The sequence below is a fragment of the Aquarana catesbeiana genome, linkage group LG05 (genome assembly GCF_042186555.1).
Source record: "Aquarana catesbeiana isolate 2022-GZ linkage group LG05, ASM4218655v1, whole genome shotgun sequence".
NCBI classification, from domain to species: domain Eukaryota; kingdom Metazoa; phylum Chordata; class Amphibia; order Anura; family Ranidae; genus Aquarana; species Aquarana catesbeiana.
Genome location: NC_133328.1, coordinates 494,610,156 through 494,754,334, shown reverse-complemented (window position 1 = coordinate 494,754,334; position 144,179 = coordinate 494,610,156). Strand labels below are relative to the sequence as shown.

At 43.5% G+C, this 144,179-nt stretch overlaps 2 protein-coding genes across 3 annotated transcripts in view; both read left to right on the top strand.

The window, feature by feature from the left end:
* Positions 1-23,878: 23,878 nt before the first annotated feature.
* On the top strand, positions 23,879-105,097 carry LOC141145142 (ras-related protein Rab-10-like). 2 transcript variants are annotated; one of them, XM_073631528.1, is made up of 6 exons: positions 23,879-24,268; positions 44,287-44,347; positions 58,528-58,666; positions 74,227-74,316; positions 100,410-100,511; positions 104,310-105,095. In XM_073631528.1, exons 1-6 carry the CDS (start codon positions 24,142-24,144, stop codon positions 104,388-104,390), a joined length of 600 nt encoding a protein of 199 aa, XP_073487629.1. In that variant the 5' UTR covers positions 23,879-24,141; the 3' UTR covers positions 104,391-105,095. The 2 variants fall into 2 exon arrangements, with proteins under 2 accessions (XP_073487629.1, XP_073487630.1); XM_073631529.1 differs by lacking the exon at positions 74,227-74,316 and having other exon boundaries at positions 104,310-105,097.
* A 26,766-nt stretch (positions 105,098-131,863) lies between these two features.
* The window catches only part of GAREM1 (GRB2 associated regulator of MAPK1 subtype 1), a 200,173-nt gene continuing 187,857 nt past the window's right edge, over positions 131,864-144,179 (top strand). Inside the window, 1 exon segment of the mRNA XM_073631527.1 lies at positions 131,864-132,165. Coding sequence (XP_073487628.1) covers positions 132,063-132,165 — 103 coding nt within the window. The 5' untranslated portion in view covers positions 131,864-132,062.

Here is a 144,179-nt window from a genome sequence, read left to right as displayed (position 1 = left end):
ATGGTTAGGACGAGGATCCGACTTTGTTTCTACTTTAAAGTGGAGTTCCACCCACTTTTACAACTCTTCAGCATCCCTCACTAGACTGTGCACTGTAAACAAATTGGATATTTTTTAATTTTTTTTCTCAGCACCTACTGTATATCTGCTGTATTCATTTTTCACTTCCTGCTCCCTGGCCGTGGTTCATCGCATCATTTCCTGTTTGCAATGCTTTCTGGGAAGGGGCGGCAACTTCCTCTGACACTGCCGTTGCTATGGAAACCTGACCTGAAACCTATTACACTGCTTGTGCTGCACTGAGCATGTGCGAGATCTGCAAGGATGAGATCCAGGAAGAAACACAGTCTAGCTTCAGATGCCCACACTTAAGATGGCCACAGCCTGCTGTAAGTTTATAAAATAACAAACTACTGCTATAAACTAACAAAACAGACCTTAATTTACAGACTAACTTTACTAGAATACATTGAGCGTGTGTATTATAGGGGTATTTTTATTTAAAAAGTATGATTTTGGCCGGAACACCACTTTAATGATATTCAATGGGCTGAAAACAGACCAAAGTCGGACCAAAGTAGTGCAGGAACCTTTTTCAAAGTCGGACCGACTTGTGTCGGACCAGTTAAGACGGCTCTCTTAGGGAACCATAGATTTGTACATGTCATGCAACATTTGCTCCCAAAATCGGAGCATATGTCGTACCAGTGTGAACCGGGCCTTATGATGTCACCGCCTGGGGCATAATGGGGCGGTGACATCATAAGGGGCAGGCCTCCAGTGACCCCGCCCCCTGTCAATATAAGTAATGGCACACCGTGCACCCGGCATTAGAGTGGGATAGAGCATCGCATCAACATCGGAAGAAGAACAGAGGGAGAAGACAGCGGAGAAGACCCGAACAGCGGAGAAGACAGCGGACAGAGGGAGAAGAACCGGAGAGGGCTATAAGACATCAGCAGAGAGCAGAGAAGACCTGGAGAGGGGAGAAGAACCGACAGAGGCAGAAGATGTCAGCAAAGGAGGCAGAAGAGTCAGAGAGGGGAGAAGAAATCGTTGACGACGGAGCTGCCTTAATAAATTACTTTAAAAACATGTGTAATGTGTTTATTTTTGACATTTTTTTTAGGTGAATGGGTAGGGGTACAATGTACCCCATACTTATTCACATAGGGTGGGGGGCTGGAATCAGGGGGGCCCCCTTGTTAAAGGGGGCTTCCAGATTCAGATAAGCCCCCCGCCCGCAGACCCCCGACAACCAACAGCCAGGGTTGTCGGGAAGAGGCCCTTGTCTTCATCAACATGGGGACAAGGTGCTTTGAGCACCCACCCCCCCATGTTGAGGGCATGCGGCCTGGTACGGTTCAGGAGGGGGGGCGCTCGCTTGTCCCCACCCCCTTTTCTGACCTGTCGGTCTGTGTGCTCAGATGAGGGTCTGGTATGGATTTTGGGTGGCCCAACGCCGTTTTTTTCGGTGTGGGGGTTCCTCTGAAAATCTATACCAGACCGAAGGGCCTGGTATGCTCTTGGAGGGGGGACCATGCCTTTTTTTTTACGTTGTGCGTGGAGTTCCCCCTAAAGATTCATACCAAACACACTGCCTGGTATCGTCAGGGATCAAATTCGGATCCCTGTTCATTGAAGTCGTACGCATGTCGGACTTCAAGTCGCAGGGAAAAGTTGGATCCAAAGTGGTACGACCTTTGTACCATACCAGTGTGAACCTGGCCAGAAGCTGGTTGGTTAAAGTGCACAGCTGCACCAGATTCTGTGTAAACTAGTTACATGTCATCAAAACAGACTTTTCTACCAAAAAGTCAAATAGTCACAGCCTGGTGTGAAATTTTAGTTTGCATTATAGCAATAAAAGCCAAACTTCGATAAAACGTTGTTTCCTTTTGGCTAGAAGTCCCCCATTCGCCTCATTTAGAGCCCTTTCACACTGGGGCGGTGCGGGCGCCGGCGGTAAAATGGTGCAATTTTTAGTGCCGCTTTACCATTGTTTTAGCAGCGGTATTCGGCTGCTAGCGGGGCGGTTTTACCCCCTGCTAGCGGCCGAGAAAGGGTTAAAACCACCTCAAAGAGCTGCTGCAGCAGCCCTATGCTGGCAGTAGAGCCTCGCGGCCCCATTAATTTCAATGGGCAGGAGCGGTGAAGGAGTGGTATACACACCGCTCCTTCACTGCTCCAAAGATGCTGCTAGCAGGACTTTTTTTACTGTCCTGCCAGCGCATCGCTCCAGTGTGAGGAGCGGCTCTTTCAGGGCGCTTTGCAGGCGCTATTTTTAGCGCTGTAGCGTCTGCAAAGTGCCCCAGTGTGAAAGGGGTCTTAAAGTCCCAAAACGCTTCTTATTTACATAGTTTTGGCTATAGCGAGTAAAGGTCAGAACCTCTGTCTCATTTTAAATGCTGACTACACATCGCCATTGCTGAAATTTGCTTTAGCCCTGTTCCATGTTTTCTTGACATCCATCAAATAGAACAGATGTGATAGGAAATCTCAGTGGGTACCCTAGAGACCGTCATAAAAGCATGACAGATATTCTACCCCCCATCCAAAAATGTTTTACCTCTGTTTAAAAATAATAGTTGCCTGGCTTTATCTGGCTTCCACATTTTCTAGTCAGAAACCCAAAAACACATATAGCAAATAAAAATGATTTTCTTTATTTTTCATGGACTTTAAAAAAAAAGAAAGCCAAGTCATCAGCATGACAACCAGGCAATTAGCATTTTCAGAAAGTTAGGTCAACAATGGCAACCTTCATACTGCTCTTATGATAGGTTTCTCTTCCATAAAACCTTCATTACAATACTATACTTCTAACTAATTAAAAAAAAAACATTGTATATTTATCTGTCTAACATAGATAGGGGCCTGGAATCAGATAGAAAAGCGCTTTACATTTTTATTTATTGCTAGAGCATAATGATTTTCAGGATGCTCTGATCCCATGGAACCTAATATGCTATCTATAAAGCCATTGCTGACCTTCTTCCTAAAATGCAAGAAGCCTCTCTGCAAAGGAGGGAAGTGATATCTGGGAGTGAGAATTACAATACAGTAGGGAAGTGCAGAAATATTTCCTTCACTCCCACTAGGTGTCACTGTCTAAAAGTCTGAGTCACCTGCAGTGTTGATGCAGCAGCACTTTATTAGGCTGGTTCACACTATAGCAGAGAGCTGCGTTTTTCTGGAGAAGAAAAAACGCAGCTCTCCACAAAGGCACACAGAAAACAATGGTTTGCACTTCCTCGCAGCTATCAGCTGCGGGACAGAGTGGTGAGAAAACTTAACCCACAGTGATACCTGGCTGCTTCCACTTGTGGTTGAGGCTCGGTTCACACTTGTGCAATGCGGCAAACGCTGCGAATCCAGTGCAGTCTGTATCGCACCTGAATCGTCGGCGGTTCATACTGCTCTCTGCAAACTGCTGCGGGTGTCAATACAAAGTTAATGACACCCCCAGATCGGTTCACAGATTGCAGTGTGAAATGTGAAATGGTGCAGGAATCGGATTGTATGGGTGTGAACACCCATGCGATCCGATTCCAGTGCGGACCAAAAAAAGGATCCTGCCCCGTTTTGGTTTGAATGCGATTGCAAATTCAGCCATACAGTCTGTATGGCTGAATTCGCATCGCACAGATATGGCAAGTGATCTGCACAGCAATGCGGTGCGAATCACATGCAATGTCTAAAATCCCTAAGATAAAAGGAATGCCCCATGCTTGGAAATGCCTGGACTTTATCCCTGTACTCCAAAAGCAAATGTCTCACTCAGCAAATGCTCTCTAATGATTTTGATGTAACTGTTTGTGCTACATTACCAAACTATTTTGCCACCACCTGGAGAATGGCTGAATGTACAGAACCTTTTTTATGTTAAATAGAAAAGATATGCGCCAGTCTGGACAATGTGTTATTCCTGACTTACAGGAAACTTCCCCTGGAACTTTCCTGTGCATTTAGAGGATTTGGAGGGCATTAGATGTGAGCGCAGGATGGAATAAGACACGTGATCCTAGTAAAGCCAGGCTGGGTTGTCTTAAGGGGCTTCAAGAGCGGAAAGCTCCAGAGAGTTTAAATGTATATGTGCTGTCTCACTACTCTAGTGAAAACAAAGGGAAACTGAATAATCTATTTGGTGCATAATTCTTATTTGGTATTGGTCAACCTTTACCTGCCTTTCTATTGAAACAGTTAAAGTAGAATTATACTCACCCGACCTCGGCTCCATCGATGCCACATCCCCGAGGTCCCTGCCTGGCAGCTGACATGTTTGCAGCTTCTGGATCTTCATTGTTTGCTGCTTTCATTGGCCAGACGGGGATGGCGTCACAGAACATTAGTCAGATTCAGCATTACCGAATTTGTACAAAGAGCTGTGCGTGCGCGGCTCACTGTACAAGGGCAGACAGGTCAGAGGTAACTTTAATGCAGAAGAGACAATACATGTCTCTTCTGCATTAAAGTTCCTGCCTATTTGCCCATTTTTTATTTTTGCCCTAAAGTTCCACAGAACATTTGAATTAGAAGACCACTGTTAATCATTTCAGATACATGACTTGTTTTTTTCTCAATGCAAAGAAGGCTGTCAGGTGCCATGCTATTCAAGCATTTTCTGGAAGGTGGTCTTGCCATTGGACTTGGCTAAAGCACAGATGAAGTGTTCCATATTTTCCTTTAAAAGAATTCCTGCAGATCAGTCATACCTGAGGTTTGGGCACTCAGTAAAGCACACGTTTCAACTTGCTAAAAGGGGAAAAGTAGCAAGCTTGTAGGAAGGTGCAGTCTGTTTTCTCAACTGCAGGTGGCGCTCTATCACAGTGGTAGTGCAGAGGGAGAGGAAGTCAGGAGAAAAATGTCTCCTCTATGGTTTCCTGGGTCCCTGGGGCAGCAATCTGGTTGGATATTGACAGCCCATGTGACCCTGGTGGCCATCTTGGGTCAGTCTATTTAAGACCCTGGCTTTCCTGGGTTTGGCGCACATTTTAGCGTGTGGGTAGTGTAGGGACAGGTCACATGTCTGTCAAGGATGGTATTAACAGTAGGGAAAGGTTCCAGACAAGTAGGGAAAGCTTAGGGGTCCACCATCCTTCTTGGAAACCTTCACATTTGGGCTCAGACCGGCCAGGCCACATTCCGCCCCTCAAGACAGACGTTGTCAGAACGGCTGAGACCTGCACCACTACACGCTGCTGTCATCCGTAAGTGTCCCGGCTGGGTTTCCTTCCACCAGGCTTATTGTGAACTGTTTTTCCTTGACTTCAGTACAAGTTCCATTATTTGCATCTGAACTGAGCCTGTGTTATTGTCGCTGCGCCATGCTGCACCCAACCACAAGCTTGTTTTGGATCCAGGAACTTTGGGGCCAAAACTTTTAACACACTAAACTGTAGGCACCAGTAATCTTTACTGGATGTTTTTTTTTTTTTGCACATACTTTTCATTCCTGAAAATGTATTTTTAATAAACTAAACTATGCCATTCCTCTTGCTATCCCATCTAACAGTAGGTGTACATAGCAATCCTCAAATAGCAGTAGTGAAAATGTTCTGTAAAATTCCATGTGGGGATATCATGGCTATCTAATAATTACTTAAGAGCTGTGATACGAAAGAAGGAGCAATGAAGTACTTAAAACATCCTCTGTGCACAGGTACTGTGATATAGGGTAGCAATGGAAATGACATAGGTCAATTCAAAGTTAATCTTTCCCCAGAGCAAAGATGGTGCTGTCCTTCTGGAAAAGAAAGCTGATTAAAGTATTGTCAAGGGGAATTATACCATAGAAGAAAAACACTGCTCCAGGAGGAGATTAAGCCGTCTGCCTCATACAGCCTCCATGTGGGCGCTCACCCCAGCTCGCCACCGCTACACCACAGAAATGAAAGGACCGGCCACACACTACTGTAGAGTTGCTTGGACCATTTATTCCATCACCACTCCAGATAAAGACAGCACACCGATATGAGACACAGAGTAGCTACTTGTTAACATATTTCACACATAATTGTGTTTATTCACGCCCAAGCTATAACCAGGTTATTGTATGAATAAGCACAATTATGTGTGAAAACACGTTAATAAGTAGCTACTCTGTGCCTTGTATGGCTCTACAATGGTGTGCGGCCGGTCCTTTCAGTGTTAGGGGTATGCACATAACGCAAACAATATATCTGATGCTAGGTCTACTTTAATCTGGTCACTATATCGGGAACGGCGGGGTGAGGTCAGCGCGTAAGGCCTTACGCGCTGACATCACACCGCCATTCCCGGTTGTCGGTGCGGCGGCCATCTTAGTAAGTCCGGCCAAAGCTGCTTGTCATTTGCTTTCTGCATTGCAGAATTACCCTCTTTACATCACGGCTCCCTCTTTACATCACAGCACTCCCCTTTACAATACAGAGTTCCTTTGCATCACAGCACTCCCCTTTACAATACAGCCCCCCTTTACATCACAACACTCCCCTTTACAATACAGCCCCCGTTAACATTACAGCACCCCCTTTACAATACAGACCCACTTTACATTACAGCTCTCCCCTTTCCATCACAGCACCCCCTTTACAATACATGACCAGTGTAGGAACTAATGTCCCCAACTTCCACTACCCACTCTTTATTTACTACTCCCCTTTCCCTTTCTTATCTATAATAATTAGATAACGCACACAGGAGTTGTTTTGGAGTAAAAACCGGCCATAGCAGCCTCCTTTATTATAAAATATAAAACCAACTTTTAAATAACTTTAAATAACTCTTTTAATGAACATTTTGTACAACTATGTATAACTTTTAACTGACAGTTCTTACACCTCCCAATCTTTGGTCTTCTGATGGCACTCTTAACTTCATCTCCTCCATTTTAACAACTTCACCAAACACCATACACTGCGGTACATAATTTACCATACCAGGCCACCAGCCGTATTTAAAAACAGCTCGGTGACAACACCCTTCCCGCAGTGTAACATCTGTCTTCCAGCCTCGCCTTCCGCTGTCAGAACAGAACACACCAGAGGGGCCCAGAATACTGAAAGCCCCCCACCATTTACCATCACCTCTTTGCATTTTACCACCATCAGAGACCAAAGATGCCGCCGATAAATTGCTGCTATGACGACCATGATCCATTCACCTGTAATAAAGAAAAAACAGAAACAGCAAACCAGAAAATACCCACAACAAACCAAAAAAGGGAGGGTGGGTGGGCAACTTCCCCTTTGTCTGTCTCCTCACACTGCTCCTGCTTAAACCCCGCCTATTCCTTTTATATCTCTCCACCCCTAAAGTTAACTTCAATCCCCTCCCTCTTACTTCCTTTCCATTTTTAACCCTCCGTTGTCTCCTGTTCCACCTTGTCATGCCCAGCCCTTCATTACCATTCCATATTTCCATTACCATTCCGGGCTTCCCTTGACCAGTGTAGGAACTAATGTCCCCAACTTCCACTACCCACTCTTTATTTACTACTCCCCTTTCCCTTTCTTATCTATAATAATTAGATAACGCACACAGGAGTTGTTTTGGAGTAAAAACCGGCCATAGCAGCCTCCTTTATTATAAAATATAAAACCAACTTTTAAATAACTTTAAATAACTCTTTTAATGAACATTTTGTACAACTATGTATAACTTTTAACTGACAGTTCTTACACCTCCCAATCTTTGGTCTTCTGATGGCACTCTTAACTTCATCTCCTCCATTTTAACAACTTCACCAAACACCATACACTGCGGTACATAATTTACCATACCAGGCCACCAGCCGTATTTAAAAACAGCTCGGTGACAACACCCTTCCCGCAGTGTAACATCTGTCTTCCAGCCTCGCCTTCCGCTGTCAGAACAGAACACACCAGAGGGGCCCAGAATACTGAAAGCCCCCCACCATTTACCATCACCTCTTTGCATTTTACCACCATCAGAGACCAAAGATGCCGCCACAGCCCGCAAGGATGACCCCTTAGCCTTAAGGGCACCTCCACACCCGCAATGCCCTCTCAATGCCATCTTGAAGCCCGAGAGCCCAAAGATCAATGCCTACTGCGGTAAGGTGCACCCCATCTCCCCTTAGGTACATCCCCACATTAACCTCCAACTCCGTGTGCCTCACCACCAATCCCCCATTATTAACCACAAACTTTCCAATTGCTTTGTTTACTTTAATTCTGGCTTTGTTGATCCTAGGTACCGATCTAGCCATGCGCCATGCCGTCCTTGCCACTATGTCAGACCAAACTATGATCATGCCCGGGAAGGCCACCCGAAGTGCCAAAAAATCACACTTGACGGCCGACACCAGTTCCCTGGTAGATCGGACCCCCAGATCATTCCCTCCTGCATGTATCACTAAAACATCCGGGGGTCTATCGAGTCGAGTGTATCGTTCAAATTCCTGAACCACTCTACCCCACCCCATGCCTGGAAAGCCCAACCAGCGAATACATGCCTCCCTCCTGGAAATCCCCAGTTGCCTGCCTTCTGGTCTGACGTCCCCCCTTTTTGCACCCCAGAAAACATAGGAGTGCCCCAAGATCCAAACGAGGCGTGGTTGACCCCCATCTGCAAAGACATAACACAACAAAAAACAAATTGAAACATGTGCACTTCCCCTACCCTTGTCCTCAAATGCATGTAATCATAAAATATCTATGTATATTTTTTTTTTTTTTTTTTTTTTTTTTATTCATATCGCATCTGATGACAATTGAGGGCGCACATAAGACTGGAACCTCCTGGATTCCCACCTCCCTATCCTCTTGATTGCTGCCTCATCCAACCCACACCTGGCAGCTTCAGTAGCCGCCCCGATACGGAAGGAGTGTGAGGCGAATTGCCTACTATCCAATCCTGCAGCCCCAATGCATTTTCTAAACACTGCAATGAATTGAAACCTAGATAAGAAAGTTCTATCTTCATGCACAAACAACGGCCCTTCCCCGACCGGGCGAATTAGCAGAAATTCCTCAACTACTTGAACCGGGCAAATTCCCGACCCTGGTAACCTGAACAGTTGCACTTTTACCCCTTTTCCGGCTTGGTCTGTTTTTGACCTGCCCAGTTTCAGCAACACCCTATCCCGTTTTACTTCCACATCCTGCATCTTCAAACCCCCTGCTACTTGTTTTGCTGGACTCACCAACTCGCCAACCCGAAACGCTCCAAAAAACGCGATAGAAAAAACCGCCTTGAACAAAATCACTTCATAACCCGACTTACCTACCCCACCTAACTTATTACACAATACCTGTAATAATGAAAAAGATACCGGCCTCCTCGAATCCTTCTTCGCATGGCTCTTCCTATAACCTTTTAAGGCCTGTTTTACCCAGAAATCCTTGGTAAAATCAGTCAGGCCCTGCAACTTGAATAGAAAGGCCAACCCCGCCAATTTCCGCTCAATTGCGGACACTGAACCACCCCCTTCCATGTGTCGTGACACAAAATACACTACCAACAGCCTCAAGTCCTGTTCTCCCAGCCCGGCATCCGCCAGCCGTGTAAACGTGGCCCATTCCGACCATACTTTTTCATATGCCGCCCATGTCGACCCACTCACCGATTTCCTGATCCATCCTGCGGCGATTCCAATACCGTCTCCCAAAGCCACCCCGGACAAGGAATCCCCTCTGTTTCCGCGGCGGGCGCCAGCTCCCTGAATCTGTCCCACTGGAACCGAGACAAGGAATCAGCCAAAGTATTGTCTACGCCCTGGATATGCACAGCATATAGAAAAACATTAATTTGTAAGCACCTCAACACCAGGTGCCGCAACAATCGTATTACCGGCGGGGATGATGCCGATAGCCGATTGATGACCTGAACTACCCCCATATTGTCACAATTTAAACGTATTTTCAAGTTCCGCCATCTCTCCCCCCACAATTCTACTGCTAATACCACCGGGAATAATTCCAAAAGCACCAGATTCCGGGTAAATCCCGACTCTACCCAAAATTCAGGCCATGCCTCCGCACTCCACTGCCCTTGGAAAAAAGCCCCATACCCCGTAGATCCCGCGGCGTCCGTCACCAAATCCATGTCACAGTTACTTACCGGTCCTTCCATCCACACCGAGCGCCCGTTGTAGCTTTCCAGGAACGTGTGCCACACCTTCAAGTCCTCCCTATGTTCCCTGGTAAGCCTGATAAAGTGAGTCGGAGACTGTATCCCCGCTGTGGCAGCTGACAACCGGCGGCAAAAAACTCTACCCATTGGAATAATGCGACACGCAAAATTCAACTTACCTAAAAGGGATTGTAATTGCCGCAGCTGCACTTTCCTCTGTCCCATCAAATCCCTGACATCCCTTTTTAACCCGTCCACCTTATCCCCTGGCAACCTGCACTCCATGTCTCTGGTATCTATTTCGATGCCCAAAAAACTCAACACTGTCGTCGGGCCCTCTGTTTTTTCCGCTGCTAATGGTACCCCAAACTTACCTGCAATGTGTTCCAAGGTTGCCAACAGAATCGCACACCCCTTGGACTCACGAGGCCCCACGCAGAGAAAGTCATCCAGATAATGAATCACAGAATCCATCCCTGACACATCCCTAATCACCCATTCAAGAAATGAGCTAAACAGCTCAAACTTGGCGCAAGATATCGAGCAACCCATTGGCAGGCACTGATCGACGTAAAACTCCCCCTGCCAACAGCAACCCAACAGCCAAAAGCTGTCCGGATGTACTGGAAGCAAACGGAATGCCGCCTCAATGTCTGCTTTTGCCATGAGTGCCCCCTGACCGTAATGTCTCACCCATCCCACCGCTGCATCGAACGATGTGTACGACACTGAACAATCTTCAGGATTGATACCATCATTCACAGACGCCCCTTTTGGAAATGAAAGGTGGTGAATAAGGCGAAACCTGTTTGGTTCCTTTTTAGGCACCACTCCCAACGGTGACACTACTAAATTCTGTAACGGCTTAGTTGCGAAAGGCCCACTCATTCGCCCCAACGCAACCTCCTTGGCCAGTTTTTCCGAAACCACCCCAGGATTCTGCAGTGCAGACCGCAAGTTCTTGGCCATCGGAGGTATAGCTGTCAGAGAACATGGAATTCTGAAACCCACTGAAAAACCCTCCCCCAACTCCCTCGCTGCCTCTCTGTCCGGGTACCTATTTAAAAAAGGCCGCATCCTTACCTCCTTCACTGGCGTTATCCCTCTTCTGAGCAGGTTCCCCTGTCTTCTTTCCTCTTTTGAAGCAGCGTGACAACGCGTGGTTCCCCCCACATCCTGAGCATTCATGTTTAAAACGACAGGATCCCCCAAACTTGCAGGATCCTTCGTTAAACTGCCAACACACCCCAAATTTTTTCCCGGCCGGGAGTCCAGAGGTAGACGATCCCCCGGCCCCCCCATGAAAAGGCTGGTTTGGTGCCCTGGCGGAAGACATCAAACGCATCCATAAGCTTATATCCTTATGGTCCCACCTAAGAGCCGGCCTCACCGCCCTGCGTTGCCTAAATTGCTCATCGTATCGAAGCCACGCAGTGCCCCCATACACCCTATGTGCCTCGCCTATGGCATCCATGTAGCAAAACAACGCAGAGCAATGCTCCGGGTTCTTTTCGCCAATTACACTCGCCATAATGGCGAACGCCTGCAACCAATTACTAAAGGTCCTAGGGATCAGACGATACCTTCGCTTCTCCTCATCTTCTTTTTTGGAATCGTCCGGCTTTACCCTATCCAAGTTGAACTTCTCTAACGGTAACAAGGAAAAAATTTCCACATACTCACCTTTTACTATTTTCTCCCGCACTTCTTGTTTTAAGTGTGCTCCCAGCGGGCCTTCATAGCAGACGTACACTTCGCATTTAGCCGCATCCGCTATCCTGACCACATCCTTCCTGACCGCCACTGCAGATTCCCCCGTGGCGGTGTTTTCCGCCACCCCGGCGTCTGAGTCGGCGACAGCCTCACCCCTTGTCCCCGTTGTTCCCCCAACACCCGACTGCTCCACCTGCCCTCCAACCCACGGCGCCACTATCGCTGGCGCCGTCTGGTTGGTTGCAAATCGTTGCACCAAATCCCTTAATCCTCCCAACAATTCCTGCAATGTTCCCCCTGTCCCAGCGGCGACAGGCTGAACGCCCGTCCCCCTTAAGCCAGGCGATCCCCCCGCCACGGCCCCTAGAACTCCCCCAGGAGCCATGGTGTCCCCCCCATCACCCCTATCTAACCAATTACCACCATCAACATTGATAACAGAATCAGTTAAAACATGTGACTCACCAGGCTGACTGGGTCTGCTTCCCATCGCCGCTGCACTGGATCCTCCAGAAGGCGCGATGTCCTGGCGCACGTCCTCATCCGAACCCGACAGCTCTCCTTCCGACCGAACTTCCGTGGCTTGGAGCATCGGCGTGAGTAACCTCCCAGGTGAAGCTTGCCTAGGGGCTGTGGATTCCCATCTTGTGGCTGTTCTCCCCCTTTCCTTGCGACCACCTGCTGCTGTGCTCTGCTGTCCCACACTGCTGTCACCTCTGCTGGCCCCTGGACCTCTCCTTCTGTCTTCCACTGGCTCTCTTCTGCTCCTGGCTGCATGGGGGCTGCCAGCAGCGTCTGGTAGCTGACCTCCAGCCGTGCCCCTGCTCCTCCCCCGTCGGATCTCCCCCCTAGCAGATGCCTGTGCTGTGGGGGGGACCGTTCTGCTGCTGTCCTGTCTTCTGGGTGGCGAAGCCCGGGCGCCATAACGGCCCGAAGCCCCGCCCCCCGCGCTCCGCCGTTGTGGAGGATTCCACCCGGTCCCCCCAGGGGTGACGGCGGCCACCCGTTTTGCTGGTGGGGCCGACGGGTCCGTTCCCGGGCTCCTATTAGGGCGAGCTGTTCTGGATGAGGGGCCTGGTGAAAAACGCTCAGGCGGCCTAGACCGCCTGGCGCGTGGCGTCGCTTCCCCCCCCCCGCCGGACCCCCCCGCTTCGTCTAGGAGCAATGGAGCTACCTGAGCCTGTAGCCATTCCTGTCCCCTCGTGGCCGCCGCCGTCCTCAGCCTTGCTAGGATCAAATCAATGTCTGCCATGCTGCTGCAAAAGCTTCTCTCCCCCTGTGGCAACTTCCCCTTTGTCTGTCTCCTCACACTGCTCCTGCTTAAACCCCGCCTATTCCTTTTATATCTCTCCACCCCTAAAGTTAACTTCAATCCCCTCCCTCTTACTTCCTTTCCATTTTTAACCCTCCGTTGTCTCCTGTTCCACCTTGTCATGCCCAGCCCTTCATTACCATTCCATATTTCCATTACCATTCCGGGCTTCCCTGACCTCCTTTACAATACAGCCCCCCTTTACATCACAACACTTCCCTTTACAATACAGCCCCCCTTAACATTACAGCACCCCCTTTACAATACAGACCCACTTTACATTACAGCTCTCCCCTTTCCATCACAGCACCCCCTTTACAATACAGACCCCCTTTACAATACAGCCCCGCTTTACCTTACAGTGCCCCGTTTACATCACAGCCCCCCTTCACATTACAGCACCCCCTTTACAATACAGCCCCCCCTTTACATCACAGTCCCCTCCCCCTTTACATGACAGTGCCTCCTTTACATCACATCCCCTTTACATTACAGCCCCCCTTTACATCACATCCCCTTTACATCACAGTCCCCCCGCTTACATTACAGTCCTTTTCACATCACAGTTTCTCTTTTACACCACAGTGCCCCCGTTTTACATTGCAGAAACACCCTCTTTACAACACAGTGCCCTTCTTTATATCACAGCCGCCCCCTTTACAATACAGCCCCCTTTGTATTACAGCTTCTTTGCGTTACAGCACCTCCTTTATAATACAGCCCCCTTTACATCACAGCCTCCCTTTACATTACAGTGCCCCCTTTACACCACAGCCCTATTTGCATTAAAGTCCCCCATATACATCACAACCCGCTTTACATCACAGTGTCTCTTTTCCTTTAATGGCCCAGTCCCCATCACATCATAGCCCCCTTCTTACACCACAGACCTCCTCCTTTTACATCGGTGTCCTCAGCCACCACCTCACATTAGTGTCCTCTGTCACCTCTTTACATCACAGCCCCCTCTTTACATCTCAGTTCCCTTCACATAACAGCCCTCACCTTTCATCACAGCCCCCTTTCTTTATCCCAGTCCCCCCTTTCCATGCATCCCAGTCCCCTTCACAGCCCCCCTTTTCTTGCACCCAGTCCCTTTCACAGTGTCCCCTTCACAGCCTTACCCCCCTTTTCTTGCATCCAAGTCTCCTTAACAGCCCCCCTTTATTTTCTCCCAATCCCCTTCACATCCCCCTCCCTTCCTTGCACCCCAGTCCCCTTCACAGCCTCCCCCCATATACCAGTCCCCTTCACAGCCCCCTATCCTTGCATCCCAGTCCCCCTCACAGACCACCTTTCTTTGCACCTCACTCCCCTTCACAGCCCCTCTTTTTGCATCCCAGACCTCCTAACAGCCCCCATTTCTTCTATACCAGTGCCCTTCACAGCCCCCCTTTCTTGTATACCAGTCCCTTTCACAGCCCCCCCATCCTTGCATCCCAGTCACCTTCACATCCTCCCCTTTACCTGCACCCCAGTCCCCTTTACAGCCCCTCCACCTTTTTGCATCCCAGTCCTCTTCATAGCCCCCCCTTTCTGGTATAACAGTGCCCTTCACAGCCTCCCATTTCTGGTACATCAGTCCCTTCACAGCCTTCCCTTTCTTGTATACCAGTCCCTTCACAGCCCTTCCTTTCCACTTGTATACCAGTCCCTTCACAGCTCCCCTTTCATGTATGCCAGTCCCTTCACAGCCACTCCCCTTTCTTGTATACCAGTCCCCTTAATGGCCCCCCTTTCTTGTTTCCCAGTTTCTTTCACAGCCCCCACTTCTATACATTCTCCAACCCCCTTTACATGAAAGCCCCCTCTCTTATAACCTTTTTCCTCCTTCCAACCACAGCCTCTCTCAAATGTTTCCAATCCTACCTTGCACTACGGTTGGTGGGCAGGGTGTGTAGCGTGTCTGGATGGGACTGCCCAGCTTTTCTTGTTGGTGGCGGGTGATTGGTTGTTGGGACTGCCCCGTGTACTGGTGGCAAGTAACCGCCTTGTGAGCTTGGGAGGTCCTGCCCTCTGTCTGGGCATGCTGCACCTCCTTCCTGCCAGCGGTGGCGGGGGAAGGAGGTTATCAGCCAGGAGAGAACACCCAGGCTGCTGGGTAGCGGAGCCACGGTCCAGGTAAGACTGTCATTTGGTCCAGGTACAGACCACGGCCTGCTATTTAGTGGCGCCTGTAGTACATTATATACATTTATTTGGTGAGCTTTCTTTTTGTATAGTGTCCTTTTTGGATGGAGGGGATCTGGAAGTGGAAGCTTACTGGTGGAGTCCATACTCTTTGGTAAAAGGTTGATATCATATGCGGATGTCTATTAATTATCTGGTGAGTGTATAAGGGTGGATGAGTATTAGTACTTCATTTTGCACAGTGGATGAATATAAACACTGTGAGTCATTACCCAACACGGAAGTTTCACTTTCTATGGGACGTTTTGATTGGAATTTTGACTGTTAAAATAAAGGTGGAAGAGCACTTGCACTTTGTTATTTACTTTTCACATTACTGGATTTTATGTCATTATATATCTCATATTGATAGTGATGCACTTTTTATTAATTTATTCTTTGATAAATGCACTTTAAGTTTTCGCGCTGCATTTTTTTCAGTACATTTATGCACTTTATTTGTTTATTCTTTGATGTATGCACTTTGAGATTTATGTGCTGCATTTTTTTCAGTATATTTTTGTTATAAGGTTTATCTGCCACCTTTTTGTGCTAGCTGCTTTTATTTCTGAGCACTCACTTGTCTTTTATTGGAGATAACAAATGAACAGTTCAACAAAAGATGTATTCAATACACATTGCTGTACATAATCCTCTAATTTCCTCTTAGTTAGTCTCCTGGTGCCCATGGTGGCCCCTTGAGGTAGTCTGAGATATTCCTTTTTAGTGCTTTATGAGGCGGCCCAGCCTCCTTCAGAATGGCCCGGTGGCAGGGAAAGGAGGAGGGGGGCAAGATCTCCCAGAGTGGGAACAGGTACCTGTGAAAAAGGGGGTGACGAGTCAGATACTCTTTAAGTCTAAAGCATGAGTCCATACCCCTGGAACCATGCCTGGGCTCCTACAGGGGGTGGTCAAGTGAAAGTAGTAGTTCACATCCTTAGCAGCATTCTGTTCCTTGAGTGGGGAGACCTGGTGCCATATATCCGGCTGTCTTACTAATCATGGCATAATAGAGAGGTGGTTCCTTCCCTTTTTATATGTTTGCACAAGCAGAGGGTGGTACTTCCACAAACAGACATTTTTGGGCAAATAACTGCAGAAAACCAGTTAATGCCAATGGGTCCACATTCTTTTTCTTGCCATTTTACCTGTACTGAGTGTAAAGTACATATGATGGGATAAACATGCTAAAGCTATAGGTTTGGTAGTATGTCTGACAAATAAAAAGCCCACAGATAATGGGACTGGTCTACTTATACAAACATCAGCAAAATAAGAATGAAGTGCTAATGGCTATTGTGAGCTCCGAGTAATCATGAAAATATCAGCATCTCAGAGCTAAACTTCCCATTTAAAAAAAGATTTTCATTCATCTGTAGCATGCAATACTGTAACAAAATGCCTTTTTCGAAGCTGCTACGAGCAGTCGGATGCTAATGCTTTTACCATACTATGATGAGTTTTTCATGATTCATGGTGTTTAAAATATACAAGAGTGCTGTTTTCAATTGGAAATTTCTCATAGATTGAATGCATCATCAAGACGATTGTTCATGCATGGAAGAACAACAAGCAAAATGATACGAACCATTTTTAAGCTCTACACTTAAGCAAAGCAAAACAGTTGTAATACAAACTATTAAATGTAGTTTTCAGTCTCAGTACATCTCCTATGGAAAATTCAGGCAAAATAGACAATATTATTCAACTGCACCATATACTTTACATGGACCTGAAAATTACTGGGAGGTTGAAGAGGATTGTTGGGTTTCAGAGATGAGAGCTCAGAAGCTCATTTTTTATAGTGGTGGGGCCCCAATTTTTACTGGACCATTTCAGTGGCCCCAAATGTATGTGTAGCACCCTCCTAGGTAGGTACTAGAAGAGAGTATAGTTTTTGGTCCTTCTGCTTACCAGGAAGATGGTCAGGTAAAACTTATGCCGCGTACACACGACCGGACTTTACGGCATACTTGGTTCGGCGGATCGGAGTCCGTCGGACAATTCGATTGTGTGTGGGCTCCAGCGGACTTTTTTTTCCCCAAAAGTTCGACGGACCTAGAAATGAAACATATTTCAAATCTTCTCGAGTCCGGTCGAAAAAGTCCGCTCGTCTGTATGCTAGCCCGACGGACAAAAACCGACTCTAGGGCAGCTATTGGCTACTGGCTATGAACTTCCTTGTTTTAGTCCGGTCGTACGTCATCACGTACGAATCCGTCGAAATTTGGTTGATTGTGTGCAGGCAAGTCTGTTCATTCGGAAAGTCCGTTGTAAAGTCTGTCAAAAAGTACGCAGGACAAAGTCTGCCATAAAGTCCGCTCGTGTTTACGCAGCATTAGAGTGCTCTCTGCCTACCAGGGAGCAGGATCTATTGGTTAGGTCTGCTCATTGTACTCAGGTGCAGCTTAGCTTGTTCTAACTGTCCCTCGCTGGTCCAATAGGAGGCATATTGGACAATAGGAGAGGACCTGACAAATGAGTGCGCAGGCTTTGTTACAGCCCTTGCAATTGGCAGAAAAAAAGTGCTGCATTGCATGTTGGGATACTGTATATAAAGCCAGAGTACATGTGCTTAGAGTTAGTTGAGCAGGGAAACAGAGTCCAGGAGGGAGGGGGCCACTGCCCTCTCCTCCATGGAGGAAGCCGTGAGGCCCTGAGTGGTCAACCCAGGGGCCCAGAGAGAGAGAAGCTGAACCCAGAGGTCCTGCAGAGCTGACTGGAAGGCAGACACCAGGAAGGATCTGATTCTGCCTACTGTGACTACAGATCTGTGTCTTCGGGTCCTGTTGAGTGAGGGCTGCCCCCTTCAGCTAGAAGAGTCAGTGGACAGGTGTCAGTGAAGGGGATGCTAGAGAGTGTCCTGAAGATAATGTAGTGCATCAAGTCTGCTGCTAGTGAGAGCAAGACGACGTAACCACTCTAAACATGTGGCTGTATGGTTAAAGCAGTGTGACTGCTTCTGCTAATAATCCGGAGAGGTCAAGTGAGAGTTGTCCTTATCATTTGTGAATAGTTCCAGTTGGAGTATCCCACTCATCCCTTCTCCCATGCAATTCCAAAATAAAATACAAAAACACAAATACCCTGGACTGGTCATTGAGTAACGAGCAAGCGGGAGTAAGGATGGGACAAGTGAGAACCCTCAGCAACTAAGTGGGAACTATTAGCAACCAACTGCAGGTAACCAGTGAGAGGCCTATGAAATCAACACTCAGCAAGCCCTATGGGGACAGTGCTACATATGTTTGACAATGTTTTGGGAATTTAAAGAAAGTATTGTTTCCTGTGGAATGAAAAGTATATCTGATGGTTTTTGGAACTTTGGGAGGGAATTTCTAACCATTTAAATCCTCATGAATAGTCCAATTGTTCAATAACAGCATGCAGAAGAGGAAGTTGTTATTGGGAATATTTAACACTATAAAACATGCACTTTAAAGCTGGACTTCCAGAAACTTATAAATTCTCCATTGCAGCAGAGCTGCAGCCACCCTGCAAGGGCTAACTGCTCGTTTCTGTCCATATCATTTTGAAAAGTAGATTTACTTACCAGATCCACCAGATCCTCTGCTCCTGTGGACTCCTAAGCACTGATAGACCAGTCCCAGGAGCCTATTTTTCCCCATGTACCATTCAATTTTTCCCACTCACTTTGTCACATTTTACCGGGTTTTCCCTATACCTGTTACCTAAAAAAACTTGTAGGCCTATTTACCTTATGTACCTCTCTTCACCCAGACGCCAGCCTCTTGACTTGTTAATCTCCCCCAGTCGCCGTGGGAGACCTCACTGGTGACGCTCTGTGCCATGTGCTCACCAGGACTTGGGTAAGCAGCTCTACATACTTTTTTCTTTTCCCCTTGTATAATATATATATGTATATCGTTGAACTGTATAATATATTTTCTATTGATTATGTTGTCATTGATCTTGTGTCTATTAAATCGCAGATGTTTTTCCTGATGAAGTGGCCCAGTCCGCGAAACTAGTTGAAACACTGTTCATGACCAAGTCACCTATGATTTTAATCTATTACTGACTTCCTTTGTCATGTACTAAGAAACTTTTCTAAATTTTATATGATTGTCTATATACTCTTTTGTCTTTTTCTGTATTGTACCGAGATAGTCCACTTGCTTCTCCCTCCCTCCTTGGTTAGTCCTGGCTGGGGACCAGGCTCCCAAATCCCTTGCTTCATTAAATTTTGGATGATGGTACAACCCTTGTTCTAATATATATACCTATTGCACTGCTTCTAGAGGCCATCCTTATTTTACTTACCAGACCCACCAGATCCTCTGCTCCTGTGGGCTCCTAAGCACTGATAGACCAGTCCCAGGAGCTCATTTTCCCCCATGCTCCAGCAATCAAAGGTCCTCTGACATCAATAAGACTGTTGCAGGGCCCACTGGACATGAGGATGGTGAAGGATGGTCAACTGCCAGGGTGTAGGGGAGCCGTTTGACTGAGGAGTCGAGAATCAGGTAAGTAAAACTGCCTTTATCCTTAGACTAATTGAGTAACCTTTGCAGTGTGGGCACAACACCACTACAAGGGAGAATTTGTAGGTTTTCTGTTGTTAGGCTTTAATTAGTGAACTGGAGGTACACCAACTCTCTTCACTCTCCTCCTGTCAACATGATCTCTATCAGCACATGCGCAACTGGTGCCATTCCCTTGTGCCCTGCACAGTGTAGACAGATTCAGGTACTCATATTAGTTCCATATAAGCATTCAAATTATTTTTAAAGGAATACACAATTTCATTACATTTTGTGTTGTTAATATTTGCCTTGAGCAGGGGCGTATCATGAAATCAGTGGGATAGGAAGTGGGTCCTAGGCTCAGATAAAAAAAAATGTGGCGCAGCGCACTACCACAAAGTGCGAGCCAGGCTTAATTGCGCCAAATACTGGATGTGGCTTAAAGGGGGTGTGGTTTAATAGAGTCTGAGAATGCAGTAATGTTAAATAGGGAATGTACAGTGCGGCGGTGAGTTGTATGTGCAGGAGAGGGGTGTGGAGCGTACAGCAGTGGAAATTATGTGCAGGAAAAAGTGCGGAATGTATGCAGGTGAGTAGTATGGGCAGGGAGAGGAGTGTGGAGTGTATGGTGGTGGGTAGTATGTGCAGAAGAGGAGTATGGAGTGCATGGTGGTGGGTAGTATGTGCAGAAGTGTAGTATCTAGTGTATGGTGGTGGCTAGTATGTGCAGAAGAGGAGTATGAAGTGTATGGTGGTGGGTATTATGTGCAGAAAAGGAGTATGGAGTGTAAGGTGGTGGATATTATGTGCAGAAAAGAGTATGGTGTATGGAGGTGGGTAATATGTGCAGGAGAGGAGTGCGGAGTGTATGGAGGTAGGTAGTATGTGCAGGTGAGGAGTGTATGAAGGTGAGTAGAATGTTCAGGTGAGGAGTGTGAAGTGTATAGAGGTGGGTAGTATGAGCAGGGAGAGGAGTGCTGAGTGTATGGTGGTTGGTATTATGTGCAGAAGAGGAGTATCGTGTAGGTGCGGAGTGTATGGAGGTGAGTAGTATGTGCAGATAAGGAATGCAGAGTGTATGGTGGTGGGTAGTATGTGCAGAAGAGTGCGGAGTGTACGGCAGGTGAGGAGTGTTTGGAGGTGGGTAGTATGTGCAGGAGAAGAGTACAGAGTGTATGGAGGTGGGTAGTATGTGCAGGAGAAGAGTACAGAGTGTATGGAGGTGGGTAGTATGTGCAGGAGAAGAGTGCAGAGTGTATGGAGGTGGGTAGTATGTGCAGGTGAGGAGTGCGGAGTGTACGGTAGTTTTTTAATTATTTTTAACAAATTATTTTTGTATTTTTTTTCACAATGATTGGGGGGTAGTGGACAGTGTCAGTAGTTTTTTTGTTTTTATTTTTTTACTATTACTTTTTACTATTTTGTTTTTTACTATTTTGTTTTTGGGGCAGTGGACAGTGTCAGTAGAGCAGTGGATGGTGTCAATATTTTTTGTAATGTATTTATTTTTTTACAATTTAATTTGCGTTTGGGGGGGGGGGAGTTGGGGCAGTGTCAGTAGGGCAGGGGGGAATGGTGTCAGTAGTATTTAATTTATATTCCTTTTTTACAATTTTATTTTATAAGCCCTGTTGCTGGGCTTTGATGAGATATCAGGGGTCTAGACCCCTGACATCCCCCCTTTGAGACATAGAAAGGGACTGAGGACACAGATTCCCCAGTGTCCTCAGCATTGAAAATGAATGAAGAGGATACAGCGGCTCCTTTTCACAGTTTACTATGCTCAGTTATCAAAGGACACAAGATCGATCAGTAGCGATCGCTCACTGTGTCCAACTAAGAAAAGGAAGGGGCTGATAAATGACATGTTTACCGGCCTTTCCTCACTCTCCATCCTGAAAGATCTTCCACAGCAGCCGGTGGGGGAGGAGGGAAGGGGGGCGGAGGTGGATGCAGGGGGGTGGAGGAGGAGCACATGGAGGGGAGGAGCACACGGGGGAGGAGGATGAGGACACGGGGGGCAGTCAGGGATGTTCGGTTTGGTGGGAGGGACAGTTGCGAGCACTGATCTCCCTTTATGGCTTTTCAGCTGACAGCCGTGAGAGGGAGAGGAGAAGAAGCGTCTGTCAGCTGCTTCACTGAAAACTATACAGGAAGATCGGTGCTTGCAACTGTCCCTGTCGCCGCACCGATCATCCCGACTGTCAACCAGGGACAATCATTCATGGGTGCAGTGTGGGTCACAGTGGGCCCCTCTTGGGGGGCCCATGTGCAGTGAACACCCTGCACACATGGATAATACGCCACTGGCCTGGAGTCTAGCATTAAAATTAAAAAGTAACCATAACTTCTTTTTTGTGGTCTTTGGGATCTGATTGCATGCCCCATCAGGTATGAGGGCAAATAACTTGAAATATTTATAGAAAATTGAAAAGCAGCATTATGCATGTTACATTCTAATTTTCAGCTGCATTGTGTTCTTGTGCTTATATATTAGCTAGCTCAGTATACAAGCTTCAGTAACCAAAAGCAACCAATCGGATTTTAATATTTATAAATTTAGAGCATTCAGAACAATTAAAGTTGTGTTTTTTCCTCTTAAATTTTACTTTCTAAAAAATAGAATTAACTTCGGACAGCACAAAAGTTAGATGATCACATTTATTCATATAAACTACTGTATTTTTTTAAATCTCACTTCTGATTGGTCACAAAAATTCACGCATCAGAAAATGATTGAAAAAAAAATCTTTGTGTATTTATATTATATACTGTTTATATACTGTGTGTAGTATAACTTCAAGGGTCTGTACAGCAGCAATTGCTTGGTCTCCTAGTCCCACTGGTTTCCTATTCTGCCCGAGACTTCTTAGATATATTTAGGGGTAAAACAGATCAGACAGAGCACAATGCTTAAAGAGGAAGTAAAGTCTTTCTTTTAATTGTACCTACAGGTAGGCCTATAATAAGGCTTACCTATAGGTATTGTATATATCTCCTAAACTTGCACCGTTTAGGAGATATTTGCTATATATGCCAACGTCATTGGCTGCCTGTGGTGTTTCTTCAGGACCCTGTGCTGGCACAGGGCAGATCACAGCGCCGGAGCCCGCGAACCCGGAAGAAACACCAGGGAAAATGTCAGCTGTCTCAGTGGTGTGCAGGCGCCACTGAGAGAGCTTCGTTCTAAGGTAAGTATTTCATAATGAGCTCAAGTACCACATTTTGGAACTGAGCCAAGTGCGTTTGGGGATGCATGTTTTTGCGCATTTTTCATGTGTTTGGGGTGGCAATAAGAAATAATGGCGCTGCAAGCACGTTTATTTATTACAGGTACTTATATAGCGTCGTCAATTTACACAGCGCTTTACATATTTATTATTTTGTTCACATTACTCCCTGCCCTTAAAGCAATTGTATAACCCGGTTTTGTGATTTTTACCTACAGGTAAGCCTATAATAAGGCTTACCTGTAGGTAAAATGAATATCTGCCAAACGTACACCGTTTAGGAGATATTCACCCTGCATGCAGCCGCTGACGTCAGCAGCGCATGTGCTCTGAAGGTAATCCTGGCGGAACTTCAGAACTTGCCAGAACCGAGGACTCCTGCGCAAACGCGTGGGAGTGACGTCATTGCGGCTCCGGCCACTCACAGCACCAGTGCCTGCGAACCTGGAGGAAACACCGGGGGGACATGTCAGCCCCTCAGCAGTGACCGGGCGCCACTGCGGGGGCTTCGTTCTAAGGTAAGTATTTCATAATGTGCTAGTTTGCAATGCACACTTGCACATTACGCCATTGTCTTGCAGGTTATTTTTTTTTTTTCCAGTGGTTTAATACCACTTTAAGGGTCTTACAATCTAAGGTCCCTAACTCACATTCATACTTTTATGTGTTTGCTGGAAATGCGGGCAAAAACAGACATTTCTGCCCCTTTTTCTGCTCCGCTCAGATGTGAATGCAGCCTCAGGCATGAAGGGGTTAACCAATGCTAAATAAAGACAAGAAGTCAGTGAGCAGCTGTAGCAAGCAGTGACCTTCTATGAGTGGAGCAGTGATCAGACTATTGTGGCTCTGTGAGCTGTCAGTGGAGAGACTAGTTCTACCAGAAGTGGGTGAGGCCAGAGGAGTTGTGCAATAGTCAGTGACCCTCCAGCAGTGCAGAGCCCAGTGCATTCTATTATAGGAAGGAAGCAGATCATTTAATGGAGATCAGGGGATGTTCTGCTGGCAGGGAGAGTTTGGGCATCCTGTGTTCAGCTCCACACATCAGGAAGAGCCTTGTGTAATGCGGAAGAGACTGTGTATAAGTGTGCAGCTCATACTTCTCTTTCTAGTAATCACTCCCAGTACTCAGGCAGAACAGAAGTGACAGATCAGAATGACAGGGACACCTTCCGACAAACTGGTCCTTAAACTGGTGATGACTGGGGACTCCAATGTGGGGAAGACCTGTATTATGACCAGGTACACAGAAAACATCATCCCATCCTATATCTCCACTATAGGTGAGTAGTGCATTTACATTGCACGGTTTTGTAGATACAGTATGCTTCTCATGTAGATGTAGTCTGTTCCTGATTTGTTCCTGAATAGTCTCAGTTTTTGTGCCTCCATAGGATCCTGGAAATGGCCACATATGATCAATAATGGCAACCTGCTCAAACAAAATCCACCTTTTTCAGCACTTTGAATGCTTGTTAAAAGTGACACTAAATGATATCCCATAGCTCCCAACTGTCCCTGATTTTGAGGGACTGTCCCTGATTTGGAGCAATGTCCCTCTGTCTCTCTTTCCTCTTCATTTGTCCCTCATTTTGGTCTGATCCATGTATTTGTATATAAAATGCACTTTTTATCTTTCAAAAAGTGTTTCCCAGTGCTAAACCTTTCATCTAAATTCGAAATTGCTGCATTTGTAGATGTTAAAAGCCAATATAAAAGAATAGGAGTGACAAAAAAGTCCTTGTGGATTACATTTTTTTTTTTTGGTTTAATTCTCCTTTAAGGGTGTGTGGCAGGTGGCGTGTTCCTATGCCTACATACATTTGCAAGTAGGTGTCCCTCATTCCCATCTCAAAATGTTGGGAGGTGTGATATTCTTAGGGCTGTTCCACACTGCCGTGCTACGATTTGGCCACAGTGTAGGTGCAACGCAGTGTACCCATGGGTTATTACGGAAACTGGCACAAGTGCTGGGTGTTATTAATTGTGAACATTAGCATCAATGATGGGGTTTGTAATTGCAGAAACTGGCGCCAATGCTGGGGGGTTATTATTGCAGAAACTGGTGCCAATGCTGGGGGTTATTGCAGAAACTGGTGCCAATGCTGGGGGTTATTATTGCAGAAACTGGTGCCAATGCTGGGGGTTATCATTTCTGAAATGGGCACAAGTGCTGGGCACTATTTATTATGGAAATTAGCACCAATGATGGGGGTTGTAATTGTGAAAACTGACACCCATGCTGGGGGTTATTGCATCAACTGGCACCAATATTGGGGGTTATTATTGCAGAAACTGGTGCGAATGCTGGGAGTTATTATTGCAGAAACTGGTGCCAATGCTGGGGGTTATCATTGGTGAAATTGGCACAAGTGCTGGGCACTATTTATTGTGGAAATTAGCACCAATGATGGGGTTTGTAATTGCGGAAACTGGCACCCATGCTGGGGGTTATTATTGCATCAACACTTGGGTTACTATTACTGCAACGATGAGGCAATTTTTACTCTCGCTTTCTTTTCATCTTGCCTTAAAGTAAAAAATACAGAAGGAATGACATTTTACAACATATTATGCATCCACACAAGTAGAACAGGATTAAAAGAAATTTGGGGGCTTTGGAGGTCCTAAAATAAACACTGTTAAAATGTGTGTGAATTCTGTTTTGTATTAAATACCGTATATACTCGAGTATAAGTCGTTCCGAGTATAAGTCGAGACCCTAATTTACCACAAAAAAATGGGGAAAACGTATTGACCCGAGTATAAGACGAGGGTGAGAAATGCACAGCTACTGTAAGTGGAAAAAGAGGGTCAACAATGCCCATCTGCAGCTGTATACCTCCCTGTGTCCTGTGCATATGTGTCATGTGTATATGTACCTGTGTCATGTACCTGTGTCATGTACCTGTGTCCTGTGTATATGTGCATGTACCTGTGTCCTGTGTATCTGTCATGTGTATATGTACCTGTGTGCATGTGTCTGTGTATCTGTGTGGTTGTGTGTGTGCATCCTACCTGTGTCCTGTGCATCCTCCGTGCGCCACTCTGCACCGATCCCAGCAGTCAGCGGTCAGCCACGGACGAGGATGAGAGAATGCACGTGATAGGCTGTACACTGACTGCCTATCACAGACAAGGAGGCGCGGCTTTTGAACTGAGAGCCGCTGCCGAGTAGATTGTATCACACGCTGGCCGCCGTCTGTAGGCAGACGGCGGTGACTCGTGTATAAGTCGAAGGGGGCACTTTCAGCCCAAAAAAGGGGCTGAAAAATTTGACTTATACACGAGTATATACGGTAAACCTAATTTAATTTATAATGTTTTAATTATGTCTTGAAAAGACACTAACTCATTCATAATAAACCGGGGAGGGGGGGGGGGGGGTCTCAGTTTGGCATTTTTACCCTGGTTGAATGACCTTGTCCCAGCACTGCTAGCAGATTAAGGTACACAAAAAAATTGATGCCAAACTCATGCGCGTGGTTTTTAGGCAGATACAGCAAATAGTTTTTTCCTATTGGGTTGAAGGTTTTACGTAAATAAATAAAAAATGATCATTGTAAGCACCCCTGTCGTTTGGCTCTAACCGCTATATCTGCAGAACAGCTTGTTCTGTTGAAAAACAAGAGATTACTGGTCAAATCAGCAGGTGAAAATAAAGGAAAGAAAGCCTAAAAAAGAAAATGAATGCAGCCACCACATCCAAGAATTGGTAAGCTGCAATATAATAAATGTTTGTTTTTGGTTCTAATACAGCTTGAACTCTAGCATCAAGCCTACTTTTCACATATGGCTCAGTGTCCCAAATCTTATTAAAATCAGCATAAAAAAATAGTAGATGTGATTGTAAAGTCTTGTTTAAATAAATAAACATGTTATATTTACCTACTCTGTTAGTTTTCCACCACACATGGTCCAGACATAGATCCATTCGACATTTGAAAATTGCTGTTCCCAGATGCTCTCCATACAATCTGACAGAGGTTGAGCTATTTTGCAAAGAATGTGAACTTGTGAAACCTTGTAAGTTGCTATGCTAATACAACGAAGCTGCCCACAGTTCCCACACTTTTTTTAAAAAATTGGCTTGGCCTCCCCCCCAAAATCCATACCAATCCCTTATCCGAGCATGCAGCCTGGCAGGCCAGAAAAGGGAGGGGCCGCTTGCCCTCAACATGTTGGGGACAAGGGCTTCAACCCCGGTCAGAGGTAGTCGGGGTCTGCGGGTGGGGGCTTATCGGAATCTGGAAGCCCCCTTTAACAAGGGGCCCCCAGATCCTGCCCCCCTATCTGAATGGGTATTGGGTACATTGTACCCCAACCCTTTCATCAAAAAGTGTCAAAGTAAAAAACACAGAGAGAGACAGCTTTTGACAATTCCTTTATTAAAAAAGGAAAAAAAGTGTCCCACGATGTACATCCATCTTCAATCACGCTGCCTGACGGACCCGAAAATAGAAAAAATTTAAAAAGCTCTGCCTCGATGGGAGGCCTCCCAGGGACTGCTGTCTCTTGGCTTTGACAGCTGTTATATAGGCAGGTGCGGGGCCATCCAATGATGTACCGAGTGACTCCACCCCTTCTGATGTCATGTGCTGTCAGAGGCGGCAGGGTCACGCGGTTACGTCAGCGGGTGGCCCCGCCCTTGCCTATATAACAGCTGTCAAACCGAAAAGACAGCAGTCACTGGGAGGCCTTCAGGTCCATCGGGCGGCGTGATTGACGGTGGATGTACATCGCAGGACATTTTTTTTTTTTTTTATATATAAAGCATTTGTCTAAAATTGTCTCTTGTGAGTTTTACTTTCTGACACTTTTTTGGTGAATAGGCAGGGGTACAATGTGCCCGATACCCATTCACATGTGGGGGCCGGGATCTGGGGGCCCACCTGTTAAATGGGGCTTCCAGATTCCGATAAGCCCCCAGACGGACAACCACCGGACAAGGTTGTCGGGAAGAGGCCCTTGTCTCCATTAAGATGGGGACAAGGTACTTTGGGGTGCACCCCAAAGCACCCTCTCCATGTTGAGGGCATGTGGCCTTGTATGGTTCAGGCGCTTGCTCGACCCCCCATCCTGACCTGCCAGGCTGCATGCTCGGATAAGGGTCTAGTATGGATTTTGGTGGGGACTCCACACCAATTTTGGTGTGGGCATTAGCCTGGTATGGACAGGGGGGCGATCCCACGCCTTTTTTTTCATTGATTTTTCATCTATATTGCTGGGAGCCGGCAATACATTACAGCCGCAAGCAAATTTAAATGACATTATGACATTTTTTCCTTTAGAAATGTCATTACTGCTGCTGCATGTTCTACACATCGCACATATGCACCACTTTACAGTTTACAGGCAGACTAAATTTCATTTTTATTGTTTTTGCATTGATGCATGTCCCCAAGGGCAGTACCCGGGTCCACATACACTTTTTATGGCAATAACTTGCATATAAACCTTTAAAATGAGCACTTTTGATTTTTCATTTCGTGTCACATAGACTTTAATAGGGTTCGCATGTTTGCTAGAACTTTTTGCCTGTTCGAGGTGTTCTGGTGCGAACCGAACCGGGGGGTGTTCGGACCATCCCTAATCAAAAAGGTACAGTTGTACTCTAACCTCTTGCACTTTCTGCACATGTATTTACAGCAACTACAGACCTAGAGCCATGCCTATTTTATAATTATGGGATGTGTCCGGTCTAAAATTATAATTAGATAATAAGCAAACTGTGCTAACAAGTGTAACAATGTTGTCATCAGGACCTAAACTGAGAGGAAGTTTTCATTGGCGACACCAGGGTCAATATACTAATGATTATCGCATGTGATATTTGTGCTTTTTCAGTCAATTCAGTAAATAAAAACCACACACACTTGTTATTTACAGTATTATATAGGCCATTGATATTTTAGGCATGTACAAAAATATGAGTGGCACTCTGCACTGACCAAAAAGTTAAAAGTATACAATGTATACTACTAGACTAGAAAAAGGAAGTTCAATAGCCAGTAGCCAATAGCTTCCGTCTCGTACTTTCTTCAGAGCATGCGTCGTTTTTGGTCCGTCGGAACAGCATACAGACGAGCGGTTTACCCGATAGGAATTGGTTCCGTCGGAAATATTTAGAACATGTTCCATTTCTAGGTCTGTCAGAATTTTCGAAAAAAAAAAAAGTCCAATGAGGCATACACACAATCGGAATAGACGATGAAAAGCTTCCATCTGACTTTTTCTGTCGGACATTCCGCTCGTGTGTACGCGGCTTAAGGCCTAATGTACACTGCTGCTCATAAACTTGAGTTTAGGAGTTTTTAACGTTTTTTTGCCAATGCCCCTGAACTCAACTCAATAAAAGCCTATGCGTCCATGTACACATAGGTTTTTATCAGAGTTTAAGAGCAGCAGACTCTAGGGACAGTTAAATTTCTCTCTCTTGAATGCAAAAGAATCGTGTTCAGGAGAGGAACCTTTTTGCCAAAAAATGCAAAATGCGGCAAAAAGGCATGTAAATGCACCTAATCGCTAACCAGGTTTAGCGCTTGGGCATTTATTCATGTCAATGGCAAGTACTCTGGCCAATGAAATAAATACATTCCAAGCACTAAGCACAGCAAAAACATGGCGAAAATGCAGTACTGTTTTTTGCCGCGTCTAGCATTTTTTGCTGCCAAGAGTTACGTTAAGGGGTGGCCAGTGGACATGTAGCTTTATGTTTTCAGTTTCACAATATTTCTATTTGCCTTCATTCACGGTACAATCTCCTGACAGCTGTTCTATTTCTGACCTACTCTGTCCAGAGCTAAAATTTCCTAGGGCTACACTTTAAATAAAGGCAGTAAAACAGGTTTTTACTATAAATATGCAGAGACTGTGATAATCTGAGCATCATTGCATTTTTCTATGGTATAGGTGTAACTGTAGTAATGCAAATAAACTTTACATAGTAAAACATACCAGAGTGAGGACTTCCCTGTTGCAGCTGAAGTTCAATAAAATTCCAGACTGTCCTGGAGATGTGGTATTTCCACTTCAGCTGATTTGAGTGGAATTGGTGACACACTCCCTCATCTTCACCTATCTTGACCTCAGTGACTTTAACAGACAAATGTCGTTTACTAAAATAAAACCCCAATGTGACTCCCGTGTCTTTCTCATTAAATTATATATATCAGTGCAGACTTCAAACCGTACTATAGTGGTTTATTCTGCCTCTGGCATAGCTTACATCCTATAGGAACCGCAGGTTATGCAGTACAATATATGGAATTATGGATAGATAGATAGATGGGCAGATAGATCTGCAGTTGTAGGCTGCAGACCAGTGGTGGTCAACTTTCTTAATATGGGGGGCCTCAAGTACAGCCCTCAACTGCACATAAAATTCAATGACTATTTGGTGTCAGAGACAGCAAACACCAACAGAATATAGTCAAAGACTATGAGCAAGATATAATAAATGGTCAGAGATTGCGGACATAATACAGGAGATGGTAAGAGACTGCGGTCAGGATACAAGAAATGGTCAGAGACTGCAGATTATTGGGGTTGTTGGGGACTGGGGACATGCTTTAGGAGAAAGTCTTTGACTGGAGACACATACATAAGAATGCTAGAAATCACCGCTATAGGGCAATAGGAAAACACATTAGTGTCACAGAATAGTGTCTGCGAGGGCCCTGAGGGCTGCACAAAAAAGTGCCAAAAAAGCCGTACGCTGTCCCCAGGCTGCAGTTTGGGCGCAAAGGCTGTTGACATTTGCAAATGTAGCACCCTGATATTTAGGCAGGGCTGCTAGTAAATTTACCTGCCAGGTGTAGTCGCCTTGGCCAATTGATAGGAGATCAATTGATTCCACTCTTATTCTGGAATTGCTGCACTTCTCTCTTCTGTCACTAGATGGCCGGGTATCTGGTGACATTAGATAAGACAAAGACATTGCAAGGACAGATTAGGAATAGATGGGGTATCTCAGCCAATGGGCAGGAATCTTCTTCGATCCCTTGGCCTGCTGGTAGAGCCTATTTATTTGGGTGAGGTCAGGTGATCCGGGTTCTGTGCCACCTGGACAACTTCTCAACAGTGTTGTGCTGCCCCGGGCTGCTAGGCCAGAGCCTGAGGCCTATCCCAGGGACATCTGGCTGCTAGGCTGTCTGTGGGCCTATCCAGAAGCAAGAGAGCAACGTAGGGTTGGGATTGCGGCTTGCAGTCCAACCAGAAGTGACGGTTCTGCCGGCCAGAGAACCTGTCGTGGTCGGAGGTAGAGGGGAAGCTGTCGCCACTAAGGGACCATCCCCCTTATTACCAGGGATCACTGTGAGTAGCTGAAGCAAGTACCAGAGCAGTATTCACGCCAACCGGGGACGGTGAAGAATTGGGAAACTTCAGCGGTTGTCAAGCCAAGGACCCAGCCAGCGGAGGTGACACTTGCAGAGCAGCCATGTGTGTCAAGACAGGGACCGAGCAGGCCAGTGGGGTGACGCTCGAGGAGTATCTTGGATGCCAACCTAGGGACCCAGCAGGGAAGCAGGGGTGACGTTTGAGGAAGATACTGAGAGAGAGAAGATTGGAAGAGCTCAGGAGATCCAGTGGCAGTGGATCAGCAAGTCTAGTGAGAGAGACTGGGAGCTCAGTTGAGTGAAGATCTACAATAGGAGATTGTGGAGTAAAGAGTTAATTGTAACCTTTGTTAGAAACTGTTCAAGATCATTGCCATAGGAGACAGCGTGTCTACACATGCAGATGTGCTGTCCGGCTGGGTACCTTTCCCTGCATGGCTGTCCACCTATAGAAGTCTCAGAGACTGCTAATTAACATTGCAACTATTAAAGGGTGTCCTGGCCCTAAACACTCTCACCCACAGTTCTGTTCAAGAGACAATAAATCTCTTTGCATTCAAGAAGTGTCTGGTGCCCATGAATCTACCTTGCATTACACCCACCATGCCTCGTCACCCACTCTACACAGAAGCATGTCAGCTGTCCCTAGCTCTGGAGGTCACCATTAGGCTTCTGGATGCCTGGGACCTGGCTAAACAAACATGGCACCTGCTCTGATGATATGCATTAAGAGACATATCAAAACACCTTCTAAAAAATGTCTGATACGTGGAAACAGGTCCACTGGGGGCAGAGTGTCTGCAGTACAACCTGCTCCATATACTTTAGCGATATATTATAAGACCAAATGTGGAAACCTATAACACCTTGTTGGACATCTCATTTCAAAACTATGGGCATTAAAATGGATTTGCCCTCCCACTCCTTGTGGCTCTATCAGTGCCTACTTATCTGAGAAGCTTCTCAGCCTTGAGGAAATTTGTACCCATTCAACCAAAAGAGCAATGGTAACGTCAGGTAGTGCTGTTGGAAGAAAAGGCCTGGCGCACAATTAGCATTCCAGTTCAACGCAAAGCTGTTCAAGGGGTTAAGGTCATGCCTCTGTACAAGTCACTCAAGTTCCTTAACATTGATCTTATCAATAGCGATGACCTTGGGCGTGTTTAAACCATGATCCAAATCCACATGTGTTAGCCTGCCAGGAAGCTGTGACCTATACTGGGTCAATCATCTGCAGCCGGTTATTCTCTGACTTACAGCCATACATATAGTGTACATTAGGGAGTATATACATGTGGCTGCAGGCAGGGTGGAGAGTTCCCTGGCTGACAATGATTAGCCTAATATAGGTGACAGCTTCCTGGCAGACTCACACACACAAATTCAGATCCTGGTTCAAACATACCTGAGTTCATTATTGTTTATCAAACTTCAAAACTTTTCAAAAGTCAAAACGTGGCTTTATGGTCCTAGATTTGTGCACCTGAACGCAATCATTTGGAGGGGCTTCCACATACTTTTAGCTGTAGGGTCCAAGTTTTGGCTGCCATGGGCCCACTACATGAATTTTGTTTACCATAAGCTGCAGTCTTTGTTTTTTGACTGCTAAAGATGTGTATTTAGTTTTATTTTTATGTTAAGCGTAATTCCAAAGAAAGGTGTGCTTTCAGTATCTGAGTTGGGTTTTGGGGGCAAACATGACCCATTCCACCTGGGAAAACTTACAAAATGTGTACCGCCTTTGATGTCTGAGTTAAGGATAAACATGTTGCACCCAAGACTTCCTTAAAGTTGATCTAAAGTCTAAAAGCAACTAGGCATAGTCCAATAGGTTGCTCCAAAGCAAAGCCAAAAATGCAACAGATTATGTAGAATATCCTTTCATTGTAAGGATGCATACAGAGAGTAGACAAGTGCGATTTTGTTTCGCTATGAATCAAAATTCGGACAAAATTTTTGTTATTCAGAGATTTGGATGTATCCGAATCTTTGCATCACAATAGTAACGAATTTCAAAAAAATAAATTAATAAACTGGTAATAAATAATACTACATAACGTAAAAACTGGTAATAAATTATAACAAAAACAACACATTCATCCATATTCATTGCTTTGATTCATTTGTGACTTCGGAGGGTTTTGTAAGTTCAATAAAAATATGTCACGCTCTGTATTGTTATGACTGGCCAAAGCCAAAGTGGCAATGCAAAGTCACACTGTAAACATAAGGAATGAATCCGAATCTTCCAAAATAACTTGCAAAAATACAAATTGTTTCGGAACAACGAATATACAAAACGAATTCCAAAAACGAATCATTCTAACATAAGGAATATCACGAAATAAAATGATTGATTTAACGAATGAACCCGAAACAAAATAAAATAATTTTTTTCATCATGCACATCTCTAACAGAGACCACATGAGGCAAACACACAATGCAATATTTTCATACAGGAATGCTGGCTGATAACATAGCCTTCTACTGCTCTATTCACAGGTAGTGAATATTTAACTCCTTTCTGCTGGATCATGTTTCCTTTTCAGTAGTGCAAACTGTATCTTCTATAGGGATGAATAGAATAGGAGTTTTAATCGACCCTGTCACCTTACCCACTCAGTCTATTTAAGTGACCTTGTACGTTAAGAAGAACATTTCCCTTGTCTTAAAAGTTACAATAAAGACTCCTTTAGAAATGTTTAGTAACGGCAATCTACAAACAGCTTTTTATGTTCATTTTATTTCTTCCCCAGTCTTCTCAAGATGGCCGTTTTCACTAAGGGCAGATGAATCCATATCACTTCACTTCCTGGAACTCTGAGTCTGCTTCCAGGAACATGTGACAATGCATGTCATCTGAGGAGAAGGCATTGGTATTGTAGCCTTCCCATGAATTATCAGTGAGGCCCTGGTTTCATCAACAGTCCCTCACTCAACCAGGAAATGGAAAAGCAGAAACTGTATGTAAAAACAAAAAATATTTGTTTAAAGAGTAACTCCACTTTTGTTGAGAAAAAAAACATAGAGTGAACATGTATTGGAGTGGTTTTATAATTATCAATCTGCTGCTGCACCTGCAGGGCTCTAATGAGGAAATTGGCAAGACCTGCATCCCTTTAGGCATGATTTCCCTTTGGGTGATATCAACAAAATGACATTTTTTTTAAAGGGGATGCCGAGAATCTGACTTGTATCTTAGTGTAGACTTCTGGGAAAATCCATAAGCCAATCACACAAGCAAAAAATGACAGTTCTGAGGGGCGTTCTGTACACCATCTGTATATAGAAAGCCTCCAGGTAGCCATATTGCATTGCAATATACAGAAAATTTATAAAGCTGCATATTGAAAAGGAAAGGTAATTTTTAATAACATTCAATTACAATATGAATTGTGTTACAAATGTATACGCTATATACTGTATACGTGTGTGTGTGTGTATGTGTGTGTATATATATATATATATATATATATATATATATATATATATATACACTACCGTTCAAAAGTTTGGGGTCACCCAGACAATTTTGTGTTTTCCATGAAAAGTCACACTTATTCACCACCATACGTTGTGAAATAAATAGAAAATAGAGTCAAGACAAGGTTAGAAATAATGATTTGTATTTGAAATAACATTGTTTTTACATCAAACTTTGCTTTCATCAAAGAATCCTCCTTTTGCAGCAATTACAGCATTGCACACCTTTGGCATCCGTCCACAACACTTTTTTCCAGTCTTCCTCTGTCCAATGTCTGTGTTCTTTTGCCCATCTTAATCTTTTTCTTTTATTGGCCAGTCTCAGATATGGCTTTTTCTTTGCCACTCTGCCCTGAAGCCCAAAATCCTGCAGCCGCCTCTTCACTGTAGATGTTGACACTGGTGTTTTGCGGGTACTATTTAATGAAGATGCCAGTTGGGGACCTGTGAGACGTCTGTTTCTCAAACTAGAGACTCTAATGTGCTTATCTTCTTGCTTAGTTGTGCAACTCGGCCTCCCACTTCTTTTTCTACTCTGGTTAGAGCCTGTTTGTGCTGTCCTCTGAAGGGAGTAGTACACACCGTTGTAGGAAATCTTCAATTTCTTTGCAATTTCTCGCATGGAATAGCCTTCATTTCTAAGAACAAGAATAGACTGTCGAGTTTCAGATGAAAGTTCTCTTTTTCTGGCCATTTTGAGCGTTTAATTGACCCCACAAATGTGATGCTCCAGAAACTCAATCTGCTCACAGGAAGGTCAGTTTTGTAGCTTCTGGAAGGAGCTAGACTGTTTTTAGATGTGTGAACATGATTGCACAAGGGTTTGCTAATCATCAATTAGCCTTCTGAGCCAATGAGCAAACACATTGTACCATTAGAACACTGGAGTGATAGTTGCTGGAAATGGGCCTCTATACACCTATGTAGATATTGCACCAAAAACTAGACATTTGCAGTTAGAATAGTCATTTACCACATTAGCAATGTATAGAGTATATTTGTTTAAAGTTAGGACTAGTTTAAAGTTAGCTTCATTTAAAAGTACAGTGCTTTTCCTTCAAAAATAAGGACATTTCAATGTGACCCCAAACTTTTGAACGGTAGTGTATATATATTTAGAAGACCAGTATGGTGGCCTGAATTTATGGGAGGGGCCAGGAGGGTATTTAAGCTGACCACTCGCCCTTGCTCTTTGTCGGTTCCAGTGCGCGATACTACACTTCATTGTTGTGTCATCTATCACTTTCGTGCCACACACATCACTCTGATTCAAGCCTAATCACCTTGGAGGCACAACGCTGCACATCAGTCGCATCCCACACACTGATTCGTAGCAGTTTGTACCATACCCTAGGATTCATTATTCATATCATTTTCTCACCAATTCGGATCACGTCGGCAGCTACATGCATCACAATTCAAACTGAACCTAGTCGCATCTGCGGCACAGCAGTTCGCATCACGAGTATCCTGCACACCAATTCGTGACAGTCCCTATCATAAAATCTACGAATCGTTACATATGCCATTTCACAGTTAGTTCCTACACGTACAATTTCTGCTATCCTTTTCTTTTTGCCTATCAGTAGGTTATCTTTCTTCCAAATGCTGAAAAAATATGCATCTTGCAATCGCTGCCAAAACACGCATAACAGCATATACCCATTGCATTCACTACAAACATGCGTCTCAGCATAAACTCCTTGTGATTGCTGCAAATACACGCATCTCAGCAGTTGCCCATTTTGCAATCGCTGCAAACATGCATCTCAGCATTTACCCATTTGCAATCACTGCAAACATGCATTTCAGCATAAAAACTCCTTGCTATCGCTGTAAGCACACTCAGTGGGACTCACACAGCCACACTTCATTTTAGTGGCACTTAATCGGCCGCTTGTCTCCAGTGGCATTCATACAAGCAACTCATTCTTTTCCTTCTGTCTTTCTCCCTCAGATCAGTCGAGTTCAGGTTCCATTCTGTACCAGGTTGGACGTATTTCCCCCATACAAGGGTGACAAACAGATAAAAAAAAAAAAAAAAAAAAAAAAAAAAAAAGGAAGGATTAAGGAGTCTTGTTGCACTCATGGAACCCCCACTGCAGGTGTTTCCGGTCGACCGAGTTCGATCCTAACCAGGACCTCACTACTAGAGCGTCAGTCAGGTGCATAGTTCACAGATTCTCTATCACATCATTCTGCAGCACCCTTTCACTATAACGTTACTTCACATACATCATTGGATGTACTCTCCAAGCGTTAGTTTCTGTCACATATGTCTATTCATGACACTCGAAGGGCTACCCTTCACCTCACAGACAAGGTCGATTAACAGTAGGCTTGCTGGCAGTGCAAGTGTTAGCAGGCCGAGCATACGTCACCAACTACAGACCGCAACATTCCTACGTAGGCCGAACCAGGCTTCAATTTCAAGCTCCAGCACGCCCTGGGGTTCTGGTCTTCAGGTTTGTGCTTGCCACAATCAGGCACCCAAGCTATTGGTTATCTGGCCAGTCACCTCCTGGCCCACCTTGGTCGCCTCGCACTCTTCTGAGTTTTCTAAGTTCGCACTCTACATAGTTCTGCCACAACAGAACACTGTCAGGTCCTGTCTGCACCTATCATTCCTTTTCCTGTTCTCCCCTTTTTCCTCCTCTCCGAGTTTTCTCTTTACCACTCCGCTCTCTATCCTATGGCTATGACTCTTAACATAAGCACCCCTGCCTAGCTGGAGCCATCTCGCAGGCCGGCAGGGAGCACTTAACACATGCCCCTCTGTCACCCTCCGCGGGCTCAGAGCAGCAGCGTACAGTCCCTCCCCAAACTCATTTCTGAGCTGAGAAGCAGGGATATTCCCCTTCCCGCTACAACCAGGAAGGCAGAGCTGTTCTGGCTCCTCTTTCCGCCTCCAGCTGCAGCTGGACCCAGCACCCAGCAGGCATCCCAGCAATCTATCTCTGGGGCCATTTCCCAGCTGCATTCTTTGGTCTCCTCCTTAACTGCAACAGTTTCGGACGTCCAGACCAGAGTCACACTTTGGAAAGTTTACCCACCCTTGACCCTCCCTGACCCGGTCTTGGTCCCGATGACAGCTTCTCCTTCTGGACGTCTTAGTGGTTGTCATGTTGAATGACCCCAGGCTCAGTCGGAAGCTGTCAGCCATCGCAGTTCGCCCTGAACTTCGGGACGTTCAGAGATGTCCTTTTGTTCAGCCTTCCCCACCAGGAGGAAGGAGCTGGGCTTATACCTTCATGCAGTGTTACATCTTGCTTACAAATATGGTGCTTTTGGCTTCTACGACTACCATCGATCGTTCTCAGCCTAAGCAGTGGCAAGACTCGCCCAGTTCCAGATCAGTACTGACTGGAGCGTCACAGACACGCAACTGTTTTGTCGCCACTTTGCTGGGCTTCGTTCCCCACTCTGTGCGATTTACCAATCTTCCGCCCAAACAACAAATTAGTGCTCTCAGGCAGCCACAAGATGCCCCTTCATAGTCGACGACTTGTCTGCGCCTCATTTCTCACGTATGCCTAGTCTGAATTCCCTGACCCCTACAAGAAATTTTCTCCCAAATACGCATCAGTCGACCTGGCCACCCAGGCCATCATTAAGAGGCATCGGTGCCTGGCTATCCAAAGCGGATATCGCAGACGCATTCAAGCTCCTGCCTCCAAGCCCATCCCTCTGGCGGTGACACGGCAGGAAGTGGAGGGATTCTTTTTTTTTTTTTTCACCAAGCTGACCTTTGGGTCTAAAGACAGCCCATGACGGTTTGGCATTTTCGCCCAGTCCCTCACCTGGTCCCAGTTACACCAGGCACAATGTCACAGGGTTATCTATTATCTCTATGGTTTTCTGCTCATCGAACGGTCGGACATACCCCCGGTGGATCTAGACAAGCTAACAGTGGTCTTCAGCAATCTCAGTGTGCCTATAGCCGAACATAAAGTGGAAGTCTTGGAACACTCCATCACTTTCTTAGGCATCGTCCTGGATACACATGCTATGGAGGCTAGCCTGCTTTCTGACAACTTAGCCCATGTTAGGTCGGTCATTCACGATTTTAACCGGTCATAGGGGTGTACTAAAAGACAGCTGCAGTCCTTGATAGGGATGCTCAATTTCACTATGAGGATTATTCCTCAGGGGTGCTCGTTCATCTGATGGCTCTTGGTCTTTCTCGCCAGAGTGCAGCACCCCGACCAAGTCATCAGGCTAGACCCAGCAACAATAGTGGTCTTAGCTATGTAGGACGAGTTCCTCGCCAACTAGAACGGCATATTGGTGTTTATTCCCTCAGTATCAGCTCAGTCGCCGCAGGTAGACACAGATGCTGCAGCCTCCACAGGCTTTGCTGCAATTTTTGGCCATCGCTGGTTTGCCAGACCCTCGCCCCCAGAAATCTGCCTGATTCCTGGTTTTGCTCGGTCTTTGTCAATGTTTCTAGCTATACCTCACCGTGGCAGCAGCCCAAGTCTGGGGCCTCACGTGGACAGGTCAGACAGCGCTCTTCACCACAGATGTCCAGGCTATAGCTGACATCCATTTATAAGGGTAGATCCAAGTCACTCCCTATCATGTCCTTCCTGCTCAGGCTGGTGCAATCATCATTACACCACCAATTTTACAGTGAACATATCCCTGGCAAGTGCAATGCCGCAGCAGATGCACTGTCTCGCCTCAACTTTTGGCTCATTCTTCCAGCAGGAACCCGGAGCCGACGCATCATCCACTCCTATCCCACCTTGGTCTCAACTAACAATGAATTGTAGTCACACCTTGCCAGCGCTACCGGGCTTGGATACCACTCACTGTCTAGCACACTAACAACACTTTAAAGGCTTGTCACACAGCCTGGAACGCCTATTGCTGGTTCCTAGCCGCTTGTCCTGAAAACCACAGCAGACGTCACTCACATCCTAGCCTTTATATTGTATTGCCACACACAGCTGACTCTCGCTCATTATACTATCAGGCTGTACCTAGCCGGTGTTCAGCACTTGCTGTCCTTACAAAAAGACATCTGTTCAGGCCCATACAGTGAAAACCCTCCTGCGCCGTGTTCAGTAGCAGCAGCCCGCAACCAACGGCAAACGCTTACCCATCACGAGCACTATCTTAGGGGCATGTCCGAAATCCTCTCATATTCCCCCTTTGGGCTCTTGCCCAGCCTAGTCATGCAGGTGGCCATCTGCCTGGCTTTCTACGGCCTAGCGAGTTCACCTCTGGCAATACTAGTAGTCAGATACTGTACAGACACCTCCTGACTCACTTCCCAAACAATTATGTTCTTCATCTTACAGTCTCCTGGTGCCCAGTTACGATCCTTGACCGTCTGCTCTCTCACCTACCCAACCAGCCAACCTCCAGCCCCTTACTGCCTTCTCGGTTAACCCCGTGAGTGGCAGTCAGTTTATTAACCACTTGACAACTGGGCACTTAAACCCCCTTCCTAACCAGACCAATTTTCAGCTTTTGGTGCTCTCACATTTTGAATGACAATTACTCAGTCATGCAACACTGTATCTAAATGACATTTTTGTCCTTTTTTTCACACAAATGGAGCTTTCTTTTGGTGGTATTTAATCACCGCTGGGTTCTTTATTTTTTGCGCCGTAAAAGAAAAAAGACCGAAAAATCTGTAAAAAAATACATTTTTCTTCATTTCTGTTATAATATTTTGCAAATTAGTAATTTTTCTTCATATATTTTGGCCAAAATTTATACCGCTACATATCTTTGGTAAAATGAACCCAAATTGGTGGATATTATTTGGTCTTTGTGAAAGTTATAGAGTCCAAAAGCTATGGTGCGAATATCTGAAAATTGATCACACCTGAAGTACTGACGGCCTATCTAATTTCTTGAGACCCTAACATTCCAGAAAAGTACAAATACCCCCCAAATGACCCCTTTTTGGAAAGAAGACATTCCAAGGTATTTAGAAAGATGCATGGTGAGTTTTTTGAAGTTGTAATTTTTTCCCACAATTCTTTGCAAAATCAAGGTTTTTTTTTTACTTTTTTTTTTCCCACAAAATTGTCATATTAGCAGGTTATTTCTCACACACAGCATATGCATACCACAAATTACACCCCAAAACACATTCTGCTATTACTCCCGAGTATGGTGATACCACATGTGTGAGACTTTTACACAGCGTGGCCACATACAGAGGCCCAACATGCAGGGGAGCACCTTCAGGCGTTCTGGAGCACCCAGGCCAATTCTGACATTTCTCTCCTACATGTAAAAATCATCATTTATTAGCTAGAAAATTACATAGAACCCCAAAACATTATATATGTTTTTTTAGCAAAGACCCTAGAGAATACAATGGCGGTCGTTGCAACTTTTTATCTCGCACGGTATTTGCGCAGCAATTTTTTTAACGCGTTTTTTTTTTTAAAAAAACAGTTTTGTGCTTTACAAAAACCAAAACAGTAAAGTTAGCCTAATGTTTTTGCATAATGTGAAAGATGAAGTTACGCCGAGTAAATAGATACCCAACATGTCACCTTTCAAAATTGCACGCGCTTGTGGAATGGCGCCAAACTTTGCTACTCAAAAATCCCCATAGGCGACGCTTTAAAATTTTTTACTGGTTACATGTTTTGAGTTACAGAGGAGGTCTAGGGCCAAAATTATTGCTCTCGCTCTACCGATCGCAGCGATACCTCACATGTGTGGTTTGAACACCGTTTTCATATGTGGGCGGGACTTACGTATGCGTTCGCTTCTGCATGCGAGCACACAGGGACAGGGGCGCTTTAAAATTTTTTTTTTTTTTTTTATTGTTCATTTTACTTTTATTTATTTTAGTTTGATGCTTTTTTCCAAAAAAAAAAATTTTGGACCACTTTTATTCCTATTACAAGGAATATAAACATCCTTGTAATAGGAATATGGCATGACAGGTCCTCTTTACAGTGAGATATGGGGTCAATAAGACCCCACATCTCACCTCTAGGCTGGGAAGCCTGAAATAAAAAAAAAAAAAAAAAAAAACGATCCTGGCTTCGATCGTAGCGGTGAGTCGGTAGAAGCGCGGGAGGGGGGGACATCCCCTCTCGCCTCCCGTAAGAACGATCAAGCAGTGGAACAGCTGCTATGATTGTTCTCATGGTGTAGGGAATCGCCGGCTGAAAAAGCTGATATCTGAATGATGCCTGTAGCTGCAACCATCATTCAGATATCCCCGCACAAAGTCAAGGACGTTGTATGACGGCCGGCGGGCGGGAAGTGGTTAAAACGCTTTTTTTTTTTTTTAACACAAAATTGTCCATTTATACAATATTTCTACCACATAACATGTACATACCAAAAAAGACACCCCAAAATAGATTCTCCTGCTCCTTCTGAGTACGGCGATACCACATGTGTGAGACTTCCACAGCCTGGCCACATACAGAGGCCGAGTACAGCCGAGCATGGCTCAGCATGGCAGGGTATGGCGGGGTATTGCGGAGTATTGCGGAGTATGGCGGGGTATTGCAGAGTATGGCGGGGTATGGCGGAGTATGGCGGGGTATTGCGGAGTATGGCGGGGGCATGGCAGAGTATGGCGGGGGCATGGCAGAGTATGGCGGGGGCATGGCAGAGTATGGCGGGGGCATGGCAGAGTATGGCGGGGGCATGGCAGAGTATTGTGGGGGCATGGCAGAGTATTGTGGGGGCATGGCAGAGTATTGTGGGGGCATTGCAGAGTATTGTGGGGGCATTGCAGAGTATTGTGGGGGCATTGCAGAGTATTGTGGGGGCATTGCAGAGTATTGCACAGCATTGCAGAGTATTGTGGGGGCATTGCAGAGTATTGCACAGCATTGCAGAGTATTGTAGGGGTATTGCAGAGTATTGCACAGCATTGCAGAGTATTGCACAGCATTGCAGAGTATTGTGGGGGCATTGCAGAGTATTGCACAGCATTGCAGAGTATTGTGGGGGCATTGCAGAGTATTGCACAACATTGCAGAGTATTGTGGGGGTATTGCAGAGTATTGCACAGCATTGCAGAGTATTGTGGGGGTATTGCAGAGTATTGCACAGCATTGCATAGTAGTAGGGATGGCTGAGCATGGATGGATGGATGGCTGGATGTCTCTGTGCAGCGCTGTGGGCACTACACATACAGCCCACAGCGCTGCAGCCATCCATCCATCTCCCTCTCCTCCACAGTGTACCGATCGGTACACAGGAGGGGAGGAGAGGAACCGGCGTCATCAGATGACGCCGGTCTGTTTACATGTGATCGCGCCGTCATTTGACGGCGCGATCACATGGTAAACGGCCGCGATCAGCGGCCATTTACCGGGATCCGTGATGGGCCGGGTCCTCTGGACCCGGCGGTCACGGATGTGTTCGGGTGCGCGCCCCAGGGGGCGCGCGAGAGGGGAATTCTGGGAGGACGTCATAGTACGTCCTCCCAGAGTTATCCAACCGCCCTGCAGCCGTCATTCGGCTATGGGCCGGTTGGTAAGTGGTTAAACATGTTAGGGTCCTTCTGCTCAACTTGGCCTAGACCCTGGGTGGTACTCTGGACATTCCTTTCCGGATTGGCACAGCCTCAGCTGCATCCCAGCGCAGAGTACCAGACCATGTGATCAAGAAGCTAGGCACATGGAAGTCCTCCTGCTCCGCCAGATATATTCCAAACCCTCAAGTGGAGATGGCTCTAGCCTTCTCCAAACTTGCTCAATGAGGTTAGAGCCAATAAGATATACCTCCCTACCTGCTTATTTTTGGCCCCGTTTCTTGGCTTACCTACCAGACGACCAAAAGCGTGTTTTGTGATCCACATCTGTCTCGCTCTTAGGGCCACAACTCGCGATAGAGATAGAGAGAGATAGATATATATCATTTTTTTTATTTATTTTTTTCCCTAATTTTTTCCCCATGAAACTGGAGTTATCCTTTAACTAATGAGACTACTTTCACACTGGGGCAGGTGGGCGTCGGCGGTAAAGCTTTTAACCCCCACTAGCGACTGAAAAAGGGTGCTTTGCCAGCGGTTTTGCAGCACTGCCCCATTGATTTCAATGGGCAGGGGTTCTTTAGGAGCGGTGTATACACCGCACCTACAGCGCTGCAAAGATGCTGCTTGCGGACTTTTTTTTAACCATCCTGCAAGCGCACCGCTTCAGTGTGAAAGCACTAAGGCTTTCACACTGGAGAGACAGGAGAGGCTCTTTACAGACGCTATGCTATTTTTAGCGATGTAGCGCCTGTAAAGCGCCTCTCTGTGAAAGTAGCCTGAATGTAAGATTTCGTTTCATTCAGTCAAAATGTTACCAAAAGATTTCCTGCGGAATGTTTACTTTTTGTGTGCTCAATGTGTTAAAATATTAGGTGGACAGTGGAAAGTAAAAAGATCTGCTATGTTGATTGCTGATTGTTGCTTTCCTTCATATCAATGAGGCTAGATATTGAGATAAAACAGCAAATAAAAATTCTTCATGTCATTTTTATCTTTTTTTAGGAATTGATTTCAAGACTAAAACAATCAATATTGATGACACACCATTAAAACTTCAGATCTGGTAGGATTATGCTTTATATCTGAATGTTATTTAATCTCTGCATATAAATATGTACTAACTTTACACAGAGTGTGTCATTGAAGCTGTCACTGGCACCACCTTTATTAAGTATCAGGGATGGAGCATTTACTTATTGCCAACATTCACTACTGGTTGTCAGACGTTCTCACTCTTTGCTGAGTGTGTTGGATGCATAGTTTTTGTCATACTGTATACACGCAAGCAACATTTTGTCCAAAAGTCATTTTAAGGGTCTGTTACTAACTGATGTTCAGAGTTAAAGAAACTCTGTCCCTTTAAGAAAACAACAAACTGCCGCCTGGTATAAAGTATCTGCAGCATCTTTCAGTACAGTACCTTGTGCTTGACTCAAATGTCGAGCCTTTCTCATAGCATATGCTTCAGTACCTCCTAAGGTTTCATACACTCCAGGAGTTTAGCCCGATGTATGAGATCCAAGGATTTTGGTGCAGGTGGAAGGCCCAGGTGCATCAACCGGTTTTGCTGCCAGCAGCCTGTAAATGAGAGACTGAAAGCTGCTGTGGCTGGACAGAGAAGGATGGTGCACCGAGCTGTAAATTTGTGCATACCAAACCTAGGCACAAATGCTCAGAGCACAAGACCCTGGGCACATACTGTCTACAACATCCAGCTGCAGCATAGAGTTTTACAGGCTGCCAGCAGTGGGCGTGAACAGTGCTCCCGTGCCTTCTGCACCAAAACACGGGAATCTCAGGCATCGGGGCTAAGCACCCAGTGATGAAGCTTGCCTGACTTTTCCTGTCTCCAGCATATTCCTATTGGTCAGTGATGGGTCAGCAGGACAGTGTGGGTGGGTGAGTCCAGCTAAGCTCTGACACTACCCATAAATGTTTGGAGTAGGGAATACTGCTGGAGGTACGTTCAGGCACCTCCGGCTGGACTTTTGTTTTTTTAAAGTCCAACTCCAGGGAAAAAAGAAAATGTTCCCATGCAGTGGGGCTGTGCCCACACTGCATGGGTTAACTGCGATTGGAGAATAGAGATATACTTACCTAATTCTCCCCGCACAAGATCAGTCTCTCTGGCTCCCAAAACCCCCAGTAGTCTTGCGATCTTGTGCAGTTGACTGTTCTGGATATCATCGTGCCCATAGACCTGCTCTGGATGTGAGTTTGTCAGAAACAGCCCACCGCTGGATTGTGGGGGATCGCTGTTTGCCAGTGGAGCAGAGGATCAGCTTTCTCCTCTACCCTGGACAAAACGAGCAGTTAACCTGTGTGGTGCAGGCACAGCCATACTGCATGGGAAAACATATTTTTTGCCCGTAGTTGGGTTTTAAAGCGGCCTTTCTCATCCTTTTTACCAAGGCGAATCCCTTGAAATAATTTTCAGGTCTCAGGGAACTCCTGCTAGAAATTATATCTCAGTCACAAAGTCAGTTAGGTATAGATATACGAATAAACAAAAGGAATAAAAATGTGGGTAACTTAAACTATTTAACACCCAAAGGAGATCATTTCTATAATACCCCTTGTCTATATAACAATACAGTACATTTTCAGTAATTATCATGGAGTTATAAAAATTTAGCCATAAGTGAAATGTAGACGGTAAAAATGGTGTCCTTTTTATATTGGTGGTCTATTTAAACGTTCCCGCATACAGTGGTGGTCAGTGAAAGTTTCCGCAGTGGTAGTGAGTGGAAGACGCACCCTCTTACATTGGTGCTTAAAAGAATGAATCCCTCATTGATTGTCACTGATCCCACACCACTGAGACCAACCAGCAGGAGATCAATCAACTACTACCCAGGAAACCCCTAGCATCTTCTGGAGGTATCAAATGTTTCCATGAAAATCTGGTTGAGAATGGTGTGTAAAATTCTGTACACACTAATGTATACTTCCCATTACCAGTCACAGGGATGTTTACTTTTCAATGTACATACAAATAATTGTACAATAATCTGAACAGATCATTTGTTTAACATATTTTTTTAAGCAGTTTACCTAGCAGCCCTAACCAGCTCTGTGGTAAGCAGTGGATTGTGGAATTATTATGTTCCTGATAGGTAGGAAAATCACAAGGATCTTCTTTCTTTATTTTTTCACTGAGCATGTGACTTTACTTCTTATTTTATCACATGATCTGCAGCTAATGTTGCCATTATTTCAGTTCAAGAAAAACATTCCTGTAATACTGTACATATAAAATCAATAACTAAAATCTCATATACTGTAAGCTTTAAAATAAAGTGATTTGAAAAGTCATGTCAATAATTTTTAGTTTCATTCTTTCTTTATTGTTTTATCAAGTGAACAAACAGTATTTCAAGTTGCGTAATACATAGATCATCATGCAAAGAAGGGTAGCAAGGGTAAGAGAGGGGAAGGGCTGGAAAAGGGAGACTGGTACGATATAATAGGGTACGTGGTTAAATCGTAGACTTAAGGTAAATTTGTGTGTTCACATTTGATTGTGACACACCGAGGCCAAGGTAGTACAGAAAATAATTAAATAAAAACAGTACTGTACAATGATAAAGAAATATGAAGGTAGGTTAATGCTCAAATGGGGAAAAGCATGGATTAAATGGGAAGTAGGTTGAGCAGGAGTATTATGGATTGATGGGTTTTGTTGTAGGACAGTGATGGCGAACCTATGGCATGCGTGCCACAGCTAGGAGACCAAACCCTCTCTGTGGGCACGCCAGGGGAATCCCCCAGCCAGGCAATCCTTGCAAGTGACGTCGGCGGGGGTGGGCAGCCAGTCATCTTGTCCCATGTGTGATGTTTAGGGGGGGGTGTAAAGTTCTTCCGCCACTGTCCTGAGGGTCTGTGTTGCAGCTTATTGCCTCCCCCGGACGCCTACACCTCTGGTACACCTCTGGTAAGGCATTTGGGCATTCCTCTCTGAAGGCACTCTATTCCAGCTCCCCCCTGCTGCGGGACGACTTTGGTTAAGTCTGTCCCAATGTTATAGCCTGTAGAACAGCAGAGGGAAAGGGGAGGGTCGGTGCTCGGAGCAGATCATCCATGGCCATGGGAGAGGTGCAGTGGCTGCTAGCTGACCTCCCAGCGGCAGGGATATCGAGCAGCGACTGGATGGCAGGGACTACCCGGGGAGAGCTGGACGATGAGGACATGGAGATGTAAGGAGGAGGATAGATCCTCCGGTCTACATTGTACTGTGTGTGGGGGGGATGGGGATGTGAGTAGTCCGGGAAGTATGGGTCCGGTAGGCGAGTGCATGGGTCAGGTAGGTGAGTGCATGTTGCACAGTGTATTCTGAGCACAACGCACTCGTGATCCCTGCATTCTGAGCGAATCTGGCAGAATAGTATGTCTTTAGTCCCTTAGGGATCATTCAGGGGAATGATCAGTCCCATCCTCAGTACAGAGCCGCTGGTAGGTTTAATTCCGTGTTGGCACTTTGAAAGAAATAATTTGGTTTTGTGTCGCGGTTTGGGCACTCGGGCTCAAAAAGGTTCGCCATCACTGTTGTAGGATTTCAAAGTTGTAAGGTGCAGAGGGGGGTGAGATAACCAGTGTTGCCATTGGTGTAGGAATTTCTCTTGTGTCAAGTGAGCCTTGGCAAAGGCGTATTCATTCAGGCATGTTCCTTTAGAGAGATTGTCACATCCTTAATTGTGCTTTTGAGATTTTCCAGTTGCGAGCAAAGTAGAGTCTCGCAGCTATGAAAAAATGAGTGAGTAGAGCATGAAATTTATAAGGCCATGGATCCATGCCTAAGACCAACAAAGCTAGTTTGGGATCGTTCGATATGTCCATGTTGGTAACCATTGCTATTAGCTGGAAAACTTGAGTCCAAAAGTGTTTAATAACAGGGCATTGCCACGAAATATGAAGGGATGATCTAGTAGAGCAAAATTGCCTCCAACATAGAGAAGACTGATTGGTGCAGATCGCAGTTAATTTTTGTGAGGCGTGGTACTATTGGTACACAAGCTTTTGGAGGGACTCCCAGTGGGTGATGTATTGGGAATATTTTATAGGGAGAATTTGAGCTATTTGCAATTGCTTTAGCATGGTAGAGAAGGATTGGGAGTGTTCTTGGTATTATTGTTAAGTAATTTAGAGCTAGGGGAAGTTAAATTCCCAGATATTGTATGGACCATAAGGGAGCCCACGAGAACAGCGCAACTGATGCAACAGTGGACGGGTCCAAATTGATGGGGAGCATGTGGCACTTGTGATTCAATTCAATTTATAAAATGAGAGAGTAGTTGACTAAGGGGAGGTAATGAGCATAGAGTGTCCGTGAGGAAGAGAGTTACATCATCTGTGTAAAGTCCTATTTTGTGGTGTGCGTCCCCAACTTTTATTCCAGATATTAAGGAGGTTGGCTTATGAAGTCGCGAATGGCTATCATAACTCCTTTTATTTGGAGTTGGCATTAGCAAAAAAAGTGGGAGTATTTTGGTGGTTTAGAGGCAGTAAAATGTGTTTCTTGGATACATACTATATCGCTTTTGGCAGAAAGAACCTCTTTCCACATGAGAGATCTTTTAAAGGGACTGTAAAGTACATCAGCATTTAAGGATAGGGTTTTAAGTGGCATGGTGATGTATGAGGGGTGTAAATGTGTCATGTGTTTATTATTGTCAACGTGAGAGAGTTGACCTTCGGAGTAACCACTAGGCCTCAAAGACTTGGTTTGCCAGACCATATGTTGTGAGTGGTCATATGGAGGAGAAGGGTCGTACCAGCCTTTAAGGAGGGGAGAAGGAAGAGGGGAAGGGAGTAGGTAAAAGAACGGGCACAAAAATAAGTGTACATTCTTGTGTGCATAGCACACCTGTAATCTGGGGAGCAGAAAAATTATCAACAAACGTTAACTGGTTTAAACATAGAAGCCCAGTACGGGGAAACTGTGTAAGTAGCTGTGTATGCTACGTAGCCAATGCTAATCCGATAGAGTGGCAGGACTGTGGGAGGTGGGTGTTATCTGCTTGGTGCCATGCATCTGAGATGTGTTGTGGGAACACAGCATTAGAGGGGGTAGCATCAGAGGGTGGAGACAGACCTCAGTTTTGTAGTTGCTTCAGACCTTGCTCGAGGTGATATAAATAGTCACCAATTTGCCTTGGAATGTGACTATGATTTTTGTGGGGAATCCCCATTTATAGGAGATATTTCACTCTCTCAGGGTGGATGTGACAGGTGCCAGCACACAGGGCTGTGTATAGATCTGGGAATGCCAACATATTTTTGGTGGACAGGAGTATGCGCTCTTTTGCTTGGAAGAAGTGGAGCTAGAACATCTCTGGGTTTTTTCAATGGGATGTGTGGCGGTTTAAAGGACCGATGCTGCATCCACCTAGGTAAGTATTATTATGGGATAAAAAAAATCCCATACTTCTCTTTTAAAGTTTCTATGCGCCCTATAAATAGTAAGGTCAAGGGCGGTCAGTGAGGGGACCAGAAGTTTAAAGAATTGTTGGAGATAGGTCAGCTCTGCAGGAGAAATGATCTCAAGGATGCCCCTAATTTTGAGATTGTTCCTGCGAGAGTGGTCTTCTAGGTCCGCTAGTTTGGCAGTGATGCGTTGTAATTCTTCCGCTTGATGTTGATGAGCATCAACTAACTCGTTATAAGCGGAGATGTAATTACTGAGTTGATGTTCCAGGGTGCTTGTGCAGTCACCCAGGTCACCGATCTGAGACTGCATGTGTGACATTGATATATTCATATCTTTCCTGAGGTCTCTTTGAAGAGAGAGGAGCATGTGTTTGAGTGTGTTTTCAGATACAGGGTTATCAGAGGCAGGTAGTGCAGCTAATGTGGTAGTGTCAGGGCTGGGCTCAGCCCTTCCTTCTCTGAGCTGGCCGCTCAGCTGTCGTCTAATTGCCAGCTCCTATCTCTCCACAGTGACTCACCTGTTGATGATATCCTGCGTGTCAGTCCTGCCTACTTAAGCCGTCCAGCCCAGATGATCTCTGCCTTTGCCTTGGTCACAATCTCTAGAGACGCTCTCCTGTGTTCCTGTTAAAGACTTGCTTGGCTGACATTCCTTCTGGCTCCAGATCCTGCTACGCTCATCTCTGGCTCCCTGACGTTTTGGCTTGTCTGACTATCCGTTCCAGGTTCATTTACCTTCTTTTATTAATATTAAACAAGTGAGATTTAACTGTACTTCTGTCTCAGTCTGAGTCATGGTTTCTGACAGGTAGCCTGTTCCTCTTCAGAATCACAGTCAATGTCAGTAGTGGTAGCCTGTCTTGTAAGATAAGGCAGGTGTTTTTTGCTTACCGGTCCCTGATGATATGGGGAGGCATGTGTAGAGGAGGCTGCCCTTTTGGTGCTGTCTCTGGAGCGGGTGTCCTTCGGAGCAGAGCAGTCCATATTCTCTGCTGCAGCTGCCCTTGTGGCAGACACACTGAGGAGATGCAAGCGCTGCTCTATATGAAGAGCCGGCACCATCTTGGCAGTCCCCGTGATGTGGGCCAGTGAAGAAGTCAGTCACTTTGCGGGGTCCCGGCGGGTGACTCTTCTTCCACATCATGCTCGGTAGGGTCCCTGAGGGCTGAGCTGCCAGGAGGAGTGCGGTGTTGAGGCTGTAGTGGGTGGATCGGCTGATCGTGTCCCCGTGCTGGCTGAGAGGGAGAACTAAGCAGCCATCTCCTTGCATGGCCAAGCTCCCCCCCCATATCAATATATTTTTTAAAATAGTTCATGATCAAACCATGCAACCAGAACTTTCTGGATGACAGCGCTCTGTTCATGTGTTCCAGCTGCTCTTCTGGGTTATCCCCTTCTTGTGCTGTCCCAGTGGGCATGGTGGAGTTGATTTACTAGAGGCAATTAGACTGTGCACTTTGCAAGTACAGTTGCACTAATTTTCCTTAGTAAATGTAAATGTGGTAAAGCTTCACTTTGTAAAGAATACCCAATCAGGTGCAAGGAAAATTTAAAAATAAAAGCATTTTGTTTGCACATGATTGGATGATGGAAACCAGCAGAGCTTTACCACATTTACTTAGCTATGGGGGGAAAATTTGTGCAACTGCACTTGCAAAGTGCACAGTCTATAAGTCTTTAGAAAATCCACCTCGATAAGTGGCTGTGCCAACTCACATTGCACAGGGATGTTCCACTGTTGTGACCGTAAAGAAACCCAACTTGAGAAATGGTGTGCAAGTAGGGTTGCACTGATTTTTTTTTTGTCTGGCGAGTACCGATACTTGTACACAAGTACTCGCCGGTACCTTTGCAATGCGTTTTTAACACATACAAAATGAATGGGCTGAAACTGCATATGATTTGGACAGGAATTGCCCCACATTCCTGTCCAAACCACATGTTATTCTTTGCAGTGCGATTTGAGACCATTTATTTTGTATGGGCTCAAATTGCACCGCAAAGGGATCAGTTTTAGGTATCGTATTCATGCAAATGCTTAGTATCAGTACCAATACCGGTATCGGTGCAACCCTATGTGCAAGCATTGCTGAAGCGTGTGCATGTAGCCAGGCACTAGCTGTAAAGTGGCTGCAGGAGATCAGCAATGCCATAATGCAACAAAAATGAAATTAAAAAGAATAAACAGTATTTTATAAAAATGATTGAAACACAGTGCTTTAGCAAACTAAATCACAGATAGTTATGGTTTACATAATTTTTAAGAGTTTTCTTATTATTTAGCAGATGCTTTAAAATAAGAAGTCATTTGGGAAATGCTGTAAGTGGTGCATTCATTTCAAGTCACATTTCTTGCTACTGTAACACTTATGGGTCAGGTGACTAAGCAATATGTTACTGCTACATTCTCAACTGCATTGCTTTAGTGAGAAATGGAACTACTGTCTTAGTATTTCTTATAAATGGCCTGAAGCAGCTACAAGAACTATCTTAATTTGATCCTTTCCCATTAGTTTTTCTAGAGAATTTGGCTTGTAAATGTTACAAAAAATGTAGTGTCATGTGCCTGATTAGAATGACTGCTTTACTTTTTTTAAATTTAAATTTTTTTTTATATTTTAACCTTAAAGAGGATCTCTCATAGTTGTTTTATGCTAAAAAGTGACAAGTGTATATTATTACTTTAAATCTGGGTTACACTCCTCCATTCATTCTGAAAGGACAAATTTGGATAAAAATAAAGAATAGCTCCAGAGTATGCTTTTAAGAAAAATGCATTAAGAACAACTGATTTCGATTTTAATTGATTGCAGTTACGCTAATCATGAATAGGTAGCCTTCTCTCATGTTTTATTAAATACATTTCATCCAAGGAATCAGCAGTATACTTATAGTATTTTAAGATTGTGACCACACCTCACCTAGAGTTAAATTTAAAAACACCAGGTAGTCAACCCTAGGCTCCTTTCACATAGGTGGTGGACTTTACTGCCCATCTGAAAAGTAATTCACAGTGGATAGTGATTCAGAGGAGATTGAGTGGTGCCACCTCCTTCTTTTATCTCAAGGTGGATATTACATTTGAAATACTGGTGCAGTTCCATTGACTTGAAGAGTTTGTTTTACAAGCAGCATCTCCTGCTAAATGTGACATGCCAAGTTAAATTTGGCACACAGCAAAGCATTAACGCTGTGGCAACATGACTTGGCCTGAGTGACTATCATGATAATTTGTGGATATGCCACCAGGTAATATTAAAAACAGATGATTTGCCGTCTGTGTGACCTTGGCCTCACATACTTTACAAGGATAAACCTATGACAAAGAAAATAATTCAGGAGTAGGACAGTAGACAACATCATCAGTTGCACATACTGGCTGATGTGTCTTACAAGTCATAAAAGTTGTGCCCTTTCTCCAATAACGTGCTGAAAAAAGAATCATATGGACACAGAAAAAGTTTAAATTGTTTTTAGATTACAGCATTAGTTTCCTTTCACAAAGTTTTAAAGTGATTGTAAAGACTCGTTTTTTTTTTTTAAAATAACAAACATGTTATACTTACCACCTCTGTGCAGTTGGTTTTGCACAGAGCAGCCTGGATCCTCCTCTTCTCGGGTCCCTCTTCACTGCTGCTAGCCCCTCCCTCCTTTGAGTGCCCCCCAGCCAGCAGCTTTCTACAGGGGGCACCCAAGTCAAGTCAGAGCTCCATCCATTCAGACACGGAGCCCCGACCTAGCCCCGCCCCTATCACCCCTGATTGGCTGACTGACTTTGATTGACAGCCGCGGGAGCCAATGGCGTCTCTGCTCTGTCTCAGCCAATCAAGAGGAGTGTCCTGGATGGCTGAGGGGACCGTGGACATCACTGGAGAGAGAAGGGGCTCAGGTAGGTAATTAGGGGGGTGCTGGGGGGGCTGCTACACACAGAAGGTTTTTTTTATCTTAATGCAAAGAATGCATTAAGATAAAAAACCTTCTGCATTTACAACTTCTTTAACAGAAAGATAAGAATGTTTTATTTTCAGCTGTATGACTGTAAATTCCAAATCTCACTGAAGATAGGTTAAACATAACTGTCACTTTTTGAAAATGAGGATTATTTTCCTGGTGTGTAGGCTTTCTGAATTAAGCCTATTGCCCGCTTTAAGCCTGGAACACACAGGCTGAAAATCAGCCAGTATCGTCTAGTTCAACAGAAACCTCCTGACATTGGGCCCGTGTGTACAACAGCCTGTCAGACAGAAGCTGGCTGAATGGCCAACTTCTGTCGATCAAGCATGCTGGAAAGCCAGTATCAGATCGGCATCCAATCAGCGCTGGCTGCCAATGAGTGCTGACCGGCTGTGAGTGCCGACCGTTGTGTTCTGGTGGGGGGGCTAAAGTAACTAACTGTCCTTAGAAGCGGGAGTACATGAGCCACCAAGATGGCAGAGTTTCTCCATAATTCAGGTGTTTGGTACCCCATCTCGTGCCTGTTTCAGGAAGACAAAAGGAGGTGCCCTGGGCCATCATAGTCATTGCTGATGGTCAATTAGCAGCCTGCTAACAGTTGGGTGTAGGTGGCAGGATGTCATCACTGGGGAGGATGTGATGGCCTTACTGGTTGGGTCTTAGCTGGAAGGCCATGAAGAAGCTGCATTATTGAGGCAACCGGGGAGTGAGACATTATGTTGGACTGTGTGTACAGAACAAGGAGCATGTTCCAGCCTCCTTAGAAGAGAGGCTCAAAGGATGGGGTTTGACTCTGTTTGATAGTTCTGTTTAATTGGGGAGTTACCACAGACACTAGGCTGTGATTTATTCCTGAAAGTGGACTGACACCATGCGGTTACAGCCTTAATGAAGTGTTGGTGCCGGTGTGCCCATGTTGTAATCGAGTGACCCAATGATCCTCCCTTGAGCACATTGTGGCAGGTGTTGTACTTACCTGTTTGAGGTTCTCTTTGAATTCAGGTGCCACGGGACTTATCAATACCTTGGGAAGAGGATGGAGCCTGAGAAGAGATTCCAATTAGTAAAGGTTCAGGGGTCAGGGTAATGGACCCCCCGGGCTCTCCTCTTTATCTGTATATTTCCCCTGCAGGAAAGGAAACGGGGATCTCATGGGACATACTGACCTAATGCAGCATGTGAAGCTTAGGGAAGTTGGAGCATTACCCCTCCAGTGGTAGGCCCTGAGGCACCCAGGAGAAAAGAGGATCTGAGCCAAGGACCTTTTTTTGCTCAGTTTGGCTGAGTGGTACCCCCTGGTTTGATACAAGAACTGCCAAAGTTTATGGAAAGAGGCAAAAGGAGAAAGTGTTAGAGCTGTTTTGTACATCAGAACTTGTTTTACTACCTATACAATGTCTATGTTTTGATAGTAAAGCATCTAAAAAGGCTGACCACATAGACAATCATTTAATGGCAAAAGTAACTAGGTGTCCTTGGAAGCAAGCCTAAGACCCCTTTCACGCCGTGGGCATTTTGCAGGCGCTATAGCGTTAAAAAAAGCACCTGCAATCCGCTCTCAATCCGCCCTCAAACAGCTGCAGCATTGTCTCCAGTGTGAAAGCCCACCAGCAGCTTCTTTGGAGCGGTGAAGGAGCGGTATGTTTACCGCTCCTCCACTGCTGCTCCCCATTCAAATTTCAATGGGGCAGCGCTGGGATACCGCCAACAAAACGCCGCTATTGCGGTGCATTGCAGGCAGTTTTAACCCTTTCTCGGCCACTAGCGGGGGGTAAAAGCGCCCCGCTAGTGGCCGAAATATGCCGCTAATCCGACAGTAAAACGCCGCCATAAATAGCGGCATTTTACCGCACACTCTATGGGCGGCCCGGTGTGAAAGGGCTCTTAGGCTGGGAATACATGAGTAGCCAGGGTGGTTCCTCCATAATTCAGGGGTTTGGTACCCCATCTCATTCATGTTTCAGCAAGTCGAAGGAAAGTGCCCTGGGCCATCATGGTCATTACTGGTGACCAATCAAGAGCCTGCTTACAAGTTTGGCACATTTACCTTGATTTATTTTGTAATGAAGAAGACGTTTGGTTACCTATTAAAGCATGCTAATGAGTGTCAGAAACATACCGAAGTATTTTCAGCCACACAGATTAGATTCAGTCAGCTTTAACTAGAATTAAACCCTCCTATTTTACAGCCAATGAAGCTGCCAGCTTAGCCTCTGTTTGATTTGTATTTGCCATGGTGCTGCACATGATTAGTTAAGCAATTTGATGGTTTGACAGTTTGATTGAGGGCACTAACAAGTGTGACAGTTATCATTCATGGCATGCCTTGAATGTAAGTTTTGCGAAACAGTTATATCAATGGGTTCAGTTTAGCTTTAAACCAATCACCATTGAATATGTCAAGGCAGATATTGGTTGTCCAAGAACATGGTGGTGATAATGGTGGTGGAAAAGTTTTTTTTAAACCACCCTGTTCTGTTTCCTCAATCTAGTCACCATGGTGCCAGTCTGAGACAACTGTTAATTGTTTGAGTTATATGGTTGAAGGTGTGACTTGGTGTTCTAAACACCTGGGTAAAGATGTAAAACTGCATTATATGTGGAAGGCAGATAGTGTTGAAGGCCCCCCACCCCATTCAGATATGGTTGATCTATAACAGTGGTTCTCAACCTTCCTATTGCTAGGACCCCTTGATCAAATTTCCCAAGTTGTGGGGACCCCTAACAGTAAAATTATTTTCGTAGCCTGGGTTGTCAGCACCCAAGGCAAGACAAGTAATTTGCGCCCCTAACCCACGGACATTTAGTGCTCCCTGAGTCCCTTCCACTCGTACAGTATTAAAAACCCTTATGGTACATTTCAGGATGTACAACTCTCTCTCTATGTTCTCCTTTCTTTCTCTTTTATCTGTCTCTGTCCTAATTTCTTGTTTTTTTTTCCCCCATCCCTCTGTCTAGCCATCTTTCTTGTTCTTTCTCTTATTCTTTCTCTCCCTTTTTCTTTTTTCCTCCCCCTCTTTTCCTCTCCCTTCCATGTATTCTCTATTTTTATTCCTTCTCTTACTCCTTGGTGGGGGGGTGGGGGGAATGGGATGAGTGGCAGTGCTGGCGGGGAGTTGGGATGAGTTGCAGTGCTGGAGGGAGTTCTGATCAACCAGCTTAGGTGCTCTTGATCAAGGTCATCTGCTGATCTGAGAACTGTAGAGGGGATTTTTAACCACTTGAAATCTGCGCTATAGCCAAATAACGGCTACAGCGCAGCCCTGCTTTGCCGGGACTACGTCTATTGACATTGTCCCGTGCCCGATGGGCCTGTGCGCTCCCTGCAGGGTGCGCAGCCCGCTCTGTGATCAGCGAGTCTATGAGACTCGCTAGATCACAGATCGGAGTAAGGGGTCAATCCTGATGCACGTGATCATGTGACGTCAAAAGAGACGGTAATCGGCTATTTTTTCTCCTCGCGCTGACAGCTTGAGGAGAAAAAAAAAGCTGATCACCAGCAGCACCCATCAGTGCCCACAGTGCCACCTATAAGTGCCTACAGTGCCACCTATCAGTGCCCACAATCAGTGCCAGAACAGTGCTGCTCATCAGTGCCACCTACCAGTGCCCATCAGTGCCCCCTACCAGTGCCCATCAGTGCCACCCATCAGTGCCACCTATCAGTGCCACCTATCAGTGCCCATCAGTGCCATCTATCAGTGGTACCTATCAGTGCCACCCATCAATGCCACCCATCCGTGCCACCCATCAGGGCCCATCAGTGCCATCTTATCAGTGGCCATCAGTACCGCCTTATCTGTCCCCATCAGTGTCACCTTATCTGTGCCTATCAGTGCCCACCAGTGCCGCCTCATCAGCGCATATCAATGAAGGAGAAAAATTACCTGTTTGCAAAATTTTATAACAAACTATTAAACATGATTTTTTTTTTCAAAATTTTCCATTTTTTTTGTTTGTGTAGCAAAAAATAAAAATCCCAGCTGTGATTAAATACCACCAAAAGAAAGCTCTATTTGTGGGGAAAAAAATGATAAAAATTTCATTTGCGTACCGTGCTGTATGATCGCGCAATTGTCATTCAAAGTGTGACAGTGCTAAAAGCTGAAAATTGGTCTGGACAGGAGGGGGGTTTAAGTGCCCAGTAAGCAAGTGGTTAATGGCATAGGTAGTGTTACTCACTGTGTCTCCGGCTTCACTGTGGCTCCGACTTTGTGATGTCTCGTAGCAGTGACACCTATGCCGAAATCAAGAGATAGGGTCTCCTCTAGCCCCTCCCACTTAACATTCCTCACCAGTCAACTGACCTCTAGTCTCTGCCCCTCAGCCATGCTGTGAACTGAATGAGTGGCTGCAAAGAGGCTAAATGGGCAGCCACAGGCTCAGGGATCAGCCCAGCTGGGTGGCCACAGGCTCCAGGGACAGTCCTGCTGGGCGGCCACAAAAAGACTGAGAGAGCAGTGCAGGCTTCAGGAACAGCCCAGGATTCGGTAACCCCTGGCAAATGTGCACCTTGTTGTCCTCAGATGATTGTCCTTTTGCCTTCGGTATAGGAAGTCTGCTGGATCTTGATCTGCAGAGTCTACCCTTCTGTGTTGCTGTTTTGGGCTACCTATAGGTTAAGTGGTTGTTTTGCATCCCCCAAGTACAGGTGTAGTCAATAAGGTTTAGCTAAGCCAATAGCTAGTTCCAAAATATGTGTCGGGAGTCTTCACTGAACAGCAAGAGACATGAACTGGCTTAATACTGTATGTCTATTAGTGGGATGGTGTCATTAGTGATACATTCAGCCCGGCTTTGCTGGGAAAATGGATTTTCATCAGAAATTATTATAAAATGTAAGTAAACTCTTTGTTGTTTCAGGGATACAGCAGGACAAGAAAGATTTCACACCCTCAGTGTCAGTTATTTCCGTGGTGCTCAAGGATTTGTACTTGTTTACGATATCACAAATACAAACTCATTTGAAAACATTTCTTGGTGGATGAAGGACATTAAAATGGTAAGTAACAGATGAAAATGTAAAGGGATTTTACTAAAAATGTTGGGGTAGAACTTAATCTCATTGAAAATTATGTAGATTAGTGCACCAGTCCTCTTCCAAGGTGATTGGAAACTGGAGGCAGCTTTCCAAGACCCAACAAAATGGGAGGGATTTACTAAATCTGGTGCGGCTTTGCATAGAAACCAATCAGCTTCCAGGTTTTATTGTCAAAGCTTAACTGAACAAGCTGAAGTTAGAAGCTGAATGGCTTCCATGCACAGCTGCATCAGATTCTGAGTGCTCCAATAATTTTGTAAATTTCCCCCTATGTGTCTTCCACGAGTTTTTCCTTGTCGTGGAATGCATGAAAGTCATAGAAATAAATTGCCGTAATATAGTTATAAAATGTGATGAAAGTTAGATATTTCAACAAACCCCCTTTGAGGTCTGTGTTTTGTTTGGTTCCATTTAGTGCGAGTGAGTAAGTGCACAATATACTTTAATAATAGATCTATTTTACTACAGTAGAAAATAACTGTATGTTAAGTGTGTTTTGCCTATACTGTATATATAACAGTTGATTGCTGGCCCTATAATCTGTCAGTAAGTGGCTTAGGCTGCATTCATACCTGAGCATTTTTAGCTTGTAAAATGCCAGAAAAACTGCCTGAAGGCAAAATGCCTAAAGCTCAAAGTATATGAGCTTATTTTTGGGCAGATTACAGGCGTTTTTCTGCTTTTTATGTTGGTGGCCTCTTGACCTGCAAAATCGTAGCAAAAATGCGGTAAAAAATGCTCAGGTGTGAGTGTAACCTTAAAGTTGCCAATTTATGATCATTACTATGTTAAATAGATACATATAAATGGATACATTATTCGATTAGAGACATTATGAAGGCTGACAAAACACCGTTTCCACCTTCCCCAGTGGAAGGCAAAACAAAATGTCAAAGGCAGCTTTGGCTAATGATTAAAAAAAATATTCATGGAGCCCCAAACATATTCAGATCTATTTTCCTGAATTAAAATATTTCTATACTAACCTTTTTTAGGTTTGTAAAGGAATGATTAAAACCCCTGTTAGACTTACCGATAATGGTATTTTCATGAATCTTCCAGCTCACCTACTTGAGAGATGATTGGCTCCACCTTCTACAGGAAACACAAACCAGACTGTAAAATGTCCCTCCCTCTCCTCTGACCCCCAGTTGTTTGAAGATAAAGTAAACCTCAACCAAAAGTATACTCAGCAGAGTCCAGGTACGAGATGATTGAGATCTTCTGTAAACAAAAAAAGGCCATGACCTCGGCCATGATTTTCATGGAAATTCTCGGGGCTGCCGAGAGACCAAAAGGAAGGGCCCTGAACTGCCAATGTTGTGGGCCGTTCTTCATGAGGATCGCAAACCTCAGGTATCGCTGATGATTCTGGCATATTGGTACATAAAGGTAAGCATCCTGAAGATCCAGGGTTACCATGAACACTTCAACAACAGATTTCTGACTGAATAAATGCTTTCCATCCGGAATCGTCTGTAAATTAACAATCTGTTCAGGACGCTTAGATTGATGACCATCCGAAACCCTCCAGATGCCTTCTTCACCAGAAAAACGTGAGAATAGAACCCTTGAAATTCCTGATCTTCCGGAATGTGAGAAATTACCCTTTCTGATTCCCAAAGAGAAATCAGATCTAACATGCCCTGCCGTCTCTCTTGGTCTCTGGGCAGCTGAGTGAGAAAAAACCTCCGGGGTGGGGGGAGTCTGAACTTCAACCTGTAACCTTTTTCTATAATCTTCTATAATCTTCCTCCTACCCCTGACCTGGCATCACTGGGAGTTCTTATCCGTGGCTGAAGGAGCAAAGAGTGCCCCCCCTTTAGTTTTGTCTTTGTTAAACAACCATTTTTTCTTGGTCTGTTGATCACCTGTTTTGAAATTAGTTTTGTTTTGAAAGCTACGAAAAGGCCTCTTACTCTGAGGCTTAGTCTTCCGAGACGGAAAACGCTTACTCTTTTTTGAGGAATGAGCTAGTACTTCCTCTAGAGAAGAACCGGATAAAAGTTTGCCCTCAAAGGGAATACCTCAAAGTTTATTCTTGGAGGTAAGATCCCCCTCCCAGGATTTTAACCAAATAACTCGTCTTGAGCAATTAATCAGTGCTGATGTTTTGGCCACTGACCTAACTGAATCTGCTGCTGCGTCAGCAATAAATGCCAGCGATTAGGGGGGAGCGATTGCCTGAGAGAAGGTCCTCTACCCTGTGGACCCACACATCCAGATTCCTAGCGACACAAGTAAATGCCAGGGCTGGATCCAGCGAGAAGGCTGAAGCATTACAGGCTTTACGCAGCAGAGCCTCAGCTTTCCTGTCCTTCTGATCCTTAAGTACACCAGAAACTTCAAATCAGAGATCTGATTTTTTAGACACCTGCGACATAGGAGCATCTAATCTAGGACATTTGAAAAATACTTCCTCAATGATGGATTGAAAGGGAAACCTCCTTTTATGTCCTCTAGACTGGAACAACATTCTTTCAGGTTCTTTCCACTCAGAAAGGACCATGTCTTTGAGAAAACGATGCCCTGGAAAATACCTAGGCTTACGCCCCTGAAGTCCCCAGTACATTTTATCCTAAAGAGAATGAGTCTGCTGTGGCATCTCAATCTGTTCAGAAGTATACACTGACTTTAACAGTTCATTAATATCTTCAATTGGAAAGAGATATCTGGCCATGCTAGCAGTCTCTTTGACCTCTGACACGGATTCCTAGTCAGATAAGCAAAAAAATGGGAGAAACAGTGATAGAAACACACTGTAAAAAAAGTAGGCAGATGTAGATTCTGAATTCTCTCCTTCTTTCAGGTCAGAAACAGCCCGTGAACTCACGGTCTCTAATACTAAAGGTTTAGGAGATTTAGCCAAGACTGAAGTGTCTTGGGTCACTGACACAGATTTTGAAGTGGGCCCCAACCCTGCTAATCTATCATTAATGCACTGAAAAGAGGAAACCACCTTTTTCATAGAAACCATCAATTCCTTTAAAGAATCAACAGAATCAGCCACTGCAACTGAAGAAATACAACTATCACATAATAGTTTTCCACAGCTATCAGGAAGCCTAGATCTACAGTTCCCACATTTCCTCTTAACAGGCTTGCCAACCTAGGAGAAAGCAAAGAGCAAAAAGAGGTATATATAAGGCTACTTTTCACTAAATGCGAAATACAACATATACCGACCCCCGGTTCTAATGGCTCTCAACAATCCTTAGGAAAGGCACTTACCTTGGGGTCACTATTGGACCCGGATGCAGCCGCTGGGTCAGCTTGAGCGGGTGCTCCATCCTCAGGGCTGTCCTCAGTATCCATCCGGGAAGACTTCAGACAGGCAGGAGAGAGAACATTGAGCTCATCTCTTTAAAGAATCGGCGTCTGGAAGTGTGACGTCACTTCCGGTCCCGCGCCATCTTGCCACGTCACCGGAAGTGCGTCATCCCATGCCATTTTGGTACACCCAAAGCGGAGAGGAACATGAGGAAGGCGCTACTCGGCGTCTCTACTCACCCTGGAGATGCCAGACAAGACCCTGGGGAGTAGGAGTGTCTAAGAAAAACAAGGCAAGTAACCACCCATGTAAATAGGAGGGCCCTTTTCAGCCTACACATGCAGAGAATACTGCAGACACAGCCACAACCAGCCTGAGTATACCAAAAAGGGGGGTCGGCTAACCACAGTTACCAGACCTAAAGAAAAATACCAAACATTACGGTGCGTACTCCTGGAGGTCTGGAAACACAAAACAACTGAGGGTCAGAGGAGAGAGAGGGGCCTTTTAAATTGTGTCTGATTTGTGTTTCCTGTTGAAGGCGGAGCCAATCAGCTCTCAAGTAGCTGTTCTGGAAGATGAAGGGGGAAAAGTGAAGGATTGAAACCCCTTTTAGGTTGTTTTTTTTGCAGTCTGTGTGGCATTGAGGAAATTTCACATCACCACTTTTTCTGGAGACACAACAGGAAATGAGAAGTCTCTAAAAGTGAGGAAAAAAATTCCCTTTGTAGATACAGTCAGGTCCATAAATATTGGGACATCGACACAATTCTAATCTTTTTGGCTCTATACACCACCACAATGGATTTGAAATGAAACGAACAAGATGTGCTTTAACTTCAGACTTTCAGCTTTAATTTGAGGGTATTTACATCCAAATTAGAACAGTCTGTATATGTGCCTCGCACTTTTTAAGGGACCAAAAGTAATGGGACAGATTAACAATCATCCATCAAACTTTCACTTTTTAATACTTGGTTGCAAATCCTTTTCAGTCAATTACAGCCTGAAGTCTGGAATGCATAGACATCACCAGATGCTGGGTTTCATCCCTGGTGATGCTCTGCCAGGCCTCTACTGCAACTGTCTTAAGTTCCTGCTTGTTCTTGGGACATTTTCCCTTTAGTTTTGTCTTCAGCATGCTCAATTGGATTCAGGCCAGGTGATTGACTTAGTAGTTTATTTAGTCCTAAATATCGGTTAGAGACCAAAAATGGTAAACCGACACATAGGGTAAATAGAAGGCGCTCAGAAACAATAAAGGTATACCTTGCAGTATACAATGATGGTGATAACCTCTATTGGTCAATAAGTTACCTGGGTGTAAACAATAAAGGTATACTTTGCAGTGTACAATAGTGGTGATAACCTCTATTAGTGAATAAATCACCTAAGTGTAGCACACTGAATTAACAGTGGACCACAAAAGTATATAAACCTGTAAACATAAAATAAAACATTCGAATATATAGTGTGACCATATGAATTAATACACACATATATAAATGTGACAACAACTTGAAAAAATAAACACGTGCAAATATTTCAATTCATGCTGCAAAAGCCAGAAACTCCAAATACAGTCCATGAATGAAAACAGCCTCCAAACAGGCTGCAGGTGATAAAAAATGGTGACGAAAAAAATCAAATGTCCCACACAGATGATTTCTCAGTGATAAATGTCAAATGATGAGTAACTTCGTGCTTCTTCCACCTCACCACCGTGCCAGTGAATCACACTCTCCAGACATACACTCACCGAAATAAAATGCCAGCATTCTCATGCAAGGCAAAACACGCTCTCTTTACCACACTCCAGGGTAAATAGTGTATACGAGGTTCACAGCGATGGTATTCAATGGATCCACATAAAAGAAAATGAATGCTCCAATAGTGTAATTCAGCAACAACAATTTATTAAAATCACTGCAATCCTCACACATAGCACTCACATTGTGTAAAAGTAAAAAAGGCAAAGAACGTGTAATCAACAGCAAGCCTCAACTTTGTGGATAAAACAATATAACCAATGGTCACGGCGGACCCGAGGTGTGCAGCTGCTGGGTATGCTCTCACCCCTCCCTCGGGAAACCTCCGTACCTCCGTGCGCTCGTAATCCTATCTTCCTGTGTGGCTGACAGCATGTACGTCACAACTCACAGCCACGCCCCCAAGGGCGTGGCTATTGGTTATATTGTTTTATCCACAAAGTTGAGGCTTGCTGTTGATTACACGTTCTTTGCCTTTTTTACTTTTACACAATGTGAGTGCTATGTGTGAGGATTGCAGTGATTTTGGAGTGGTAAAGAGTGGAGTGTGGTAAAGAGAGCGTGTTTTGCCTTGCATGAGAATGCTGGCATTTTATTTCGGTGAGTGTATGTCTGGAGAGTGTGATTCACTGGCACGGTGGTGAGGTGGAAGAAGCACGAAGTTACTCATCATTTGACATTTATCACTGAGAAATCATCTGTGTGGGACACAGATATACCTTTATTGTTTAGTATACCTTTATTGTATACCTTTATACCTTTATACCTTTATTGTTTACACCCAGGTAACTTATTGACCAATAGAGGTTATCACCATCATTGTATACTGCAAGGTATACCTTTATTGTTTCTGAGCGCCTTCTATTTACCCTATGTGTCGGTTTACCATTTTTGGTCACTAACCGATATTTAGGACTAAATAAACTACTGATTTATATTTTGATTTTAAGGGGGCAGCTCGACACTTTTTGTGTTCACTAGTTTATTATTATTTATTCACTGTCACTGGTGTACATTTACTTAGTATTTTTGAAGTTTATTTGGGTGCCAGTGGCGCGGTGGAGGTGTTCCTCATGCAGAGGGCGTTAGCATATAGATAACCTATTTTTACAGGTGATTGACTTGCCATTGCATAAAATTCCACTTCTTCTTCTTTCCCTTAAAAAACTCTTTGGTTGCTTTCGCAGTATGCTTCAGGTCATTGTCCATCTGCACTGTGAAGCGCCGTCCAATGAATTCTGAAGCATTTTGCTGAATATGAGCAGATAATATTGCCCGAAACACTTCAAAATTCATCTTGTTGCTTTTGTCAGCAGTCACATCAATAAATACAAGAGAACCAGATCCATTGGCAGCCATACATGCCCACTCCATGACACTACCGCCACCATGCTTCACTGATGAGGTGGTATGCTTTGGATCATGAGCAGTTCCTTTCCTTCTCTATACTCTTCTCTTCCCATCACTCTGGTACAAGTTGATTTTGGTCTCATCTGTCCATAGGATGTTGTTCCAGGACTGTGAAGTCTTTTTTAGATGTTGTTTGGCAAACTCTAATCTGGCCTTCCTGATTTTGAGGCTCACCAATGGTTTACATCTTGTGGTGAACCCTCTGTATTCACTCTGGTGAAGTCTTTTCTTGATTGTTGACTTTGACACACATACACCTACCTCCTGGAGAGTGTTCTTGATCTGGCCAACTGTTGTGAAGGGTGTTTTCTTCACCAGGGAAAGAATTCTTCGGTCATCCACCACAGTTGTTTTCCGTGGTCTTCCGGGTCTTTTGGTGTTGCTGAACTCACCTGTGCATTCTTCCTTTTTAAGGATGTTCCAAACAGTTGATTTGGCCACACCTAATGTTTCTGCTATCTCTCTGATGGGTTTGTTTTGTTTTTTTCAGCCTAATGATGGCTTGCTTCACTGATAGTGACAGCTCTTTGGATCTCATATTGAGAGTTGACAGCAACAGATTCCAAATGCAAATAGCACACTTGAAATGAACTCTGGACCTTTTATCCGCTCCTTGTAAATGGGATAATGAGGGAATAACACACACCTGGCCATGGAACAGCTGAGCAGCCAATTGTCCCATTACTTTTGGTCCCTTAAAAAGTGGGAGGCACATATACAAATTGTTGTAATTCCTATACCGTTCACCTGATTTGGATGTAAATACCCTAAAATTAAAGCTGAAAGTCTGCAGTTAAAGCACATCTTGTTCGTTTCATTTCAAATCCATTGTGGTGGTGTATAGAGCCAAAAAGATTAGAATTGTGTCGATGTCCCAATATTTATGGACCTGACTGTATGTCACTGAAACAGATGTGATTGTATGAACATTGCCCTCACTTCTTGTTTTGGTGTTAGCTGTAAAATGTTGTATTTTCCATCACTTTCAGACATAGAGGGTGAATTTACTCAATGGGGACAGCAATAAAAACTTGAGAGGGGTTCTTATCCTTTTCACAAAACCTAACCACCTACAATGAGCCCTTAATCATTTTCCCCACCACCTGAAACTTCCACACCCTAATTTTCTAACTTTAAAATAAAGCTAAACTTACCTTTCCTTCAATGGTCCCTGTCCCTCACCAGTGCTGATATCTTCTCCTGGGTGTCGGTCTTCGGCCATCTTCATTGACCATACACAGGAGTCAGTCATCCCAGCAGACAGAGACCATTCTGTCAATGAAAGCTGAGCCGCACATGCGTTTATATGCCGGAGAAGACAGTGAGCAGGCGGGTAGGTGTATTTTATTGAAGAAGAGACATTGAAAGTCTCTTTTGAAATAAAGAGCCTGCCTACTTGCTGTTTGTGTTTTAAAACTTAACTCACGCTAACACTTAACCCATCTCATAAAGTGTGAACTAACTAGAATATTTAGGCCCTAAACCCCTGAACCGAACAGTAAGCTAACATAACCCCTAAACTAATGCTGATTAACCCCTATTCTGCTTCATTATCTTTGTTTGGAAGCCTCTAGCAATACCTATGTGCCACAGGTATGTAGTGCTGAGTTACTAGCACCAGATAATTTGCATAAAAAGCAGGCATAATCTATGTGTCTGTGCTTTAATTTAGTTTTGTTTATAAATACCTCAAATCCTGGAGCGTTCTGGTATGCTAATTAGCACTACTGGCCAGATAGGTCGGCCAGCCCAGTGGTGGGCCAGTAGGAAGATGTAGGAGGGGGTTGTGCCACACTCTTTATCAATGAAAACTGTTTAAAATTTGCACACCAGAGTGCCCCAAGACTTCAGTCAATAAGGGGTTGATTTACTAAAACTGGAGAGTGCAAAATCTAGTGCAGCTGTGTATGGTAGCCAAACAACTTCTAACGTCAGCTTTTTCAATTAAGCTTTGACAAAAATACTGGAATCTGATTGCTTTTTATGCAGAGCTGCGCCCGATTTTGCACTCTCTTGTTTTAATAAATCCACCCCTCAGTGCTGGTTCACACTGCTGCGCTGCGAATTTGTTCCGTTTTTTTGTCCTGTGTGAGGTGTGATTTTACTGCAAATTTACCGCGATTTTAACGCGATTTTACCGCGAATTTCAGGAGTTGGTCATAGCTGCGATTGATGTTCTAGCCAATGGAATCATAATGGAAAAAGAAAAAAGGTGTTAACTTCCTGTGTATTTCCTGGTTTTTGTGGAGAGTAGTGTGGTGGAATTCACACATATCTGAACCAACAATGCGATTCCAGAACGATTTACATTGATGTCTATGGAGGCTAAATTCGCAACGCAAAGCAGTAAACTCGCACAAGACCCTTTTTTTTATCGCATCGCATTTGTAGGGGAATCGCAACGCATGTATGTGAACGACGGTCATTGAAAACAATGACTTTATGGATGACATGCGAATTTAGAATGTTTTTGACACATCGAATTCGTCATGAACTCGCATCAGTGTGAACCGGCACTAAGTGACTAAAACAGGAAAGCTAAACTGACATGCAATATGTGGAGAGGCCTAATAATATATGTAGTGTCATGGCAAGATTAAGTAGGCTTAAATTTAAAGGAGAAGTAGAGCCAAAGTTTCGTTCTGCACTACTGTGACCCTTTCCAGGAGGCAGCAGGCTAAAGACTGCTTTTGGCTGACATCACAGAGCCGGTCCAGGTTCGGGCAAGATTGCTGCAAAGGAGTCGGGATCTGCCTGGATCGGCACCCGGCTCAGCCTCTCAGCAAGTCGCTGAGAGCCTGATCTGGATGCTCCCACCCCCCTCCACAGTCCAGTGCTCCAGTGAGCGCGGGGGGCAGAGGAGAGAGCTGCTGACTGCAAGTCACTAGCTTTCTGCTCAGTGAGCTGTGAGAACTGAGCAATCAGTGGTGTTTGATCGCTCGGTGCTCAGTGTTGGAGGCGCCGGGGGGACAGATGCAGCATCAGAGCGATGCTGCATCCATCTAGGTAAGTATCAAAATACATTTCTTTTAAATTTGCTTAGGTGTTTCTCTAGTTCTCCTTAATGTTAGGAATGGAATGTTGATTTGTGTGTATTCTGGCACTGGTGGCCCATTTCTGCAGGCAGATGAAAAAAACTGTCATTTAGAATTTATATCTTTACTTTGTAAATTATATTTTCTACTTTATCTTTCGAAGGACCAAAATCATTCAATTCTTTTTTTGGAGTCTATCCACTTTGAAATCTTTTTGGGGAATTTAAATGAACTTAATTACTATTTCAGCTGTAGTTTTTATTGACTTTATGTATTTGCTTTTTATTCCTGATATTTATATATGATCTTTCAATACTGTCAAACCTAAAGCCCTGTACACACGGTCGGATTTTCCAATGGAAAATGTGTGATAGGACCTTGTTGTCAGAAATTCCGACCGTGTGTAGGCTCCATCACACATTTTCCATCTGAATTTCCGACACACAAAGTTTGAGAGCAGGATATAAAATTTTCTGACAACAAAATCCGTTGTCGTAAATTCTGATCGTGTGTACACAAATCCGACGCACAAAGTGCCACGCATGCTCAGAATAAATAAAGAGATGAAAGCTATTGGCTACTGCCCCGTTTATAGTCCCGATGTACGTGTTTTACGTCACCGCGTTCAGAACGATCGGATTTTCCGACAACTTTGTGTGACCGTGTGTATGCAAGACAAGTTTGAGCCAACATCCGTCGGAAAAAATCAATGGATTTTGTTGTCGGAATGTCCGATCAATGTCGGACCGTGTGTACAGGGCATTAGTCTCCTTGAATATTCCATCATAGATATGTGACATGCCCCAGGAGATTGCAGGGAACTGACAAAGTGCCATGTGAGCTTGCACATGTGCAGTGGGGAGCCAGCTATGATTCCTCAGGATGCCACAGCCGGCTCTCATATCCAAAATGCATAAGACAGTGCTGGACACCAGGCACTAATAAGTACCTGATTTTTCAAAGTCAGCAGTTACAATATTTGTAGATGCTGACTTAAAAAAAAAGAAAAAAACTGAAGTTCCTCTTTAATATTTGGTTGAATGTCAATATAATTCTTAGTGTAAATAGGTACTATTGTCCACATGCTCCTAGACCAGATTATTCACTACTGTATGACTAAATGTAGAAAAGACTTCCCTTTATATCTTTAAAGTTTAACTTCAGGCAAAAAGGATTTGTATTTCTAAACCACCTAGTTCAATCTACACTATATTATAATATTTGTGGATCAGATATTCAGTCCATTATTTTATTGGATCTTGCATTTTCAAACATTTTATGGCGTTACAACCTCATCTTACTTTTGTAGGCGCACACGTTCATTCTAAACTTCTTATGCAGCGTACACACGGTCAGACTTTTCCATCAGACTGATCCGAAGGACCGAGTCCGGCGGACAATCCGATCGTGTGTGGGCTTCATCGGACCTTCAGCGGACTTTTTCTGTTGAAAGTCTGACGGACTTTAGATTTGGAACATGCTTCAAATCTTTACGTCGTAACTCCGCCGGACCCAGAAATCTGCTCGTCTGTATGCTAGTCCGACGGACAAAAACCCACGCTAGGGCAGCTATTGGCTACTGGCTATCAACTTCCTTATTTTAGTCCGGTCGTACGTCATCACGTTCGAATCCGTCGGACTTTTGTGTGATCGTATGTAGGCAAGTCCATTCGTTAAAAAGTCCGTCGGAAGTCCGTTGAGAGTCCGTTGGAGCAGTCCGGTCGAAAAGTCCGCCCGTGTGTACGCAGCTTTACTATTCTTGCTAACCTCAGGCATTTGTGCTCTTACTAACCACTCCTTAGCTTTGCTGCCTTATACTTTTTCATCCTCCCTTCCCCCTATTCCTCTTATTAAAGTGTTATTAAACCCTATAAATTTAAACCTGGACCTGAGTCTAACATGTATGCTGTGTGTCTTTCTTTGCGAGTGTGTGATTTCTTCGATTTTCCTCTATAAAAATCCTCTCCTTTATAGGTTCTGGTTTTCAAGTGGTTCTGTTCCCTTATGGGGACTCATGGAGCCACCTCTGTATGCCCTTCCAGCTGGTTGGCTGACTCCTCTCCCTACACTGCATGCATCCACAGCAGCATATAGCATCAAAGCCTAGGGCTAAAAACTGCTCTCCCTCTTCTCTATGCCTGCACTGTCCTGTACAGGGTGACCCTTCCCCTACTTAATTCAGGGAAGTGACCCTGTGACCTGATGCTAGTGATTTTGAATGCAGATGCTTCTCCACACATCTAAACCAAAAATGTATGGGGGCTGCTGCATTGTTTAAATAGAATGTATTTATTGAAAAAAAATGTGTTTAGTACTACTTTAAACCAAACCTGAGACTCATTTGAAACTTTTAAAAGTAAAGTTGCAGGCATCATCAGGACGCTTTCCTAAGACAGGGCTGTCAGTTGATGGGGCTTAGGACTGAAGTTAAAGAAGTCACCCCTTTGAAACAAACTGAAATCGGTTTCGGAGAAACAGAGAGGATTTTCTGGCAAATGTCCATAATCTTAGACAGGAATTTTCCTTTTACAATTTACAATGGCTGACAGATTCATTTAAAACATAAAGTGGTTGTAAACCTCAGACATGAAATATGAACAAAGCATATCCCTCTATACTGTGTTCTTGTAGCAATTAAGAGCACTTTCGGCGTGTACACACGAGCGGACTTTTCGGCATCAAAGGTCCAATGGTCTTTCCGACGGACTTTCAACGGACTTTTGAACAAACGGACTTGGCTACACACGATCACACCAAAGTCCGACAGATTCGTACGTGATGACGTACACCGGACTAAAATAAGGAAGTTGATAGCCAGTAGCTGCCCTAGCATTGGTTTTCGTCCATTGGAAAGATTTGAAACATGTTCCAAATCTAAAGTCTGTCAGATTTTCGACCGAAAAAGTCAGCTGCAGGTCCGATGAAGCCCACACACGGTCGAATTGCCTGATGGATTCATCCCGTCGGACCAGTCTGATGGAAAAGTCCGCCCGTGTGTACACGGCATAAGTGTCATTTCTGTCTGCTGCTTCATTCCTCTGCTATCAACGTGAATCACTTCTGACAAGTTTTATTGACACCAAGAGAAAATGGTGACAGGGAGGGAGCTCTGGCTGATTGACAGCCTCAGCTCTATTTCTGTGTGCTGTGTGCATAGGGGGGGGGGTGTCCTTTCCCTCCAATCAGGTCTCAGAGCTCTCCTCACTGATCTTTGCAAAGTAAAAGTCTGCAGTCTGCTCACATAATTTGTAATAAAAACATATTTTCCATTCTGAAGCTTCCCTCCAACCATTTTGCATATTATTTTATATATACTGTGACTCTGTACTTGCCAAATATGCTGCAGAAATCTCCCTCTGCTGAGTCTGGCTGCATGCATTTTAACGGTGGACATCTGAAGCTGCTGCCTGTTCACTTCCTGGATTTACACAGAGGCACACCTCCAGCTCTGCAGCTCTCATTGGCCCTCTTATGACTCATCCCTCCTCCCTTCCTGGCAAACTCTCTCCAGAGAGAGCTGTGCATGATGTCATAAGCCTAGGCTTTTTACCAGACAAGAAACAGGAAGTGGGCTGTATAAGGTATTTACTGGCAGAAAAAAAAATGTTTTACTATCCAAAGTTAAAAAAACAACAAGGGCAGAAGATTTAATAGATGGAAAGTTGAAAAAATGACTGAAGGTCCACTTTCAGCTCCCCTCTTTCTGAACTATGGGACAGGCTTATAAATTCAGCACTTTGAATGTAGAGACAAGAGGGCTGCAGATAAACAGGTACAGTAATACCTCGGATTGCGAGTAACGTGGTTTACGAGCGTTTCGCAATAAGAGCTATTTTTTTTAAAATCCTGATTCACTTTGCAAGAGTTGTCTTTCAAAATGAGCAGGATTCAAGCCTCTGGGGTGTGCAGTACCGCATTTGGCAGAGGTGCAGGGGTGCCGGTGACACTCGGAGCCGTTCGGAGCAGTTCAGAGCTGCTCGGAAACACTCCGTCCCGAGTGTCTCCGAGCTTCTCTGAGTGCATCTGAGCGTCTTCGAGTGCTCTCCGAGTGTTTCCGAATGTCTCCAGCGCCCCCCCCCCACCTCTGGTTACATACAGTACTGCATACACTAGCAGTGCCACTGGAACGGATTATCTGAGTTTCCATTATTTCCTATGGGGAAACTCGCTTTGATATACGAGTGCTTTGGATTACAAGCATTCTTCTGGAACTAATTATGCTCGTAATCCAAGGTACTACTGTACAACTTATGTAGGAGAATGTGTTTCATCTTTGTGTATCCCCTGAGGATAGCCACTTCACTGGGTATATGTAAGGGTTTACAACCACTTTAATGTTTAGTTTAAAAGTTAAATGTCTAGATGCGTATATTTTCACCAGCTTTTATGAAGATTGTGCTAGATGATCTTATAACAGCTTCAACTCTTCTGGAAAGGCTGTCCACAAGGTTTAGGAATGTGTCTTTGAGAATGTTTGACTATTCTTCCAGAAGTGCATTTGTGAGGTCAGGCACTGATGTGGACGAAAAGGCCTGGCTCGAAGCCTCCACTCTAATCCATCCCAAATGTGTTCTATCGGGTTGAGGTCAGGACTTTGTGCAGGCCAGTCAAGTTCCTCCACCCCAAACTCACTCATCCATGTCTCTATGGACCTTGCTTTGTGCTCTGGTGTGCAGTCATGTTGGAACAAGAAGGGGCCATCCCCAAACTGTTCCCACAAAGTTGGGAGCATGAAATTGTCCAAAATGTCTTGGTATGCTGATACCTTAAAAGTTCCCTTCACTGGAACTAAGGGGCCAAGCCCAACCCTTGAAAAACAACCCCACACCATAACCCCCCCCTCCACCAAATGATTTGGATCAGTGCAAAAGCAAGGTCCATAAAGACATGGATGAGCGAGTTTGGGGTGAAGTAACTTGACTGGCCTGTGAAGAGTCCTTACCTCAACCCTATAGAACACCTTTGAGAGGATTTAGTGTGGAAACTGCAAGCCAGGCCTTATCGTCCACATCAGTGTCTGACCTCACAAATGCACTTCTGTAAGAATGGTCAAACACTCCCATGGACACAGTCCTAAACCTTGTGCACAGCCTTCCCAGAAGAGTTGAAGCTGTTATAGCTGCAAAGGGTGGGCCAAATCAATATTGAACCCTATGGACTAAGACTGGGATGGCATTAAAGTTCATGTGCTTGTAAAGGCAGGTGTCCCAATAGTTTTGGTAATATAGTGTACATACTTTATTACTAGCAATATATTTAACATTGAACTATAGCAGTACAAGTAGCAAATTAGTTTAATTGCTGATGACAAGGAGCATGCTGACAGGAGGAGAAAGCAGAGTAAGAGGGAGATGAACTTATTACTGTGCTGCTTCTCTTGACTGCTCAGTCACAAGCTAGGAGGATCCAGGAGGACCTGTGCTCACAAGTAGTGGCTGTAAATGGGCTGAATAATGCTGGTCATCAGACTGATGACATCTAGTGGAAGAAAAGAATACTGCAGGTGAAATCTTTGGATTAAATGTGAATATTGTGGCAAAAGCTGTTTTTGTTCTTTTATCTTTTACTGGGCTATTCATTTTATATTATTATTTTGGCCCAGAGTTCTGCTTTAATAAAGTATGTGACATGTACATTCTTTTCTATTCATACAGTACATACATGAAAGAAAATACTGACATCTCTGTTCAAACTTGGGTTTAAATGTACTTTAGCCTTTTTTTTTTTTAAGTATTTCCCAGTGACATGCTTTTCTTGTATGTTTATCTCCGTCTCCCTAGTACTATATTCTATTTGCCATTCCCAGTAATCGTCTCTGGCAAGAGTTGAAAGCCTGTAACTGGTTCACTATTGTTAGACTAAATGAATTCTGAATGGAAATGCAGAAAAGTGTCAGCCCTCATATTACCGCCATACAAAATGTAGGGGATTTTGGGTGTAAGGCTGTCATCTACAATGGATGGGAGCTGTAGTGCTTTGCAGAATCTATCCATTCCCAAAGTCGCTGCATCTTTACAATTTGCTTTTGTGATTCAGAAAGCTGGGGAAGAAGTGGAGGTAGTTCTCCTGGGAAATAAGTGTGACAAGGAAGACGAACGTGAGGTTTCAAAAGAGAGAGGGGAAAAGGTAAGCATTGATTATCTCTGCATATAAAAGTATTTGAGTTAGGCGGGTACACTGCATCTGTAATGTGCCTGACCATGCAGTTCTGTCATTAGGAACTAATGTTGCTTAGAATGGAATTCTCATTCTGCAATATTGATTGCACCTCTTTCTTAAGCTGTAAGTTTGAAAAATGTCTTTTAATTTACGTATTAAAGTTTTATCCATTGGTTCAAACTTTTCAAACTTATTTATTATCTGCTAACTTTATTTGTTACTCTCTTGGAAATGTAATGTCTTTGCAAATCAAGCTTAAATCCTGGCTGTAACAGTGTCAGTTTAAGGACTGCTCTACTTAAAGCCACTCAGAATAAGGTAAAGATGAATCCAACGATCGAGGTAACCAGTGCTCCTAAAAAAAAAAAAATCACATCTGTGGCCAGAATTTCTTAGCTGTCTTCTACTGCAAGTGAATTGACATGTTCTCTCGACTCCCTGAAGGTGTCTACTGGCACCAAGATTACATTAAACAGCTAAAGAATTGTGAAATTTATCAAAACTGGAGCAGACAGAATCCAACAGAATTTGGAGCAGCTGTGAATGGCAACCAATCTTTTTCTAACTTCAAAATGTTCCATTCAGCTTCAGTGGCGGCTGGTGCTCAAAATTATTTGGGGGGCGCAAACAAACTGAAAAAATTCTGAAAAATACTTAAAAAAAAAAACATCAATTGCAGCTTCACTGTGCCTATCATATTCAGCCACTTTGCCCATCAAATGCAGCCACTGTGCCCTCAATTGCAGCCACTGTGCACAGCAAATGCAACCACTGTGCCCATCATATGCAGCCACTGTGCCCATCAAATACAGCCACTTTGCTATCAAATGCAGCCCCTGTGCCCATCATATGCAGCCACTGTGCCCATCATGTGCAGCCACTGTGCCCACCCAATACAGTCACTGTGCCCACAAAATACAGTCACTGTGCCCACCAAATACAGTCATTGCGCCCATCATATGCAGCCACAGTGCCCATCATATGCAGCCACTGTGCTCATCAAATACAGTCACTGTGGCCATCATATGCAGCCACTGTGCCCATCAAATACAGCCACTGTGCCCATCATATGCAGCCACTGTGCCCATCAAATACAGTCACTGTGCCCATCATATGCAGCCACTGTGCCCACCGACCCCCCCCCCACTCGCGGGAATTGTGGCTCTGGCAGCACCCCCAACCCCCTTCCCCCCGCATACATGGCTCTGACAGATCCCCTGGCACTTACCGCCAGGCAGCAGCTTCTCTCCAAGTGCACCAGAGCGGTGGCGACCTCCGCTCCAGCATGTGTCTCCTCCGCTCCTCTTCCTAAGTGCCAGGCATCCAATTGGCCAAAGCGCCAGGCCACCCTGTCAGGAGACAGGTCTTACGCCCTGCCTCCTGAATGGCGGGGAGGAAGGTTAGTGTGAAAATAGTGAAAATTAATTAGCTATTGTCACAAAATAGGGTGGGAATAGCCCACCCTATTTTGAAGCCTATTAGAGCCTCTTGCTCTAATCAGGTGCTTCAAAAAGTACCACCCCCTCCCATCCTGAAAGGGTCCAGGCGCATGGGTGGGGGGACGGCGCCCGTGCGCCCACAATGCACGAGCCACCACTGTTCAGCTTTGAAAATAAAAGATAGAAGCTGATTGGTTGCTATGCACAGCTGCTCCAGATTCTGTCTGCTGCAGTTTTGATTAACCCCCCTAGCGGTATTCCCGAGTCTGGCTCGGGGTGGATTTTCAATACCAAAAGCGGTATCCCCGAGCCAGACTCGGGCTTGCATCGCAGGATCCATGTAGAGTTTACTTACCTTGTCCCCTGGATCCTGCGATGTCTCCCTGCTGTGATCAGTGAGCCGCTGTGTCTCGCTCGATTCACAGTGCCGAGCTCCGTTCCCTGCGAGCGTTGCAATGCACGGGGACGGACTTCGGTGGCAAATTCAAAAAGTGAAACACACAGTACAGATACAGTATACTGTAATCTTACAGATTACAGTACTGTATGAAATAATTACACATCCCCTTTGTCCCTAGTGGTTTGTCCAGTGTCCTGCATGCACTTTTATATTATAAACACTGTTCTTGCTGCCTGGAAACTGGAGATTGTCCATAGCAACCAAAACTGTCCCTTTACATCAAAAGTGGCTTTAGAGCAGCTAGAAAACAGCGATAATAAATTAGAATCACTTGCAGAAATAAGCGATAGTGATTTGTGGGAAAATCCGTCATCAAACACTAAAAGTAACGACAGTGACAATTCTGCAACTGAGCAAATTTCAGTGTTTTTGATTTGATTACATTATTGAATAATTTTTATTATTATATTATTATTTGGTATAATTATTTATAGTTATTTATTATATTATAATTTTTTATTTCGTTTTTCAAACTTTATCATACCCAGGATGTCTACTAGACTCTTGTTTGGACAGATTTAAGTGAATTATTCCTAAGAATTACAGGCCTACAATATAAAACGCCAAATTTCTGTGCAAAATAATGGTACCGCTTTCAGCACCTAAAATCTGAAATAATCATACCGCCAGGGAGGTTAATTCCCCTAATTGTCTTTGTTTAATCACCTTCTTGCTCCAGTCTTCTGATTAAATAATGCAAGTTTGACTGAAGGGGCGGAGCCTTCTCTCTGCTCTTCTTCTTTTTTTTTTTTTTTTATACTTAAAATGATTTTAAATGGTAGCATTTAAAAAAAAAACAATAATAATCATGTTATACTTATCTGCTCTGTGCAATGTTTTTACACAAAGCAGCCCCGATCCTCCTCTTCTGGGGTCCCCCGACAGCGTTCTTGGTTCCTTCTCTTCTTGGTGTGCCTCCATAGGAAACCTTCCTATGGTGGCACACCTGCAGGTTTGGCCCTGCCCCCCCACTCCCTCATCATAGAATTTGACAGCAGCAGGAACCAATGGCTTCCACTGCTATCAATCTGCCCTGTGAGGAGGGAGAGAGCGGAGAGGGACGCTGCTCTCAGGCATAGCACTGGATCAAGATCGGGCTCGGGTAAATATAAGGGGGGCTGGAGGGAGAACTGCACACAGAAGGTTTTTGACCTTAATGCAGAGAATGCATTAAAGCGGAGTTCCACCCAAAAATGGAACTCCCGCTTTAAGTGTTGGTGACCCCCTGACATGCCACATTTGGCATGTCATTTTTTTTTTAACCCTGTTTTTAGAGGCACCCAGCTCCCACTTCCTCCCCTGGCACTGTGGCGCCGGAAGGAAGATCACCACTCCCCCCTCCCTCCCTGCAATCTTCTGAGACATGTCACAGGTCCCAGAAGATTGCCCGGCCAATCACAGGGCACGGCTCGCGCATGCACAGTGCGCAGCTGGGCGCCCATAGTTAGAATGCCGACGCCGCAGAGAGGAGGGGGGTATCGTGCGCCCGCATTGCTGGACCGTGGGACAGGTAAGTGTCTGATTAGTAAAAGTCAGCAGCTACACTTTTTGTAGCTGCTGACTTTTAAATGGGTGGAACTCCGCTTTAAGGTAAAAAAAACTTCTGCCTTTAGAATCACCTCAATGAAGGAAGATGTAGAAAAGGTCTGCTTGGTTAAATAATACAGATTAAAGTGTTAATAAACCCAGAACCTGCATTCACTATATCTGGTCTCCCATAGTACACAGAACATGGAAATGCAATTATTTTAGTAAATATAAACTGCTAAATACCTTTTCTCATTAGCAGTTAGAGCAGTCTTGTCTCTTCTCTCTGTGTCTGGTTAAAGCTTGTAGGAGGAGTTTTCATTCTCCGCTGATTGTCCTATAAGGCTGCAGGACCCCTGACCCTCTACCTTGACAGTGCTGATTGGCCCTGTGCTGAACACATGCACCCTCTCAAGGAAAAAAACAAAACACTCTAGCTACACACACCAAACTGAGCATGTGCAGCTTGCCCCTAAGGCTCTGTTCTATCAGCAGATAGATTGGGGACTCTGGAAGAAGGGGAGGATCAGAGAAGACAGGATCAAACAGCCTTTTTACACAATGCAAAGAATTAACCCCTTAGGTTCCACAGTGAGTATAACAAGCATGCTTTACTGCATATAATGTACAGGGAAATGATGTAGCAGTGTGCAGAGGGTCCATCCAGCTTTTGTAGTGATATTATGTTGTCACACCCCTTTAGCACCTGATAGTTCAAATACATGTACAAGCTATTGGGATTTGAGCATAGGTATATCTTTTTTCTGTTGTAACGCAGGTCAGTGACCAGATCAGAACATAGTAGCCCTCCCCCACTTTGGGTCTTAATACTCCTCGTTGGCATGGTGTCCATCTTAGCATTTGCAGTGGCAAGGCAGTGTAGGACTGGCCAGAAGAGGGATTACCTTGACGCAGTTGGTCAGCTTAAACATGTATTGTGTCCGTTCATAGGAGCTTAGAGGCAGAAAAGAAAACCACTGCCAGGGTGTCCAGGAGCAGCGATGTTTTGGCAGAAAAAACGCATGATGCATGTAAATGCTTGTAAATGCCTCTAAACGCACATTAACGCTAGGCGCGTTTAGCACTTGAGCATTCATTTATTTCAGTGACCAGAATAAATTATTATTCTGGCCACTGAAATGAATTGATGCCAAGCGCAGAACGCGCCTAAATGCGTTACACGCGTTTAAAGGTATGAAGTGTTTTTTCTGCAAAAACACCATCGCCAGGAGGAATAATGTCTAGGAGAGATGGCAAAACATCCAGTATGCATGAGCCTAAAGGTTTTTTTTCCCCCTAATGTGTTCTCTGCATTAAGATAATGTCTGTTCCCCCCTCCCCCTCCCTAACACTTACCTGACACCTTTATTGATCACTCACTGTACCTGGCTGAAGGTCTTCCTCTCTTCCTAGTCTCATGGGCTTTGCTGATAGCAGCAGGAGCCAATGGCACCTGCTGCTGTCAATCAAATCTGGTGAGGAGAGAGCAGGGCTGACCCATGCTGTTTGTGTGTCTATAGAAACACACAGCCTGCCTCAGCAGCGAGAACACATGTCTGCGTTATGTGCAGACACAAGAGCAGGAGCCCAGATGCTGGCGAGGGACAGCGGAAGAGGAGGTTTAGAGATGCTCTGTGCAATACCAGTGCACAGAGCAGGTAAGTATAAACCATTTTATTATTTAAGATTAAAAAAAATATTAGCATTAATAAAAGCAGTTATTGCTTTTTTGATCAATGTCAAACCAAAAATGATTGCAATGAACTATAGCAAATAAACATGCAATGCTCTAAGGTTTATTAGCAAAAGGGAAAAAAGGTTCTGCTGCAAGGTTTTGGCACCCCAGATGTTTATGGAAGATTGGCAACATCTGGTCATAGATAATAAAGGCATACAACCATCTGATCACAACAAACAATCGTTTCCAACAATAGATGAGTGTTTTTAGGCTTTGATGAGGCTCAAATGACAGCTGCTGTCAGGCTGTGGCTTTACCTGCAGTGTATGTCTTGTGCTAAATGAAATGATTATTTAGCATGACAACATAAAATGTTACTTTAGGACATTAGGAGGTGGAAAAAAAGCTGTAAGGATAGTGAAAATAAGGTAGCTGCCTCATCTGTGTTTTTCAATTTCATGGGCATAATACTGTACTATGCCTTGTCAAACTGTCAAGAATGGAGTACTATTGCGCCACCAGGTGTGTACTTTGAAAACTGCAGAAGCTCTGAATTTAGGCTCAAGAGAATGAAAAAAGAGCTGACTATCACAGTAGTAGTTCTACTATAGATTCCTTGTTTAAATAAACTAGGACAGAAGGAAGAAATCATAATAACCACACTTTCAGAAGATCTCATTTTCATACTATGTGCACTTCTATTATAAAATGTATTGTGCACAAACTCCACTTGGAGCTTGACTCATGGTGGTGGGTTGGTGGCTTAGCAAAAAAAAATAAGCAAATTTCCTAGCTTACCAAAGTTTTAACTTGTAGAAGCAACCTTTGGATTTAGAGTTTACTTCACATGGTGCATTAAAATTGCAATTACACTTCAAATATGTGCATTATTAAAGATGCCACATATTTTTAAAGATTTGTATTTCACAGCCTTGTGATCAGGGTCGAATATGTTGCCCCGGATATGAACTATAGAAATAGGGGTCGCCACTGCTATGAATAGAAAGACTAAATATGACTTAAATGATCAGAAGGATCTTGTTGCAAATTCATTTTGCATTGATGGGTTACAAGATGGTGTTTGTGCCCATAGTTTTTCAGCAGTGACATTTTCTGTGAGAAGCCCCCCCACCCCCACCCCCTCCTAGTTTTCTCATATATGATTACAGGGAATACAGTCTTTTGTATATCATTAGACTTCTTAAACTGGGTTAAGCTATACCCTTTCAACCCAGTACCCAACCAGAGCACCTTTTAGTGAAGCATAACTCTGCAGATATGGTGTGCTTGGGAAGGTTAAAACTGTAGTCTTTGGTGATACATTTGTCTCAGAGTTCAGACTGAATATATATTATAATCACTGGTATAGAATATACAGTAGGTATAACTAAATCCACTACATATACAGTGTACTGCCACACTATTCCCATTCCTCCCAACCATCCCAGATTCCGTGGGATCGTCCCGAGATTTCAAGTAAGTCCCCGAACCCAGTGCAGCACCACTCAGTAGTGGTATCCTCAATGTGTGCAATGTGTGCTCTCACACACAGTACCAAGTGAGAATTCATGGAAGAACGTTTGAGGAAGCACATTGTCTGTGGAAACATGTCAACCTGTATTCATTGTCTGTGTCCTGGTGGCAGTCACTTGTACAGTCTTCAATAAACATTGTTGTTCCGGCGAGCCAGGGTTATCACCCAGACCACCACACCAAGTCCTTTTGTATATTACATACATCTGGAGCAGCATACCGTTTTCTTTTTCCTTGGCAAAAGAGCTTGCTGACAATCTCTGCTCCCCCCTCCTCAATGTAGTCCTTGGTTGCTAGGACCGCCAGCGGCCTAGCAACCGATGAATACTTTGCAGGCCGCCTCCTAGCTATGCCCCCATCTTTGGTTCCTGATTCCTGCCTCCTCTTGTGTCTCAGAGACTGCTGCCCTTTTGAGAGTTCTGCAGCCCTTTACTTTCCAGCTTGTCACACAGAAGCTTCTGTGTGTTAGTGCAAGGCACCCAGGGCATATGCCCCAGATTTGCTTGTGGGTGCCCTGGGACCTGGCACCACACTGCCCACATTGTTTTTTTTTTTTATTGGGGATTCTGGAAGTGGCTTCTTTACCCACCTGTCAGAACTGTGTTTCAGGGAGTGGAAGCGAAGTGCTATGAAACTCCTCCTCGGCTCCATGCTACATTTCTTTTAGTCGGAGCTGTCAGCGGCACTGTGCTGAAAAAAGCACAGGAATACATAGCATTCTGTAATTGTGAGAGAGCTGGAGGGGTACTAGTAAGAGAGGAGATGGGGCATTGTTATGAGAGAGCTGGGGGGGCATTGTTGTGAGAGAGCTGGGGGGGCATTGGTGTGAGCTAGGGGGGCCATTGGTGAGAAAGCTGGGTGGGCATTGATGAGAGAGCTTGAGGGGGGCATTGGTGAGAGAGCTGGAGGGGGGGCATTGTTGAGAGAGCTGGGGGCATGACTGAGAAAGCTGGGGGGCATTGGTGAGAGGGCTAGGGGAAAATGGTGAGAGAGCTAGGGGGGGCATTGGTAAGATTGCTGGGGGGTATTGGTGAAATGCTGGGGGGCTATTGGTGAGAGAGCTGGGGGAGCATTGGTGAGAGAGCTGGGGGGGCATAGCTGGAAAAGCTGGGGGGCATTGGTGAGAGAGCTGGGGGGGCAATGGTGAGAATTCTGGGGGGTATTGGTGAAAAAGCTGGGGGTATTGGTGGGAGAGCTGGGGGGGGCATTGGTGAAAGAGCTGGGGGGAATTGGTGAGAGAGCTGGGGGGGCATTAGTGAAAGAGCTGGGGGCATCGGTGAGAGAGCTGGAGGGGGGCATGGCTAAGAAAGCTGGGGAGCATTGGTGAGAGAGCTGGGGGGGCAATGATGAGAGAGCTGGGGGGCATTGGTGAGAATGCTAGGGGGGTATTGGTAAAAAAGCTGGGGGGTATTGGTGAGAGAGATGGGGGGACATTGGTGAGAGCTGGGGGGGCATTGGTGAGAAAGCTGGGGGGGCATTGGTGAGAGAGCTGGGGGGCAATGGTGAGAGAGCTGGGGGGCATTGGTGAGAATGCTGGGGGCGCATTGGTGAGAATGCTGGGGGGGCATTGGTGAAAACTCTGGGGGGTATTGGTGAGAGAGCTGGGGGGGGGCATTGGTCAGAGAGCTGGAGGGGGGGCATTGTTGAGAGAGCTGGGGGCATGACTGAGAAAGCTGGGGGGCATTGGTGAGAGGGCTAGGGGAAAATGGTGAGAGAGCTAGGGGGGGCATTGGTAAGATTGCTGGGGGGTATTGGTGAAATGCTGGGGGGCTATTGGTGAGAGAGCTGGGGGAGCATTGGTGAGAGAGCTGGGGGGGCATAGCTGGAAAAGCTGGGGGGCATTGGTGAGAGAGCTGGGGGGGCAATGGTGAGAATTCTGGGGGGTATTGGTGAAAAAGCTGGGGGTATTGGTGGGAGAGCTGGGGGGGGCATTGGTGAAAGAGCTGGGGGGAATTGGTGAGAGAGCTGGGGGGGCATTAGTGAAAGAGCTGGGGGCATCGGTGAGAGAGCTGGAGGGGGGCATGGCTAAGAAAGCTGGGGAGCATTGGTGAGAGAGCTGGGGGGGCAATGATGAGAGAGCTGGGGGGCATTGGTGAGAATGCTAGGGGGCTATTGGTAAAAAAGCTGGGGGGTATTGGTGAGAGAGATGGGGGGACATTGGTGAGAGCTGGGGGGGCATTGGTGAGAAAGCTGGGGGGGCATTGGTGAGAGAGCTGGGGGGCAATGGTGAGAGAGCTGGGGGGCAATGGTGAGAGAGCTGGGGGGCATTGGTGAGAATGCTGGGGGCGCATTGGTGAGAATGCTGGGGGGGGCATTGGTGAAAACTCTGGGGGGTATTGGTGAGAGAGCTGGGGGGGGGCATTGGTCAGAGAGCTAGGGGAGGGTTGGTAAGAGGTGTGAGAGCTGGGGGGCATTAGTGAGAGAGCTTGGTTTTGTTTAACCACACCTCTTGCTATTAAAACTTTGGCCACACCCACATGCAGCTCACTTCCTCCTTTGATTGTCCCTCATTCTGAAGTTCAAAAGTTGGGAGGTATGTATTCCAACATACAGAAAATAGACAAAGTGTACTGTTCACCCAGTACAGACAAATGCAACTGGGATTAGTCCTGTCTCTGTAGAACTAAAAGTACCAGCACACTAACTGCTGATCCCTATTATCTGTAGAATTAAGTCCCAATCTCCCCACTGATATACAGCATATCTTGTATTTCTCCTGTCCCTACAGGTCACAGCACACTACACATGTACACTTTCAGATTTTACAGCAACAGTTACATTCATTAATGCTGCAAAATAAATAAAATACCATACTATATTAATTAGTAAGGGCTTGAAGATAACTGAATACATATACATGTCTAGAAGGTGGGACTTTATTGCAGTAAATAGGAAAAAAGGCTGCACTTATATTTCTACATAAGACTAGGGCTATGTTTTGTGCATGCAAAAAGACCCGACCCATGGTTTTCAAAGAACATTTTCAGTGATAAATGGACACCTAACACTACTTCCGTTCTGCTGGATGGAGGACTTTGGGAGTGCACCATAGAGCATACTTCACCACCTTTCAACACTGAAATATGAAATGCATAATTCCCATACCTATACAACAACTTAAATGTACTTTCTCCAATGATAAAGGTCTCACAAAACCACACAGATATAAATTAGACTCAGTACAGGTGGCTGCCTCAATAAATATATAGATACAAACTCCATACAATGTGTAGAATGACAGGGTCCCTAGCCTTCAGCACCCATGGGATAGCACAAAGGGCTGGGTATTTATTTTCCCTCTTTCCACCTCTCTTGAAGGTTGCTATTGGCAATTGCAGCAGAGAATCTGTGTGACAACAGGAGGTGGATTGGTCTAATTTGGCAGGCAGCTGCAACCTGTGCTTTCTGCTCTCATAAAGCCAGCTGCTCCCACACTGCTGCTGCCTCAGAAGGACCGGACCGCGGATGACAGACGACGGACACCTGCAACAAGGAGGACCTCCTGCGTCGCCTCATAGAAAAAGCCGAGAGCTCAGGCGGGGAAGAATGGCTGAGGCGGTGCCTAGAAGAAGAGTCCTGCCCCCTCGCACCCCCTGCACAGACGCAAGTCAGCTCTGAAAATGTGGCTGAAGGAGCTTCAGGCATACATGGTAGACAGGCAGCCTGGTAGAAAAAGGCAGAGGAAGGATGCTGTTTCTCCTTTGCTCATCAATGTCTGTGCTCCCTCTGGCTCAGACGGATGCACTTCTTCAGATACGGCCCAGGCTGCCACTCCACAGGCTTTAGTGGGCTTTCTAATGGCATGAATACTGGTGAGAATTGGTCCAAAATCAATGAATTACATTTAGTGGTTAATGCTCTTTCTAATATTTTAGCTGGTGTTAAAAATGATCAAAGTCCTGAGGTATTTCAGTCTTCTGGTGCGATTGGTGTTAATTTTGATATGTTTTCAGACAAAAGTTCAGGGGCACAGTTTTCTGGTGTTTGTGATAATTCTTTTAAAAATTTTGACTCTCAGAAATTTACAGGTCCTTTTTTGCCCCAGCAAGGGGTTATAAATCAAAAAATACTAAATGTCAGTCAATTTGGCAAGGGAAAGTTAACCCTTCATCTGTTGGTATTAATTTACCTGATTCTAAACCATCCTATTTGCCTGTCAGTTTTTCTACAATTCCATTAATTGTTCCCTTGCCTATTGCAAATGCTATTGCTCCTGACACTTTGGTGGCTGAAACATGCCTTAGGAGGCTCTCCCATGTGAGTTATCCCCCCTCGGTTTTCACTTAGCCCCTGCAATAAAAGAAAAAATTTGGAAGGGTAGTTTTGTGGATTTGCTGTCTTTATTGCCTGCATCTAAAGAATTTCTGGTTAAAACTGATAAAAAAAGGGGAAGAAAGAACTGAGGAAGATAGGAGGAGGGCCATACCAAAATCTTTTCAGAATTGGCTTCAAGCCTTCTGTATTTATGCTGCGGTTATGCGTGAACGCTTTCTGAAAAAATGCTCAGGCTTATTCCAGCATTTGGATATCGTAGCAGAGGCATTTTGTCATTTTGGTGGTACCGCTTGGTACACATATGACAAAAATTTCAGGCAAAAGCTCTCGGTCCACCATTCTTTACATTGGAGAGTTAAAGATGTGGGACTGTGGTTGAACCTGATGTTACCACAAAGACCCTTCATTCCACAATAGCCCAGCCTTATTCAAAATTCATTTCGCAAAGGTTTTTGCTTTGCATTCAATGAAGGCCAGTGTCGGTTCTTATCCAACTGCAGATACAAACATGAGAGTTCGTACTGTGGAAGGACACACCCAGCGGTTAGATGCTTTAAGAAAGGCTCTGCTTTATCACTTCACTTGCAAAACCGGGAATCAGGAATCAAAAGCCAGGACGCCAGTGATGCTAGCAAAAATACTACCATGGCTTGATCGCAATCCAAACACCAGGATGGCAGATCTATTGCGGAGAGGTTTCAGTGAGAGATTTTTGGTTCCTTCCTTTAACGATAAGGGCTGCTCACTTGTAAAAAAATTTGCGTTCAGTCTTGCTTCACCCCAGTATTGTGGAAGATAAGATTAAAAAAGAAATTAAGGAGGGTAAGATACCCAGTCCTTTTTTCTTCCCCCCCCCCCTTTTCAGATTTTAGACTTTCTCCTTTAGGTTTAGTCCCAAAAATGGATCTGGGGGCTTTTCATCTAATTCATCATCTATCCTATCCCCCGGATATGCCCCTTAATGACGAGGTGGTAGATGTTGAGGCATCTGTATCCTATGCATCTTTTGATGAGGCTTTGGTTTTATTGAGACACTTTGGTAAATCAGCTCTCTTAGCCAAAGCTGACATAAAATCGGCTTTCCGCCTTCTTCCAGTACACCCGATGGGTTTTAATTCTTTGGATTTTCAGTTTAATGACTCATTTTATTTTGATAGGTGTATGCCTATGGGCTTTTCATTGTCATGCTTCTACTTTGAAGCCTTTGCCACCTTTTTGCAATCAGTTCTTTCAGAAAATACATCATCAGGTGGGTCCCTGCACTATTTAGATGATTTTCTTTTTGTTGGCCCCCCAGATTCAAGTATCTGTTATGATACAGGTTATGATGCATTAGCCTGTTTCATCAATATTTGCAAATCCATTGGAGTCCCGATGGCACAAGAAAAGACAGTGTTCCCAACCACAGTTATTGAATTCCTTGGAATTACTTTTGATTCCTATAATATGTAGTTCAGGCTACCCATAAATAAATTGGTCCGTATGAAGTTCATAATCACTTCCTTCCTGTCTAGGCGTAAAGCTTTGTTGAAGGAAATTCAATCCCTTCTTGGTCTTTTCTTGTCGATTGACTCTGGCTACTCTACTATTTCTAAACAAATTAAAGAAGACTTAAAGATTTGGGATATTTTCTTGAGCAGTTTTAATGGTTTTACTATATGGCAGGAATTAATTGACTGACGACTTTAGCCTAAAATGTGTCACTGATGCCTCTAGCTCTACAGGTTTTGGTGCATTTTAGCAAGGCCACTAGTGTGCTGCTGAATGGCACAAAACTTGGAGGACTTCAGAAATTCTACATAATTTAGTTTTACTGGAACTATTTCCAGTGGTAGTTTCAGTGGTTATCTAGTGTGATATGTTGAAGAATAAGTGCATTCTCTTGCACACAGATAATAAGGGTGTATTATATGTAATCAGTTATCCTCTAGATCAGAATTAGTTGTTAAATTACTCCCTTTTTTTTGTGTTACGTTGTATGAGATTTAATATATTTTTAAGGACAAAATTTATTTCCGGAGTCGGGAGTAACATAGTGGATGCTTTATGCTGTTTCCAGTTTTGCAGGTTCCGAGAACTGGCTCCAGAGGCAGATCCGATTGGTTTCCCTTGCCCAGATTTCCTCTGGGGCTTGATCTGGGATTGATCTCTGTCACCCTCAAGAATTCTGTTTCCGTCAAGACCTGGGAAGATTACATGAATTCCTGGTAGAAATGGTCTTCTTTTTGTTCTAATATGTCTATCAATCCTTTGAAGATGCGTATGTGGCATTATCTTTTGTGCCCTTTTTAATGCATTTTAGTTTCAGTCCAGCCTCAATACACAAAATACTAGCAGGAATATCCTTTTTCCTGAAATTTTCTTGCCTTCCTAGCCTATCATCCTTTTATCAAGTTTCGCAGGTCCTGAAGGGTTTTTAAAAATCCCGCCCGAGTCTGGACACCAGACGTCCTATATCAATTGATTTATTGGGTAATCTCATCCCAGTTCTTGAGGTTGTCTGTTTTTCTCCCTTCGAAGTCCTGCTGTTTCGATCTGTCTTTACTTTTGCCTTTTTTGGAGCATTAAGACTGGGTGATTTTAATGCTCCAAATAAATCATCATCCAGCTTTGTTATCTTCTCATGTTTCTTTTGATGTTAATTCTATTAAAATTTATATCAGTAGATCTAAAACAAACTCACTCGGTCTGGGCAGATATGTTACTTTATTTTTTTTTTCTTCAAATCTGGCTATCTGTCCTGTTTCCAATGCATCTTGATATGTGTTGGTTAGACCTTTGTGCCATGGTTCCTTTTTCATTCATGTCGACTTTTCCCCACTCATGAATTTCCAGTTTTCGGCTATTCTTTCTTCATGCCTCTAGAAGTTAAATCTTTCTGGGTTCCACTTTACTTCCCATTCCTTTAGGATTGGTGCTGCCACAACTGCCAATAATTTAGGTTTCTCCCCTGCTCATCTTTGAAGGGTGGGGCGTTGGGATAGTGATAGGTACAAACTTTATGTTCGTCCTAACCTGTTGATTAATTCTGTTATTTTTCAGGTTTGTCCAAGCATACAGTTTGGATAGTTGGTCATTCATTTATTTATTGGGCCAAGAATCGAGCTGAATCCAGGACTTATTCAGACAATTTAGGTTTGAACTCTAAAATATTCCAGGTTCTTTGGTGGGGCATTAGAGGCCTCCGATGGAGGAATTTTAGAGATCAACTGATCTATTTGTCTATTTGACAAATAGATCTATTTGCCTCCGCCCGACGTTTTAATTATTCACGCCCGGGCTAATGATGTTGGAAAAATAAAGACATGGGAACTTCTCTGCAAGATGAAAAAAGACTTATGTTCCTTTAACTTCCTTTATTATTCCCTCATGCTGTCTTGGCCTATTTGGAAATGATTCCTAGGCTTACATGGTCTCCACAGGGTAATTTTCACTACATTGATGAGAATCAGAGACGCCTGAATAGGACAGTCCATAACTATTTAGTTTCCTCTGGTGGACTGTCATATCGTCATGTTGAACTTGAGGGGTTTTTGCCTGGACTACTTAGGCACGACTTGATGCATCTGTCAGACATCAGCTTCAACATATTCAACATGGGACTGCAAAACTTGATTGATTTAGCCATAGTGTTGGGGAGGCGTCGGCCAGCCAATTCCTTGCTGGTTCCAGCTAGTGGGGATTAGTCGTCCAGTTTATCTTTTGACTTGTGACTAATTTTGTTTATGGTTGAGGGTTTAGCCAAAGACGGCCATATATTAGTTAAATAAATCTGATTTTTTAATTCTAATTAAGGATATCCCATAAATAGCACCGTGGCCAAAATAAATTCCAATAAAGTGTTTAAAGTTAATTAATTACTGTGTGTTATTTGCTACTAACACCTTTGTGCTGACAGGGTCCCAAGCCTTCAGTGGGACCCCCATGGGATGGCACAAAGGGGTGGGTATTTATTTTCCCCCTTCCCACCTCTCTTGCAGGTTTCTATTGGCAATTACAGCAGAGAATCTGCGTGGCAACCAGTGTTAATTTTGGCAGCAAATTTCGATTTAGTTTTAGTCTTAGGACTAAAATGGCATTTTAGATTTAGTCCCATTTTAGTTTTCTACAATTGTTTTAGTTTTAGTCGTATTTAGTCAACTAAATCTCCAGTACATTTTAGTCTACTAAAATGTCCTACGTTTTAGTCGACTAAAATCTCCAGTACATTTTAGTCGACTAAAACTCATTTTAGTCGTCTAAAATCTAATAGGTGTAATTAAATTGTATTGCATTTGTTATCATTTCTCTACAATTTCCAAACTCATTATATACTGCTGGAGTGAAAAATCTAATATATTATTTATTATGGCATTGAGGTATGAACATGCACTACAGACCAGTGTTAATTTTGAAGTCAAATTTCAATTTAGTTTTAGTCTTAGTCTTTTGACTAAAATGCCATTTTAGTTTTAGTCCCATTTTAGTCTTTTGACTAAAATGCCATTTTAGTTTTAGTCGTATTTTAGTCATCTCAGTTGTTTTAGTCGTATTTTAGTCGACTAAAATAATATTCATATAGTCGACTAAAATGTTTTAGTCGTTTTAGTTGACAAAATTAACACTGGTAGCAACAGAAGGTGGATTGGTCTAATTTGGGATTAGTCATCCAGTTTATCTGGATGGACATCGTGACTCATTTTGTTTATGATTGATGGTTTAGCCAAAAACGGCTATATATTGGTTAAATAAATCTACTTTTTTGATTCTAATTAAGGTTACCCCATAAATCGCACCGTGGCCAAAATAAATTCCAATAAAGTGTTTAAAGTTAATTAATTACTGTGTGCTGTGTGTTATTTGCTACTAACTACTTTGTGCTATCCCATGTGTTTATGGATGTTTTTATTTTATATAACTATCTATTTAAATAAACACGGTCATCTTGCCCAATTAAAGCAAAGTGACTGCTGCTTTAGCCAACAAAACATACCTGCTGCTTCTGGGTAATTGAAAGCATGTGACCTCTTTCCACGTGACAGTGCTTAGGGCTATCAGGAAGTTGCTAGGCCCAGAGCACACGACTGAGGAAGTGACATATTAGTGCCATCCAACTCCAGAGGACACTTGAGAATTTTAGAACTGGCTATGATGGAGGAACAGCAATGGAGCACTGGCATTTTGCCTTTTGCGCAGACAGTCACTTTGTCCTGAATAGGCAAAGTGACAGTGTCCATGTAACAAATAATGTAGGTTAAGAAGAAGTGACAAAGTCTCTTTAAATGAGGTATGAATTTCTAAAATGTCAGGTAAAGCAGATCTATATAATATTGCTTAAAGCCAAACTCCACGTACAAAACACTCATTTAAATACAGTATATACCTCAATAGCCACCGAGGATATAAATCCACTTTATGTGTACCAAACACATTTGCAAACCCTGTTATTATCATATAAAAGTAGCAGAGCTATCATCACTGTGCTGCACATAACTTACAACCTACGACAGGCTGCCTGCAGATGATTGCTGAAGGTGCGGATACAACACCAGTCACCCTGCACAAGGAGAGAGAGCAGCACTGACAGGAAAGCTTCTGCACAGAGGCAACGTTTTGTGATGAATTACTGCGCAAATCTGGAAGAAATACACAACTCATATATTGTTTAGATTCATTACACACAGAGTATTATATTTCAAGCATTTCTTTCTTTTAATTTTGATGATTATGGCTCACAGCTAGTGAAAACCCAAAATTCAGTATCTCAGAAAACTGGAATATTACATAAGACCAATAAAAAAAAGGATTTTCTATACAGAAATGTTGGCTTACTGAAAATTATGTCCATGTCCAGTATAGTATGCACTCAATACTTTCGGGACTCCTTTTGCATGAATTACTGCATCAATGCGGCTTGGCATGGAGGCGATCAGCCTGTGGTACTGCTGAGGGCTTATGGAAGCCCAGGTCTTCCTCTTGACAATACCCCACAGATTCTCTATGAAGTTTAGGTCAGACGAGTTTGCGGGCCAATCAAGCACAGTGATACCATGATCATTAAACCAGGTATTGGTACTTTTGGCAGTGTGGGCAGGTGCCAAGTCCTGCTGGAAAATGAAATCAGCATCTCCATTAAGCTGGTCAGCAGGGGGAAGCATGAAGTTCTCTAGAATTATCGGGTAGAGGGCTGCACTGACTTGATAAAACACAGTGGACCAACACCAGCAGATGTCATGGCTCCCCAAATCATCACTGACTGTGGAAACTTCACACTGGACCTCATGCAACTTGGGTTCTGTGCCTTTCCACTCTTCCTCCAGACTCTGGGACCTCCAATTCCAAATTAAATGCAAAATTTACTAAGGACTTTGGACCACTTAGCCCAGGTAAGGCGCTTCTGATGTTGTCTTTGGTTCAGTGGCTTGACAAGGAATGTGACAGTTGTAGCCCAAGTCCTGGATACATTTGTGTGTGGTGGCTCTTGAAGCACTGACACCAGCCATAGTCTACTCATTGTGAGTCTTCCCCAAATTCTTGAATGGCCTTTGCGTCACAATCCTCTCAAGACTGCGGTTATCCCTGTTGCTTGTGCACCTTTTTCTACCACACTTTTTCCTTCCACTCACCTTTCCATTAATATGCTTGGATACAGCACTCTGTGAACTGCCAGCTTCTTTAGCAATGATCTTTTTTGACTTACCCTCCTTGTGTCTTCCACCGTGATTGCGTAACCTACTGAACCAGACTGAGAGACCATTTAAAGGCTCGGGAAACCTTTAAAGGTGTTTAGTTAGCTGATTAGAGTGTGACACCATGTTTTTTTTTTTACTAAAGCTAGAGAGGGCAAAATTAGTCACAATTCTGCATAGAAACCAATCAGCTTCCAGGTTTTATTGCCAAAGCTTAATTGAACAAGCTAAGGTTAGAAGCTGATTGGTTTCTATGCATAATTGTGATGAATATTGCCCTCTCTAGCTTTAGTAAATAAAGTAAAACCCCCATGAGTCTACAATATTGAACTTTTTCACATATTCTAATTGTCTGAGATAGTGAATTTGGGGTTTTCACTAGCTGTAGGCTATAATCATCAAAATTAAAAGAAATAAATGCTTGAATTATATCACTCTTTGTGTAATGAATCTATATAAGTTCTACTTTTTGAATTGAATTACTGAAATATATTAACTTTTTGATGATATTCTATTTTTTTCAGATGCACCTGTATATTTACACAATATCCCTTATTTCAGCTTTAACCACTTCCCGTCTGGCCTATAGCAGATTGACGGCTGGGCGGTGGTTCTGTTATCCTGACTGGGCATCATATGACATCCATCAGGATAACATGCTGGCGGAGGCGCGCAGCACGGCTATCGGAGGTGCTGTGTGTCAGTCGGACACACTGCATCTCCGATCGTAGTAAGGAGCCTCTGACAGAGGCTTCTTACCACGTGATCAGCTGTGACCAATCACAGCTGATCACCGCATGAACCAAGAAGGGTCGGTAAACGGTATTCCTCGGTTTGCACTGACAGGGAGAGCCGATCAGCTCTCCCTGTCAGCGGGGGGGGGGGTCTGTGCTGATAATCAGTGCATTGATTATCAGCACAGCCCCCATCAGATGCCAATCAGTGCCCATCAGCTGCCAGTCAGTGCCCCATCAATAAAGTCTGTCAGTGCCAATCAATACACAAAATAAACAAGTATAAATATTAGGTGATCTCGCGCGGTAATAAAAATCACTCTAAAACAATGAAAAAAATCCACTAATGGATAAATGGAGTACAAATAATACAAGTGCAAATAAGTAATATCTCTACAAAATGGTGCTAACCATGTGCACAAAAATATATATATATATAATAATGTGCAATAAATGTCCAAATGATGTTCAAAATCCTAAAAAGTTTGCTCGTGAACAATTCGCAAGGAAAGATCAATACATTGTGTCCTGCTAAGAGAATAAAGTGCTGGGAAAAAATCCAAATTCTGGGGGAAAATCCAAATTCTGGTATGCACAGTACATGAATTATATAGTGGGTAGATGAATAGTAAAAAAATTGTCCATATATGACTCCACAAATTCCCTCCTCAAACATTAGTTTCACAGGCCTCTCACCTTATGTAAATGAAGTAAATTGCATCAATAAGTGAATTGGACTCTCCATAGCATCTTATTTGGACCTTATCTTGTTTGCATATACTGCTAATGGAACCATAAAGACTTCTCCAACTATATAAAACCTCCACTGAGCCCTCCTAGTCCACTCCGGTGTAACATCACAGTGAAGGTGGGGGGGAAGAAAGAGAAAGAATGCCTCCGAAGGTGTAGTAAGTTAAAAAAACTAGGGGTTTATTTATTAAGGTACCAAATAGGTGGACTCTTACATAAAAAGTATAAAAACAGGCAAAAACAACTAAAACTGCGTTCTCAGTGCCTTCTCGCGTCATTTCCGGTGAGTGTCTGATTCCGGCCACTCCTTGCGCGTTACGACACGTCACGTGTCTTCATCTGGGGAACCAGATTAGTTGTACAGACATTTTTTATATGACGTGAGAACGGAAATGATAGAGCGGCCATTTTTTTGTAGTTTGCTCTATATTTATATTGCGGCCATTTTCTTGTGGTTCAGTGGACACAGCATATGACAAAACGATGGGGCCGTATCTATATAGAAGAATCTCATATAATCCAATGGGATAGCAAAAAATAAATCAATAGAATGCTGAACCAATCAATATTAATACAGAATGAGTATATAACATGATGTGAAAAGCTGATAGAGGGTAATATGTGTTAAATAAGTACTGGATCAGCAAAAGAATTAGTAATTACTGGATCAGCAAAACAATATATAAAATTGGGAATAAAAATGATGGTCCATCTATAAATCAAAAGAATCCAAGGGAGGATGAATGGCCTGATGTATTCTATTCAATTCCAGGCTACATCAGTCGTACAACGGAAGTAAAGCGACAAAGTGCCTACAGTACATAGAATAAATATAGACGATCATAATAAAAATATATATATAAAAGCAGTCGTCAGAATGGATATCAATAGTAAATTAAAAGTTACTAAGAAAACAATTGAGGTCGAACTTTACGTTTATACCTCCAGGTGTGAGTGTACGCATAGTGTGTATCCATTTAGACTCTTTCTGGCTGATTGTCCTGACCTTATGACTTCCCCTCCATGGCCTATTATATTTTTCTATACAGAATTGGAGTTGTGAAGGATCCTTATTATTATTATTAAGTGCAAAATGCCTTGACACATTATGTTTGGGGCAGCCATTTATAATATTTTGGACATTATCCTCACTCTAAGGGCTCTCTTTGTCCTGCCAATGTATTGTAGATTGCAACTACACTGTAGTACGTATGCGACTCCCTCAATGTGACAACCTATAAACTCTCTGATAATGAAGGATTGGCCTTCTCTTTTTCTGGAATTTTTGTGAATGTTGGCATTCATAACAATTTCTGCAGGGGTAAAATCCCTTTCCAGTAAAGAAATTGTAGGCTACTTTGGGAGGCGGTTCAACTACCAATTTTATAATCAAGTCTCTGATGGTAGGTGCTCTTTTATAGCTAATATTGGGTCGATCTGGTAGAATCTTCTTGAGATCTGTGTCATTTTTCAGACTATGCCAATGTCATTGGATCAATTTTGCTACCTCATTGTGTCGGTCATTATAGTCCAATATAAGAAAGGGTGCTTCCTGTTGAAGTAACTTTTTTGGCTTATTTTGTAGCATGTCTGTCCTATCCATTTCGTTCACGTGTTTTATCTGGTTCTCTATCCATGAGTCATCATAACCTTTTGCCTTGATTCTTTCTCCAATTTTTTTAGCTTGGGTACTATAATTTTCTTCTCTCATACAGTTCCTTTTTATTCTTATTAATTGTCCCTTGGGGATATTTTATATAGTCAGGGTTTGAAGTGACAGCTATCAGTCGACAGATAGCTATTGGTATCCACACTCTTGAAAAATGGAAGGGGATAGTAGCGGGACTTTGCATGAGACATGTCAATGAATGTATAAGCTAATTGGTCAGAGTCAAATTGAATTGACCTGAAACCAGTATTATATCTATAATCCATAGTGTGGTGTACTGTCCATAGTTATTCGTAAAGCCTACAATACCATAATTGCAAAGGATTTTCAAGATGCTAATGGTACAAAATGGTTTAATAAAATTCATCATAGGACATAGTACAGAAATAAAAAACATCATAGGACACAGTTAGGCATATACAGACCATCAGACAGTAGACATTATGTCTACTGTCTGATGGTTATTATATTATTATATTATTATATTAGCTTATACATTCACTGACATGTCTCACGCAAAGTCCCGCTACTAACCCATTCTTTTCTGCGCCAAATAACAGGGATGGAGGCATGTCAGTGCATTTCTTGGTGTGGACAGGTCACAACTCCACTTTTATTCTTGAAAAATTTTTTCGTCACAACCTTATCTCCCTCTAGGCTGATATTTAAGTCCAAAAAGTCAACAGACTTCTCATCTATTTTCCACACCAAGTCGAATGTTTTTATCATTGTGTCAGAAACCATGAACCAGACCGAGATAGAAGTACAGTAAAATCACACTTGTTTGTTAATAAAAATAAAAAGGTAAATAGAGTAAGCGTAGTCAAAGCCTAGCCAGAGTTCAGTAACCGGATCGGGTAGTCAGCCAAGCCAGAATTCAGTAACCAGATCAGGTAATCAGCCAAGTCAGAGTTCAGTAACCAGATCGGGTAATCAGCCAGGCCAGAAGTCAGGGATCCAAGTAGAGGAACAGCAAGCAGGGTAAGGAGCCAGAAGGGATGTCAGCAAAGCCAGTCTTTAAACAGGAACGCAGGAGATGGTTTCTTGTGATGTGACCAAGGCGAAGGCAGGAATGAAGTGAGCTGGAGATCTTTAAGTAGGCGGGACTGATGAGCAGATCCACAACAGCTGGTTAACTGTGGAGAGAGATGAGGGCTGGCAATTAGCCGACAGCTGAGCACCATGGGCGGCCAGCTCAGAGAAGGAAGGGCTGAGCCAGCCCTGACACATTGTCATTTAGTTTATTCAAGAAGTGTTCAAGAGCATCCCTATCACCTTTCCAATCAATCAGGTCTTCAATATACCTTTTATATAGGGTAAGTTCAGCAGGGGTGTCTGAAAAGACTGATTTCTCCTCCCATTGAGCCATAAAGGCATTTGCCACACCCAGTGCAAATTTTGCATCCATTGCAATTCCTATAGCTTGTTTATCCCCTTCCCGCCGACCGAACGCATATATGCGTCCTCGGCTTTCCGGGGTTATACCGGGATGATGCCCGCAGCTGCAGGCATCATCCCGGTACCGTTGTTTTCAGCGGGCGATCGGCTACCCGTGTATAACAACCGATGCGGCTAAAAGCCGCTCGGTTGTTATACCGGAGGAGCGGGAGGGGACATCCCCCCCCTCCCGCCGCCTCCCGCCGCTGTTACCGGGCCTCCCGTGCGATCGGGAGGCCCGGTGTCCGGTCCGCTGCCTTCGGCGGCTGGGGGCGGACTGGAACGAAGCTGCGAGCGGCTTCGTTCCAGCCTTCTTCTTGTAAATGCGGAAGCGACGTCATGACGTCACTTCCCGTTTACTCGGCTGCCAATGGCGCCGAATTTAAAAAAGTACACAGTATTCAGAATCGCCGTTTTTGGCGATCTGAATACTTTGAAGTGTAAAGGAGGGATGGGGGGTCTTTTAGACCCCCCATCCCTCCATAAAGAGTACCTGTCACCACATATTACTGTCACAAGGGATGTTTACATTGCTTGTGACAGCAATAAAAGTAAAAAAAAAAAAAAAAAAATTTAAACACAATTTATAAAGTACAAAAATAAATAAATTAAATAAAAAAAAAAAAAAAAAATTTTTTAAAGTGCCCCTGTCCCCGCGAGCTTGCACAGCGAAGAAAACGCATACGGAAGTCGCGCCCGCATATGTAAACGGTGTTCAAACCACACATGTGAGGTATCGCCGCGATCGTCAGAGCGAGAGCAATAATTCTAGCCCTAGACCTCCTCTGTAGCTCAAACCTGGTAACCGTAAAATTTTTTTAAAGCGTCGCCTATGGAAATTCAAAGGTACCGTAGTTCGTCGCCATTCCACGAGTGCGTGCAATTATAAAGGGTGACATGTTTGGTATCTATTTACTCGGCGTAACATCATCTTTCACATTATATAAAAAAATTGGGGTAACTTTACTGTTTGGATTTTTTAAAATTCATGAAAGTGTCACTTTTCCAAAAATTTGCGTTTAAAACACCGCTGCACAAATACCGTGTGATAAAAAATATTGCAACAATCGTCATTTTATTCTCTAGATTCTTTGCTAAAAAAATATATATAATGTTTGGGGGTTCTAAGTAATTTTCTAGCAAAAAATATGGATTTTAACTTGTAAACACCAAATTTCAAAAATAGGCTTAGTCATGAAAGGGTTATAGTAGGCCTGATTGTGCCAGAAATAATTATATTTCAGACAAAAGTCAAGGCATCTAATCAGATATTTCCTTTGCTTACAGATTAGGGTGCTATGCTTCCTGAGGAGCCACTTGGTGGCTGAACAGGCATCATGGTGTTTAACAATCGTACTCAACAACGTAACTTCAGCTGTGGCGAGTAAAGTTCTACCTTCTAGAACTGGCAATGTTTCCAGTAATTGTAGCACATGCTTGGTGTCCTTGAGGTAGGCTTGAGTGTGTTGAACAGCTGGTTTTATATAATGCTCTATATACTGCCCCATCCTTGATGTCAGGGAGTCTATCCCATTCACGATGGGTCTTCCTGGTGGATTTTCTTTACATTTATGGATTTTTGGGACAGTATATATAACCGGGATTCCTAAATTGACCAGAAGTTCCAACTCCTTCTTGTATTTGATGGTTGGATTGCCCAATAGTTTAATATACGTTTCTTCATCTTGTAGTTGTCTGTTTAGTTCACTCTGGTATTGCTCTTTAGATTGTATTACCACTGCTCCCCCTTTGTCCGCTGTACGTATTACAATGTCATTCCTCTCCGTTAATAGTTTGATTCCCTTCTTTATGGATTCCATTCTATATGGATCGGGTCAGACATCTTCTTCAATTTCAGGGATTCTAGATCTTGTAGAACTAATTTCTTGAACATGTCTATGTGTTGATTATCCGCTACTTGTGGGTTATATAGAGAGTTATTGCGCAACATACTGTGAACAGATGTCGGGGAGAGGTATTTCTTGCTGCATTTGTTGGCCTCCGAGGGTTATTCATAATATATTTCTTAATGTTGATCTTCCTTATATATTTTTGTATCCCTGTTAAATTATCCCTGTACACGTGTTAAATTTGTTGAGATTTTTAACAGGTGCATGTTTGAATACTTTATCTAGCCAATTCTTCAGCTGTGATAGTTATGCCACTCAGATTCATGACGTTCTCTCCAACTATTCTCTTTTTCACTTGGAGTCTCTTTCCCGCTCTGTGTCCTCTCTTCGTTCTAGACTGTTTCTTGCCCTGTCTTCTTGAGGTCGTCTCCTGGGTGACCGGTTTGTATGTTGTGGTTGTCTCTGAGGAGAATGATCTCTCCTCTCTCTGTCTAAAAAAGGACGCTGTGTGTTATAGTCATATTGGTTCTGATAATAGCCCTATATACCCCTATATACCCCATAGTTTTTTAACTTACTACACCATTAGAGGCATTCTTTCTCTTTCTCCCCCCCCCCCACCTTCGCTGTGGTGTTACACCAGAGCAGACTAGGACGGCTCAGTGGAGGTTTTAGTTGGAGAATCAGCAGCGTATGCAAACAAGATAAAGTCCAAATAGGATGCTCTGGAGAGTCGAATTCACTTATTGATGTGATTTACTTTATTTACATAAGGTGAGAGGCCTGTGAGACTAATGTTTGAGGAGGGAATTCGTGAAGTCATATATGGACAATTTTTTTACTACTCATCTACCCACTATATAATTCATGTACTGTGCATACCAGAATTTGGATTCTCCCTCAGAATTTGGATTTTCCCCCAGCACTTTATTCTCTTTGCAGGACACAATGGGGGTTATTTACGAAAGGCAAATCCACTTTGCAATGCAAGTGCACATGAAAGTGCACTTGGAAGTGCAGTCGCTCTAAATCTAAGGGGTAGATCTGAAATGAGGGGAAGCTCTGCTAATTTTATCATCCAATCATGTGCAAGCTAAAATGCTGTTTTTTATTTTCCTTGCATGTCCCCCTGGGATCTGCAGCGACTTTACTTCCAAGTGCACTTTCAGTGCAAAGTGGATTTGCCTTTATTAAATAACCCCCAATGCATTGATCTTTCTTTGTGAATTAGTCATGAGCAAACTTTTTTAGGATTTTGAACATCATTTGGACATTTATTGCACATTATTATATATATATTTTTGTACACATGGTTAGCACCATTTTGTAGAGATATTACTTATTTGCACTTGTATTATTTGTACTCCATTTATCCATTAGTGGATTTTTTTCATTGTTTTAGAGTGATTTTTATTACCGCGCGAGATCACCTTATATTTATACCTCATCATCACTGCTGCCAATCAGTGCCATCTATTATTATTATATTATTATTAGTGCCGCCTGTCAGTGTCCATCAGTGCCGCCTATCAGTGCTGCCGGTTAGTGCCGCCTGTCAGTGCCCATCAGTGCTGCATATCAGTGCCGCCTATTGGTGCCCATCAGTGCTGCATATCAGTGCCAGCTCATCAGTGCCGCCTCATCAGTGCCCATCAGTGCCAGTCAGTGAAGGAGAACACAAAATTTTATGACAAAAAGTAAGAAAAAACTTTTTTTTTAAACTTTGGTCTTTTTTAGTTTGTTTAGCAAGAAAAAAAAAACCAGAGGTGATCAAATACCACCAAAAGAAAGCTCTATTTGTGGGAAGAAAGTGATAAAAATTTAGTTTGGGTACAGCGTTGCCCGACCACGCAATTGTCATTCAAAGTGTGACAGCGCTGAAAGCTGAAAATTGTCCTGGGCAGGAACGGGCAAAAGTGCCTGGTATTGAAGTGGTTAATTTAATTGTATTATTATAAGACATTTTAAGAATGTACTATTACTTGGTATGCTCCTCTGTTAAAACATCTCATATATTCACTGTTTATAATTTTTTTTCAGCTTGCTTGGGAGTATGGCATACCATTTTATGAGACAAGTGCTAAAGAATATATCAATATTGACAAAGCATTCCTAAGTTTGTCAAATGCAATTTATGAAAAGGTAGGTAAGCACCAATTCATAGAACCAGAATTTTGAATATTTGTTTCCTTTTTTTATGCCAGACTCTGAATAGTGGGCAAGCCATGCTAAGGCAGGTAAGGGCTGTTTCAAGTAACTATCCCAGTTACTGCCTCATAAAATAAATATAAAATATTAATAATGCAAAGGTGTAAATGTATTGATGTAAAATAACAGTTAATTATAGATAGAGTATATCCATTTCCAGAACTGAACTAATATTATACAATATAATATATGATAGATTAAGTTGTGGTTGTAGGGGAATACAGTATATTTAGTGACACCCAGCAGTAATTCTACTGTATTATTTTGCAGTGAGTATATAAGTGTAAATGATCACATATATAAAAAATATATGTAAAAAAAGCTGATATTCCAGAATCCTAAATGTGAATTTTTTTTTGGAAATTGTATTAGAATTCAAATTTGTAACCTTCAAACGTTCACATGTTTGCTTTTCCATATTTTCCTACAAGCATTTAAATAGATATTTGTAGATTAGCCATTAGAGGGAGCTCTGAAGTTTGTTGCAAACATTCTGCCTTAAAAATAATGTATAGGTTACTTTTGTAAACTTATAACATATAAATATGGTTAGATTGATATAAATAAAGTTATCAATATGAGTTAATGTTTAAATACATTTAAATAATAATGAAATTACAGTATGTACTGTACTTAAGGAAGGCTACACTTCCTCAGTACATATACAGGCTATGCTTTGAGAGCACCAAGCTCTCATTCACCCATACCCAGCCCAGCTCTGCCTGCTCCAGATTTGAATCCTGACCAGCCAAAAGCTCAAGCATGGGACTGGAACTGGAGAGAATGCATTAGGGCTCTACCAACCAGATTTTAAATGGAAAGATATGTCCAATGGTTTGAATCTATTTATAAATCTGAAATTCAGTCCATGAAGGGAAATTTAAATATCCTGCTCTATACTGACTGATGCTATGGCAGTCCAGGTAAAATGGCTTAGATGTTCAAGAAATCCAAGACAACATGGAAAACAGAAAATACCGGAACAACTGTAGGATCCTGGGGTTGCCGAAGGCAGCTAGTTTTGACTTACTCCCGATGGAACCTTTTTCTAAGCTGCCGAGCACCTCACATGCTGTAGACCTTCAAATCAATGGGACTCACAAAACCCTGAGCCTTAAAAGCCACAAGCTAGGTCACCATAAGACCTAATTTGTTGTATTAAGTTTTTCTGCACAAAGGAGGAAAGTATGAGGACAGCTCCAGAGATGGGGCCTATCACTTTGGATGAGGCTACCTTCCCAAATGTCTATTTAAACAAAAATGCAGTGTAGATGGGCTTTCCTTTTCACCTCTAAATAAGGAAAGAGGGCAAATCCTTTGTTCACTGACACCCCATGGAATTAATGGACCTTGCCCATATGGCACACATTGATTTGCCTCCCACCTCCACCATGTAAAGTGTACACAGATAAAAATAAAGTGGTCATCCTCCATCTGTGACCGTGGGATGGACCTTCATTGTCCAATGTGTAACACCTTTACATAGGGAAACTGATACTATGCTCCTGCCTGATACTTGGGTAGACTTTGGCTGATCTTTGCATTATGTCAGAGGGGTAAATCCATCTCACAATTCTCTAACCCAGCCATTTTCAGCCATGGCTCCTTGCAACCTTGGGGTTCCTCCAGAGGGGGCCAGGGGTTCCCTGAACTGTGGCTAACTGACCTTCCATGTGATGTATAGTTCCAGGTACAACACCACTTGGCAGAGGCATGACTGTAAGGGTGGTATTCTGGCCATCACTGTAGGAGGACTATTCTTCCTACTGACCCCCACCAATGAAAGGGGCATTCTCCCAATGAACACCAAGGGATTAATCTTAACAGGGGTTCTTTGATACCTGAAAATTATTACAAGGTAAAAAAAGTTTGTTTCACTTATAATCTGGATTTTAGACAAACCCTTGCTTTGGTTATGATCAAAACCACTGACCCTGAACTGGCATATCATATTCAATACTGCTTCCAGGGGACTTTCTTTGTCTTCCCTTTCAATAATGGATGAGGAGTGGCACTGAGATTTGGATATGTTCTCCATGACTTTCAAACACAGCAATGATAATGTCTTTACTCCTTTCTTCAAAATACACTGAAGTATTGGAGTGTTACATGCATGCCTAAAGTTGCCATTACCAGCTTAGTTATACAGAGCAGTACTTGCATATTTAAACTGCTTATAAAAGAACTTCACAAACAGAAAAAGCACATGCATAGGTGCCTTCTTATGTCAATATTTGAAGAGTTACACCAGCATCTTATGTATATAATCCTTTATAAGAATTATTTAGGATGACTTCAAACATACTAATCCCAACGCACACGTTCCTGTTAAAATGGCTGTGCATCTAAGTGGGTGCTGTAGTGACCAATGCCTGAAACCGTTTAGACCCCTTTCACAATGGGGCGTTTTTCAGGTGTTTTTCAAGCGCTTTAGCGTTAAAAAAAGCACCTGTAAAGCGCCTGAAAGAAGCCTCATCTGCAATCCCAATGTGAAAGCCCGAGCCCTTTCACACTGCCAGCGCCCGATAAACGCTGGTAAAGCGCTGCTTAAAACCCTTTTCACACTGGGGCGTTTTTCGGGCGCTGGCAGTTTGAAAGGGCTCGGGCCATCAGCGCACCCTGCCCGGTGGCAAAAACACGAAAGCGCTGCAAAGAAGCTGCTTGCAGGACTTTTTTTGACGCCCTGCCAGCGCAGCGCCCCAGTGTGAAAGCACTCAGGCTTTCACATTGGGATTGCAGATGAGGCTTCTTTCAGGCGCTTTACAGGCTCTTTTTTTAGCGCTAAAGCACCTGAAAAACGCCCCAGTGCGAAAGGGGTCTAAATAAGTCAAAACAAAAAATGTCACCATCGCAGCGGGGATCTCCAAAATGGGTCCAAAGTTTTATTAGTGATCACATCATTACAGCGGAAGGCAACGTTTCGGAGCCATGCAGGACCCCTTCGTCAGGGATGTGATATCACATCCCTGACGAAGGGGTCCTGCGTGGCTCCGAAACGTTGCTTTCCACTGTAATGATCGCTAATAAGACTTTGGACACATTTTGGAGACCCCTGGTGTGCTGGTGACATTTTTTGTTTTTATCTAGGGCGGAAACACACTTTTTTGCAATGCACTGTGCTGTGGTAATGTGTGTGTTAGCGCAATGCACATTAACACTCATCACCTGCATTAGTGTGTTGTGGTGCCAGTCATTTTTAATGGCACCCCGACACATCAGGGCAAGGTATCTCTGACACACATGCATTTTTAGCAAACCACAATGCATGGTAAGGCACTACTGCACATTGTGGTGAGCTGAGAAAAATACTGCATGTCCATTTTTTGCCTGTTCTTGTGCATTGGTGCCCAGTCAAAATCAATAGACTGCCTTAAGGCAACACATGTTAACATGTAACACACTTTAACACAAGAACAGAAAAATGTGAATCTGTCCTTATAATCAGTAGAACCATATGTTTCAGTGTACTTTCTTTATACTTTTTTTTTTTTTTTTGTAAGGGGCTTGGGTGTTTGATACAGTTTTCACAAAAACTAAATTTCAAATTTGCCTTGTGTGGCCTATTATATACAATTGTTGGACATATTTTATACATTGATCTCACTGAAGTGTAAAAATGGAGTTCAAACTCTTCCACAAATGTTTCTAGTTGTCCAATACAGCCCTTCTTAAATAGTATTCTAATGTTGCCTCACCAAGGAAATGATACTCCTTGTTTGGTTTCTTTTTTAGAGATCGTCCATGTTGATCAATCCAAATTTGGTGAATTTACAAGAACCAAAGAAAAGCACTTCATGTGTGTCTTGTGGGTGAAGGAGCTTCTAGTACCATTATGGAGGTCATCAAAGACATCAAAGAGTCTAAAAGGGATATGCACTTTGTATTATGGTATATTTTAGATGTAATACTTATAAATTATACACTTGGGGTATGGGTAACCTGGTGGGGGGGGATAGGAAGGAGACGATAAATGCATGGGGTAATGTGATTTGAAATGTATTTTGTGGGTCACTGTCTAAAAGGGATATGCACTTTGTATTATGGTATATTTTAGAGTTATATATAGGGAAATTATAAACCCACACTATCGGTAATGGGGTTTTTTTTTTTTTTTTTTTTTCTTTTTTTTTTACCTCTGGCCCCAGCATCCCCTGGTTATCCATGTGCTTTAAAGGAGACTGGGGAAGAAAAATATAGTAATAATAAGAGGATTTATATAGTTTATAATAGGAATAGAATAAAGGAAAAGCAGTAAACTGTTCAAAAAAAAAAAGTAAGGAAATAGAAATGCAGCATGGGGTAAACAGACGGGCGGCAGATCTGAAACAGCAGCTCTGGTTTTCCCCTCATTAGGGAACTTACTTACCTAGATATAGGATAGAGTGTGTGGAGTGATAGGTTGAATATTATTGAGTGAACTGATTGGGGAAGACTGAGTGGTGAAAGAACGATAGAGATCGGATAGAGTGAGTGACTAGGTAGATTCTGTGAGACTGAGTGGAGGGGGGTGGGAAGAGTGGGGTGTAAGGAATAATTTTTTTTTTTTTGTTCCCTTGTATTTTTCCCTCTCCGTATTCTAAAATGGGGGGGGGGGGGGTAAATTTTGTTCTTTTAATGCAAGAGGCCTTAATTCCCCTACAAAAAGAAATCAAATCTTAAATTTATTCCATAAACAAAAGATAGATATTATTTTATTTCAAGAAACACATTTTCGTTCAGATCACATTCCAAAAATAAACAATAGGAATTATGTTACTTGGATCCATGATACATTTTCATATTCCAAATCAAGAGGTGTACCCATTGCATTCCACAGGAACATACCTCATCAAATATTACAAAGTTATAAGGGTAAGGATGGTAGATATTTGGTTATAAAGGTAATGTTATATGGAAAAATGTTTACAATTATTAATCTTTATTTATCAAATTATGGTCAAATTGAAAGTGGGAAGAAGGCTCTGTTGAATGCGATGGTGAAAGCAGAAGGAACAATAATATTGGGAGTGATTTTAACTTTATAATGGATACAAAAATGGACACTATCAATACCCATACCCAAAGAAAGAATAACCAATTAAAGGGATTTAAAGATTTATTAGGGAAATATCAAATGGTAGATATTTGGAGGGCTCAACATCTAACGGAAAAGAATTATTCATATTATTCAAATATACATGATTCATATCATAGAATAGATTACTTTTTTATAAATCGAGCAGGTATGATGATGACTCCCTCAACAGATAGAGGTGGATTCCTATGGTCAGATCATGCCCCGATATATTTGGAGCTTAAGATAAGCAAACATAAAAAAACGAGGAGGATATGGAGGTTAAATGATAATTTAATTAAAGACAAAGATTGTGAAAGCCATATTAGAAAAGCAATAAAGGATTTTTTATTAATACACGAAAAAGATGAAACAACAATTCCCATGCAATGGGAAGCATTAAATTGTGTGTTGCGGGGGTTGTTCATCAAGCACGGCTCAAGATTAAAAAAAGATAAAGAGAAAAAGAAACTTCAACTTATGATAGAAATTGAGAATTTTGAAAAAAACATAAACAGAGTGTTAACACATGTGATAAAATCATATTAAAAAATAAACGCATGGAATTACAAGCCGTGCTGGATGAGGAATTCCTTCGAGTAAGGGGTAAAAACAGAACACAATGGTATCAATATGGAAATAAAACTGGTAAAATACTAGCTAAAACAATAAGAGAACAGCAATCCATGACCTACATAGGAAAAATCCTAAAAACAAATGGGGATCTAATTTAGGACCCAATAGAAATATCTAAAACGTTCCATACATACTATTCCAGACTGTATAACTTTAATAAACAACACAGGAGCAGAGAAAAGGAAAAGAATAGGGAAGAGAATAGAAAATATATAGAGGAAACAGCTTTACCCAGATTTTCTGAGGAAACAATTGAGGATCTAGAAAAAGAAATATCATCAGAAGAGATTCAGCAAGCCATTGCTGAGCTGGTCCTGGGAAAAAGCCCGGGGCCAGACGGATATACTTCTAGATTCTATAAAGGATTCCAGGACTTAATTATTCCTATCCTTAAAAAAACATATAACTCTATATCCAATACACAAATCTTCGTCCCACAAAGTACAGAAGCTCATCTAGTATTGATACCAAAGCCAGAGAAAAAACATACATTATGTAATAATTACAGACCAATTTCATTGACTAACATAGATATAAGACTATATTCAAAAATTATTGCTAATAGAATAGCACCTATCTTACCTAAGCATATAAAATTAGATCAAACTGGGTTCACGAAGGGAAGAGAGACTAGGGATAATATAATAAAAACCTGCACATTGGTGGAATATGTTCAGAGAACCGCCATCCCGACATGTCTTCTGGCTGTTGATGTGGAAAAAGCATTTGACAGAGTGGGATGGCGGTTCTTGGAGGAAACACTAATCCAGATAGGAATGGGTCCCAAAATGATTAGTAGGATCCTTGCAATGTACTCCAACTCAAGAGCTAAGGTAAGAGTAAATGGAATATTATCAGAATATATAAAGATATCAAATGGAACCCGACAGGGATGTCCCCTTTTACCTTTATTATATATATTGGTAATAGAACATCTTATCACGGCAATAAGAAAAAATAAAGATATTAATGGGATAAAGATCAAAGATATAAAATATAAGACAGCAATATATGCAGACGATTTGTTAATATATGTAACTAATCCTATCATAACAATTCCAAACTTAATAAAAGAATTTAAAAGATTTGGGGAATTGAGTAACTTTAAAGTTAATTATGATAAATCAGAGGTACTGAATATATCATTATTAAAAAAACATACACACTTTTGCAAAAAGATTTTCCATTTAAATGGAATCAAGAAGCAATTAAATATCTAGGAATATTTATTCCGAAGGACCTGAATCAACTACAGGAGTTGAATTACAATACAACGGTCCAAAAAGTAATTAAACTATTACAAAAATTTGATGAAATAACATATTCATGGATGGGAAGAATTAACATAATAAAAATGGATATATTACCAAAGATATTATACATTTTTCAAACAGTTCCCCTAGTCCCTCCTAAGAAACTGATGATGGAACTGAGAAAAGCAATGGTGAGCTTTATTTAGGCTCATAAAACCCCTCGAATAAAAAGAGAAATTTTAATTAGAAATAAAAAAAATGGAGGTTTAGCATTACCAGATTTTACAAAATACTTACAAGCAGCATCATTAACTTGGCTTCATAATATGGAAACTAAACAGTGGGTAAATCTAGAAGAGGAATTAATAGGACCACAACTTAGGTGCCTGCCTTGGATTAAACCCCATTTAAGACCAAAGAAGAAAGAATTAACAATTTTTGTAAATGCTACATTAAAAATATGGGATACTATAATAAAAAGGGGGAAACTTTCCACTATGGCTAGTCCTATGACACCTTTGTTCTCCAACCCAGAATTTCAGCCAGCTTTAGAAACCACAAATTACTTTAAGTGGAATATTTTGGAGAACGCAAGGGTGGAACAGATCCTAGTGGATGGTAAGCTACCAAAATTGCAGGACTTGGGGCCTGAATATAAAAGCAAATGGTTACAATATTATAAATTAAAGACATTCATTGAGTTAAAAATACCTTTGATAAATAGACCAAAAACAAAATTTGAAAAAATATTAGTAGAGGAACAAGAACCAACTAAAAAATTATCAAAGATATATAACTTATTACTCCCCTCCGGTTCCCTTAGTGAATCAATAGGAATGAAGAAATGGGAAAAGGAAATAGAAAATCCTATATCAGAGGAGGAATGGGAGAAAATCTTTGAAATAATACATAAAACATCTATAGCAAATAAATATCAAGAAAGAAATTATAAGATCGCAATGAGATGATATTGGAGCCCAGTAGCTTTAAATATAGTTAACAAAGTTAATACAGAAACGTGCTGGAGATGTAAGATAGAAAGAGGGACTATGGATCATGTATGGTACAGTTGTCAAGGAGTGAGGAGCTTCTGGGACAAAATATTTGAGAAATATCAGAAAGTGTCAGGAGTAGAAAGGAGTCCAAATATAAGCACCTCGTTGTTTTCCCTTACATCAGATACAATAAGGGTAACCAAAATAGATATTCTTCACCACATGACAACTGCAGCTAGAACAATTATAGCGCAAAATTGGAAAAAAACAAATAAGCCAATTGGAATGGATATGTGAAATGAACGAAATTGAATATATGGAAAAACAGATAAGAGAAGAAGGGTATGTAGGGGGTCAGGTACCAGAAATATGGCAAAATTGGGAGGAATTTCGGTCCTCGAATAGATTGATGGAGTATTTATAATTGGAGGGGAATGGGAAGGATATGGGATGAAAGGGAGGGAGGAGAGGGGAGGAAAAAAAAAATAGGGGGAAAAAAGATCATTTTCTTTTTTGAATGCTTAGATGTATGTATGAGCAATAGGAAATGAATGTTTTAAGGTATGTATGAGTAATAGGAATTTAGTTAGATGATTCTATAGAAACAGGAGGAAGTGGGTATCATTAAGATTATTTATTATGTAAAAGGAATTTTTAATGTATATATTTTTGAAGATGGTATGATGTGTGTTACTTGTCTTTTTTAAAAAATTTAATAAAAAGAAGGTTGATAACAAAGACATCAAAGAGGTCTCTCATTCCATGCTGCTGAGCCAAGCACATTACATTATGTTTAATTGCACAGTATTATAATTATATTTATTGTAAAATTCCATTTTATGTGTGTGTGTTTGTGTGAGAACATATGTTTTTGTTTCCTTAGTACTTACTTTAATCAGAGCATGAAATAATAGTAAAACTTTAATAAAAGTAAACTATGCAAACTAAAATGTGTGCAATTATTTCAAGATTATTCTTAAGATTACTCATCACGTCATCGTCATTTATTATTTGATGCTCCTGTCCCCTAGTGTACAAAGTACATATAACACTTTGTCCCATCTTTCTAGAAGCTGTAGAAGCTGAGATCCAGAATGTGACAGTGTTCTCCAAGCCCCTCCACATCCTGGACACCTGAACTATGTCACCCTTGTGTGCTTTCCCGGTGTTTCGTCAGATTAGATGATCCGTCAGATTTTGTCGTTCTGTCGCCGCCATCTTACTACACCCCGCACTTAGCCACAGTTGTGCTCCGTACACACGGTCAGATTTTCAGACGGAAAATGTTCGATGGGAGCTTGTTGTTGGAAATTCCGACCATGTGTAGGCTCCATTTTCCATCGGAATTTCCGTCACACAAAATTTGAGATCTGGATCTCAAATTTTCCGACAACAAAATCCGTTGTCGTAAATTCCACTCGTGTATACACAATTCTGATGCACAAAGTTCCACGTATGCTCGGAATCAAGAAGAAGAGCTGCACTGGCTATTGAACTTCATTTTTCTCAGCTCGTCGTACGTGTTATATGTCACCGTGTTCTTGACGTTCGGAATTTCCGACAAGATTTGTGTGACCGTGTATATGCAAGACAAGTTTGAGCCAACATCCGTCGGAAAAAATCCATGGATTTTGGAATGTCTGATTGTGTGTACGCGGCATAAGGATACAGTGGGAAGGCTGCAAGCGGACATCTTGTTACACCCACTGGAGTCTTGCATTTCACACTTATTTTTAACAGTAAACTGAGTTTATATAGTGAAATAAACAGACAGGACATGTGTGAGCAGCTCAGGAACAGCGCTGCTCTGATCACACCTGTGTTGTTCAGTGTAAAACTTACAACCCCCTGTCCCCTGCATTCAGAATGTCGGCGCTTGTGTCATAAAAGTGGATGGAGGACGACCCAAGTTCTGTCAATCATACCTGTATTGGACATTGAGCTGTGCTTATAAAAATCCTAAAAGTGTGAAAAAAATACTTCATCAATTACTGTACATGTGCTATAATGAACAATCAAAAATGAAAACATATTAATCAATTTGTGCATCAAAAAGTCCAAATAAATCACTAAAAAGTCCATGTGATAAAAATAAAGTCCACTGTTATGTGCTCAAATATAAATTGCAACCAAAGATGAAGAGATCAATATTCGACCACCATTAACGTATTGGAAACCACCACCTCAATGGTACAGATGCAAGCTCACCAATGGTAAATGACCCACCTCTAACTAAAGAGAAGTCATACAGAGCTCATGGGTTGAATAATGTGTCAGAAGCACATCACTCCTGCTGATACTCTTCTATAATATCAGGGATCTGTATAGAAATCCTCTTCCTGTTACCATCCATGCAGGGCAGTGAAGGAATATGTAAGCAAACATCCAACATAATGTAAAATTCTCAAAACAGTATTTATTAAGCTAAAAATTGCATGTACATACAAAGTAAAATGTTTGTGCAATTAAAACTCTTATCCGTCCGGCAAACACAACAAATCCATCGTCACTTCTGGAAATTCAGGAACATGATGACATCAGCACGTGCCCTAAACCCGGGTACAGGCAGCACATCCTCAGTACATTACAGGTGAACAGTCCACAAGTGGTTAAGAAATTTGGAATGTGATAAATGGTTCCGGCTCTATTTTTTTTTCTTAGTCTTTTTCATTTTTGCTTCTATTTTAGTTCATTGTTATAGTGATGTTTATCTTAACAAAATGTATACAATTGTTATATTATCTAGTCGCTTCCCTTCACCTTGAACTGCCCTGCCTTTTTTAAATAATTGGCATACTGTATGTTTGGTAAACAATGACCTTTTGGTCCACAAGATGTGTAAATCCCTCTTTTTTTGGAATTTCCTTATTAGGAGTTTAGCCTGTATTGATCAAATGTACAAACACAAAGTCGGGAAGGAATGAAAGCATCTCGGGAAGGAATGAAAGCATAGTGACATTTATTAAAAACAAATACCCAAACTCACATCAAAACGGTTGTAAACCCCAGTCCCAGTCATGGAATTTGAGAAAAGCACATATATCTGTAGTATTTACTTATCTCCCTCCAAAGCTCTAAGTATTGTTTCTCTTTGGTGCTTCGTTCCTCTGTTATCAGGATGAGTCACTTATGCAAAGTTTTCACAACACATGAGATACATTTGTTTCAGAAGGGGGGTGGGAGGGAGAGTTCAGAACAGAGCTTGTCTATTCACAACACAGTTCTTCTGCTGTGTGGAGGGGGGTGTGTGTATTTCTTCCAATCAGCTCTCATACAGTGTAACTGCAGTCTCTCCACCCTCTGCTCTGTGATTCTGACAGATGAAGAAAGATTTTTAACAAGATCTGCACTTTTAAAAGGGTGCAAATAAAAAAGTAAAACCTATGTAGGAGGATTTGTTTCATCTCTGTGTATCATCTGAGGCTGTTCACGTCACTGGGTATATGTGAGGGTTTACAACCACTTCAAGGTAAAGGAAGTGCTGCTAAGAATGTAGAGAGAGAATGTATGTGTGAGGATGGACACAGAGTCTGCAGACTGGGAGCAGCTGTAAGACAAATGCAGCTGGACCTGCCGGGAAGATGGAACAATGGCAGTGTCTATGGTCGTCCTCTAACGAACAGGCAGGCACAGGAATGTGGAAAAGGGGGGTGTGTACAATGTGTTTCAGAGGCCCTGCTTCCTTTCTCAAGTTCCCCCAACCAAAACTTGTTCATCCATGTCTTTATGGACCTTGCTTTGTGCACTGGTGCGCAATCATGTTGGAACAGGACGGGGCCATCCCCAAACTGTTCCCACAAAGTTGGGAGCATGAAATGGTCCAAAATGTCTTGGTATACTACACTGGAACTAAGTCCAACCCCTGAAAAACAACCCCTCACCAAATGATTTGGACCAGTGCACAAAGCAAGGTCCAGAGAGACATGGATGAGTGATTTTGGGATGGAGGAACTTGACTGGCCTGGACTGAGTCCTGACCTCAACACAATAGAACATCTTTGGGATGAATTAGAGCGGAGACTGTGAGCCAGGCCTTCCCATCCAACATCAGTGCCTGACCTCACAAATGCGCTTCTGGAAAAATAGTCAAACATTCTCATAGACGCACTCCTACAGCCTGTGGACAGCCGTTCAAGAAGAGTTGAAGCTGTTAAAGCTGCAAAGGTTGGGCTAACTCAATATTGAACCCTACGGACTAAGACAGGGATGCCATTAAAGTCCATGTGCGTCCCAATTCTTTTGGTAATATAGTGTATATGTATGTGTATATACATCTTTGTCTGAACAGATGATTGTAACGATTTTGTCTGGAATGATTCTATTTACTTTGTAATCTTTTTCCAAAGATTTGATTGAATAAAGCAACACATTTTTAAGTGCAGCAACCTTTGGAACTTTATTCTTACATATACATACATATATACTGTTTATATAATATATATATTTATTTTAAACACTCAAGAGGAAAATAAGGAGTCCCCAGTGATATGATGTGCAGATTCAGGCACTCATAAGCAGAGATCTCCCCTATACAGTGTCTGAGAGCTATATACATTGTGGGGTGGTTTAATTCTCAGGGATCTAGCAAAGATGAAGATAACAGTTTTGGGTGACTGACCTTATCCCTTTCATGACGAAGCCTATTTTTGAAATTTGGTGTTTACAAGTTAAAATCCATATTTTTTGCTAGAAAATTACTTAGAACCCCCAAACATTATATATATATTTTTTAGCAGAGAATCTAGAGCATAAAATGACGATTGTTGCAATATTTTTTATCACACGGTATTTGTGCAGCGGTGTTTTAAACGCAAATTTTTGGAAAAGTGACACTTTCATGAATTTAAAAAAATCCAAACAGTAAAGTTACCCCAATTTTTTTGTATAATGTGAAAGATGATGTTACACCGAGAAAATAGATACCAAACATGTCACCCTTTATAATTGCACGCACTCGTGGAATGGCGACGACCTACGGTACCTTTGAATTTCCATAGGCGACGCTTTAAAAATTTTTTACGGTTACCAGGTTTGAGCTACAGAGGAGGTCTAGGGCTAGAATTATTGCTCTCACTCTGACGATCGCGGCGATACCTCACATGTGTGGTTTGAACACCGTTTACATATGCGGGCGCGACTTCTGTATGCGTTTTGTTCGCTGCGCGAGCTCGCGGGGACAGGGGCACTTTAAAAATTTTTTTTTTTTTTTTTTATTTATTTTATTTATTTTTGTACTTTAGAAATTGTGTTTAAAATTTTTTTTTTTTTTTTTACTTTTATTGCTGTCACAAGCAATGTAAACATCCCTTGTGACAGTAATAGGTGGTGACAGGTACTCTTTATGGAGGGATCGGGGGTCTAAAAGACCCCCGATCCCTCCTTTACACTTCAAAGTATTCAGATCGCCGAAAACGGCGATTCTGAATACTGTGTACTTTTTTAAATTCGGCGCCATTGGCAGCCGAGTAAACGGAAGTGACGTCATGACGTCGCTTCTGCGTTTACAGCAAGAAGGCTGGAACGAAGCCGCTCGCAGCTTCGTTCCAGTCCGCCCCCAGCCGCCGAAGGCAGTGGAACGGACACCGGGCCTCCCGATCGCACGGGAGGCCCGGTAACAGCGGCGGGAGGTGGCGGGAGGCGGCGGGAGGGGGGGGATGTCCCCTCCCGCTCCTCCGGTATAACAACCGAGCGGCTTTTAGCCGCATCGGTTGTTATACTCGGGTAGCCGATCGCCCGCTGAAAACAACGGTACCGGGATGATGCCTGTAGCTGCGGGCATCATCCCGGTATAACCCCGGAAAGCCGAGTACCCATATATGCGTTCGGTCGGCGGGAAGGGGTTAACAACAGGGGGTTATGGGAGGAGTCGAGGGGGTGGACTATACTCGGAGATGCCACGATGACCTGCTAAGGTCAGATTGGTGGTGGTGTAATGGTGATGAAGACCTGTCTGGCAAGGTAAAGGATTTCTCTTTGTGGGACATGAGCACAACAGCATAACTGACTGGCTGCTTGTGTTGCTGTGGCGGAGTGCCCCTTTATCCACAGTCAGGTGCAGGTCCCTTTAATTCAATCTCCTACAATCCTCTGGGCTCCCAGCATCCCCTGAGCTCTTGTACACACCCAGGGGATATAAATTCCGGCTCCTTCCTGCTTCCTGTGCTCAGAGAGACCCTGCCAGATGGGACAGCAGTGACTGGGCAAGTGAACTGTCACCAGGTGTTAAATCTGGTGGCCATTATCAGTGAGCACAAGAGCATGCAGCATCTATGTAAGCTCCAGTCACTGGAGAGGACTTTGCTACAGTCTATTTGAAGAGGCTGTCCATGCAGTGGGGTGGTCCTATCTTCAACCACCAGCACCTCCTGACCGAAGACAACAGCAGCAATGTGAAGCCTGTGCCAAATCAGATGCACCCAGCCATTAGCTTTCTAGAACCTTCCTTCATAGGGTGGACATGTGAGAGACATTATCTTCTTTCTCATAAGCTCGACTGAACTCAGGAATTCTACTGCTATCTAGTGGCCATTTGTAGAATTGTTTTCATTTCTTCTGTTCCTGTTTTCCCTACTATTATAATTATTGTTCTATACTGCACCCCCCTGCTCAAATGATATCCCCTATGCAGGGTTGTGTTGACGGCTGAAGGATCAGTTTGTTAATGGGCTTCTGTCTGACAAATTTAGGGAAAAGTTACAAGAAAAGGACAGGAGTGACCCAAATTTAAAATTCCACAAATATTAGGCAACTATCTGGTGTTCAGAGCAGAGACCTGCAAGTATGGATGTCCTTATGGCCAGCATTGGCAATAAACCTAGCAAATTGACGCAAACTGAACAAACTGCTCCATGGAAGGCGGCCATCCACAAACTGACAGAAGGGATGGCCCAGCTCCAGACGGAACCGCACTGAGGCGTGAACAATCCAATCCAAGGGACAATCTAGATGAGAGAGGTCACTCTCCCCATGTTGGGCCTGTCAGAAAAATGGGCATTGCTTGAGGGATTGCCCTGATAGAATGCCAAGAAAGACGTTAAACCCAGAATGCCCCGCCGCTAGGAGTCAAGTAGTGGGGCGGCCCAGTGGAATGAATGCCCAGTCACACACAGAGGACGTGGTGGTCGATTGCCCTGTAGTGCATGAATACTTTGATGGCCAGGAGATCGAGTGCCTCTTTGACACTGGGTCACAAGTCACTATACCAGAACCTTTGTTCCAGCGGTACTTCCCAAAGAAGAAAAAGAGTCAGGATACTCCATGGATCTCACTGACCGCTGCCAACGAACTTCCCATGGAAGTGGATGAAAGTAAAACTATGGGGCAGGACCTAATGGTGTGGTGGTCACCCAAGTGTCCGGAGAAGGACGACAGCAGGTTATATTGGGCATGAATATCATCCAGGGCCTGAAGCCTAAGCTTTTGAAACGTTGCCCTACCCAAATGGGTCCACGTAAGGAGGTCAGAAAACAGCCTCATGCCTTGGAAGCACTAAAGGACTCTGCCTCAATAATGGCAAGCATCAAGGAAAAAGGTAGTGTTGTCAGGGTTCCCTTTGGGACAGAAATCATAGCTCATCCCTGCCAAGAGCTTGTACTTCCCATGAATGTTGGCTTGTGCCATCGACTGCGAGGTGTCCCAGTCCTAGTGGAACCCTTACCCTCAGATATTGTGTTGTTTGTTGCTAGAACCTTCACAGTAGTTTGGCAAGGCACTGTGTTAGTTAGGATGCGTAACAGCAAAACAACTCCCCTTCACCTGCCCCCAGGGACACCATTGGCAGAACTGGCCCTGATTACAGGTGTGATCGCTCCTAAAGTGGACCACATAGAGCTTCAGAAATTTAATGGACGACACTATGTAGCAAAAGTGAATATTGCCAAATGGTCAGCAGGAACAGACCAAGTATGCCCAGGAGAACAGATACTGCCACTTCTACAGCTGTCCACTGAGAAATTGTCACCACTCAAGCGGAAGCAGTAAGGCGATTGGTGGATAGGTAGTCAGAGGTGTTTTCACAGGGGGATTTGGACCTGGGCTGTAGTAATGGGATTGAACAAGAGATCTCAACAGCATAGAGTCCACCCTACCGGGAGTGCTACAGCAGCATACCCCTCACCTTTATCAGGAAGTCAAGCAGATGTTGGAAATGATGCAACAAGGCATAATTGAGGACAGCAAGAGCACATGGGTGGATCCCACCGTCTTAGTGCGGAAAAAGGATGGAACCCTCCGTTTCTGTGTAGATTATAGACATTTGAATGCTGTCACTATTAGACGCCTATCCTCTGCCGCAAATTGAAGAGTCCCTAGCTGCCCTAGGGAAAGCCAAGTTCTTTTCTACTCTTGACCTTGCCTGTGGGTACTGGCAGATCCCTCTCACTAAAGCAGATCGCCCAAAAACGGCTTTTTCATTTGGGACTATGGCAGTTCAAAAGGATGCCTTTTGGGTTGAACAATGCATCGGCTACCTTCAAGAGTACAATGGAGCATTGTCTGGAGAACATGAGCTTAGATAGCATCCTGATTTATCTAGATTGGGGGTCAGCAACCTGTAGATCGTGATCTACCTGTAGATTGTGGGTAGGTGACTGATAGCTTGCGGTCTGGGCTTGCTGACCCACCATCCCAAAGCATCACACAGAGTGCAATGCAGAGGGACTACTTGTAAAGTTGGAGCTGTAGTAAGGAGCAAGAGCCACATAAGCCAATGCCTCCTCTGTAATGCTGGCACCTGTCCCATACGGTGTGATATCAATTGCACTCCACCTCTTATTCTAGCTAGCAGTCTCCAGAGTGGTGCCAGAAGCAGGAGAAAGAGATCTTCAAGTCAGTGTGAAGCAGTACACTGGGCATAATAGTATAGGGCTTCTTTAACACTGATGTGCTGTAGTTTACCTACACCACAGGTGTACCTGCAGGATTTCTGTGGATTTGCTGCGATACGTTGTCTCCTCACCACCTGATTTAAACCCATGATTGCCATGCAATGCACACGATTGTGACAGGGTAGTATGGTAATTAGAGGTTTAAATCTGGTTTGAGGAGGTAACACTGTGCCCGGTGATCTTTGACTTCTCCCATGTTGTCCAGGTAGGTCTCTACCTCTTTAAGGTTGCCTACTCCTGATCTAGATGATATAGTAGTGTTCTCTGCCACCTTTGAAGAACACCTTGCCCACCTAGATGCTGTGCTAGCCTGGCTACACCAGTGTGGGTTGAAGCTAAAACCAAATAAATGCCACCTGTTCAAACGTGAGATCGAATATCTAGGACATGTCATCCCAAAACAATGAGTGCTTCCCAACCCAAAAAAGGGCAAGGTCATACAGGAGTGGAAAGCCCCAACAACTGTGACTGAAGCTAGAGTCTTCCTAGGATTAGCAGGGTACTATCGATGTTTCATCAAGCACTATGCTCATCATGCTGCTCCACTCCAGAAATTACTAAAAGGAATAGACAGACTGATGCCAGTAACCAGGGCCTAGGGGCGTGCTTTCACAAGTGCAAGATGGTGAGGAAAGTGTTATTGCTTATGCCGGCAGCTGTAGCCTTCATGCAACCGAGAGAAACCCTGCAAACTACAGCTCCTTCAAGCTGGAACTGTTAGCATTGGTGTGGGCTGTCACAGAACGTTTCACAGAGTATCTCACAGGGGCTAAGTTCAAGGTCTGGACAGATAACAACCCCTTAGTACATCTCCAGACAGCCAAACTCAGCGCTCTGGAACAAAGATGGGCGGCATGTCTATCGAAATTTGACCTCTCTCTGCATTACCACCCAGGAAAAGGCAACCGGGTGGCTGATGCCCTATCACAGTACCCCTTGGTACAACCGCAGCAAGATGTAGATAAGGAGGCTGAAGAAGAAGAGATTCCACGTTTGATGGGGGCAAGACCTGAGAGTAGACCACGGGTGGACCTCATCTATGTACTGGAAGAGTACAACTGGGCAGAAACCCAGAAGAATGACCGTGATTGCCCCAATAAAAGAGGCGGTGCAGCTACGGCAGTGACCTAGTAGAAGAGAAAGGTCAGAACTGCTACCAGAAGCCCCAAAACTGTTGAGTGAATGGTCCCATCTCGTCTTGAGAGATGGCGCATTGTATTGCAGGATAATGTTCCCCCATGATTCAGCAGTAACCAGGCAGATCGTACTTTCATGGGCCCGAACTCGACCAGTGGCAGAAAAAATTCATGTGGAAGGAGGACATTGGGGTGTCCACAAGACATTCGCCTGGTTCAAAAGGTCAACCATGTGTGTGGGGCTTTTCCAGTTGATTGAGCAAGTATGTCAGCACTGTGTGGTATGCTCAGTGATGAAGGGGGCTGAAGCCGAGATGCCTCCCATGACTTGAAGCACCCCTGCCCCATCGTAAGTACTAATGCCGTGTACACATGATCTGGATTTTGGTCGGAAAAAGATATGATGGCTTTTCCGACAGGATACCACTCAAGCTTGCCTTGCATACACACGGTCACACAAAAGTTTGCTGAACTTTCGACTATCAAGAACGCGGTGACATTCAACACTACGACGAGCCGAGAAAATGAAGTTCAATGCTTCCGAGCATGCATCGAATTGTTTCCGAGCATGCGTAGGAATTTTGCGCGTCGGAATTACTACAGACGATCGCATTTTCGGATGGAAACTTCTTCCGACTGAAAAATTGAGAACATGCTCTCAATATTTTGCTGGCTGGAATTCGGACAGCATTCACACAGTCGCATTTTCCGACCAAAAGCTCTCATCGGTCTTTTGCTGGCCGAATTTCCGCTCGTGTGTACGCGGCATAACAGTTGACTTCCTCACCCTGGACATGTTGGGTGATGGATATTGCCATGTCCTTGTTATGGTGGACCACTTCACCAAGTTTGTAGTAACCGTGCCAACTCGTGACCATACTGCAAAGACTGCAGCTCTAAAGCCTCATACACACATTGTTGTCGGATTTTCTGTCAACAAATGTTGGCTAGCAGGTTTTCAAATTTTCCACGAACAAATGTCTGTTGTCGGATTTTCCAAGTGTGTGTACAAGTCCGTCGGACAAAAGTCCAAAGTACAAACATGCATGCTCGGAAGCAAGGACAAGCCAGAAGCGGTCGGTCTTGTAAACTAGCGTTCGTAATGAAGAATTAACATTTGTGACGTGACAAATTATGAAATCTCGAAATGCAGCGCATATTCTCTTCTTCTTTAATGGGATAAAAAGTGAAGTTACTTCGCTGGTGATACTGATGGAGTTATTACAAACAAATTGTCAAAGGCTTTTTTTTTCTAGTGATATCAAGAATAATATTATTATGCTTTTTTTTTTTTTTGATTTGAGCAAGTTACCACAACACCATTATCCCGTAGTTTTTAAGATCAAAGATACAACTATGTTGGTGTTCCTTGTAAATTTTACATTTTTTAAAATGTAACTGCCTACTCCCAAACTGTCATTTGAAGTAAAACACATAGTCAAGTATTATTCTACACAATTTTTTTATTGTGCATTAAAAAAGGAAACAAATAAAATTAGACATGCTATCTGCCAATAGAACTTAAAGTGACACTAAAGGTATTTTTTTTTAAATAACAAACATGTCATACTTACCTCCACTGTGCAGTTTGTTTAGCATACAGTCGCCCTGATCCTGGTCTTCTGGGGTCCCTCAGCGGATGCATCGGCTCTTCCCCGCATCAGATAACCCCCAAGGAAAAGCGCTCTCCCAGAGGGTTACCTTGCGGGCGCACTCCCAAGTCCAGCATTCGACATCCATAGACGCCAAATTCAGGACTCGGCCCCGCCCTCCGGCAGCCGCGTCATTAGATTTGATCGACAGCAGCGGGAGCCAATGGCTGCATGGCTATCAATCTATCCAATCAACAGCCGAGAAGCCCCTAGCAGAGAGAAGGCGCGTCCCCGTGGGACAAGTTCGAGGGTTCAGGTACGCAAAACGGGGGGGGGGGGGCTGAGGGCCTGTCACTGACAGGTGTTTTTCACCTTAAGGCATAGGATGCCTTAAGGTGAAAAAACACATAGGCCATCATCTGTTCACGGAGGAGTGCCTGGAACTCACCTTGAGATGCTCCCAGAGGCCTAACTTTGGGAAACCCCCTGAACACTTTACGCAAGAGGACTTTGTGTGGTCTATAAACTTGCCTGGATTCACAAGTTCAAGTGGGGTGGAGTGTGGCAGAGTGACTCTTTTTCCACAGTCAGGTGCAGGTCCCTTTAATTCAAACTCCCACAATACTCTGGGTTCCCAGCATCACCTGAGCTCTTGGACACACCCAGGGCATATCAATTCCGGCTTCTCCCTGCTTCCTGTGCTCGGAGAGACCCAGCTTGATGGGACAGCAGTGATTGGGCAAGTGAACTGTTACCAGGTGCTGGGTTCTCCCCCATTAAGTCTGGTGTGCAGGTCACCAGCAGTGAGCACAAGAACACGCAGCATTAGCTTTCCAGAACCTTCCTTCATAAGGTGGACATGTGAGAGACATTATCTTCTTTCTCATAAGCTGAACTGAACTCAGGAACTCTACTGCCATCTAGTGGCCATTTGTAGAATTGTTCTAATTTCTTCTGTTCCTGTTTTCCCTACTGTGGCCCGCGGGCTGGATACGGCCCACCAGGTGATTTACCCAGCCTGCTGACTGCCCCTTCCATAAGATTGCAGCACTCCCCGTCCCCTCTGCTATTCACAAAAGGCGGGAAAAATAACAGGTCCGGACAAAGGGCGGGACTTTTCAAGTTAAGAACAGAGTGATTGGTTACTAAACAGCGGAGCGGTCCCAGCAATTATTTACCTTTCACTTGAAAAGTCCCGCCCTTTGTCTGGACCTGCCCCTGCTGGGGGAGATCTGTGCTGCAATATGTGTTGGGGGAGATCTTTGATGGGGGAGATCTGTCCTGGGGGAGAACTGTGCTGGGGGAGATCTGTGCTGGGGGAGATCTGTGCTGCAATCTATGATGGGGGAGATATTTGACGGGGGAGATCTGTGCTGGGGGACATATGTGATGGGGGGATCTGTGATTGGGGGAGTCTGTGATGGGGGACATCTGTGATTGGGGGAGTCTAATGGAGGGGGCTCTGCGATAAAGAGGAGTCTGTGATGGGGGTTCTGTGATAGAGAGGAGTCTGTGATGGGGGGGCTCTGTGATAGAGAGTAGTCTGTGATGGGGGGCTCTGTGATAGAGAGTAGTCTGTGATGGGGGGCTCTGTGATAGATAGGAGTCTATGATGGGGGCTCTGTGATAGAGAGGAGTCTGTGATAGGGGGCTCTGTGATAGAGAGTAGTCTGTGATGGGGGGCTCTGTGATAGAGAGGAGTCTATGATGGGGGGCTCTGTGATAGAGAGGAGTCTGTGATGGGGAGCTCTGTGATAGAGAGAAGTCTGTGATTAGGTGGGGGTGGGGGTCTGTGATAGAGAGGAGTCTATGATGGGGGGCTCTGTGATAGAGAGGAGTCTATGATGGGGGGCTCTGTGATAGAGAGGAGTCTATGATGGGGGGCTCTGTGATAGAGAGGAGTCTATGATGGGGGGCTCTGTGATAGAGGGGAGTCTGTGATGGGGAGCTCTGTGATAGAGAGAAGTCTGTGATTAGGTGGGGGGGGGGGGGTCTGTGATAGAGAGGAGTCTATGATGGGGGGCTCTGTGATAGAGAGGAGTCTATGATGGGGGGCTCTGTGATAGAGAGGAGTCTATGATGGGGGGCTCTGTGATAGAGAGGAGTCTATGATGGGGGGCTCTGTGATAGAGGGGAGTCTGTGATGGGGAGCTCTGTGATAGAGAGAAGTCTGTGATTAGGTGGGGGGGGGGGGGGGGTCTGTGATGCAGAGGAGTCCATGATAGCGGGGGAGTCTGTGATAAGGGGAGTTTGTGAAATACTAATAAGCTTATGTTCATTAAAATTGTTCTTTTTTTATATTATATTTTTTTTCCTTGGCCCCCTGGCAATGTTGGCTGATACTATTACACAACATTTCTTCTCCCTACTGCTGTACAGTGGATTGCAAAGGGCTGATACCTGGGAGTTCAGCTGTGTACAGTATGTGTGCCCAGGAGAAAGAAGACTTTTGCCAGAGGTTCTGAAAATCTCTGCAAGTTGTGTCTGCCTGATCTAGGTAAGAAAACACCTGGGCTAGGGAGGAGAATGGGTTAGATAAAGGGGAGAAGGCCATAAGAAAATGCGTACTTTCTCTGAAAGTTCAGTTATCCTTTCATCATAATTTTTTGCCTTTAATTTAACAAACGCCACTGCAATGGTACCTCTGTCTTTTACTGCAAGGATCAGCATTTGAAGACAAGAATTAAAGTAGTAACCCTCAGCATTTTTAACCGCTTGCGGACCGCCCCATGTACATTTACTGCGACAGAGCAGCCTCTCTGTGCCAGATTACATACCTAGTACATGATCTGACATCTCTGGGTCTGGGGCGTGCACCACTGGCGACCCCCTCCCGCTGTGATTGGACACAGCCGATCATTCGAGACACAAGCAGTAGGGAAGTCTGCCTATGTAAACAAGGCAGATTGTCGTTTTGTCAGAGGGGAAGGCACTGATCCTGTGTTTCTGCTAAGCAGGAACACGGATCTTTGCCTTCTAGTCAAAGCACCTCCCCCAGTTACAGATAGTAAGCACAACTTAGGAATATATTTAACCCTTTGATCGCCCCTGATGTTAACCCTGCCAGTGTCATTAGTACAGTAACATATTTTGCATATTTTTTAGCACTGATCACTGTATTAGTGTCACTGCACTGGTCCCCAAAAAATGTCAAAAGTGTCAGTTAGGTGTCCAATTTGTCCACCGCAATATCGCAGTCCTGCTATAGGTCGCTGATCACCGCCATTACTAGTAAAAAATATTTAATTAAATAAATATATCCCATAGTTTGTATACGCTCTAATGTTTACGCAAACCAATCAATATACATTTTAATTGTGATTTTTAGTTTAGTTAGTTAGGTTCACATTTTGTATAGTAGTGTACAGAGAGCTTATTTAGATTTTTAGGTATTTAGAGTCACACCTCTTTGTATATAACCCTTATGGGTATATATACTGTATATAAAGCTATTTGGATTTGGCAGAGACATATCTTATTTCTATTGCAAGAAAGTGGCATAGAGTAGAATAGAATAAAGTGGTGTAGAGAGGAGTAGATAGTAGAGTAGAGTAGTTTAGGGACTGGCCAGAGAGGGATTACTTTGACGCAGTTGGCCAGCTTAAACATGTATTGCAATGCATGTGAACCAAAAATCCCTGTTTTTATGCAAAGTTTCCAAAAATGTGTAAGAGTGTTGTAATGCAGTGTGCAGAGGGTTGATGCATGTTATGTGTTATACATACAGTATATTGTATGTAGAGCTATTTGGATATGAGCACAGACATAGTTCTATTTCTGTTCTACAGAGAAGTTAGTTTGATAGAAACCACCAAGCACATCCTGTTCTACAGAGAATGTGTATTATTCTAATAAAAAATAAATGTGACTATTTATTAGACTGGGGTTGTGAGAAAAAAAACTGGGGGACAGCCTGGTTATTTTACCTGTGACCACACATGACCACCTCTCCTCCAATCACAGAGCAACGCTGTGAACTACCATGACACTTTTCACATGTGGCTACACACCGATCATTTACCTGTGCATATCTGAGCCTGGACACCGCTGACTACATCAAGGCCCCGACATCCACAGGTAAACACACGGTGTGCAGCTATATGCAAATAGCAGCTGCCACTGTCACTCTGTCATTAATTTAAAGAGGCTGACCCGCCACTGATATTCACATTACCTGGTCGTTGTACTGGCAAGAATCTTCCACTGGAAACCACAGAAAGCAAATAACTAGCCATTTGAAGGAGGCCTTAAAGTGATTGTAAAGTCTTGTTGCTCTGTTGCAGTGGATTTGCACAGAGCAGCCTGGATCCTCCTCTTCTCGTGTCCCTCTTCTGTTATTCTGGCCCCCCCCTCCTGTTCAATGCCCCCACAGCAAGCAGCTTACTATGGGGCACCCAAGCTGAGTCACAACTCCCTGTGTCCATTCAGACACGGAACCCTGACCTGCCCCCCCCCCCCTCTCCTGATTGGCTAGTGGACTTTGATTGATTGTGTCTCAGCCAATCAGGAGGGAGAATCTCAGAGGGCTGAGACACTTGTGGACATCGCTGGACAGAGAGGGAGGGACATAGAATGCATTAAGATTAAAAAAAACCTTCTGCCTTTACAACCACTTTAAACTCCACAGATCTGTTATTAAGCTTTACGCCATGTACAGGTTCTCTTTAACCCATCACATTAGAGGTATTTTATATATAACAGAACTGCATTGCACTTGAAAGCAGGGCCTAGGCCCACGGTACCCAGTCAGGGACAGACCACACACACAATTCTTGATGTTATAATATATTTTGTATATTGCATACAGGTTAACAGTAATGAATAAAGCCAGTTATTTGTAGGCACTGATATAGAGCAATATAGCAGTTGTTATTTATACACTGTCACCAGGGTTGGGCCTGTATTATCGGAGGATGGCTTCCACTGGAGGGATGGTGGCTTGTAGCATACCAGAATGGCACTACAATACTGCTAGGAAGCCCCTCATGTTACTTGTCTGAATAGTGAGATGTTTCCTCCAGGCAAGTGTTGTCCCTGAGATGACCATACTCACCAGGAACCTTTCCCTTTACTATGCACTTTCCGTCACCAGCAGGGTCCCTGTCCCTGAACCACCACTTGCTCCAGGCATATCCGAATGGCGTGGGTACCTGTTAGATAAGGTCCCATACCGAGATAGCTGCCAGAGCTCTCAAGAGGTTGCAGTGTCAAATCAGACAGCTGGCTACTCTGAAAAACTCATGGAGTCCCTAAGGGCACAATTTCCCTTACAAACTTCACTCCATCTGTAATGATGGCTTAGGGCCATCTACAGAGGGGGACCTGAACCTTTCTACACACTAATCACAGCTACAGTGTAACCACTGATAGGGTAATACCAACTTTTGCATGCATAAACTCCTAAAGGAACACCTAGAGTACAAAAACACAAAGTTCTGGGCCCCAAAAAGCTGGCCAGCAGAAGGTTTAGTACATGTGGACTGCTGACTGTTGCTGTGGTAACCACCTATAGGTCTTCTCCACCCTCTAAGGTTATCCTATGTAAGTTAAAAAAAAAAGAGGTGGACTATTATGTGTTAATTATTTGCAACCTGCTAGTTAGCTCAGTTAATTACTCAGATTTTACTGTTTGCTGTTTGATCTGTTACCTGCGCTGTTGTAACTTTTCACAAATTAACCAACTCAGTATAACCCTTCATTGCTGATATATCTCTGCATGACCTCTTCCTACACACAGCAATTACAATATTTAAAAAGCAAAAAGTGATTATCACAAAAAAACTTAAATACTAAACGCAGCAAGCACACAGGGGGTTATTTACGAAAGGCAAATCCACTTTGCACTGCAAGTGCACATGGAAGTGCAGTCACTCTAAATCTAAGGGGTAGATCTGAAATGAGTGGAAGCTCTGCTGATTTTATCATCCAATCATGTACAAGCTAAAATGCTGTTTTTTATTTTCCTTGCATTGCCCCCCTCAGATATACAGCGACTGCACCTCCAAGTGTACTTGCAGTGCAAAGTGGATTTGCCTTTAGTAAATAACCCCCATGAGACATGGCAATAAGCAGATATACAAAATCGGCTGCACTAAATACACCAAACCCAATAATTAGTGACTTATTGAAATGAATAAAAAATGTAATGTCCAACATAAAAGTCTGTGTAATAATTGTTGCAGAAAAGGAAAAATTAATCCTCAAAAGACCTCTTCAATTCTAATCCACCACCAGCAAAGAGAGACTAATAACTGCTTACCAGATGGGCACGACTCTAATGTTAGAGTATGGACTTCAAACACGTTTGCCTTTGCTTGTCCCTATTACCAGGTGGATTGGTGGGACTTGTAGATTATACATTCCTTTATGCTTTCTTTTCAGCTGATAGGAAGTAACAAGGACACATACACCAAAAAAAAAACAAAAAAAAACAAAAAAAAAAATGCGCAGACTTGATAAACTACTCTGTCTTTTTCACCTTTCTAACTTTATTGAATGGACCCCTCTGTTGACCACACATTGATTCCATATTGGGGCCTCATCCTTTATACCAATGCTGCTAAACTTAGTTTGAGTATCTAAGCATCAAAAATCTCTGGACATGACAGGTTCAATATAATTTAACTCCAACAATGAACTTCCCTTATTTGCTCCATTTTTGTCTGTTAAAAAAAATGTAATATCACTTTAACCACTAGATGGCATGGTGATTTAAAGTAACTGAGAATAAGTTCAAAGCAATCTGGGATAGAAACTAAAAAAGATTTTTTTTTTTCTTTTAACTGGTGTTATTCATAGCATACGGGGAAAAAGGGTACAATATATGGATGGTGTAGTCACTGTGATATGATATCTGTAAACAAACATTGCAATAATACACCAATCTGTCCGACTTTCTCCTACTTTGTCCACTTTCAGACGATCCCTGAAAACTCATCTCTTCAGAGACGCCTATCTGGCCCCCACCTAACAACTGTACATTTATTTTCTCCATCAGCACACCCCCCACAGTTATTACCTCTTGTATCTCTTGAGCCGCCCTCCTAGATTGTAAGCTCTAAGGAGCAGGGCTCTCTGATTTCTCCTGTATTAAAGTGCATTGTATTTGTACGGTCTACCCTCACTGTTGGCGCTATATAAATTGTGTATAATATTAATAATATTAATGTAAGCATTTTCCTACAGTAAAATTGTTCATGAAAAAAATGAATTCCTGTTCAAGCTTCTGTACCTTACTTTCATGTGTTTTGAAATATTCGGCTGTAGCAGTTTGTTCTCCGAAGGGTTGGAGAGCAGTACAATAATGAATGTCTACAGACAACATTGAATCATGGTGGAGATTCTTTGCAAGTTTAGGGCTGCACTTCTGCAACTGAAGTTGGAGATTTGGTCAGGACCAATGATGTCCTCAATGCTGAGAAATACAGGCAGATACTTACCCATCATGCCATACCATCAGGGAGGCATGTGATCAGCCACAAATTTTCCCTTGCACAGGACAACTACCCCAAATATACAGCCAATGTCATTAAGAACTATCTTCAGTCTAAAGAAGGACAAGGAGTCCTAAAAGTGATGGTTTGGCCCCCACAGAGCCCTGATCTCAACATCATCGAATCTGTCTGTGATTACATGAAGAGATAGAAGGATTTGAGGCAGCCTATATCCACAGAGCATCCGTGGTTAGTTCTCCAAGATGTTTGGAACAACCTACCTGTCACTTCAGCCCCAGAAGGTTTTACACCCTTAAAGGGTAAGTTCACCTTTACAGGACCACCTCCTCACCCCCCCCCCCCTGTCCCGCTGACCTGGATCACGGTGATCTCCCATCCTGAGCCCCGGTATAGCCACCTCAGGAGTCCGAGCTTAGAAATACCCACAGCTGAATCTCGAAAAACGTCCCTCATCAGGGACGTTTTGGAGCATTCTAATTGGTCTGCGCCATCACGTGGGTGGCGCCGGCCAATCAGAAGCTGCATAAACCCATCCTGTCAGCTGGGAAGAAGATGTGTAAATGCCGAGGGGATTTCTAAGCCCCGGACATTTTTATGCATATGGCACTGCGTTACTTTAACTTTGACAAGTGTACCATCGTGCAATGCTGAACCCAAATAGAAATGAGTGGGGTTTTTTCCCACAGATAGATCTTTCTTTTGGTGGTATTTGATCACCTCTGCACTTTTTATTTTTTGCGCTATAAACAAAAGAGGGACAATTTTGAAAAAAAAAACAATATTTTTTATTTTCTGTTATAATACATATCCCATAAAAAAATGTGAAAAATCAAATTTCTTCATCAATTTTGGCCAATATGTATTCTGCTACATATTTTTGATAAAAAAAATCCCAATAAGCATATATTGATTGGTTTGCACAAACGTTACAGCGTCTACAAAATAGGGGATAGATTTATGGCATTTTTTTTTTCCACTAGTAATGGCAGTGATCAGCAATTTTTAGCAGGACTGCGACGTTGCGGCGGACAGATCGGACACCTAATTGACATTTTTGACACTTTTTTGGGAACCAGTGACATTATCACAGTGATCAGTGCTAAAAATATGCACTGTTACTGTACTAATGACACTGGCAGGGAAGGGGTTAACATCAGGGGTGCTCAAATGTTAAGTGTGTCCCTAGGAAGTGCTTGCTAACTATGCTAGGGATGGACTGACTGAGGGAACACAGAGATCCATGTTCCTGCTTAGCAGGAACAGAAGATCGTTGTGTTCTTCTCCGTCAGAACGGCGATCTGCCTTGTTTATGCCTATTGTTGCTGGGGTGGTATTTTATTGTGGGGGTCCATTGTTGCTGGGGTGGTATTTTATTGTGGGGGTTTATTGTTGCTGGGATGGTATTTTATTGGGGGGGGGTCTATTGTTGCTGAGGTGGTATTTTATTGTGGGAGTCCATTGTTGCTTTTCTTCTTATTATTACCAAATTCCATACAAATTTCTTAGCATTACAAAACTATACCTGTCTCTGTATTCTCTTAAAGGGGCCTTAATGGGAGGTGGGTAGAGGGTGGAACCAAGGGTTGGTGCTTGGAGGTGCTAGGGGAGTTCCTGAACCTATTCTGTGAGAAAAAAACCCTGGACCTATGAATAGAGGAGGTAAACTTTTCATTCATCTTCCTATCCTCCATTTATAGATCACATTTCATAGATGGAAGCTGTAGTACTATATATACACGGTACTATAGTAGTTTTTATGAATGGAGTAGGAGGGCAGAAAGGGCAGGCAGGCATAATCATCACTCTTGATGAGTGCATGTGACAGGTCCAGTTCTTGTTTTAACCCTCACTTCACTGGAATATGGCGGGGGGAGGGGGGCAATAAACTTTGAATTTCAACTAACAGACCAGACAGCAGCATGGGAGGCACTTATCATTGAATGTAAGTACCATTCCTTGTGCTGATGAACCCCTTCCTGAAGAACATGCGCATATATGTGGCTTCACGGAAGTAAGCACAAAGCAAGGTCCATAAAGACATGGATGTGGGAGTTTGGGGTGGAGGAACTTGACTGGCCTGCACAGAGTCCTGACCTCAACTCGATAGAACACTTTTTGGCTGAATTAGAGCAGAAACTGCGAGCCAGGGCTTCTCATCCAACATCAGTGCCTGACCTCACAAATGAGCTTCTGGAAGAATAGTCAAACATTCCCATAGACACACTCCTAAACCTTGTGGACAGCCTTCCCAGAAGCTGTTCTAGCTGCAAAGGGTGGGCCAAATCAAATTTTAACCCTACAGACTAAGACTGGGCTGCCATTAAAGTTCATGTAAAGGCAGGTGTCCCAATACTTTTGGTAATATAGTGTACATACATTATTACTAGTAATACTTTTGGCTAGATAGTGTATCTGGCAAGGTTTACAATGGTGGTAGAACCCTCCTACACATAAATTCTACATTTAGACATAGTCTAGGACCTGAGTCAGGAGTTATGTTTAACAACATAGGGAGATGAGACAACTTCTCTACATGAAGCGGCATGGTTGGGATTTGAACCTAGACACTCAGGGATCCTAAGCAGAAGTTCTAACCTCTAAGCCACAGAGCTGCCACATGTGGAAACCTCCTACACATAAATACACATATACTGCATTTCTTTGGACATACAGGTGGTGGAATTACATTACTCAAGAGTTATTCTTCTTGATTTATTCTGTGATATTTGGTGGGTGAGTGTAGAATTTTGGGGAATTATATTTTGATTTCTGATGTTGGTACACATATCACATTTTTTGGGCTCAAATTATTTGGAAATAATAAAAAACACAAAATTTTGACCCATTTTAAATTTGCATCAGCAGTGGTATTGTTTGTGGATTGTAAAGACACCTGACAGAGAAAAATATATTTTATCAAAACATTCCACATTCTAGTATTCTTAAAAACAAAATAGATGAGAAAAAACAAAATAGAAGCAGCAACATTGTTGCAAGGAACATTTATTTCAGAGAAAGATACATTTCAACTCAACCTTAAAAGTATTTATTTGGGAAAGTTACAATTGTACAATTAGACTCAATGGCTGAAACTTGCATTGGACTATAATAGCGCCGATTTTCACTCTCAAAAACGCATTTTAGCCCAGCGCTCATTTTGGTATTTACTATAGCGCCTTGTAAAAAAGCCATGGGAGCTAGAATGAGAGCTATTTGCAGGTCTGAGCATGCTCAGTTGTGTTGGCACCTAGTTGTACAGAGACGGGGAATTGATCTCTTTTCAGACTTCTAAAGATATTTCAGTGTAGAAATCACTTTTTCACACAGTTTAAAAGCAGATTATCATTAAATAATATACCACATATTTCACTACCATTTAGGCAATTCTATCATGCCCTAAACAATATTTCCATGTGGACTACTCCAGGTTTTAGCAGAGTAAGGGTTTGGGCGCTATTTGTTTTCAGGGAACTATAGTAAATTCGATTTTGGGAGTATTTTTTTACCAATGCTATAGTGAATACCGTTTTAGCGCTAATTAGTGTGATTAGTGCTAATTCGCACCGCAGTGCTATAGTAAATGACCCCCTATATGTCATTTGTTGCCTTTGCACTGGCATGCACAATTTGAAAGCGTGACATATTTGGTATCTATTTACTCAGCGTAACATTATCTTTTATATTTTACAAAAAAAACTGGGTTATGTATTGTTTTTTTTTTTGCATTAAAATTCAAAAAAGTGTATTTTTTTTCGCCATAAAATTGCGTTTGAAAACCTGCTGCACAAATACTGGGGGTGATTTATGAAAGCCGTGTGCCATCAGTAGAGGCGCACAGCACAGCACATTTCCATATTTACAACATGGTGCGCCAGTAACAGAGCGCGAATCCCCCATTTACTATAGCGATCTCTGCGTATGGGAGAATGCAATCTTGGTCACTGTGGACATGGCGCACCTCATCTCCAAATCAATATTGGCAGAAGATAGAGGGGCCAATATTATGGGGTGATGTGAGAAAGTTTAGTAACAACTGCCCAAGTAACAGACATGCCCAAAATAGAATGAGAAAGTAACTTTTTCAGAGAAAGCCTGCTGTGCCCGCAAGTACGTTTTAGAAGGTACGGAGTGTGCCCCCTCTCTCCCTCTATAGAAGGGAGGTGCAGTACCGGGAGCGGCCAGTAGAGATCAGTGTAGGTCCGGGGCGCCGTCATTCCCGGTGTAGGAAGTGTCCTCCTGTCGGTGTGGATGTGTTGGGAGGAGGAGGCGGATCTCCGGGGTGACAGGCGGCTCCTTCCTCCGCACAGCTCGCTGATCAGTCGCTGGTATGGTGAGTCTTCCTGCACTCCGGAGCGGAGACAGAGCCGGGCACAACCATCTGCAGCCAGCCAGGGGGAGTATGAGCTGAGCACCCCCCCCCCGCTCTCCTCCTGGAGCCCCCGATCGTACTGTCCCCCCCCGGCCGGGGAAGGGGGAAGAAGATGGACCCTCCTGTGAAGGATGTGAAGTGGAGCTCGGCCTCCTTCCCCCTGGATCTCATCGTCAGCTCCTACCGCCTGCCGCAACTGGTCCGGCTGGACTGCGGTAAGTGCTCGTACACCTTCGTGGGGACACCTTCACCGTGCTGTGTGTATGGGGACACCGGTGACGTCATACTGTGCGACCTGTCATCATAGGAACCTGTGTATGTGCTGTCATCACATCTGTGTGGGGTCACCCCCCCCCCCCTCACCACAAACAACAACAACAACAGGGTTCTGCTCCATGTTGTAGTGTGAGATGTCCCGATCAGTGACAGGTCACCCCCCAGGACAGGAGCCAGCATGGGTCACATGACTTGGTGACAGATCTCTGACCCCCCCCTCCCATACACACCACCATCATCTGATACTTCTATACTCACACCTCATCTTCTGCTGGAGAATAACTTGGAATAAACTAGTACTGATGATGATAGGAGTGTGTACAGTGCCCCCCATACAGGTGACTGGGGGGTCATCAGACAGGTGAATGGGGGGGTCATCAGACAGGTGAATGGGGGGGTCATCAGACAGGTGAATTGGGGGGTCATCAGACAGGTGAATTGGGGGGTCATCAGACAGGTGAATGGGGGGGTCATCAGACAGGTGAATGGGGGGGTCATCAGACAGGTGAATTGGGGGGTCATCAGACAGGTGAATGGGGGGGTCATCAGACAGGTGAATTGAGGGGTCATCAGACAGGTGAATGGGGGGGTCATCAGACAGGTGAATGGGGGGGTCATCAGACAGGTGAATGGGGGGGTCATTAGACAGGTGAATGGGGGGGTCATCAGACAGGTGAATGGGGGGGTCATCAGACAGGTGAATGGGGGGGTCATCAGACAGGTGAATGGGGAGGTCATCAGACAGGTGAATTGGGGGGGGGGGGTCATCAGACAGGTGAATTGGGGGGAGGGTCATCAGACAGGTGAATGGGGAGGTCATTAGACAGGTGAATTGGGGGGGGGGTCATCAGGTGAATTGGGGCAGAGGGTCATTAGACAGGTGAATTGGGGGCCGGTGTTCTGTAATTTAGTGCACATTATTGGATTATCACACCTGTGCACCACGATGCTATAGAAACATGGGGGGTTATTTACTAAAGGAAAATCCACTTTGCACTGCAAGTGCACTTAGAAGTGCAGTCACTGTAGATCTGAGGGGGACATGCAAGGAAAATAAAAAAACAGCATTTTAGCTTGCACATGATTGACTGATAAAATAATAATTTCAGATCTACCCCTCAGATTTAGAGCGACTGCACTTTCAAGTGCACTTGCAGTGCAAAGTGGATTTGCCTTTCGTAAATAACCCCCATGGTATAGTTGCATTTGTTTTGCTGCATCAATGCACATTTTTGACCCCATCGATCTGGATAGCAGCGCACTAACAAGGCATCTAACATGCATTTCAGTGTTACAATACATAACTAGAGCAATGCTCCAAGTCTCTGCTCCGTGCATTTCAGGTTCTGTTCATACATATTGCAGTGACCTGTGCTTTACCGCACTGGAAGAAGGCAAGTAATCGCAAAAAAACCTAGAAAACAACGTATACACTATAACACAGGTGTCATGTGCAATGCAAATCTATTGAGAAATAAAACTTTATAACTTTGTTCCTTACAAGGTCCCACAGCAATTTAATGCACATATAAACATGTCAAGACACCGAAAAATGCATGCCAATGGAAAGCAATATACATCCATGTCTGGAGCATTTCATGCATGTTTATATGTGAACAGACTCTTGAGAAATGTATTTCTCCATTTATTTGACTTTCATTGGAGAATGCTGGAAAATGCACAAAAACCTGTATAGGGAGGCTGTGATCACACAGGCGGCTGGTGGGGGGCAGGTAGTTTACTGTGCTCAGCTAAATGTCACCTCCAGATGCAGCACTGCTGTGGCCACCTACAAACTGCTAAAGCCAGAAATTTAGCAGAGACTTTGGGGATTATTTACTAAAGCTGGAAAGTGCAAAATCGGTCTCACGTCTGCATAGTAACCAATCAGCTTCCAGGTTTTATTGTCAAACCTTAATTGAACAAGCTGAGGTTAGAAGCTGATTGGTCTCTCTGCAGAAGTGAGACTGGTTTTGCACTCTCCAGTAAGGATGAGCTCCGGTGTGTTCGCACACCCCACGTGTAGAGCCCGCCAGGAAGTCGGCACTGCGCTAATCACAGACAGTGAGACATTTCCGATCTCTGCAGCCGCACATCGGAGCTCATCCTTACTCTCCAGCTTTAGTAAATAAACGTGACTGACCCTAGACACACATTTTTGGGATGTTGAGACATACCAACCTACAGCTATATGCAGTGTGTGTATGTATGTGTGTATAATATATATATATATATATATATATATATATATATATATATATATATATATATATATATATAATTTTCATATTCTCATAGACAGTTTACCAGCATGTTACATATATTGTACATTCACATCAATCCCTGCCCTCAAGGAGCTTACAATCTAAGTTCCCTATCTCGCACATACACATACTAGGGCCAATATAGATAGGAGCCAATTAACCTACCAGCATGTCTGTGGAGTGTGGGAGGAAACCCACACAGCATAGGGAGAACATGCAAACTCCAGGCAGGTAGTGTCGTGGTTTGGATATGACCTGAGAACCCCAGCACTGCAAGGCAGGAATGCTAACCACAATATTTCCAAAAAAGTTCCTTCTTAAACTTAGACAGCAGCATCTTACAGAGTATACAGTTTAAGGCTAGTTTCACCCTTGTGCGGGGTGGTTGCGAGAATCGCACCTGTTCCTGCACCTGCAACCACCCCGCATCTGCTCTTTTACAGACATGCGGGGCTGCAATTTTATTCTTAATGGCACCGCCGTGCATCTAAACACACAGTGTATATGTGGGTGCAGGAAATTGCATGGTGCAAAAGCACCATGCGATTTCCCTGCAGCTGCGGTTTTAAAAAGTTTTCCTGCAGGTACAGCAATTCCATTCAAGCGAATAAGCTTCTGTACTTGTGCAAGCGTGGACCACACCAGACACATAGGTGTGAACCTAGCATAAATCCAAATTTTTTCTTTCTTTCAATTTCTGTACTAACTTGTCAGTAACTAAGCTCTAACAAACAGGGCCCTCTGATTCCTCTTTTACCAAATTGTAATGTAACTGTATTGTCTGCCTTCATTTGTTAAGCGCTGCACCAACAGTTGGTGCTATATAAATCCTGTATAATAATAATAATAACTATGACATTGGTTTGCTTTAAATCGCACACTTTAAAAATGGATGAGGCAGCACACACTGGTAGTTGTAGGCGACTTTCACTAAGGGTGTAAGCACTTTATGGGGTTGATTTACTAAAGGCAAATACATTTTGCACTACAAGTACACTTGGAAGTGCAGTCGCTGTAAATCTGAGGGTAAGATCTGAAATGAGGGGAAGCTCTGCTGATTGTATCATCCAATCACGTGCAAGCTAAAATGCTGTTTTTTATTTTCCTTGCATGTCCCTCTCAGATCTACAGCGATGTGCACTCACAGTGCAAAGTGGATTTGCCTTTAGTAAATAAACCTCAGTGTGCTTCACTTGAGCCACCAAAATTCATTTTAGAACTGATACAGTATACCAGAGTAAAACATTTCTGTCAGGGAAGGTTCCCCTTAATATTCCTATTCAGACTGCTGTTTCCCATTAACACATTTTATGTTTGTGGTAAATCTTTCCTAAGTGAGACAGTATTGTACATAATTAAATGTTAAAGGGCGCGTCCCCAGTCTTTAAAGGTTACCTTTATTACACAGAGACCTAAACTGTACATATGGGCACTATAGACTTTATTTTATAGATAGTGACTATGAGATTTATATGCAGGTGTCAGTGCTGGATTTATAAAGGGCAAAAGGCACAATTGCCCCTAGCCCTCTGCCAGAAGGAGCTTCCCTCTATACAAAGTATAATAAAGAAAAAAATGAATTATTTTTTTATTACAATGTATCTGAGAAAGAAATCCGTATACTGCAATGATCACTGAAAGATTTTACTGTGGTATTGAGTGTGCCCAAGATGGCTGCCTCACCTCCTAAGGGCCCGTTCACACAGTGCAGTGACTGGCATTTTTCCACACTGGGAAATGCTAGCCACCACTAGGGCACATAGAAAACAATTGTTTTCTTTGTACCCTGTTCTCACTAGCGGTGAGGCGAAATAAAATGCAGACATGCTTCATTTTATCGCACCCCAGGGGGGCATGCAAGGACAATTAAAAAAAACAGCATTTTTGCTTGTACATGATTGGATGATAAAATCAGCAGAGCTTCCCTTCATTTTAGATCTTCCCCTCAGATCTACAGCGATTGCACTTATAGTGCACAGTGGATTTGCCTTTAGTAAATGAACCCTTAAGGCCTGATTCACACTTTTGCATTTTTAGTGCTTTTTGCATTTTGCAGATTTGCACTACAGAATGTGTTCCATAGGAAACCATGTTAAATGGTCTGTAGTGCAAAAAGCACTAAAAATGCATAGGTGTGAATCAGCCTAAAGAAATACAAACTGAATGAGAGAAAATAATGTATTCGTTTTAAGTGAATTTTGGTGGCTCAAGTGGACTTTTATGGGGACGTACTAAACTGCATATTGGGATGATGGGGTGATTGGATTATTGTCTGCAATACTGAGAACTCTCACTAGATGTCAGTGTACTTTATACACATATATATGGTAATGGCTCTGTTGTTTCTCAAAATATGTTATTCTTTCCTGCACTGCTTGAGATACAATGTTGCAAGAAGCAGTTGCTAATGTTTAACTGTTCACTTGCTAATGGAAAACTTACATTTGACCTGTTTTTGATGGGAATATGGGTAGAATTATTATTTCTCATGGGGTTTATGGGAGAAATATCATGTTAACACCTGACAATGAAAATATTTAACCCATTACTGATAATATGCATATAATTATTTTTCTGCATGGGGATTATGGGTGGAATATTACAGTTAACCGGTTCCCGACCGGCGCACGCCGATGTTGGCAGAATGGCACGTCTGGGCAAATGGGCGTACCTGTAGGTCCATTTGAATTCCCCGCCATGCCATTGCGTGCACGCCGGCCGGGAGCTCCGTGAGACGGGTCGCGGGTCCCGCGGACTCGATCGCCGCAGGGATACCCGCGATCGCCTCACGGAGAGGACGAACGGGGAGATGCTGATGTAAACAGCATCTCCCGTTCTGCCTAGTGACAGTGTCACTGATCTCTGCTCCCTGTCATCGGGAGCGGTGATCAGAGTAATGACACTGCTAGCCCATCCCCCTACAGTTAGTAATCACTCCCCTAGGACACACTTAACCCCTCCCCGCCCCTAGTGGTTAACCCCTTCACTGCCTGTGTCATTTAGACAGTAATCAGTGCATTTTTAATCCCACTGATCGCTGTATAAATGACAGTGGTCCCAAAAATGTGTCAAAAATGTCCGACATGTCCGCCATAACGTCACAGTCACAATAAAAATCACTGATTGCCGCCATTACTAGTAAAAAAAAAAAATATTAATAAAAATGCCATAAAACTATCCCCTATTTAGTAAACGCTATAACTTTTGCGCAAACCAATCAAAAAAAGGCTTATTTTTTTTTTTTACCAAAAATATGTAGAAGAATACGATCGGCCTAAACTGAGGAAAAAAAATGTTTTTTTTATATATTTTTGGGGGGATACTTATTATAGCAAAATGTAAAAAATAATGCGTTTTTTTCAAAATTGTCGCTCTTATTTTGTTTATAGCGCAAAAAATAAAAATCGCAGAGGTGATCAAATACCACCAAAAGAAAGCTCTATTTGTGGGAAAAAAAGGACGTCAATTTTGTTTGGGAGCCACGTCGCACGACCGCGCAATTGTCAGTTAAAGCGACGCAGTGCCGAATCGCAAAAAACGTTCTGGTCAGGAAGGGGGTAAAATCTTCCGGGGCTGAAGCGGTTAAACATACATAGGAATATATTAAACCTAACTACAATATTCCACCCATATTCCCCATGTAGAAAAATATTTATATGCATATTCTTATCAGAAATGGGTTTCATATATTTCTGTTTATGTTTAGCTATAATATTCCACCCATCATCCCCATTTAGAAAAATAATTGTATGCATATTCTTATCAGAAATGGCTTAAATATGTTCCTAGGTATGGTTAACTGTAATATTCCACCCATAATCCCCATGTAGAAAAATAATTATATGCATATTATTATCAGTAATGGGATAAATATGTTCATTGTCAGGTGTTAACATGATATTCCTCCCATAAACCCCATGAGAAATAATAATTCTACCCATATTCCCATCAAAAACAGGTCAAATGTAAGTTTTCCATTAGCAAGTGAACAGTTAAACATTAGCAACTGCTTCTTGCAACATTGTATCTCAAGCACTGCAGGAAAGAATAACATATTTTGAGAAACAACAGAGTCATTACCATATATATGTGTATAAAGTACACTGACATCTAGTGAGGGTTCTCAGTATTGCAGACAATAATCCAATCATCCCAATATGCAGTTTAGTACATCCCCTTTTATGTGTAAATTTGGTGATTATTATTATTAATTCCTGTGTATGAGGGGCCCAACAAACCTGAGGTGCTCAAGGCCCTCCCAAGGCATGAGGGTAGATTCGCACCAGGTGTCCCACCTCATGACCATGGATAATGCCTTATCTCCTGTGTGCGCGGTTCATACCACTGCGTTGCAATGGTGTGCGCTGAAAAAAAAGAAGTACCACATGCATTGTGAGGCAATTCATTGCCACTGTGCGGCAGCCAGTTGAACTTGATGAAATGTCTGTGTGATGCAGCGGTTGTTGTGAACTAGCCCTAAACCTGGTGGTTGTCTTTATGTTTTGTGTGTATATAAGGCTGTCTGCTGCAAGTTTCCACCTCTTATTTCCTGCATGTACCTCACAATGGGCGCAATTCACTAAACAATATCACATGCGATATTTGGATCACGTGACTCATGCAATATTAAAGTGAATTCACTATTTCACTATCGGTAGATGTGGTTTTTACCGCAAAAATTACAAACACTATTTTTGGTGCGCTATTTACTTTTTTTAGTGCATTGAGTCTTGTACCTTTTTATGTAAATAAGTAGTACTGGAGAATGATTACTCTGACCTTGTAATCATGTATTATTTTTGTAATCCATGTAATATTTTTTGGTTTCTGCCAGTAACATAATTGACTGACTGGTTCTTGTTAATTATCTTGATGATAATAAGGTATAAACACTCAGAACTGCACTATTGTAGGAATTATCTCTAAACTGCACTTGTATAGGCTTGTGTTACTTTGTAGAAGGAGAGAGATTTATGGTTGCTACTCATGTCTGCCACAAAATATGGCCTCTAAGGGCTCATTTACACATGTGGGGGGGGGGTGGGGGTGTAAAAAGAGGCAGCTGAGCTGCGGTTTGATGGCTTAAGCTAACAAAGCAGCCGTAAGGGGTCGCGCACATGCTGCGGCAAAAACCATACCCCCAATTCAAGTAAACGGGGCTGCACTTCAATTGCTCTGCAATCATGTGCAATGCACACATGGTTTTTCAGGGTTAAAGGCTACGGGGGGGGGGGGGGGGGTGACATTGCCTCCCAGTAGCCTGTTAACTGCCCTTGGAAAAGCAATCCACTTATGTAAGGAAGCCTTTTTTTAAGTTTTGGATAGAGGACAGAGGGATTAGATCTTCTGATTTTCTGCTATCTGAGTGATCTCTTGTTACTAACCTGGGGACAAAATTTGCCCCAGACAGGGAGAAAATGAAATTTCCAACAGCAACACAGAGAGAAGTAACATACTTCCCTGTCAGCTTTTTATTGTTGGCTGTTTCTCTGTTGTGTTTTTTTCCCCTCGTTTTCTGTCTGGTGAAACATTGCCCCCAGAACATAAAGTGAGGGGAAAAGCTCCCCACTGGAGCCTCAGGTAGAGGTAAAACTTGACGACAGGGGTTCTAACCTCAACACTATCTAAAAAACAAAGTTTTGGCTATAGTTGCATTTTAAGGGGGCTTGTGTGATACTATCATACATCAAAGCTATGCTAGACAGGAGTAGTGAGACCGGTTTATTAGAATTGGACAGCTTCCTTTTAGAAATTTCTCCTTCATGTACTCCAAGGCTCGGTTTACACTAGCTGACCCTGTGAGTTCCTGTTGCGGGAAATGCAGGAAAACCGCATGGTCAAAAAGACCATGCGGTTTCTCTGCAGCTGTTTTTTTTTTTAAAAATGCATGCAACTTTTTTCTGCGTTTCACACAGAACAGCAGCCCATTCAAATTAATGGGCTGCCCTGCCTGAGCAAATGTGGGCCACATTGCCCACACTAGTGTGAATCAAGCCTAAAGTAGTAGCGTAATAATTGTTCATGCCCACTGCCTATTTGATTTTAGGTGGGATCTTGCTGGCAGTAAAGATCCTACATAAAATCTTGTCTGCATACTGTACGCATGTGCAAATGTTTGTGTACAGTGAAAATGCACCATATTTGCTAGGGCCAGGTGGCATCTGCCTCCTAGCATCAATGGTGGCTGGACGTAGGTGGCTCCTTATGACTAGCTTCCTTGGTTGCTAGGATGCAGGCAGCTACTAAAGCCCATGCACATACAAATTTTCAGGACAAGCTTCTGGGGTATGTCCCCTTCAAGGCCCAAGCAGTACTAATTTTTAACTAAGTTTTAGCAGAATGTTTAAAAATAAAAAAGGACAATCTCTAAAACCCCTTTCACACTGAGACATTTTTCAGGTGCTTTTGGGCTAAACATAGCGCCTGAAAAATGCCTCCCTTGCAGTCCAAGTGTGAAAGCCCGAGTGCTTTCACACTGGGGGCGCTGCGCTGGCAGGATGTTAAAAAAAAAGTTCTGCAAGCAGCATCTTTGGGGAAGTGGAGGAGCGGTGTATACACCGTTCCTGCCCTTTGAAATGAATGGGCACCGCTGCTGAAGCGCCTGCAAAGCGCTTCGGCAGCGGCGCTACATGGGCGCATTTAACCCTTTATTCGGTTGCTAGCAGGGGTTAAAGGCGCACCACTAAGACTAGTGGCGTTTTACCGTCAACGCCCGCCCCAGTGTGAAAGCAGCCTAATGCCGTGTACACATGACTGGACTTTTCGACAGCAAAGGTCTGATGGAACGAATCCGCCGGACAATCCGATTGTGTGTGGGCTTCATCGGACTTTAGAAATAGAACATGTTTCAAATCTTTCCGATGGACTCAAGTCCGGTAGAAAAATCTGTTCGTCTGTAGGCTAGTCCGACGGACGAACAACGATGCTAGGGCAGCTATTGGCTACTGGCTATTACCTTCCTTATTCTAGTCCGGTTGTACGTCATCACGTTCGAATCAGTCGGACCTTGGTGTGATTGTGTGTCGAAAGTCCGTCAAAACGTTTTTCAGAGTTCAGTCCGTCGAAAGTCTGCTCGTATGTACAGGGCATAAGGGAAAAAAAAAACAAAAGGCAAAAAACACCCCACAAACAAATGTACACTGCAATGGTAATTAAACTAGGATAGTTGCTGTGTAAATTTTTTTTTTTAATATATATTCTGCTAAAACTTTGTGTATTAGTACTGCTTGGACCTTGGAGAAGGGGACATACCCCGAAAGCTTGTCCTGACAAATTGTATCACGAACGGTACTTAATTGTTTCTGTCGCAAGTGCACTAATACAGCTACAGTCACCTCAAGCAAGACGGTATTAATAATAGGATTTGTATATAGCAGTGATAACATCTACATGGTCAGAAAATTCAGTAGTGACCTTATTATCAGTGATATATGTTATATAATACTGATTGATAACCATTTGTTCCTCACCTTATGGAACCCAGGAAGTGAGATGTCTGTAGCCTAGTGTCACTTTCCTTACCATTTGAATAAAGCCCTAAAGCTAGTCATAAAGTCATTAAGTGGAAAGTGTAGACAAGTAGCACTAGGCTTTTATAATTGGTGCATTGTTGCAAGATGATCAAAAGTACTCACATCCCCACTGAGGACTTTATTGTCACAGACTTTGTAATTTGAAGCCAACCTTAGTAAAGTACGTGTGTGTGGAGAAGATAGGAGAGGCTCCAAGGCCTATAAAGAGCAGTAAAAAAAGCAACCCACACATGGCCATGACTGGGAAAGTGCCCTCATGGCCATCTCAAGCCTCCTCGTATTCATCTGTGAACTTCCATTTTCTCAGCCATGAACATTGTTATGGCCTGCACTCCTGATCATAGTTGGGTCCTACTGATAATTCGCTCAAATGTGAGACATTGTAACATGGGATCAGCCAGGGTGGCTGATGTCCACAGGAAGGTCTAGGTCAGGGGTAGGCAACCTCAGCCCTTCAGCTGTGGTGAAACTACAAGTCCCTGACAATCACAGGCATGACTCCTAGAGGCAGAGGCATGATGGGATTTATAGTTTCACCAGAGCTGGAGTGCCAAGGTTGCCTACCCCTGGTCTAGGTCAACCTTTATACATAAACCAGAGTTGCGTAGAGCCCTAGCGTTCCTCCAGGGATTGCTAGGGTTTTCCTTTTTCTATCCTGTGGCTGACTGACCTCCAAATTGATTTTGCCTGTATAGATTCAATCCCATGTGGCAGAGCCAGCTGCAGGACACCCATGATCTTTTTAGCTGTCTGTAAAGGTGACATTCTGACCAATTTAGTGTAAGGAGGGCATTCTTTTCAATGGTCAATTACATAAGAGATCTTTTCCCACTGATACCACAATGAATTGGTTTTAGCAGGCATTCCCTGAGGCCTAAAACTTATTTCAAGGGTTCCTCTTGGGTAAAAAGGTTGTGAAAAACTGGTTCAAGTGTTGCTGAGATGAGTGTTTTTGCAGGAAGAGCTATATGAGGGCAGTTTATTCTGTCAGCTGCCTTCTGTTTGTGTTAAAGGAAACCTGTACTGCAGGAAGTATGAAGGCTGCCATTACTGGTTGCCTGCCTATCATGCTGGTTCAGCGATTTCAATACTTCCAGTCACTAAACTGCAGTAAATGTTCAGAGGAGGATTCTTGACTTCATGCTGGATCTAATCCAGTGACCCAGAAAGCCTTAGTGCATTGGGGTGCTGTGCAAAAGTCATAGTAACATACTTTACTTTTTGCCTTATTCCTAACCTTAAGGGCTGGTCCATGTCCTGGGCTTAGTGGACTGTTTCTTTTTTTTTTTTTTTAAACAAATTTTACTGAGATGTTACATCTTATAAAGTTCAGTTGCCATGGAGCAAGCAATGGATTGCCTCGCACTGCGCTGACAAAATAGTACTGCATGCACTTCAGCATTATTAAAATACACAGCATTTTAGGACCTCACAGGTTCACTTCAAAGACTAAATCTAGATGAACCTTTTTTTCTTTATTTTGATTTATAACCCCTCTTGTTTTCACTGCAATCCTGAGCTCTGTTGAGATTTTTGCTCACTACTTGTCCCAGTGACAACCGTTTCACCAGAGGTGATGGAAAATCTCTAACAGCAAAAGCAAAATATTTGCAATTAGATTTTCTCTCACTTCCTGTCTGGTGAAAATGTTGTCACCAGCTTTAAGTGGAGTGAAACCTTCCTAAAGAGGCCCTGGATTGTAGTACAAACCTGACATTAGTTTTATCCATTCCCCACTATCCAAATCTTGGTTTGACTTATGTTTTAAGGGCCCATTCAAACATGTCTTTTCTTGTATGCTGCATTAATGCACATGCGTTGTCAGGCGTTAACTTGTGCTAAAGCAGCTTATTGATTTTGATTGACCTGCCAATGAAAAAGAGTAGACTAATAGCAGGCATGCCGCTTTTTCTCCGATGCAGCACCCTCAACGCACCATTGTAGTGTTCTGCTGCACATGTGGAACATTGCTCTGTTGCCTTAGAACAGTGGTCTGCAAACTGCGGCCTTGGGGCCGGCTGTGGCCCTTTTGCTTGTCTTTATCCGGCCCTTGAGGCATTTATTTCTGCCACTGAAACCAACCATGCCACTAACACCAACGAAGGGGCATAATTCTTTCCACTGACCGCAAAAATGGGGCACTATTCCTCTCAACGA

Coding starts and splice junctions, on each gene's coding strand:
- LOC141145142 (XM_073631528.1), top strand. CDS start 24,142: ATGACAGGGACACCTTCCGACAAACTGGTCCTTAAACTGGTGATGACT. Junction 24,269..44,286: donor ATCCTATATCTCCACTATAG/GTGAGTAGTGCA, acceptor ATCTTTTTTTAG/GAATTGATTTCAAGACTAAA. Junction 58,667..74,226: donor GGATGAAGGACATTAAAATG/GTAAGTAACAGA, acceptor TTTGTGATTCAG/AAAGCTGGGGAAGAAGTGGA.